Source organism: Xylocopa sonorina, chromosome 2, assembly GCF_050948175.1.
Source record: "Xylocopa sonorina isolate GNS202 chromosome 2, iyXylSono1_principal, whole genome shotgun sequence".
Classification (NCBI taxonomy): domain Eukaryota; kingdom Metazoa; phylum Arthropoda; class Insecta; order Hymenoptera; family Apidae; genus Xylocopa; species Xylocopa sonorina.
The window spans coordinates 7778855-7921679 of record NC_135194.1 but is presented as its reverse complement, the minus strand read 5'-3'; the positions used below and the strand labels follow the sequence as shown (position 1 = coordinate 7921679).

Here is a 142825-nt window from a genome sequence, read left to right as displayed (position 1 = left end):
TACAAAAGGAGCCCCGAGCAAGCAAAGCAGCAAACAACGGGCCGGTTTTCTAATAGATCCGCGACGTTTCGCAGACGCAGACGCTCTTATTCTCATCGATGCCATTCCTCGAGTCACGCTAAAGAAAATGTCGAGCGTACGCGACTCGATTTTATATTACAAGGCAAATTACCATTGTTTACCCAGACGATCCACATTTTTTATGCAAATTCCCTCGTTATTAATGGTAGCGGAGGAGGCGACGCGGTTCGCGGATGCAAGTGCAACACGTCAGCCGCGATGCAGTTTCTTTTACCCGCAGCCACGTGCCAGACCGCCAGTTACGAAACCGTAGTCTGCGACAACTATATTACAGAGGCCCTCTGTTACTTGTATTTCTACCACCCTTACGTAATTCTCCTGTGCAAGACACGATCTTTTGCACACCGAGCGCCATCGTCTCCGATAGAAATCATCTCGCTTTCGCCATTTTGTAACCCTCCTCATCCATCGATAGAATGGTAACACGCCTAATTTACAGACAGGAATTTATCTAGCGCTTGTATCGTGTAGAGTCTTATTTTCTCGTAATATATCGTGCTCGATAGAAGGAAAATTCGATCGAAACGTATATCGCTGAAGGAAGATAAAAATCGAACGGTAACAATATTATCGAAGACTTATCGTCGCTAAAACATCGTCACGATCGAGAGCGATTCGCGCGAGACTTAATTCGCCTCGTTCGGGGCGAGCAAAACGCAAAAAGAAAGTACGCGCGAATAGCAGGCGCGTTCCTTTAAATGGGGGGGCCAAATTTGGCCCGCGACACTTTCTTCCATTCGGCATCTGCAGTTATAATTCTTCGCCGAATCACCTGGATATTACGCGCGGGCACCAGAATTTATGCGGTTGTACGAGGGACTCGCGAAACTTGTTCATTCTTTGTCCGCACTTGTCACGTTGCGTTAAGACCATCCTCGATTCCCGGGCCGGCCGTTTCGCAAATTAACATTTCGCGGCCGTTTTATCAAGATTAACGACGGGTAAACGGCGCAGATTACCATGTCCCGCTTTTCGTCGAACCGCCCGCTATACGCCGTTCATCGAGTCCCTTTCACCTTGAATCTTTTTCAATTTCTCATTCGTCGCTTCCGGCTTTCCGTTCGTAAGCAATTCCACCGCTAACTTCGCGAGAGCGTCGTTGTTTAACAGCGGGCAATTAATAATATCGTTGCTGATACCGGGTGTTTCCAATTACCGTGCACGCCTACTGCGTTTTCGCCACGGCAATTTTACCGAACATTTATAAACGGGGTGAATTACTACGCTTCCCTCGCGGTTACGAAGTGAACCTAATAAAGTTACATTTTTATCCGAGAACGGATCGTTCATAAATGTACACCCCAGTTCATATTTCGTACGAAATTATTTTGGTCCCAGAGGGATGCCACTTTCACGCGCCGGTAAATTGTCAACCGTTACTGTCAGGACTTCGTCGTCGTCAAAACTGAAAATGGTGTTGACGAGGCATCGAATTAACTGTCGAGACTGTAAATTCCACGGAATTGAACCGCGTCGATTTCCAAGTGACGTGCGTAAGGCAAAAAACCCGGGACACTGGAAACCTATGGAAATTTTAGATGAGAGAAGCACACGAACATATAAATACGATATAAATACGAAACTCTTTATAAAATTCAAAAATACATATCTTAACCTTTCCACTGTTAAAATAGGGAAAAAGAAGCAGAAGAACGATACAAAAAAGAAGTCGACGAACGTAAAGACCGCAATGAATGGCAGACCATAAACGACGGACAGTAGCGATTGCCAAGCAACCCTTCAATCATTGTACACGAGGCGAATGCATTAGGCGAACCGATATTCGCTGTTGACTCGTGCAATCTCGATCGTTCCTTTAGCCACGGTAGCTACAAGCCGTGGGATCGCAAAAAGCGTAATAGATTTTGATAACAAGTTAGCTTCGAGTCGTTCGCAGAGATTTACACGGTCCTAAAGCGAGCGATTGTTGAGAATCGAGCCTGGCTCTTGGTAATCACCAATGACCGACCGCGTGAGACAGCAATTAGGTATAGAATAACCATAGGTAAGTATACGCTCGCTGGATACCCGTTCGTTTTACCCCCGCGTCCTCTCGTTTCAACGGTTTCTTTGGCCGCACGGTAGCGCGGGTACCTTTCGCGAAAAAGAAGCCCTCTGACGGTGGCCCGCCGTTTAATTAGTTCCTTTAACGACGCGAAAATACAGAGGGCAACGGTTCCGGCCGCTCTTCGAACCGCTTAAATCAAAAGAACTTATCAGGCCGCGCCGCATTTACCGGCAGGCATTTAGTTTAAATTAGTTGCGCCTCGCTCGCGCCTCGGGGATAAATCGACGAAATCATACGCCTTGGCACATTCAATTACGGGGCCAGTCCACCACTTCCACCCTGTTTTCCCGCCACCTCGCCCCGCGTCCCGTTCGCCACGTCCTCTGCTCCATTTCTCGCGACGCGCGTCGATTTTAACTACTCGTATATCTTCCCGGACTGTTCTTTCAACGTCTCTCGTTTCATCTCACAGATTTTTCTCTTCTCGTACGGATACGATGATGGACACTCTTTTTTGTTAATTTTAACACGTTCTTTTTAAATGAGCATCATTGAAAATAGATAAGATTCTTTTCTAGTTCGTGCGTTTGCGTGAAATCACAATAAGAGCGTTGAGAAATACTCTGTACGGTACTCTTTGGTTTTTCATTTAATAAAAGTTTCACGATGTAACTCGAACCGGATGAAAACCAAAGAGAGCCATAAAAATGTAAATGATTAAGACGTGCGCACGAGGTCCTTTTCGAGCTGTGAAAACGGAACAAGCGGCGACGCAGAGAGGAACGAAAATTAATCGACGCGAGGAACAAGGCCGTTCGTATTAAAAACTCGACGTATAACTAACAGGAATGAAAAAGAAAAGGAAGAAAAAACACCTGTACGTGAATTTCGTAACGGTGAAGCTTAAGTGTGCTTAAAGTTTTGGTGGTCTTTTCAGGCCGCCTCGTATTTCCAAGCCATCCGATCTTCTGCGGTCCTGCACAGAGATTTAAAAGAGGGGTCGGCTCTGACCGCTCGTTCAGGAAGCATCCCGGAGAACAGCTGATCTTTTCGTAAGTGCTGGCCTCTCGAGATTCCTTTTTTTTTTATTAAGGACCTTCGCTCCTCGCCAGTGGGCGGGTCGTGATCCGTTCGAGAACCTGTCGACCACGTGGCACGTGCTTCTTTATTTCGTCTCTAGGTATTGGTATAACTTATAGACCCAACGGAGTCGACGGTCCTCCGTAACTTCGAGCCGTGTAAAATATATCCGCCGCAGTGTGATCGTTCGAAAGGGATAAAATTTAGAAACGATCTTCGAAAAATCAGAAACGCATCTCTCCATTTTGCTGTCGGTGTGAAGAATTCTTATCTGCAACGATAATGACTCGCACCCTACTCTTAACAGGTGGATTCGAACGAAGCGACTATCGATCGAGAGCCATTGACGTTCTCGCGGCGCCTGCTCTCGAGATAATTAAAGACAGAGAAAATGGTAGTAAAGGGTTTCGATGCAATTCACAGAATGAAATTACACCCTTGTTATCCGTTTACAATTGAACGCTCGGGGGTATATAATCGGCAGCGTGTAAAAATAGAAGACGGTTCAGTGTTAAACGAAGGGTGGAAGAAAACGGCTCGTGCTTCTTCCATCGGCCGTTGGATCGGCTCAAGGGATCCTCCGGGCTATGAATGAAGTCGTAAAAGTCCCTTGCTCGACTTCGTGAATGAAGTCGCGCAAAATTACATAGACGAGACTCTACCACGTTTCACGAATGTACGAATCGACCTACGATGGCTTTACAATTTACATTACAGCTTCAACAGTGAATACCGTAGCAATTTCATTTTTCTATAGAATTACGTAATAATTGTCTATGAAAAATCTGACAACACGTTGGATCGTTTAAATTCCTCTACGTTTGAAACATCTTGCAGACTCTTCATTTCTCTTCAACCACGTTCATCGAACGTGTTCGAAAAGCGGATAGGTGCAAGGTGTTTAACGACATAACGTTCGCATGGTAAACGGAATTGCTCTCGGTCCTCCCAATAAAATATGTCGTCGGATCATCGAAGAAATGATATCGGCGCGTGACATAACTTTTCTTGAGGTACGCGTTATGAAGCACACGTAGCACGTGGTTTGACACGGGGACGTATGTATCTAGGTCGGACGTATGGATGGCGCAGATCGCAATCTGTTGGCCCTGAAACGGCAAAGGAAAACCTCTCATTAGAGACCGAGGCAACGAGTGGTAGCGTCTCATTAACGAACCCCCGATCGAAACGGCAAGGATATCTGTTCTCGTGCCTGGAAAAGAAGCTGAATGGTCAGGTGCAACCTGAAAGCGCGTCCGTGCAGTTGGCTACACATAATCTTTCTCTCAGCTGCCTCTATCTTTGTCACACCGGCGAACACCTTGTAATTCGTCCTTTCTCGGCTGTCTTCTTCGTTTTTCTTTTTTTTTTTTTTTACGGCTCCGGCTTATCGCGAGTGTATCTCCCAGGGAAATTCCTCGGCTGGCTCCTTGCATTCGGTCTTCCGGCAAAGGAATTATTCGAAACGAGAATTCCTTGGCGCAGCCTGAGCTTAATAGAGTTGTCTAAGATATGCTGGCCACCTATGTATGGGGCTAACAGCAAGTGTGGCGGGAATTAAAAAGAACGAAAACTCGTCGATTACATCTTGTTTTGTATAAACGTTTTGTGGAATTAACCGTGACTAATGAGGGTTTTAATTGGTAACAAGCATAAATTGCAGTGAAATCTTAAGGTAACCTTGATTAACGAACATGGCATAATTAAGGTACGTAATATATACTTCTTACACGGTGCGGGAAGCATTTTTCCTTGGGAGCGGCAGCTACTCGATCGTAAAATGGTACATGTAACAAAATGCGAGACGGTGCAATTATCGGTAATCAAATTTCCTATCGACGCTGAAAAATTTCGAAATGATCGATCGGACTACTTGCACGTGGCAAAGTAATAAGTACCTTCAAACCGGAGTCATTAAGTATAATTCGATTTTTTTAAAGATAATTATAGTTAAATGTTATTTATAGGATTTTAAAAGACTTATCTCTTATTCAATCAAAGAACTTAATTTAGTTAATCACCACAGAGCAAACGCAAGAAAGAACAAAAGATTATGCATGATAGATTGTGCATATTAATTAAGTTTTAAGTAGTACTTATTTAATTAGATTCTATTTGCGCCAATTTGTCTATTTGTGCAATTTTAGACAAAACAATAGTGGTGGCGGATCGAAAGGTAAAAAATAGAAAATTTAAACATCCTCCACGAACGTTCAACGTAACGTTTACGTTAACAAGAAAAATTCTACGCGCGTAGAGTCGTTCCCGAGAGAATGCCAAATCAGCGACGTTTCGCTGGAGAACGGTAAAAAAAAAATGGGGCACGATCTCGGTGTGTAGACGAAACGCAACGGGGAACTTGGTAGGCAAAGAAAAGCCACACGACTTTCGACAATCATCGGATAATAAGCCGGCCGCATTCAGGAACCATCATGTCCAATTAAGACGTACGAAACGCAGCAATAATGACGCTTCTTTTACGGAAAATACGAGCCAATTCGCACGGATGAAAAACTGGTTCTTATTATATTGTAACAAGTGGCCTGTCCGGCCCCGCGAACGAGAGGTTCACGATTCTTGCACACCGGTGTAAAAAAAGCCGCGAAACAGGGGCCACGTGAAAAGGTCGGACAAGTTTCGGACAAGCCGGAGCAAATTGGAACAAACGGATAAATATTAATTAACAAGAATGAAACAGCCTTCCTTCGTCGAGCAATCACTAATAATTATGCCTGTTTATTAATTATTACGTTAACGTGTCTCTATAAATGAACGCACGATATTAGTCACTCGTGAGATGTAAACTTAAGATAAGATACGCGTTCCGACCGTTGATAAGAATGCGTTCACCTCGCGAGATAACAAAAACATCGACTACTAAGTTATTCTTCTTACATTTTGACGGGCCTTTGCTACCTTATTTGGTAACTGTTCGGCCTGAAATTCGTCTGGATCGAGTTCCTTCTTCCGGCTGGTTTCAATTAAAAAGGAATGGACCACGTCCCCCTGTCCGGCGCGCGTGCAGTCCCAACTGATTAACCGTTCGAAATAATCGAAGCGGGTCTTACGGTCCGCTGGAACAGTTGGCTAAATCAATGCGGATGCCCGACTTTACACGCACAGCTGATGAACTCCGCCGCCTGTTTCCTTCAAGCAATTATAGTGTACACCAAAAGTTCCACGAACCATCATACGGAGGCTGATGATTTATCGAGTGGACACGATGGAGGTCAATGTTTTCGAGCGTATATCAAAAAAGGTAGCCACGCTTCGAACCGCGTAATGTTTAATGCACGAGCACCAGCATTTTCGTTTCGCGTGCAGCTATATTACAGTACTTTGTTAAATCGTCGTGTCTGTTTCTCGCGTCGATTCCAACTGCGTGCAATGCGATGTTTCTTCATTCCAGAACCAGTAATTTCTAACGTTTAACGGACCAGAGATCACTCGATAGCCGGAGATCAAGGAGTTTCTCATGTTTATCAAGGAGTCAGTGATAAAAAGAACGCGATTCGACAGGGAATGGCTTGTACGCTCACAGCCGAATCGGCAAATTCGACCGTTACGCGGAGGGATACGACGTTTCCACTTCTATATATTAAGTGGAAGCACACACAGCCAGGAGACAAAACACCCGTGTATTTTCGGGTTGCTCTGCTTGCCAGATGACACCAGCCAACCATTCCCGATACAACATCGGCACACTGCCCCCGGTGTGTACGCACGCACACGGTCACACGCTGGGCAACATACGGACCCGGGAAAAAGACCCACCTTCTCTGCAAACCTGCTCCTCCTCCTCCTCCTTTCTGGCGTGTGCCCATCGCGTGCCTTCGAAATCGCCCTTCCGCTATCTAAGCGATCCTCTCTCTCTCTTCCAGGATTTTCTGACGATTCTACCTCCGCTTCCACCACCCTCGGATACCAAATAACGATCTGCCTTGTCTCTTCTTTTTTTCATCGATATCTCGGAGCTTCCTGTATTACCTTCTCATACGCGATTTTTATTCACGTACAACTCCTTTCGTTCCAGAAGATTTCTATTTTCTTATCTTTTTGATCGAATCTTTTTTCTTCGCGAGGAAATTTATGGCCGGCTCAAATTTATCTAAATTGTATTCGTACGTGGCGCGAGAGTTAATACAAAAATTGCCCGCGCGAAAGTCCAAGCTGTTGGGCCCGTTGCAAAAATTTACAACGCGTTTAGCCCCTTTCCTTTCTCTTTCATAGCGTATAAATACGACGGGGTGAATAAAACATTATTCAGCTAGAGTTTTATTCCGCCACTTGATATCGAGCCCGACTTAAACGATATTTATGTTAACGTTGATTAAGAACAGGTGTAAATGCTTGGGTCGAGTCTCACGATTTTACGAGCTGACACAAATCATCCTCTCTGTATAACGCCGCGCTTGCTTGACCCTGGCGTTTCAAACGGCGGTAATAAAAAAGGGGGAAAGAGAGCAGAAAATTCGCTATCGCGGTGTAAGTCGACGGCGAGCTCCTCTTTCAGCTCGCCCGGCACTCGCTATAAAACGTCTAATGAATAATTTCCAATGTGGGAAAACGGTTATGTCGACTGTCACCGTGACAACTTTAACTTGCATCAGGCTCACGTGGCTCGCGACAATAAAGACGTGCCTGTTGGAAAGTCCCGTGGACAGAATTCGAGATGTAACTTACGCTTATTAATAGCTGCTAATCTACCGTGCGATGCTATCTGTCTGTACGGAGTAATTTAGTAATCAAAAAATTGCGCTTCATTTTCGACAAAATACGAGCACACCTTAGAAATCACTCATCACACGGTTACACTTCTTATCTTCTCTCGAAAACGATAACCTAACGATATTTCAGTAATTAATACCAACACTGCTCTATAACGACAGCCCTAAGGATGGATTTGGGGAATCCTTTGAAAGCATGGCGAACGTACAGAAAGGTGCGCCCTTCGGTCGTCCGAACGGTCGGTTAAAATTTCGTGAGCCGAGCGTGGGGCGACGGAGGCGCAACAGTGTTTTACGGTTGGTTCCCTTTGTGAATCGTGGTGCTTCATTTAATCACCCTGCAGGGGATGAACGGGTACCGCACACGTTCACCAAGCCCCCTCCTCCGTGCCATCGACGAACTAGGTGTCCGTGCCGTGACACCGGTTCGAACCAGCTGCTGTCGTCGAGCTAAAGTGCTTTCCACTCGAGAGGCCACGATTTTGACTTCGAGACCCCAATCAACCTAAGGACTGGCTTATGGCGACGCGATTCCACGAGCCCAACGTTTCACCTTACAAATACCGTTTACAGTCAGAGATATCGTAACCAGGATTTAAACATTTTTACTTATCACGTACCAGGGACGATGTCTCGTTTTACGATGCGTCTCTCATGTGGTCATCTCACGCGTAATGGTTGCGCAGAGTGTCGTAAAGCACGGAGGCGGTCGCTCGAAGCGCCGCGACGGGCGAATAAATCATCGCGTCACTAGAAAAACTCGTTTGTTAGTCTCGTTTTGCTCCTTGCTGCGCAAACATGTGCGCGCGTGGGTGTATAGCCCGCGTGATTGTACGATCGTCGGTACAGCTGTCCGATGTCTGCTGTCCGTCCGCAGCGGTAGTGAAGGGACGCGTGCCCCGTATCTTCCGCCGTGGCGAACGTAAGTGACGTCAACGCTCGACGCCTGGTTCCTTGTGTGCGTTCTGTACGTGCACAAACTCGAGGTATCGAGACATGCGCGCGGGCACCTGAATAATGCATGCCACGTCTCTCGAGGCTGCGAAAGGCCAAGATTTTCGGATGCTTCCGCGCGCGCGCTAGTGCTCGAAGCTTCGAAAATGTTCAAGCGACGAGAGGGTGAACTGGTTCTCCTTTTCGTTCGAACGGTACAGCTTCGATTCTCGATAAGAAATAATTGAAAATTAATGAATCTAGCTTTCTGGATCTATCTGCGCAACTGCGTGTTTATAACGCGTTTGAATTTGGAAACAGTCGAAGAGATGTAGTTCGAGAGAAGAGAATTGTTTATAGTGTTTTTCTAATTTTTCATCCCTCCTTTCTTCATTCGCGAAGATAATACTGTTTTGTACGTTAATTAATTACCAGTTCGTTCGATTCATATACTCTATGAACGATTACTTGATCTATTACACTTTAGGGTGTTTTAACTTTAATATTTGTTAATATCTCCTTGGATAATTTTGAACGATTAGAGAACGTTTTCAATGAATAAAACATTATTGTACAGACAGCAATAGCGGTTGTACAATGTTCTGTGACACTATAAAAGAAATAGACGGTTCTCGCAGTCCAATTAAGATAGACTTTATCTACTTGCACGGTTCTACTCGTCAAACGGCGCGACAGAATTATTGCTGACCTGTGCTCCTTGCGTCGACTCCAGCACTTTTCCCAACACGTACCCTTCGTTCGTACCAGAAACTCCTGGATCGTTTATCTTATATTCAATTTAATCTTAATTGAAATTATCGGTCAATGGAGTATCAATGCAACGTGCGATTTCTATAATTCAATGCTATGGCCAATGATACGTTCTCCAAACGGCATCGCTAAACTAAAAAAAGGAGCTCGTTCGAACGAACACCATAAACGCTTATACGCGTCGACGCGTCCGTCGCGATCTTCATTAATGCCGTTAACGAAATTGCGAGCCATTACTTTTTCAAGCTAACAAAAAGCTCGCCACCGGAGGTGTCGACGGGAGCAGAAAACCGGATCTCGTATTTACATCCTCCGCGTCGCATGCGGGACCGAACGAGCGACGTTTATGATCGGTGGAAATAAACGAAGGATCGATTGGGAATCGTTCGAAGGATAAACATCGTGGCGCGAAACGATATGGGCGCGGTGATCGAGAATTGATTTCGATCGGAGGGAAACGCGCTCACCGTCGCGCGGAACGAGGAGGGATAATTAAAGGAAGGAAAAACCGTAGGGTGGTCGGGAACGCGGGGGAGAGGGAGAAGGGCCTAGCCATTAACGAGGATAAGAAACGAAAGGTAGCTGCGATTCCGAGGTGGGGATGAAGCGGAAAGTGGAAGAAAGAGGGAGAGAAAGGCGCGTGCTTTCTGTGAGAAATGCGGCGCGTGCCGGCGCGTGCCCCATAGTCACGTGCTGTCTGTCATTGGCGTAACCCCTGCCATTTTCTTTAACCGCTGCAAGGACGTTCACGTAATCGAGCATACCTGCGCCCTGCTTTCCATTCATTTTCAAAGATAAAAACGGGTTTCTCTAATTCTGCATCTTGTTCCTGCTGTGCGTCTCGTTTTGATTAGACTGATCTCGCACGTGGTCTTTGCCTTTCTCTTTCCCGTTCTTCATCAGTTCTTGATGTCCAAAATTCCTGTCCTCGTTCTCCTTACGAGGCGCACAAGTTTAATCGTACATCGCCACCCTTTAAATGTTCTAGCCGATTAAACACGAATTGCTGCCTCGTTTACAAGATTCCGGCAGCTGGTACCCACAAATATCTTTCTGATCTATCGTGCCCTAATTACTAGACGTTGTCAAGGCCTGTGTATATCTTCTCATCGTAGTCATAAATTTGCACCTTCTTTTTATATATTTCCTTACTATACTATAATTCTATTCATTCCTATTCATTTATTCCTTGTATCCTCTCTCCAAATACAATGCCCGTGTTCACACCTTCTAAAAGTCCCCTTAATTTCTCTCTTCCATTTCTTCCTCTCCTTTCTTATTCTTTTAATCTACGATTCATCGTCGATGATTTGGTTTTACACTGTTGTACAAATTCTATAAATTAATTACAGATTTATCGTTATTAATTCTCCCCGTTGCGAGCCTTCCTTCGAGTTACTTATGTAGACCCTCCAAAGTCCTCGAACGATCCTGATGGCGTCTTCTGCATCGAGCGGAGAGGCTTCGTAACGGTAATAACGGATCGTCGGAGTGAACGATTTAGGAGTCGATAGAGGACGGCGGAACGCGAGCCACCCGACATATGGCGCTCGAATCAAAATCCGGTAATCGCGAAGAACGGAAAGGCAGGTGATACGCCAATGGAGGATCCGCTTAGCGGGCAGGGGAAAGAGAAGCGTCGGGTGCCCTAGCCTGGACTCGTTCGCGTCGGGTGCACGTTCCGCTCGACGCATCCTCGGCTGCATCTTTCGTGCACGCGCCCTCCACCACGCCTGACTGTTGCGCATTCTTGATAGATTCTTGTCGGTTAATTCGTTGGAACGGGCCACGCCCGGCTACGTGGAACATGTGCACCGTGCGCGTATTAAATTCTTCGAGACTGTTCTTTATTGTTTCAGATTTTTAATTAAAATAGGATGCACTCTTGAAAATAAGGATAGTAGTAGTTGTCTTGGTGACCTTTCAGGACTTTAGAGTTTTATGCTACCGCGATGGAAAGGGACTTTTCAACTCCAATTCTATCTGCACCAATCGAACGAGACAAGTGAAACGAACACGGTTTATCATCGCTTGTAAATACTGTTCTTTATTGTTTCAGATTTTTAATTAAAATAGGATGTGTGTGTCACCCTTAAAAATAAGGATGGTAGTAGAGTTGCCTTGGTGACCTTTCAGGACTCTAAAGTTCCATGCTACCATGATGGAAAGGGACTTTTCAACTCCAATTCTATCTGCACCAATCGAACGAGACAAGTGAAACGAACACGGTTTATCATCGCTTGTAAATACCGTGGACGTTTCGTCGTACTCGAACGCGGTCACATATTTCGGCAAACGTCTGTGCCGAAGCTGGTGCAACTTCTTTCGAGAAATTCGTCCGCGAAACTTGACGCGTGATCGGGGCGCGCGCGGCAAAAAAATTGCCGTGCATGCGTGGCCAGTCGGAATTACGAAATTACGCGTGACAAGCGGAGGAACGTGTGGCCGGGAGCTGCGAGTCCCGAATGATTTCCGAATAGCCGCGGGGTAACGGGAAGCGGAGTGCGACACGCAAACCATAATGTCAGCCCCGATCTGTCCATCCGCCAATAATTACTCTCGCTCATTAATTGCCTTCCGAACACCTACTTTTTCTACCAATCAGCAGCTGGGACAGAGGCGTCATTGGATCCAGAACGATTCCATTCGACACGAAGATCAAACAGATGATCTTTACGTTATCGTTCGGTCGAAAGGTACACGAAACGCTTATATAAGTCTCGCGTACACGTCGAAACGTGGAACACGTTTCATTTTCCACCGAGTTGAATCATTGAAAATGACCTGTGCCTTGAAAAATATCGTTAATCTTCTCCACGATTATTTTCCCACGGAACTTAATTATTTTTAGAATTCACAGAGAATAGTAACTAAGGTTTTAGAAGAGACATATCGAAGGGATAAGAATGAGATGAAAGGAGAGAGTAAAATTGGTTCGTTCGAGGCAACGTGATCGATAAAAATCGGCACCAATTTCCTGCGGTGGACATTCATTTCCACGAAATGAAGCTTTAGATGCACGAAGAAAGTAATTGCATTTCGCAATCGACCAAGGGCAGGATAATTATTAATTAAGTTTATCAATTAAAGTAAAAGGGAAAATGAGAGGGAAGCGGTCCCCCAATCGCGGTGGAAACGTCGCGGGCGCAAGCTGTTCCATGATAATTGCTGGTACTCGTTAATTATTCCTTTTACTGGTGTACCTCAACCCTCAAGCTGCACTTGTTATTCGGTATTCTCCCTTGCACCTGCATTTTAAGCACCGTTTCGTAACGATCCACGGGATCCCGACGAAAGATTAAAAGGCTGTCGTCCGAGACAAATCTCGATGGTGTACCGTTCCAAATAACGATTAATACTTAATTCATTGCCTGCGAAACGAAATAACCTGTACGTATCGTTCCACGGCACTTTTCTCTCCCCGCTGCCTCGCATCCCCGATAACCGGGTATCGGTTTATCAGTATCACGCTAATTATTTAGATAATGCGTAAACAAGTTCACATCGAACCGCTTCGACGTTTTATCTTCCCTTTATAATTGCATCCCATTAAGACTGAAATATACCGTCATTTTTAGTGCGTGAAAACCTTTTACTAAAAACACTAATTACTAAAAATATCGCTTCCTTTAATGCACGTCTGGCTTTTACTATCCCGTTTATTCTATTTGTACAATTATCAGGCAACAAAAATTTTACACACCAATCCATCATATATGTATATATATATATTTAAACATATTGTTCCCCCAGTTTACGTATATTCTCCGAATGACAGGTAAAAACGCTCGTTTCACACGTATATCATTACCAACGTCGTCCAGTTCTACGTCTCAAGGGTAAACCCATAAAATTCTGAATTGGTAACCACTTTAACTTAACGCGGATATCAGTATTGACGAGCATCTCGTAATTGCCTGAAGCCTTCGAATAATTCTCAAGTGTACGCGTATCCGTTTACCTAGTACGCTACTACGGTTCTCTAACGCTTCTCTAACGCTAGTCGCACGATTGCGTCCGTTTCCATTCATCAGGATCGCGGTCGGCCCATTGTACGCGAAACGTTCGACGATCCAGACTTTTTGATCGTTTATCCGGATACGGTGATCTCGGGCCAAGCAGGCCGGTCGCAGGCGCACACCTTGGAGACATCGCAGGTGCAGTTACCTGCTGGTCGAGTTCTTTCCTCGTCCCTCCTACCGCAGCCAATTATGCAAGTTTCACTTATCCGAAGTTGCCAGGTAGCTCGTTATCGCGGAACGTGAGATCACGAGTGGGTTAAGGACATCGGGACCTGCTTTCAATACATTTCCCCGCCACGAAAGTACCCCATTCCCGATAATGCCGCCCCGGTTCCATCGCGTTTCCCTCGCCGCATTGTCCCAGCGCTGTCCGCCAAATTTCTTTTCTCTCCTCCTAGCTGTCTCTACTACAGAGAAATCGGTGCTTCGCGAACGGAATCGCGTCGCGCTTGGTATCACCGGATTCCAGGGTGCGTCCAACGATTCGACGATAAACGGAATCGTGAAATATCTACGAGATCGAAAAGATTTATAGCACTCGATCTCCGCTGCATTGTCCCAACGCTGTCCACCAAATTTCTTTTCTCTCCTTGTAGCTGTCTCTGCTACAGAGAAATCGGTGCTTCGCGAATGGAATCGCGTCACGAATTGGTATCAGCGAATTCCAGAGTGCGTTCAATGATTCTACGTTAACGAAATCGTGAAATATCTACGAGTTCGAAGCGGCTAATTTGATCGAAAAGATTTACAGTACTCGATCTTCGTGCCTCCATAAGTTCAATAAATCAAAGTATGTATCTCCAAATCGCAACATTTCCATCCCCCAATAGCGGTACCAAACCTTAAATGTTCTTTACTTCTACGATTGCATTATAGTTCGAGTAATGGTGCAGTGGTACACGAAGAGCAACGAAGCATTGGAAAATTCCGTATTTAACCGTAATTTATCGCGTTACATTATAAGTGTTAAAGCGTTCGGTCTTGACCTACGTCGACGCGTAGTTAATCGTTCGACTGAACCGTGTCCGTTCGCCAGATAAGTATCTAGTCGGTTGCCGCGCAATACGACGGTGGAACGCCTGAAGGTCACAGATTGGTAGCCACCTAATCTGAATTCGTCTAGAACCGCGCGCGATAATCGAAGGTGGACCTGGTTCTAGGAAAACGGCCCAATAGAAGGTGATCCGGTCGGCGCAGACGCGACGGCGGCACTCCTTCCTCGTTCGACCCTTGCCGAATCAAATCTACTTGCGGCGCTAGCGTGCGCGCGCAACTCTCTCGCTCCGCCGATCCGGCTGCCTATTGGTCTGACCGAATCATTCCTCTCTCTACTATTAGATATAGCATCAGCTAACCCATATGGACGATTTTCTTCTATCTCGTTACACTCTGGCTCGCCATTTTCCATTTACGCGTCGTGGTTTTCAATCTGATCGCTCGCGGTTCGCGCTCTGAAATTCTTACAGGGAAGATTCATCGAACCTGCGAACCAAACGTGTTCATGCTCGAGCTGCTTCTATAAGGATTCGTCAAAAATGTATCTTTAGCATTTCAAGCGTTTGATATTTTGTATGGTTCAAGTTATTGTCACCGTATGAGAGACACTACGAGTAGCAAGGAAAGAAGTAATTATGCGTGGTGATATAGTTTGATTGACGAGGAAGAATTCGAGTTCAAGAACCTCCCTCCATTAGAGTTTCTACTCCGTTTTTTTCTTCAAGTTTTCGAAGGTCTGCTGGTAATCGCCTTTTCGTTGTGTATTTTAAACAACGGATATTTATACATAGTAGCATCGTTGTATGAAAAGCAAGATAACTTTCCGTTGCATAAGTTACCGTTCTGTTTTCAGTTTGGTTTATCGTATTGGGGAAGGTAGAGGTATTTATTAAAACAGTGAACCACGCGAGGCCGTACTGATTAACTTCGACCTGTTCTCTTCGCTTCAATACCAAGGCGTGCAATTATATAAAGCTTGAAACGTTATCGCCACTGAAGAATAGAAGCTCAGACAGACACGAAGCTCTTGCACCGTTCCCTGAACCAATTCCTGGATCTCCAAGTGAAATTCCAAGCGTGCATCTCTACTTTTACAATCGATACGCGAGAAAAAAAAAAAAAAAAGAACGCAACGCTGTGCTCGCGTACGGTGTCGAGGGATTGGAGAAACCTCTGGGAACGGGTTGACACGTGCTACCAGAAACGGGGCTCCCGAAGCGGGCGTGCTTGGCGGAAATAGGAAGGAAGATTCTCCTGCGTGACTATCGTTGTGGGCTCTATAGAGGGGAAGAAGCAACGCGCGCCCCACCGCGCTAACTTCCCGTGGGCTAAGTTAGTCGCGTGTGTGCGCAGTAGGCGTGGTCTCCAGGTAGCGCAGCCGCGCAGGTGAGAAGAGAGAAACCCGTACAGGTAAGCAGCGAAACCACGAGCAGACTGCGACGCGCGCTCCACGCGAGACCGTGCGTGCACCCTCCTCGGCCAGACCGTGGTCAGTCAGGGTCCTGCTGTTAGTGTGGACGCTCCGAGAGCATCTTCCCGAGGAAGGACTGCCACCAGTCAGCTGTCAAGCTACCTGCGGCACACCTCGATATACTCGCCACCATCGTTCGCTTTCGTCGATTCGATCGCAGTTCAACGTTGGTCGATCTCGATCGTCCTTTCTGACTTAACAATCGTCATAGTTTTTGAGAAAAGGGAGCTTGGAATTATCTGAACGCGGATGATAGTTGATGTTCAGTGGTTAGATTGGGAAGAAAGAGTGTTACGAATCGGTAGTTACACGGCAGAAGTGTTCCGCGTCTGGATCGAACCGAACCGCCTTGGACGCGCGAACCGGAAACCGCGTACCGTGACCTTGGCGAACCACGTGGAAGATCGCTGGAGAACAGTTCAGTGAATGAAAAGACACGACGTGCATCGAGATTCGCATCGAATTGTGCGGGGCATTTACATATGTGCGGATACTCGAGGTTCTAGTGACGATACCGGGGGTCACCCACTCGCGATTCGCCTCCATGAACAGTCGGGAGAGTTAAGACGTAGAGGTAATCGATCCAGGATCTGGACGCAATGTGTGGTGAGTTTCTTCTAGTTCTTTGTTAACGCCTCTTTCACGTGACCTCGTATTTAGAACGATGATTTGGGGGACGCTAAGTTTTTGATTACTTGCGCGAAGCAGGGGATGATTATTGAATAGCGTGTGATTTAGAAAAATTCGTTTCGTCTATGATTGAATCTCTCGCGAGTTTATCGAGTTTGCGTTACTTCCTCTAAATGTAATCAACTACGAATGTAGTTATCGAAATCTTGTTCGATCCGAAGCGATAACATCTTTTTCGATTATGCGTCAGATTAAGCGTGATTACATATTCCGTTAAGTCGAAGGCGGATGGTAGTGACGGATTAATTGGATTAGCTGCTCCTGCTGTTCCTGCTCGATGTTGATTTTCAACAGTAGGAGGGTATCATCGACGAGTGGACTATCGATTTTATTTCAGATAAGATGCCATCGTTCGTGTTTAAACTTAAAATCGTTGGAATTGCTCGTCGTATCGATAATCATTGATTGAAGTTTGCACGTTTAGACAGGCATCATAACGATATTGCGACATAATTCTTCTGTTTAACGACGTGGCTCATTCATATTGCAAATCGTAATACACGGCAAATTAGTCATACAGGGAACTTGATTCTTTGACAGCAGAAATATTTATTTTCGAGCGAGCATGTGAAAATGACTCACCTTTCAAATTTTTCGAAGGTAGATACTGACGGTGTCACGTCCTTGCATGTCTATCGCATCAAAAAAGATATGTTAAAAGTACGCATATATTCGCAAGAAAAAAAAAAAAAAAATAGAGGCTTATTAACGCGCATCGATTGACAGCGCAAATATTTTTAAGCAGCCGCATAGAACGTTACGCGTTGAATAATTTTCATTTTTGTTAACTTTACAGTTGCTCGAAATCTAATCCACGATTAGAAATAAAAGTGTTGAACACTATATTATAGTACAATATCTAATTTATATAAATTATATTCACCTCGCGAGAAAGTGACGATCGACGTCGATAATACATAGAAAACGATCACTATCATTGAAAACTATTATATATGCGATAGTTTGGTATGCAATACACGCTTAACAAATTATTAAAACGTTTAGAAGGTTTAGAAATAACATCGTAAAGGAAGGGATTAACGCATCGTCGAATTTAATGGATACCATTCGTGAATTAGAAAATTCAATGCAAACATGCTAGAAAACTTGGTACCTGGGTTCATCGAAAAGGGCCCTCGTCAACCGTAGATTCTTGTTTGAATAAATTCGGATTTCCCTGCTTCCAAGAATAAAATCCAATGTTTGCACAATCTGTTTGGTCGTAGATGCGTATCAGATTTTAATGGACAGCTGTTCTTATCGATGATTAAGAATCTCTTAGTAAGATGGACCCAGAAGTGTTCATTAAAAGGAAAAGACGAAAACGTTCGTGCTCGTTCCTACGGACACTTGTTTATACATATTTTAATCGACCCACGATTTGGTGGCCCGTTGGATCCATTCTGACGTACGATCACGCTTCAGATTTCTACCATCGCTCGTCTCTCAACCGTTTCCTCCTCGATCACTAATTAAACAAAGTGTCGACACGATTGCTATAAACTTCCAAGAAAGTAACGACGTCGCTCGCTAACAAATCAAGAGAACCATCGCACGAAGCAATTTTTTGAGGCAAATCTTGTTACGACGATGTGTCATATTCGCATATTCATCGAGCCATTTAAATTTTACACGTTTCGTAACAAATATAGGCTCCTTCTTCCATCAGTAAATCATAATACGTATTCGTCGAGCCACATCCACCTTGGTTTTTCTTTTTTTTATCTCTCCTTCTCGAGCGTATGGGTGTATGCAAAAATGTGCAAGTAATGTTAAAATTGGCTCGATAAGTAAGAGTCGGTGATTGACATTAAACTCGGACATGATGGCTCGCTATCTATGCTAAGTTCAGACGACTCGCGAGCATATCTCGAACGGTCATATTTGCAAATCGCATTACAGATTTATTTAAACAACGGGGCACGATTATTAACCGCGTTTACGAGCGAAATGTCTACTTATATACATTATCTGTTACCTGAAAGCCTTCGACTTAATCGATCGTACGCTTGCATCGTCGAGCGTCTTTTTCAAACTTTCCGAGGAAAACCACTCTGCGAGTAACGTAACCAAGTGTTTTAATTACCGTGGATGTAGAAAATCTTCGTCTCGAAAAGTTATATTTTCACGATTTTTCGCGTAGTCGAATCCTGCGACTCTACGATTTTTAATAATAATAATTCATATGTATGCATGTGTTACGTATACAGTGACAATTTAGTATATGTAGAAATTATTACTTTAACACGTTGCTTTGATTTACATCTATCAGTAAATCGAAGTCAATTTTGATTGTCTAATTCGTATGGTAATTAATCGATTAAATCGCGTAAGGAATTGTATACACTTCTTTCTTAAACCAACACTAACATTTCTTGACATACCAACAACACTGATAAGAAATTCTTGGGATTCATTAAAGGTGAATGTATGGAACTGCAAATAACAGCTGTGAGCTAAGAATGTTACAAAGGTAACGCTTCGAGTAATTTAAAAAAAGAGTTTACAAAATCAAATTAATTAGTGACGAATTTAAAGCGTTTCTATCGAAATGATTAAAACGATTCACAGTTGTGTAAAAAGAGGAATTAAAACGAAGGAAAGATCAACAGAAATGCGATGAGAACCGTTCGAAAGAGATTGTAACAGTGATATTTCCTTTGTGCCGCTTCATACCTTTTAGCTTTGGAAACTATGATGGTTAAATAAGATTTCATTGATCTGTAGTCTATTAGAGTTCGTCGCGAATAAAGTTCGCCGGGCAATCACGCCAGTTTCAGCTTACCATCAGATTAGAGTTCTGCCTCCAGGATGGACACACGCACGCATGTTTCAACGATGTATAATTCATAATTCCTGTTCGAGGGACCGAGCATGTTTGTGATTTTCCCTATAAATCTGATAGCCATGACTACCCACGAGTCGCGAGAACAATGCATTAACTCGGCCCGCTTTTAAACGCGACAAAAATTCGTTCCTCCTTTAAAACAGAAATTGCGCGACTTCTTTCAAAACGTTTTACACTAATCTCTCCAAAGATAGAACTAATTATTAGACACACACATACACACACATAATAATTAATAGCAAGAGATAATATTTACTATTTGTGCATTAAACGTTAAAATTTAAATGAAATTTTTATCCCACTGACTCGCAAAACAGCAAAAGTTATTGAAATAAATTGCAAACTGTGTGTACCAAAGTTTAAAACTCATAGGTCCACGTCCAACAGCAAAATTACTTTTAACCAGTGGTACAAAAAAAAAAATACTTCGATGATAAAGTCGCAAGCAAAGCAGTAATGAATTCATGGTTCAACGAGGCGGACAGTGAAACAAAAAAATTACCAATGGTTTCAACTATAGACGATACGACGTCCAGTGATATATTAACACCGACGTTACAGTTTGCAGTTCATAAATTACAATATGCACTTACCAAGCAAAGGTCGAGTTCCCGACCACCGTTCTCCAACAACCGCGACTTATTAGTACAGTTGCGAGTTTTGGTTGACGCCTCGTGAACCAAAATTCCCTCTTCCTCCTGTACACCTCGCCAAGCGTCATTCAGCCAAACGAGAAACATAGAATGTACGATCGAGAACGCATGCGAAAACTGTTCTAAACCAGTGTCTTAGCAGAAATAGTATTATTGCACGTGTTCTGTCCGTTAGAAACGGTACCGCGTACTTGGTACATGAAACCGGAACTTCACTGCAGCGCCATCGGAGTTCCAGCGGGCGCTCTCTCACCCCCTGTCACACTTTCACCGCCTAGCAGTCCAAGTGTCACGTTGCCGCCTTCACCTTGGAGTCCTGGCGCGGCAGGAAGTAGCCTGAGCACCGCGACATCCTCGAATCCCTCTTCGATCTCCTCGACGAGCCTCGGGCAGCCCGCGACGGACCGTTTCAGCGCTTTCACCCTCGTCTCGACCTGCAATCCCGACGTCAGGCTACAGAGTCTACCGCTGACCACGACCACCGCGGCACGAGGTAACGCGACCATTAGTATCATCGCTTTCACGTCGTAATGGCAGGGTTCAACCACGCGGGGACCGTTCACAATTAGTTGACAGTTACGGACCATTTCCTTCGTTTTCAACGATCGCACCTGTAAAACCGTTGCGTACCATTTTAGGGTTGCGGAGAAACGCCGCGCGTGAAAAGATCCGGGAGAGGATACAGGAAAGTGAAAACCGTAAGGAAATGGTACGATTTGTTGGTGCACGCGCGATGGCCAGACGAAAGGTGGCGTTCGATATATAGCAGGATATTTAATATAGTATATCCGATTAATTGGGACGATTGTATCTATCGATCTTTTTTTTTATCTCGCATTATCTTCGCTCATTATACACCAAAAATACCGATTCGTATTCGCCCTAGATCCGAGAATAACCACGCCAGAATTAAAAGCATAAAAGTCGTGTCGAGTCCGAATATAGAAACAAACATTTCCCTGTTCGAGCATTCTGACACAATCTCCTATTTCCGATCGAAATTGTGTACCGTTCACTATAACTGTCGCACCAGACAACACTTTCCAGTGATGGTACGATCGTTAATCGGTAACCAATATTGTCCAGCTAAAAATGGCCAGCCGGTGTTTGCGCGGATGATAGAAACTAATTTCGTGGCTGGCATAACTGTGCCAGAGTCGAGTTAATGGGTTTCGTAAATCGAAATTTCCTTGTTTTCCAGAGATGCATTGTAGCCTGATGTATGGGGGTTACGGGTCGACCGGAGCTGCGTGGTGGACACGCCACGTGAGTCTGTTGCTGCCCAATTCTCTGCTAACACCCTCGAGGATCCCTAGTCAGCCAACCACACCGGTTGCAAATTGCTCGCCCATCTATCCAAAGCCCCTGAACATGTCCAGAGCCGACTCGCCGCGGAGATGCACCCCGGAGAAAGCAAAGTTTGGTGAGAATTACAATCAAGTGTAATTAGATAGTCAAGAAAAAGAATCGTAAATATTTTCCACGGTGTATCGATGGAAAACGATCCAGCAAGCAAGTATTAATCGTAACACGTATAGACTTGACAAAGTTAGTAACAGTAGTCCTTTTTCCAATTAACGAAGTAACCGAAAGTTTTGGTTTCGTTATTTTGAGCACATTGAACCGAAATCCAATGACCACGAAATTTTTCGATACAAGTATCAGTGGAAGAGCGTTTAAATACGTGGAGGCCTTGAAAAAGGGGCCAACTCGTCGACAATTTCGTTGTAAGTGGGTAATATCGATCCTGTTCCACGGGCGCTTCGCAAACGCTCGGTTGTCATTATTGACGCTTACGCTTATACCTATCGTTGTCGACAGTGAACGAAGAATTTGTTATTAAATCAATTACGAATCTTTTCCCATGCACGTCTCGAATTGCGATAATTGACAACGATTGTGCGACAAATTGTCAACGCGATCTTTTCTCATCTTTTAATTCGTTCCCTATCTGTTCGAAACAAATTCTATCAAATTGTGTGTCGAACTCGAATAACGAAATCGGTTTCCGTAATTCAATTTACAGAGGAAGAGGCACCGCTGAACTTGAGTACCAAACCCAACGACGTTTCGTCTATGGTGAGCCGAAAAAGTGAAATTTGGTCGCCAGGAACGGTGTGCGAACGAGAAGCAAAGGAAACCAAGGTACCATTGTCCAGGAGTCCATCCTCGACGCCTGTAATCACTCGACAAGTTCATCATTCACCACTGACGCCGCCCTCGTCGTCAGAAAGGACTTTTCAAGTGAGTTTCTCGTATATTACAGTCTCTTGCGCACTTTAAATCTGCAAAACTGAAAACTTAGGCGACAACGGATGAGAATGTGTTCAACAATCATGCGAAACTGTTAACAGTCATGATTTCACAATAAATATTCAACATCGATGCTCACCATAAGTTTGTTGCAAACAATACCAAGGAAAAATGAACTCTATATTGAGGACAAGAGAAAAACTGGCTTGCAGGGCTGCCTGAAATTGCTAAGCGAAGTACACTGCAGATATCGTTCTCTGAAATCTTTCTCACGACCTCCATAATGTTGTCTTCGATTATATACTTACTGAGCGCGAAACGATCGTCGAAAAATAAATATCGAGTATTCTCGTTTTTCCCTTCACACGCAAATTCATGTGCATATTTGTACGTATTTTTGAAAAATTCAATGCATCCATAGACTTGTTACTTCTTCAGGATCACCATTCGTACGCTAAGCTCGTCTAATACACAGATCGAACAGATCGTGTGTCCGAATAATACAATATCCATAAACGACCATCGCCGTCGAATCCACGTTCTCGATTATTTAATGAAAAAAATCCACGATCGATCCACGAGGTCTCATCCCTTGGACAAGGCGATTTCTATACGCGGCAGAAGTGAAATCTATGAAAGTCACGCGATGGGAGTCGTGCAACGGCGCGAGTATCCCCAAAGTGTACCGAAGAAGCGGGTCAAGCGTTTGACGAACGTCGGAACTCGACAAAAGGCGGCGGTGCAATTACGACTGATTGAATGGAGGCAGAGGCCCGGTTGGCCGCAGTTTTACGCGCGACACGTAACAGCCACCGGACATATTAGGATATCTGGGGCACACGCGTCTCGTACCATCCCGATTTCCGACCGAAAAAGGACCCTCTCTCCGTTCCGCGCTCCTCTATCTTACTCGCCTCGCAGAACCGGGGCATTGGTAACAATTTTCCCGGGACCGCGTCGTTTTCTTCGCATCGCCAGGTCGGAAATTCGACGGGGTTTCGCAACACGGAAACCGCACGCTCTTGACGCTTCGATTAACTCCCTTTCACGTCTCCTCGAGACATGAATTAAGGTGCTCGCGTGTACGTGGATGTACCTACATGATGGACATGTTAAGTTGCCACCGTTTGCACGTTCTTTCCGCACGTCCCGCGCGGATGCGGGTCAAGTTGTTGCCGGAATCAGAGGTGGGGGAAGGGTCTCGAGGAAAGGCGAGAATTTTTCGATTTGTTACCTGCGAATTTTGAATACTATTTAATTTAGGCAAAATCTAGTTAGAATCCAGTTAGAATCTGGCTACGTCAGGACCAATATTCATGCAAAACGATTATTAATATGCAAATTAAAATTGGGGAGTAATGTCTTGTACGTTTGAGAGACAACTGGATACAAGGAATTTTCTTGCCCGACTAATTATGCATTACAAGCTGTTGTTCTTCAATTTAAAAAATAGTGTCAAGGTTCCGATTGAATCGTTACAGCTGAACGTACAAAGTTCATCAAAGCAGCAAAGCAGTACCTAGATTCGTACGGAACTTTCTAATGCATGTACAGAACGAACCAGTGTGTATATTTATAGCTGGTATTATATAGCCTCTAACTCTAAAAATATTACGTCTGAACGAACTGACTGATTCGATAAAGAGGTGGAGAATACCAGTCACCCACAAAGCACTGCATTCCAATTATAGAATTGCTTAACAACTCTAGTGTACGCCTTAAGAAAGTCCTTCTAAGAAAGTTCCTATTAATTTCCAGTGTGCGCGTCAAAGTAGCCGTGAGAACTGCATAACCTGCGCTCGAAAGAGACAAGGATAGTTGTCGTGCATAATATTTATACAAATATCACGAGAAACCACTGGAATATTTATTTCGCGTCCCGTTCAATCGACACGTTTTGTCACGTGCTTCAGGATAATTTAAATCTACTATTCCATTCACACGCGAAACAAGTTATAATTATTATCAACGAACAATTAAAATCGTAGCAAAACGCACGAGTAACCCGTTGTCAGCTGCGACGCGACATCAACAAATAAAAAAGAAAAAGCAAATACAACAAAGATTGGCAACTATACTTAATATGATTGATAGACAAAATCGTTTGCAAGTAGCAACAGAGGAACAATCCCCTGAAGTAAATTTCAAATAAATTTAAACAGCAGGGAATAATTGTTGGCTAGAAAAATTGAGGAATAATTGACAGTGCAAAGGGTCGACTATCTCGTGTAACGCGAAAATGTGCCAAAGGAATAACACCCTGTACTCGAGCATCGCGGCGAATTAATATTGCCGCGATATCGTTCCTTATTATTGATCGAGGAGGGATGTGAATCATGCGTGGTCGCGACTCGTCTACCGGTACCGGTACACGCTCGTAACTAATAATATTCCGCGGCAACGGGTTCGTACGCGATTCCACGCATGTGTCTATACGTGCATCGTGAAAAGAGACACGCCTAGCTCGACGGCATTGTGCGGACTGGCGCCCATGTGACAATAAGCCCGGGAAGAAAAACCGTGGCTCCGTGAACACAGGTGCGACTGCCGGCGTCGTTCATCTACTCTCTCTCTGGAACATCTTTCCCGCCCATCGATTTCGATAGGCGAACCATTAATTTACTCGCGTCCTGAATTCAACGTTAATTAATTGCCTCCCTTTCAATTTTCTTTTTTTTTTGCGCTACTTCGGGTACAATCGCTCGAGGAATAATTGGAATGTTACGGCATGGGGGTAAATTAGCGATCGTGGACCACGTTTAAGATGAATAACGTAATGTCGTAACGTACAATGTAACGAAGAGTTAAGTTGATATTAGATACGTTTGATGATTTGTTACCTGAATGCATTTCAATTCTATTGCAAAAGATAGATTTATTTACTAGTTTACTAGCAGTCGTATGCAAAGTCTAAACGTATAAAGAAACGGTAAAATTTTAATTGAGAATACCTTGTATTTTGGGTAATAAAAGTCGTGGCGAAGTTTGATATTATTCTAGAACATAGAACGTACGAACAACGTTACAGATGATCGTTTTATTTTGTTGTAGTGTAAGCAGTGCGGGAAAGCCTTCAAACGTTCAAGCACTCTCAGTACTCACCTCCTCATACACTCTGACACCAGACCATATCCCTGTCAATATTGCGGCAAGAGGTTTCATCAAAAATCAGACATGAAGAAGCATACCTACATCCACACTGGTGAGTCTAAACACTCTTTATTAAACTATCCAATAATTTCGTCGAAGATTCCGTTACTTAATTCCCTCGCCATTGAAAGCTCAAGTATTTCGACTTCAATTGATATTAAATAAGACAGAAGTTTTAAATGAAACGACCACAAAATATAATTAAATTTTTCGTTGTTTCTGTGACATTATCAACAGTTTCGTACGAAATTAAAATATTAAACTCTTCGTTGTTTCTGATCAATAAAACAGAAGTATTGTTAATTACGCGAAACGCGCACAATAGAAATTCTGAGAAAACTTCCTCCAGGGAAACTTCCTCTCGAACTGATACGTCCAAAAGCGCAACTCGAACTTCTCAACTGAAAAAAAAACTTCAACACTCGTTTTTCAATTATTCAGGCGAGCCGTGTCGTTTCTAATATGCTTATCCGCTACATTATTCAGTAAGCCAACGGTTACGTACGCCGCAAGCTCCGAATGCACGTTGTAAAATGTCGAAGGCACCGGCAACTAGAGTTCCCTAACTTTCTTGCCTGTTTGATACTTTATGAAATTCACGTCTGCGCGATATACCTCGAGGTTTTAACAATTCTTTCTCTCCCTTGTCAGTTTAGTCGTACAACTGCAATTGTTCTCGTTTGAAACATATATTTCTTCAAATTAAACCATAATTTCCACTTCAAATCCATTACCTTGACGTTCTGCTTTTTTTAGTTGCAAATCTCCCGAGTATAAATACCTGTTCCTTCTTCATTGACAATCGAAAAATTCCGCATCGAACTGGAACTTCTTCACTTTTCACAATGTCCGCTCCAGAATAGGGTTCACATCGCGACAATATTCTTCGCATATTGTAAAACAGTCTTCCATTTGGTCCAACGTCCTCGACTTCGTTTAATACACAACCGTATTTTCCACTTGAGAACGTTCCACTTGGGGACATTTGGTTCCTCCGCGGAACTCGTCGCACGGACACACGCAACGCGTCCGCTGCTGTCGTCAACAAAACGAAATTACGCTTATCGCGACGGGTACGTAGCATGCACGTTCGCCGGGTGTAAACGAGAAACACCGAAAAAGCCGATGTGCCGTGGTGCTCCTCGTCCCTGCCCATAGGACCGCGCCTTTTTGATCGACGTGACGCGTGCATGTTAATGCGCGGCCTGTGTGCACGCGTAACAGAACCGACGCATCCTCGAACGACGCACACGCTCCTATGGCCAACGTTACCCTGTTTACGCGGCTCACCTAAGCGCGAGCCTCTATCACGGACTCTTGTTATGAGTGTCATATACGCCCGTGAATCACGCACGGACACCGCGTAGTTTACCGCCGCAAATGCATTACGATAAAAGCTTTATTCGAGTGGTAGGGAGCCAGAATTGCTGGGGAACTTGCGATGGAAATTATGAATTTTTTTCTAATGACAATAACCGCGATAGTAATATCGGTAAACGATTATTCGCTCGTGGCCGTGAATTAACCAGTTAACTGTGGAATTTAATTTCAAAAGATCAGCACAGGGTGCGGAATTAAAAACAAGCCACGACGTGTACGCACGTCGAACGCAGGGCAAATGGTACTATTATACATTTTACGAATGTATTTAGTTAGGTTACGTATGTAATTAGTTTTGATACGCGAGCCCCCCTCCATATGAAATACACGGCGGTCGTATTGGTAATATAAAGGAACCATACCACCAAATAATATTCTTATTACGGTTTATTGAGATTTCGAGTTTTTATAGTGAATGGTAATTTTTTATTCTACACGACGAGTATACACGTCAAACGCGCCGCAGTAGAAATTTGGTCCAACGAGTATACACGTCGAACGCAGGGGAAATAGTACTATCATAGATTTTACGAAAAACGAGGAAGGATTACGTTTTTATTCGTCACAAAGACTAACAATTCGTTTCTCATTACGTTATTCTTGCTAAAAGCTTGAAAATTAAATAAAAATTAAATATAAAACTATAAAGTAGTTTAGAAAATTTAGAAATAGCGGTCGTATTGGTTTTATAAAAGGAACATACCAGCAAATAATATTCTTATTACATTTTATTAAGATTTTGAGTTTTTATAGTAAATGGTAATTTTTTATTTTACACGACGAGTATACACATCGAACGCACTTAACTGGTTAAGTGGATGTATGAATACGATGGGAAGTGATTACGGGAATCACGTTTAAGATAGGAAATATAGAAACAATTTAGAGGAATGGATAAAGTAAAGAGAAAATACATGAAGGTGGATGATATTAATTAGATGATTTTCGTCGGTAATTCCATAAGCCGGAAGGATAGAGATTAGCATAATAAAATCAGATTAACTTCTCGATTGATTCGTTTATGCCACGTATACGTTCTGGTGGAATACCACGTAGGTATCGACAGATCATCCATGTATACTTCCAGATGGGAATCGTACGGTTAGGTGTACTGTATGTCCAGTATACTGCGACTCGTCATGCGAGACGTGGATATATTTTTTCCTTCGTTCATGCATAAGTCCACGCTACGTTTTTTTAACCCCTGACTAGAGGAGGAGAATGAAATAAATTTCTTTCGAATGCGATACCCTTATTACATTTTATTTGTCGAAGGAAAAATTTTATTTGCAACATTAACTGGTAGTGTTAAACATTGCGTAGAAGAGTTTACATTCTTTTAAGTAAAAGATTGAATAGCTTTCAATATTTTCGCCTCTACTCGCCATCATTTTTTATTACCAAACTCTCTGCGATGGTGAATAAAAAAGTGAACGCTGTACGCAACGTTTGAAACAGTATCGATGCTATATGCTAATGATACAAAGCAAACAGCGAGTCGTTAAAGAATGCAGGAGTAAAAAGGTAGACAGCTTAATGCAAGAAAAAATCTTAATCTCACGAATGGATCGTATTAGGGTCGATTTAATCGCGTCCAGTCTGGTAAACGCGACCGGAAGGAGATATACGAATGATGGGAAACGCGCTGTTTGTCACGGTCCGTGGGAGTTTCCGGATAGGCGCGTGGCCGGCACGAGGATCGCGTCCCTTTTTAATTAGCAACGGCATCGTAAAGGCTGAACGTGTGCTTTGAAACACCTCCTTCCATCATTCCTCGTAAACGTTTTCCCCTGTTTCACGGAACCGCTGTTAATACAAATTTAATCGTATCTTCTCGTACATTTCCCCGATTGATTCGTCATTAGGAAAACAGGGAACGTTCTAACGTTACGAAGGCAACTGGAACATCTTTAATTAACGCCGTCACTTGCTTGTGTATGAAACTTTCTGCCTTTAAATTTTCTTCCAAAATATTTTATAGTTAAACTATGTTGTTTACTTAAACTATGGCAATTACAATAAATGTAGAATTTGAGGATATCGATAGAACAGTAGCCACGTAATTCTTAGTTGTCCCCAAATATGCATGTCCCCATTTTTTAATTATAGTTAATACCATTTTTCTTAATTATTCGTCAAAAGTGAAACCACTTGATGAATACGAAGCTGTTAATTTTATTTAATTTAGAATAACCCTTCGAAGGGTATACATAAACGAAGCTGAGGTTCGTACAATTTTTTCCTCGCGTTGATATACATTTTGAACGACACAAAACGTCAACATGAAACAAGCTGTCTTAAATGTGCACTGTTCGTTAAAAGTGGCATCGCAATCGTTTTAAAAAGCAGTCTTGGGGTCGCCGTTTTAATCATCGACTACTTAAAGTTGACTCGCGCGAATACAAAGCCTAAGGTCGAGTGATTCGAGTGACTCAGGAACTCGGGTAACTCGATCAATCTGGACGAGATCTTCACCGATGGCACCCTAAAATTACGTACGTCCCACGTTCAGATAACTTTCAATACGACGTTTCTGCTTTCTACTTTTTAAATACCTTTTTATTAACTAATGTGCAGCTATTTCACTTTTCCTTTGAGCTAATTGCATTTGACTTGTATATGTTCCTTTATTATCTAATCGTACCAAGGCATTTGGCTTTGCCAGTCATTCCGAAATACTATTACCCTATTTAGCTTTACTAGGGTACACGTATTTCTATCCGTACAGTAAAAATAACACGATTTGATTTACATATTTTCATTCTCTCGTACGTTCTAATTCTTAAATCAAACAGTAACATCGTCTAAGCGTTTTTGAAGGCTTTTGGTAACTTCTAAACAATCATCGTTGGAAGCAAGAATTATCCTATCAACCCCCAAATGTCGCTGTTAACTGAACAGATCGCTGTTGCTGTGATTCCATTTTAGAATTTGACCTGCCATTTTCTAATCATCACGTACGATTGAAGCGCGACGTACGAAATAATGGATCTTATCGAATTCCTGTTTTATATCTAAAAGCACGGTATCTTCTAATTAAGATGAGTCAATTCCCTGTAAAACGATTTGAAGCTAAACCCTCGTCTTGCGACTTCGTCGAGCTGGCGGTTGAAAAACAGAATTCCGTCCGAAATTGTGGAAATCCAGAAACGAAACTCGCTCGCCGTTCAAACCTAGACATATAATTAACGGTTAGATAAAGTATGTGACAAGTTATTGCGCAATGTAACCCTGGAGTGTGTGTACACCGTACACTTGCAGCGTTTCCTTTTCTACCCGCGCACATACACACCGCAGACCTTAGAACCTACCTCTACTTTTCACGCCGTTTCGATAAAAGCAACCTTGGCGGATAATTGCGCTTAATTGCTCGAGACGAGCATCGAATTCTAATAAGCCGGCGGAAAGTGCGACGATGTAAATTGCCTCGTGATACGAAACTATGCTCCGCTACGGATATACACCTTTGTCTTCCGATTTTCATCGTCGATTGCCTCCGAATAACTTAATATCGCATTTCTTGCTCGTATACGTCCACCCCGGTTAAAGGAACGACCTCTGAGTTTAATTCTGCCCCGAAAGATATCCCGTATAACGCGACATTATTTTAAACGGAAGTGGCAATTATAAAAATGGCTGATAATTATGTTTTATCTGGAAGTGTGTACTTAATGATAGTTATTTATTTCAGTAAAACGAAAATGAAATCTAAAGAGAATCGAGGTAGATAAATGTTTGCATTTCTGAGTTATATTTATTATCATTTTTTTTCCTTAATTAACGGTTCGGAAAGTGCAATATCACTTAATGAAACGATACGAGAGTTCAAGCGAGTGGTGGTATTTAATCGTACGCATAGAATAGCGGAGTACAGCTTTACGTTTCTGTAATATTTATGTCAATCTAAACTTCAAACGCTGTTCCACGCGATCGCTTCCTGTTAGATCGCCGAAAGGAACGATATAATCTTGCGAAATTCACCATTATATTATATAAGATTAGGGTAAACGATATTTGACGACTAAGGTGGAATACAAATGAGGCGTGATTTTTTTCCAATGAGAGAAGAAATTTTACTCGAGACCGCGACAACACTATAATAATCCGATCGGATAATAAGTAGGCGTTCAAGTTGAATAGTGGTTGTACGCGGCGTGCGCATTATTTGCCGAAGTTTTCTATAGCGAAACCTCGCCGCATAAATAATTCCTGTGGGAGATGCAGCACGCCCTCATCGTCACTACACGTGACGTATTCGTTCATCCTCTTAACTTCGCCACACGACAGTCAGAATTTTATTTCAGATTTCTCTGGTTTCCCACTCGACATCGATATCCACGCGAGCGAGGTTTCCATAAAAGAGAGGTAAGAAAATCGTTTTCGATGCGAAAATAACATTCCTCTGGTCGCTCGGGATAGACAACGGACGAAACGTTTCCTTAGAACCGACGCAATTGAAAATAAGCAAAAGCAACGCATGGAAGAGGAAGCAAAAGACCAAGAGAGGCTATTAGCGAAGTTTTACCCACGAGGATCTTTCTTTGGTCACGCATATCGCAGAAAATTGCACGTAACAGCGTGTACTTTCACAGAAATTGTCCTCTTGTGTAGCGATAGCCGATGAAATACTACCTGCGTCGAGACGGACGTACAAAGAAATTCTGCGATCTTAGTCGCATTAAAAAGTTTCGATTGGAAATTCCTGCACTCTTCCTGCGCCGTCTACGACGTCGACGCAACCAACCAATATCCACTGTAGTCAAACAATTCGTTATCGTTTGAACAAAAAAACAAATATTCAACGTGCAAAAATATATTACGATTAAAACTAAAATTCGACGATAATTCTGTAACACAAGATTTACCAAAAGGAATACTGAACCCACTTATTCTCAATGGCGTTGATAGACACCAAAATGGTGAAATCGCATGATGAATCGTGTACGCAGTACCGACGAGGCTCGAAAAGAAAGACACGAGCATTGGCCGTGGATCAGACTGTTCGCGTTGTACGTAACCAGTCCGCTGTTCCTCGGCGACGTTGGTCCCCGTAATTCACGCGACGCCATTACATGAAGTTCATTAAGCGGCCGTTGCATAATTAAACGGGGCGAGCTGCTACCAAAACACACGCACGTATCGATACACAGAAGCGGGGGAAGCCGCGTATCCAGTGCTATCATTAAAATCGGCCACGAAGTAAACGTTTCAGACGGTAAATATTTAAGTCGACCGGTAAGGGCTCGGTAATGAGAGTCGAGATGGATCGATATACGGACACGTAGATACGCGTAGAAAAGAGCGGTGTACGCGCCCGCCGTTCATCGCTCGCCGATACACTTGATAAATATTACCCATTGGCTGAAATTGCTTTCCCATTTCGTTCCTCGTTTAATACGCGTTTACGCAAATGTTGCTGCGCCGTAAGTAATTCCCTCTCGACCGCCTCTCTTCCTTCCTATTATATTATACCAAGGCTCGTGGCGGCCGCGAGTCGACGATCGTCCCCTCGAATATTCCAACGAAAATAGAACCCGCGTAAATAAGAGCGGCCAGTTGCAGCAATTGCTGGCGCGAGCTTTCGAGCTTTCTAATTGGTAATATGAAAAAATAGAACCCGCGTAAATAAGAGCAGCCAGTTGCTGCAATTGCTGGCGCGAGCTTTCGAGCTTTCTAATTGGTAATATGGGAAAATGTCGCTTCTCGATCGGATGCGCTGTTACGAATGCTTACGATTAAAGTTCCTTGGTTTAATATGAATGATACGAATTAATAGTAGAATATGATTAACGAGTAAAGGCTGAATATTGGTTCGAATAGCGCGGAGACATTTTGGTGAACAGAGGAATTAGTGGTTATCGTATTGTCGCCCGTATATAACTTCACGAATCGGCGCCACTGTTTCAGTTTATCTCTTGCACGAACACAAACGAGAATCGTGAAAAAAGACTGTTGTACAGGGAACGCGAAACGTTCAAGTACAAGTGCAATTAACGTCGCGACAGAACACTTGACGCGACTTGAAATTTGGGAAAAAATCGGTTTCGTTAGAACGCGAGAGTATCAAGCTTTACACGCTGGTATCGGAGAATACGATCGCAAAATGTGTTCAAGCAATTATAAATTATAAATGGCAAAAGTTATTTCTTCAAACGTAGACGTTAGAAATACTTTTCTATCCTCGTTAGATTACCTACAACAGCGTGACACATTAACGTTTAATATTCCTCTCATGTTTCTTCAAACAAATAATTTGTTTATGTGCGCAATGTGTCGACTTCGTGAATGAATTCGTAAATACCCACGTCGGATTTTTCTAAACGAGGAAAATTATTTAATTATCTAATAACTAGCATGTAATTATACATATTAATATCCCGATACCGTTTAAAATAAATTGCTCTTTTAATGTTTGTCATTTTCCTCATTCCTTATTTACCAATCATTCTAAACGTTTCTTCATAACAGAACGAATAACACAATTATCTTTCAGAATTATATAACCTCGTTGCTTAAAACAGTTAGTGTCCGCATAATCTTTTACCATACCACTTGTCAATTTAGCTACCAGTTAATTTATCAAGAATCGTTAGCAGTCGACATAATATTGTCCCCCTGATCTACTAATCGACGATTATCCTTAAAAAAAAAAATCATACACCGCCGTATACTTTCAGCCCCATCCCCCCATTTAATTTACGTGAAAATCATTTCAATAATAACATAGCACCGCTCGGCCGCAGGATACTCGTAGACAACCATCTTTCATTAGTTATAAAAGGGTTAGGTAGATCGAAAGCCGAACGGCAGAGCGAACAATTACGATAATGGTATTTTTCCTCGCGTCGTCCTAAGCGATGACACAAACGAACGAGCGTTCGCGATAACAAGGCGTCATCATCGTCGTGTTCTACCATTGTTCGTATTTATGGCGAACCCGATAACTCCAGTGTCGATTGGAAAGCAATATGTGTGCGTAGCACGAGAAACGAAGGGACACGGGAAGAAAAGCGCGACGATCGTTGCTGAAAGAAACAAGCTTCCACTCGTCTCTTCCTTTCCTCCTCGTCGCCATATCCTCCCGTTGGAAAAAGCTTCCTTTTCCCCCGCGTTTTACTCTTCCTACTCGTCGTTCGCTCTTATTTGCGACTCGTCCGTTCTCGTACGCTGCTATTTACTTTTCAAACACCGCAATTTAATCGCGTTTTGCCTTCGTTGGGGGCGAGAAGGGAGAGAAAAAAAGTTTCGCAAGAACCAACGAACGCTTTAGAAAATCGAACGGGCAGCAACAAGCAAACCTTGTCTCGCGACGTGGAACCCCTTTTTTTCATCACTCGCGTTCTCGCGCTCTCAGATAAATGCCGCGCGATCACGATGACGTTGCCCGGGACGAAAATTAATTTCTTCTCGATAGAATCTTAACGACGACCAGACCCCCACGGTACGTAACTTACGTATGAGCTTGTTTTATCGCCGTTTTACAATCGTTCCACTATTTGTTAGGAATTTTCGAAGCGGGTAAAGAGAGACAGACCGGCTGTTTACACGATTTATCGAACGATCATCGCCAGGCCGCCGCTCGAGGACTTTCCGGACGAGTTTTCCCTTTTATCGGCCCACCCGATCCGTATAAAAGATCGTTCTTGAACTGGCCCGATAATGGTTCCGAGCAAATATTTAAGTTACCTGGAATTTCTTCCACGGTTCACGGTGGAACGTTGCGAATATCGAACTTAATAATCGTCCCGTGTTTGCTCGAAACCCCATCCCGGACACCCCCGATATATCTTCACCGAGCCTATTTAAAGTGGGTATTTAAAAAGCAGTTAACGCGGTATTAGCAACATTTCGAGACTATTGTACCAACGTATAAAACGATATTACTTGGAAATCGTACGTTTCCGTAGAACAATTTCGCGTTTCGTTTCAATTCGGACGATCAGCTTGTTAGGGGATGTTCGATTTTCTTGCTCGATTATACTACAGGTGCGAAACACGGCGATACAATTAACAGCAAGAGAATTTGTCTCGTTCAACGTGCCTCGCGCGTTCAGATAAAATCGGCGATCTTCACTTCCGTTTTTCTCTTTTATTCTTTTTCGCGCTCGCATCTGATCGCGCTCTTACGTTCCGCCATAAAGAAAAAAAGCACGGTAGGGGGAAACGTTGGTCGTCGTTGACGTAAACAGATTGTTCGAACTGTCACGATGTCGTTGAGAAAATACACGGCATAATTTATAGGTTGATTCAGATGCGCTCGGTTCACCTTGACTCATTATTCCGAATCGCATTCTGCGGCTTCCCTCATTGGTTAATTCGAGTTTGCATACGCCGCGCGTATCGGGCCATCGATCATCTCGTTGTCAATCGAACTAATTAAACGCGATGTGTGGTGCTGCAGGAGTAACCGTTTCAACGATTAAATATCGAAACGCACACAGGCGATTGTGTTGCTCCCAGAAATGCAACAGTTGGCACAATTCCAACTTGCATTAGTTGCACAATATTTATATTTCAGAGTCGCTTGCGTTACGGAAAAGAGTTATCTCCTTAGCGATAAAAATCGAGGAAATTTTACTTCTTCACCATTCTTATTCTTCTTCTTTTTTAAACCTCCCTCATCTTTGTTCCAGGCGAGAAACCGCACAAGTGTGTAGTATGCGGCAAGGCTTTCTCCCAGAGCAGCAATCTGATCACACACATGCGCAAGCACACCGGTTACAAACCGTTCCAGTGTGGCCTCTGCGACAAGGCGTTCCAGAGGAAAGTGGATCTACGACGACATCGGGAGGGACAGCATCCTGCTGCCCCAGCTCTCGATTATCGCTCCCTCCAGCTGTCCTCGCAACCTGCCAACGTTAGACACTCGCCTACCCTACAACCTGCCTCCGTTTATCATATGATACCTGTCGCTAGCAACAGTTGAGATCCCTTTCTCGATCTTCTGCTCCGTACTCGCGCGAAGATACTCGCCCAGGGCCACCCCCGAACTGTTCGCGAGCCACCCTGTACCTGTCCTTTACTTCTTCTTGCTCTTTAACCCCGCGTACTGCCCAGCCAGAGTGAGAAACGGTGAAGGGGATCGTTCCGAGACGATTAGAACCCAGTTCGAGAGCTGTTTCCAGTCCCAGTAACAATGGAACGCAATGGAAATGTGAACCCAAAATGGCGGACGATATTGGTGATCGAACGACTCGTGCGTTTAGGGTACTGGCAAGTTCCATCCTGATACAGTTCGCGAAGCTCTAACGGGAATTCCTTTATAGTTTTTGTATAGAAAATTAGGCGAATTAAAAATAGAGGTAACGAATTTGGTATTCGATGGATGGACGAGAAAGTGGAATGATTTGGACAGAGGTAAGGAACACGTTTGACGAGCGAGTATGCGATCGTCGCTACTTTTGTCAAATTGATCGTTCTTTTTGCAATTTTCATTAGTTTTTTTAACGAAGAAGCGAAAATGCTTTTCGTGAAATTATCTATGATACGTTGTTTTAGCGTTACGATCTTTCGTTTGAAGAACGAAGCGAGATGTTAAGAAAGATTAAAGATGAACATATCGTCACAGTTCATAAGAGCAGCACCATTTTTTAACTTTTTCTGATTTACCGTTTTACTTGTAATGTATTATATTTTACGGGTCAGTACACTAAACGTTCATAAGAAGAATTCCATCTCTACAGAATCGACTATCCAAGCTTCCATCGCTTTCATTCGATGCTTGTCATAAACGCAAGATGATCGCTTTCATTAATGGAACTTATCATCAAATTTTATACTGCAAAAATCATCCCCTTCGCAATATACAATTAATCTTTATACTTTTTAACATCCTCTACGTGTCACCTGAAAGAATCAGACAACAAACGCCACGAAATCAAATTTTTCTCATTAGGAAGAAAGAATAATTTAAGGATAGAAACTGTCTTTCTTAGAGGATTAAGAAAAATGTAAAATATTTAAATTCAATATAGGTTCACCAAATCGTATTCACCAAAAGGGTTGTTTCAACGATTAGATTTGCATTTTTTTTTATATTAAAAAAGATTCCAGACGCGTCTTGGATGCAACCGAACTGAGTATCCGGCTCTGGTACTTATACGTAGGATGTTCGACAATGAAAAAGCGCCTTAGAAGAAATATGTTTTCGCATGTTTCTCAAATTGAACTAGCGGTCCTCATCGAGCGAGCGAGATCGGCCACTCTTCTTAGACAGGGAATCTTCCACCGTCCATTACAGCTGCACTTTCGGTATGTACGTACATGTACACACACACAAACTCATGTCATACGCATATGTACGTGCATATTGTGTGTAAATATGCGTAACTCGGAGTAATAGAGAATTATTCGTAATGTTGTGTTAGAAAAATGATAAAAATTAATCGAATTCAACGAATTGCGTGAGAAATCGAAGAGTTTATATTAAAGAGCGTTGATTATACGTAGAATCGAAGTGCGTTAATTCTTAAACGTAGATTTATGTATTTGAAAATGAAGTAAATAGGTATATGTGTTTTGAAAGAATAGTGCTTACAGAAATTTTCGATATTTGAGTTGAAAAAATTCGGAAATACAATATAAAGGAAATATCGATAATTTCATGAAATTCGTGAATTCTAAAGGCATTGTCCTTGTGCTTTTATAATGGCGATCGATCAATTACGGATAAAGAAAGAAAATATTTCCAAAAGAATACACACGCACCTCAATGAATCCCTTGTATGTTTCGCTTCACGCGTGTGTGTGCATGTGTGTACTCATGTATTCACGAAATCAGTATGCATTATACATATTAATACGCGAGTTAAAAATTAAAATGTTACAAACGCCGCGAAATCAAATTTTGTTCATTAGGGAGGAAGAACAATTTTAGGATAGAAACTCTCTAACGTAACTAATTGCAGGTACAGAGGTTTGAAATACATAGGAGAATGTATTTGCCAGGGAAAATTCGGAAATTTCGAAACCAATTAATTTTCTCTTAATTTTCTTTCGTAATTGAATAGAGCAAAAATTGCTCATTGCTCAACAAATATCCTACTTGAAATATTAAAAATGAAAAAGTTCCATCGAAGTATATTTTGAGTCTCGAGTCAATATCGAATAAATTTTATACCGCGACAATTGCTGTATTGTCAGATATTTTTTTACTGTTTCCACCTCCTGCAATCAGAGTCACGAGTAGACGAGAGGGATGTGCCTTGTTTTGATTACGAGCGTCGATTTAAATCTACCTTACAACTTATTCGATGATATTATTTTCGGCCTGTTTGTAAATTAGGAAGTTTAAATGGCAAATACGAAAATAATATCGAGGTAGATATTGCCTCTAGCATTAATTTTGTAAAAAACAATTTCATTTTCCTTCGAGCGATCGTACAATAACATAACGATATTGTTTGCAATTTCATCATCGAGTACGAATATTCGAAATTTATTTACGCACGTACAATTATGAGAATTGTTCGGATAGGTGTTATATAAAATTAGAATAATCTCGGTTTTATCTTCGAGTAGTAATATAAGTAATATTTTTAGTAAATAGTAAAATTTGCGTAAAGGATGAAATTATGTTTCCGTTTCTTTTATTTCTATTACAGATCTGAATTGCTGATCTTCTTTGGAATTGACATAACTTTAGAAATAATTTATCGTGTGCCACAGATTTTTCAAATTCACTTTCAGAGGTTTTTATGAAATGAATGTAAGTTTTCTAAAACCAAAGAAATGCTCATTCTTCTTGTGCAATTGATTCTAATTAATTTAAACTTTCCACTGTGACTCGGATAACAAACTGAAATTAAAGAATTCAATTAAATATCCAGTTACTTTATTAAAGAATTAAACGAGTAGCTAGATCGAACTCGATCGTGCTCTTGGTTCGCGATTAAAGTTTCCATTCGAGTAACTAGCAATTCATCTGCACAACATGGAACAAATGAAGGAGTACAGCTTCTTCGTTAATCATTTCCTTAACTCGACACACCTCATTCATTCGCGCGAAAATTCTAATCGAGATACGATCAATTCAATTCGCTGTTCCTCGATATGTTTCATCTTTCAAATCGAACGATAAAAGAAAAAGAAAAAGTAAAAAAAAAAAATGAGGAGAAAATTCAGTTACGATTGTATATAATTTACGTTCCCGCCGAATTAGTAGAGAAATGAGGCAGAAAGCGAAAATGGGCTAGGAAATTTCAGTAGAAATTCGACGTCTGGCAAAGAATCATAGCGGCTAGAGGACCAAAGATAATAGCGTAAGTCGGACCTAGTCGAACGGTATTTTTTCGGGTGGAGATGAAATTAAACGGAGAACTCGTGTTACGCGTAATCAGATGAATCGCGACGCTCGAAAATTCACCAAAGACTTTGGTCGTTTTCTTTTTTTTTTTTTTTTTTTTTTTCTTTACATACGTACGAATTGTAATTATACCACTAGGATTAGCCATAATCGTGTAAGGATACGAACTTTGAGATCAAGATATATCGCCTGTAAACGAGTGACCTTAATATTTCGTTCAAACTTCTCTATTCGCACTCGTCCGAGTGATTGTTAAACTATGGGATCACGTCTTAACGTTACTTTCGTAATATAGAATCGATATATCGGTCGTCGAAGCGACTCATTCGGTTGATTTAATTAGTCTTAACCATCGAGCTATTGTAAATACATCCGTCTCGCAACTTTAAGGCTTCTAACATCTTTCGTCGATAGAAAATTGTTTATAAACTACTTGTAACGTGTGATTAGGTAGAATTTAATTGGGATCGACCAGAAATTGTAGCTGGTGATTTGCGAACTGAAAAACGATGAAAGTTACATATTATGAGATAAGAGGAAGTGACCGACGCACCGATAACGTAGATTTAAATTGTATGCAAGCGTGAGAGCTGTGTGATCGTCGAGTGTTAAAGAGACATTTGTGTTAATAGGTAAAACCAAAAAATATATTTATAATTGGTATAAAGACGGTATCGATTGAATAAATTGTTTTTCTTACAAGTCACAGCGTGTGCGTATATCTTTCCCTCTTTATTCCCGATTTATAAGATATTTTAACTGATTAAGTTAAAATGATAGGGTACTCACTGTTCCTGTTTTCAGCTCTCCTCGTTGTGGTCCTTCTTCTGGTACAACTACGTTTAAAAAAAAAGAAATGAAGAAGCCGTTTAATGATTGTTATAAGCAAACAAAATCAGATTCGCGAGGCATACGTAAACGTTTACGATATTTCTGTAAGTTTGGTGGATTTCATTGATACTCGGAAACTCGATCCACTTACTCCTAAATGAACGAACGAATATTTCCACGACAGCTGCGTTGAAAGAATGCTGGAAAGCGTGCAGGTTCTATCCACGTATTCATATGGTGGTACACAATGATTTGAAGAGGTAGGAGCCACGCGGAGGAGCACAGGGTGAAATCGTTCGCATTCTTTGGGTGAGATCGGGCAGGTAAACAGCAGGGGACGATTCTTCTTCTTCGAATATTAACAAGAATTATCCACGCCACGTGCATTCACTAGACTCTTTCGAAGGTTTCACATCGGATTCCCTCGTAACCGGTACACGAGTGAATTTTGCACGCGTCACACCTGATATTTAATATAATTGAAATGTAAAACATCGCGGAAATTTGTGTATTTATACTTTAATAACTCTCATTTGAGAAAATGGAGATGAACAGCATTGCTTTAATTCGACGCGAGTAATTAGAACCAGCAGCTTACCAGAAATCCTTAAAAGGGGGTATCATTAATAATTCCTCTGCTGTTCACGTGAATCAAGTATCGTGCAAGGGTGCAGGTTTCATGGCGTCTCGCTTATCTTTGGTATTAACCGGTTAACGTGGTTTGCCGCGACACGCTGCCTCTGCTATGTAAATAACGAGTTGGTAAACAATAACGATTTTCCTGGCAACTCACCACACGCCATGCGGCTGTCTCGATCGTTCTACTATCGCGGCACTCCCCGACAGTTTCACCTCTGTTTGAAACTCTTTCGACACGTGAAGCGTTCAAAAAAAGGGTTGACAAATTTATCAGTTTTCATTTTTCTCGCAATTTTTCGCGGAAAAAAACCACAAGATATAAATACCTGATCCATACGTATCTAAAGAAGTGGATGTAACAGAACTTAACTCCTTGCTGCAGACAATTTTGGAGAAACTAAAAATTCAAGTCGAGCAGAATTTACTGTTGATAATATCGAACAACTTTAAGTTAAATACTAGCCACAAGCTTTGGTATTGCGAAATGAATGAGAAATTTTAAATAAAATATTAAACTATACGACTATGAGTAACTTTGACTTTTCGAGATGGGAAAAGTGAATGGGTGAAAAGGCGGGACAATGTTGAACCCACTTAACCCTGTAGAATTAATTGAAAACCCTTGGAACCAATTATTTCGAAGATTTCGAAGTGATATATGTCTATCCCATCTTAGAAGCCTCTGAGCGAGGCAGGTGAGAAGAAGGTACGCGAGGAGAGAGGAACAAAGCTGGTTCGATGGTGTAATAACACGTAAACGATCATTACTTAGCTTTAGGGACGAATTACCAACGGTGGGCGCCTTCTTCGGAGGATAAGCGATGAAAGCACGATAGAAAACAAGATAAATCGTTCGAGATAATATTCTTCCTTCATCTTAGCCGACATTCGCCATTTGATTCTTGTTAAGCTGATTTATCAATCTAAATTTCCAATTACCTACGCCTTTTAATAAAATTCTCATCGATTTACCAAATAATAAAAGTATTTCCAATAAAAAGAAGACTAATTATTAATTCGTTAGATTCACCGTCCAAGAAGAAGGATGAACTTCTTAACGCAGAAATATTAGAAAGTGAAACCGTCTTCCCCCGCAAGTATCTCTTTTCAATTCGCTCAGGAACGGCGAGCATTCATTGTTTCCACAGATTGCTTCCGTTGCGAGAAATTTGCATGGAATTAAATATTCATGCGTTCACAGTTTCCATACGACTGGCTAACAAGAGTTACGATTTAGCACGATCCTGTTCGCGCGAATGTACGCATCACCGAACCAACGAGGAAGTTATAGAAACAGTGCCGTAACATTTCATTTCCTTCGAGCGAAACTGCTACTCCGACTCGATATTTCTGCTCGTCGCAGAGGACGACGTTCGATCTAAATTATCTCGGAAAAGTTTCGCGCAACGCGTTCAAGCTTCTCAGTTCTACGTTTCAAAGTAAATAAATTCTAATGTTGTACGCGATGCGTTGGAGCTTCTCAGTGCTGGATGTCGGAGGAAGCTGGACTATCGGTAATAATCGAGCGTTGAATTCTCCGCGATCGTAGTAGGCATTAAAATAGCGCGAGAAATGTCAGTAGGGATATTATACTCGGAAAGAGGCGCAACAACGAGTTTCTGGAAGCAATTTTTGCAGCCGCCTCGATAACGAACATTTCGATACGTGCCGATGCCGCTCCGGATTCCGCGTCTCTGACTTTATTACCTCTAATTACAGATACGGCAAATGTACTAAATCCTCGTTGTAACGCAGTCGTTTGGAAACACAGCTTTTCCCTCGCGTCATTAATACTGACTTCTGCACCGACCGCACCGGTTCAACGTGCGTTTATGCCCGTACCTTTATACGGCTTGATTAGGCTGTTGTTCCGTTCGACGTGAGAACATCGACAATTATTTCCATACCTTCCTCCTTCCCTCCTCTTTCATTCTATATTAAATATAATAGAAATAAATCGATGTTCCCGCTATCTGACTCTTCCACAATGTTCCGTCTAGTGATTCCGATATTACAAATTATTCTAACGAATAAATGTAATCGATGCTGGTAAAAATTACAGGAGACGATGATAGAAATAAGACGAAAGTGAAGATGCAATTTTTTCCTATCCTTGCAACGTATTTCGGATGTAGAAGAATCTATGCAAGAATTATATATCCACAATGACCTGTAACATTCACGAGTAACCATAATTTACAATTCTGTCTGGATAAAATATTTTTTCATTAACTTATAAAAAAATGATGCTATCATAGTTTTAAATTGTAATCGTTTTACCATTGAATTTCTCACCAGCTCGGTTCTCCATGTCCATGAACATGTCCACAGACTGCACGAAGTTCAAGAAAGTAAGCCATCGCTATTTGGACCAACTCGTTGATTCTCGCGTGACATTGGATTCCAGGATATCCTAAAAATCGCAACAAACGTGTTATCACATCTTTTATTGTACGTAACGATTAACGAATTAATTCTAAGCATCGTTCTCCATTCAAACAACGAATTAACCATGAATTTGTATAGACATGCGTTCAGTTTAATACGAACATACGTATTTATTTTATGATGAACTACAGTCAGAGGTGGACGCGAGAAAATCTGTTGAAAATACAAGGGGAACGGCAAAATTTCAGATTACGTATTTCTGTTCGTGTCGACCTCCGATGACACAGCTTATTACTATTCGAGCGATGTTAGGAAATGTCACGAAGTACAGAGGGAACGATTATCCGCAAGGAGCGGCACGGTGAAAGAAGTCGGCTTATTTTTTATTTACCATACCCACGGGGACAATTCTCTGTCGATATTTATCGAGCACGTTTCTTGCGGCGTAGAAAAGGCGCGATTAAAATTGTTCTTACCAAGTGAATTCCCTCGCGGCGATGGAGATAAATGTTTTCGCGAACGTATCCACGGGAACGGTCGCGTCCGTTTAAAACTTTTATTTTAATCGTTCGTCGCCGGATAATTCCGGTATCGAGAACGGTGTTATCGCGTGCCCTTATTGTTGATAGCTTCATACGAGGCGCCTTGGTGTAATTAACGCCAGCGAAAATTATTTGGCCCGAATGAAGCTACCTCGTATCGCGAGTACTCTACTTGAGCTTGTAAAGCGATAGTAAAATTGTACGAGTCTATAATAGAATCTTCTATAATTGAATGTTCTAAGTAACCATGTGTATTGTCGTTTAAACGTAAAGAGTCGCCCATTCGCCTCTCAAATTTTATTTAAATAAATTATAGTCGATAACGGGTTTCTTTGAATTGTTTATGTCTCTGGCACACAGTTCCATGAAAAATACATTCTTAATTTGTTACAGATAAAAAGCAAAAAGTAATGATAAACGTTGAAATTATTGGAGGATTAAAAAATTTAGTTAAATGGATTACGGTCGATAACGGGTTTCTTCGAATTATTTATGTCTCTGGTACACAGTTCCGTGAAAAATACCTCCTGGGGGATTTTCTACCTAGGAAAATGCTATATTCACAGCAATAATGGAGGTGGCTAAGAGTTTTATACTCCTAGGAATAGAGTTAATCGTTTGTACGTACGAACGCGACACGCTTTCGTGCCACATTTTATAAACCCCTGCGGACGGATTAACCTCGGGGGAAGTAATTATGATAAAAAAGGTGTCCCTCTGTATTCATATAAACTCTGACAGACATCGAGTAGGCGCATCAAATTTATCTCCTCCCTTTCCTAAACATTAAACGAGGTGCACTTGTCATTAGAAAATTATTTCTCATTTTATTCTAATTTTTTTTCTTAAACTCCACCTTCTATTCCGCACAAGAATATTTATTAATATTTTAATATTATTATTATTATATTATTATTATATTTTAATATTATTATTATATTTCTTTTGTACCAACTTTTGTTATTATTTATATCAGAAGAAATAAGATAATTCATCACTTAAATCTAGCGACTAGAAAACGATTTTAACTAAATTTTTTAATCCTTCATTAATTTCAACTTTTATGATTCGATTCTGTTTCTGTTTTTTTTCGTAATAAATTAAGTAACGTCATTACTTTTTAAAATTCCCTGTTCGTCACGAATAATTATCTCACTTTTCTCGAAATCTACTTTGGGCGAGGCAGAGGAAATCTTGTATTCAGATCAACATTTGAAATTCGATGGTCCCAGTGCTGGTAAACAAACCATTAACGAGGCATTTGGTATTGCTAACCCAACGATCCTCCCGTGAATCGACCGAATTTCAATTTCCAAAGGACCTTAATTAGCATAAAAGAGAATTTCCGAACTCCCTCTGCTCTACATCGATTTCAAGGTGTATCCCTTCGAGACGCAGCCTCGACACCCTCGGATGGAACGCATTGTAACAGAAATCTACACAGTGTACGGCGTGTCAGAGGAGAAATCGAAAGACCGACACGACCGTTCTGTTTGTTTTCTCAATGAAACACGACTCGACATCGTATCTCAATAATTAACTTTCCGTGGAAATAAAATAGGCTCGTATCAAATAATACGTTTTTCTGTAAAATACCGTCGATATTTCAATATCGATTTTTGTAGAGTAGAAGTGTTTTCAGTTTAAATGATCTATTTTAAAAATTAATGACAGAAGTAATTTTGTTATAAAATACATACATTAAAAGCAACAGATGATATATCGATATCAGTTGTAAACGGAAGGAGACTTAACTGGATTTAAAAATCCGGAAGAAAGTTCATTTCACAGCACGATCGACAGAAATAATCGTTCGCGATGCCAAGAAAGGGTACAACACAGTTGCACGGCTACGATCCCATGCTAACAAGCGAGTATAAATCAAATATAAGGTAGGATAATTGCGCGGCCCCACTCTGCGTAACAAAGTGAAAAAGTAGCTCGCGAGAAAATTCATGGAAGACATTAGACGCTGTAATTGAAAATCAATGCGCCGGTTTGTTGTACGCTCCCGTTTCCGCGCGTCTTTTTCTAAGAAACCAACGATCTTTGTAATTGCCGGAGAGTCTGTTCTCGTGAAAGTCGTAGTTTTCCGACTGTCGACCATACTGGAACCGCGCTAGGACTTATTCAGCCGCCATAACCGAGGTTTATGCGCCTCGGTTACCTTCCTCGGGGATCTCGTATTTCTGATACTTAAACGCTGATTGCGCTTCGTAACAAAAATGATGCGTTCCACTATAGGTACTATTCCCTCGTCCTTTTTCTCTTGTACCTACTACCACCGTCCAAGAACAGCTGAGGAATGGATTCGTCGTTGTTAACTTACGAATGCTAGTTGCAAACTGCAATTGCTACATTTCTTCGATTCTTGTTTTCAAATGAAACTTCTAGACTTTTTCTAGGCTCAGATCTTATTTCTTCAAAAAATTATGAAAAATTGTTATATGTCTTCGTATTGTATCTCCTCGAGCGTCAGAATTGTAGACGTTGAAACTGCAATTACTACACTTCTTTGGTCCTTGTATTTCTCAAATGGAACAAGCTCATTTTTTCGTGTTTTGTTCTCGACTTCTTCTTAAATTTCACATCCTATTTGGCACAAGATGCTCAGATTTATGTATCTTGAAAAAACTGTAAAAAATTGTTGCATCTCTTCGTATTGTCTCTCCTCTGACGTCAAAGTCGTGGACGTTACTACGAGCACTTTTCTTCGACGTTCTATACAATTCATAGATTTCCGTTTTATCCAATTCTTTGAAAATCAACCCCCTTTCAAAGACAAGAAGAAAAAGATCGTCCATTGTCTGCACGCGACTAGGGATTCACTTTCACGTTCGATACTACCAAGTATTTGCTCATCGAACGTCTCTAAATGCACATAAATTGTCGGAACATTCGAGTACAATGGTCTCATCAGAGTGTCGTTGCCTTTCATCCAGTTAAATATATTCTGACAAGCATGGACGCGCCGTGTGGCTGCTGTTTAGAGTTCCGATCCTAAATAGTCTCGTTTACGTGAAATTGTAAAACCACAGAATGCCTGATTACTGTTCGAAACGTGATAAATCACCGTCTATTACAGGCGTTTTGTGTCGTCGCGCGTTTTACATATTTTTCCGTGCCCCCTTTGCTTTACTTCACGTCCTCCTCTCAATTTCTCTTCTCCTTCCTCGTAATTAAACATAGACATTAACATGCGAAGCTATTCAATTCGAAACAATTGTCGTCGCTCCTTTTCGATAATAGAATAAAAAATGTATCACCAGTTCCATATAATTAATGACATTTCAGGATCTCCAGGACTGGATCTTGATAAATTTATTCCGTAACAGTGGCCATAATAAGCGGGAAAGAGTCGGTAGAAGAATATGCAACAGAGATAACAGATGAAGTAGGTCATCATTGATTGCAAAAAAAAAGGAGCATAACTCGTCGTTAGTCGTCGTTTTCACGACACGTTCGCATGAAAGTTAGAAAGATAACTTGGTATGGTACGTAACTCTTCCATGACCATGGTGAACATCGTAAGCGCGTCTCACAAATAAAAACAGTTCATCGAGATTAGGATGCGACAACGTTGCATAAAAGCTACACGGTAATTCGAATTGTTCGAAAGCGACACTATGTAAAATATCGATTTCGTATGAAAATTTGAGTATTCTAATCTTGTTACCACGTATTAAATCGGAAATCGTGTCGAGCTTGCTAATGAAGCTTGCACTATGCGAAATTTGTCCAAGTACACTGAGAGAAATAAACGAAGAGCACATCGCTCGTAGTAATTATTTAAATAAGTTCAGATTCTTTTCTAACTGCAAAAATCAGTATCCGAGGCGGCGTTCATGCTTCATCGCGATTTATACGTCGGTTCTGGTGACACGCAATCCTGATAGCAGCGTGGCGAGCTGAATTCACGTTTCATGCCAGCTTTTTGATTTTTAATCAAATATATCGTAACATCAAGAGTCGCGCCATTATTTACTCCGCTCCGAACACTACTTTCGCGTGACGTTTTCCAGTTCTAATATAAACAAAGAAAAATCCATACCAGGGTGGCCAGGCTTTCGAATCAAAGCAAGAATGCATCGATTCGCAACGCTGTTTTCAATCGTTTCACATTTCATTAAATAAGTATTCGAAATCGTTCGTTCAAACTGAACAAATGATTTCGATAATTCAAGAAACTATTCCTTAACGTTTTAACATTAATTAAAAATCCTATACGCAAAGTTACAACCGTATTACGATAGAATCAACCGCAGTAAACTAGCGATTCTTTGAATTGAGACTCGACTTCCTTTTCGGTGGATAAGTCAGATTTCAAACGCTATCGAAGATATAGAAGAACCGCGAAGGATCAATGAAAAAGGAATATCTTCAATCGATCAACGTTACTTTAAAATAATCGACAAAAAAAAGAAAAAGACAGGAAGGAGAAAGGAATAGAATTTCTGGTTATTGTTCTTTACAAACTAATTGTTATAAACTATCTTTATACATCCATTTTCAATGCATCTCGTGTAAATAAGTTTTGCAAGCTGAAACTTATTAGCTAAGTAATGTTAAATAATAGAAATAATAATAATAATATATGAAGAATATAAAAAGATCTGTTCTACGTTAGCTTCTGTGGTTAAATCAAATTTGATTTCGAAACTCTTCACTTTGATGGATAGAGGGCAGAAGAAAACCTATGATTATTTTTTACGCGATCGATAATTCAGAATATGGAAGTCGAAGTTCTTTAAGATATTGTTGATACTTATGATAACAAGAAAATGTAGCTTCTGCCCTCTATAGACACCTTGCATTTTAGCAATAGCTCACCAGAAGACAGTGCAATCGACGATACTCGTATGAACTCTATATTCGTATCACTAGAGTCTCTATTATGTTTATTGTCTATGATATAATCCAATATTATAACCTACAAAGTCCTATGATCGCAGTAACAATTTATTTTTAAGTACCTTAGAATATATTTTATACACGAAATATGAATTTATTACCGAAAACGCACGAAGAATTTAGCCAAGTTGAATATTGGAACACATTTTTCAAAAAACGGAAAAAGAATTTTGAATGGTACACCCTTTGTATATAATATATTTTAAAATATCTATTTACTTTAAATATACGTACTATCTGCTTCTCACTTAGGTATGGAGAGTATCCAGAATTATGCGGCATACTATTAAAGTATATAACAATTAAAGATAATATTTTAATTGTTGGTTGTGGCAATTCTACCATTAGCATGTGTTTGTACGACGCTGGTTATAGGTATCAAATTTTGTACCAGTTTCAGTCTATGCTTAAAACTTTTAGAGGCGAAATTTATTTATATAATTATTCATGATTGCAGAAATATTACTAACATCGATATATCACACATCGTCATCAAACAGATGCGCGATATCAACGCATCTGGAAGACCAGATCTTGTTTATGAACAAATGGATGCTACGCAAATGACGTATTCGAATAATGCATTTAGTGTAATTTTGGACAAAGGTACTTTAGACGCTCTTATGCCGGATACTAAGGAAGGAACATTATCTACCATAAATAAGTATTTTGAGGTAGTATTGCACACATTGGTTACTTAAATTTTATCAAGAGAAAGTACATAGTAACATATACTTTCTGTTATTGATTACAGGAAATTACAAGAGTCTTACGTAATGGTGGTAGATACATATGTATCTCTTTATTACAAGAACACATCTTAAAACAACTCTTATCTTATTTTCCAAATGCTGGATTTATGTTCCGTATAGTGCGTTGTCATGAGGCTGAAGAAAAGACACGAATCGAAGAAGGAAGTTCAATCCCAGTTTTTGCAGTAATTGCTACAAAATTTACAAACTTATCCCAAACTGTAAGTATGATATCGTTAATAGAATTATAAATGTTATATTAAATCGCTCGTATTTAATTATAATATTAAAATTTATAATTCTGTTAAGAATTAAATTTGATTATATTTTTGTCTGTAATATATATAATTAAACTTTTACTTAAAATTAATGACATTCAATTACAATAGGTTTTAGAGGTAGCATTAACAGACGGTTCTCCAAAGCGATTATCATCGATAGATGATATGATATCAAGTATATTGTCAGTACAGCAGTCCACATTTATTTGTAATAGCCTTCAAAAACGGAGTGTTGCTGATATTGGAGAAATTTCGTTGGATTTATACAGGCCTGATGATAAACATCCACGTTACACGATTCACATTTTAGATCAACCGAGAATACGTGGCACGAAAAGTTATGCAGCTTTTATAGTACCACAAGGAAAGTAAGTTCGGGTTTGCTCTAAATATATGTTTAATAATACAAAAAGTCTAAATTTAATGAAGTTAACATTTTCTTTCCTATTAGAGAAACAGATTGGATATTTAGCACCAAAGAAGGTAGACAGCAAGTTCTTAAGAGTGCTCAAAGAGATAGACTTGCAATTGTCACGTTATGCAGAGATCATAAGTTTGAGACCTGGGATGCTGTGAAAAGTGAACTAGAAGATTGTATATTAAGTTTAGCTCCAGAAGGACTGTCTAGAAAAAGTTATATCCCATTTCTATCGCTGGGTTCGGATGTTGGAGTCAGAAGAACATGTTATGAAGGAAAAAGCGATCTAAGTGGTCCTTTCGTTGTTGAAGAGATTCAAAGAGATGGCAGTGAATTCAGAAGATTAATATTTTTAAACAACCCATATGTTATTCAAAGTGAAGCTCGTCTTAAGGAAGGTATACAATTTTATTACCTTTGTACTTAATTATTTTATTAATGTCATTAGTTTATAATAATTATTTTTTTAGCTAAATCTCGGAGAGGTAAAATGAAAAAGATTATCGATCCTGGATTCTTAGCTTGCGAACATCATTTCTATATGAGTATTGGTGTTAGTGCCGCGATAAATCCTAAAGAATGCGAAGAAATAATGATCGTCGGTTTAGGTGGGGGTGGTTTATGTACATTTTTGTATAACTGTTTTGCTAAGGTAAGCACGTAGTATTTCAATATAATTCTCAGATGAACCATTACACGTATTACAAATATTTTATAAAATCTACATTTACGTTTTTTATAGTTGAAGATTACCACAGTTGAAATTGATGAAACGATATTGAAAATAGCTACCGACTACTTTGGTCTCATTCTCGATAACAGAATGAAGGTTGAAATTGCAGACGGAATTCAGTTCATCAAAGAAAATACAGTAAATCAGAGGAAATATAAAGCTATACTTTTTGACGTAGATTGTAAAGATACTACAATTGGAATGAGTTGTCCACCTAAACAATTTCTGGAAGTACCTGTTATAAAGTCGGTCGCAGAAAGCTTGATGAACGGCGGCTTTTTCATTTTAAACTTGGTTAGCCGAGATCAAAACATGAAAGAGAAAATCAAAAGTGATCTAAAATCTACATTCAAGTCCATGGCATGTTATTCTCTGCAAGATGCAGTAAATGAAATTTTAATATGCTGCATAGACGCATATGATGATACTGTATGGAAGCACAAATTAGAAGTAGCTGCTACCACATTAAACGAACAAGTATCCGCAAGGAAATTATTAAGTGAAACAAACATGTTTGATTTATCATCCTATATGACAAATTTGTGTATAAAATTTTAAATAGAATGTTGCTATCTAATCATTTGTAAATTATTCATCCGAACACTCTTGTAAATATTACTTTTGTAACTGGGTTGGGTATCTTCTTCATGGTGTTTGGTAACAAGTTATGATGAATGACTAAAAATTTGCAGCCAAGTTGTGAAAAATCTGCTCAAGTTCTGTTAGTAAACTAATTATTATGCATGTCATATCAATGGATCATAACTATCAATACAATTAATTTTTGTTATCTATAAATGTTGAAGAGATTCAGTCTAATGTATTATACATTTTAAATTATAATAGTAATTATTATTAAATTTCATATATCATTAAAGATATTAAATTTTCATGAAATTAATTTTTTAATGTACAATAATGATAGATATTAAACAAAGCTTGTAACATGTCAATTTATTATAAACAAAGTTAATACATCAGTATGTACAACTACTCTGATATATTTAATATATTACTATATGTACATTATGCATAAATAATATACACACATCCATGACTCACATTCATATTATATATATATATATATCATTAATACAAAAGCTTCTTTATGTGAATATATAAATGTAAACAATATTATAATTTGTAAATAACTGAGAAGGATGAAGTATAAAGATGTTAAATCATTTTTAATTAAGCACAGCCTGAACCAAGAAGCAATTTAATTTATCCTGTCACCATGGAAAATACTGTACTATTTATGTAATATTTATTGGAACTAATCATCCCCTTTAGGATTTTAAATTGTAAAGCTTTGGTCTAACTTCTTCATGTAAATTCCTAATTTCACGTATTCCGCATAAAAATAACACCTCTTACAACATTTATATATAAATATATGCACTTACTGCATATTTCAGTTTACTTATTATAGATTTGCTCACATACAATTACAATCTGATATAATATAAAACTTCCACATTATGCTATCCAACATTACCGAAATATTTAATAATATTTCTTATATTTCAAAATTACTAAATGTACAGTAATTATACAAAACCAATCACATTAGATATTTAGTAATCGTTATCTTTTAGTAGATGTTGGGTCCGTTTAGTTCCATTTTGTTAAATTTTTTATATATTATGCTTTTAGGTATTTTCTTTTAGCAATTTTTAGTTAAAAAACTTTGTTTACATTTTCTATTATTGTATGTTTCTTGAATAAAAGTAATATCTGCTATAGATGTAAATTAGACTAACATACACCTATAATCATTACATTTGAATGAAATGAAATATTATATACACGCCTTTTTGATTAAAAAAGTTGAAGTTTCATATATAAAAACACAGGGTGAAAATGTAAAGAAACAGAATTACATTATTAATTAATTGAAATGTATGTGTCAGTAAGAATAAAATAATAGCTAATATTAGTATAATTTATATAATATTTTCCTGTATTAAATGTATAATATAAAAATGATAACTTATAAGTAAAAATAAGTGAAATCCAGTCAGTTATATCATTATATTGATACTGTGTGCAAACTATTTACAAGAGTACAATATTTTCAATTGTAATGATTTAGGTGAGTTTTAAAAATGGCAAACATTAAATATTGAGTTACTTCAATAAGAATGGCAATTAAATTTCATTTGAACAAACATTAAGAAAACATTTGATTTATTTCCCAGTAAATTAACTCTTAACTCTAAAATATTAAAAACTAGTTAGTCTTAATACATCTCAAGAATTAATAAATAATCTCTAAAGGGGAATGAAGAATACCCTGAAAGGATATCCTATAATTGTGCCTTGGTATTAAAGAAGAATATCATTTGCATGGGAAATGATTGGCTTCATTGAAGCATTAGAAAAGATGTTTGCCTTCTTTTATATATAATAAAAAAAGGCTGACAATGAGTAAGAACGATACCAGTCTCAGCACCAACTATGTTTCAACTACCATTATAATCAGTATAACACTTTCAATTAGAATTACTGACAATGAATTTAAGGAGCTTGAACAGGCCGCTAGTAATGTTTGTACTGGTGACGAGTGACATGGCCCCAGAAGTCTGTACCCTTAATTAAGAAAAAAAAAAACTTTTTGCCTTTTTACATGTTGCTAATAATATGTAAGGAATGAATGAGATATTTGAATATGAAGTTGAAGAAACACTTATCAGCACTTTAAAAAATTTCAATAAAGAAAATGTTAATATTAAAAATTGGAAAAACTGTTCTCTATCAGACATCACAATCAAATAAATAGATGCTTAGTCACAAAGCCATTGGAAACAAAATGTGATGTGATAACACATTTGTTGCATTTTATTTTGACACAAGTAAAGAAAATGAGTATTGCAAATGAAAATAAAACATTTGGAAGTGTTCTCTCGTTTAAAGAAATGACTAGTATACTAGAAGGAACTGTTCAGAAAAATAGTATCAGATTTACACTTAAAATGGAGAAACATGAAAAGTGATATGAAAAAAAAAGACAATGAAAGGGCTGTCTGTATCAATAATTCAATTCAAATTTAACGTACCCATAAATATACAAATCAAGAATTATATATCAGTCAATAGTGTAACAGTATATATGAAAATATTTAGCCAATTGTAATAGATTGTAAAAAGAAAGTTAAAATAATGAGAAATATTCTAAAAAAATTCCTCAAAATTGTAACCTGTCACCAATGTTTCATTTATTCTCTAATGAATTTTGTTTTCTAATGTTTCACAAATTTTTTATATTTAACAGAATGTAAATCCCTTTAATATGCAAAAATATTGTACTCAAAAAGATTTTTAAATATAAATGTTTTGAACTGATAAAATGCTCTGGCAGTTAAACGCTTTATTCTTAATATTTATGTTACTTATCTTAAATATTAAATTATCTAAATACTTAATATTATAATCCATGGTGAAAGAATTACAAAACCTTATAACTTATAATCAAGAGACAAGTGAAAATACAATAAAACTCTTCAATTGCATTACTCACAAGTAAATTTAAATTGATAGCTGATTAATTTAAGTATTGTCGTTTTAGCATTAAATCATTTTTTGTAATAACTTTATTTCGTAAAATTGTAAAAACAATTATGAAGCTAATAAGTTTATTGCTTGCATAGGCTATCATCAAAATTGGCAGACCATCTATGCTATATGCATTCTGTTCCTGTTTCAAATAAGTGAAAAACAAGTATTTGGTTTAACATTGGTATTTGTCAAAAAGTATCATCTATGATATGAAAGAATAGTAGTAACCCAAAGAAGCCGTTGCCAAATCCAACGTGGTATTCTGCATGGTCCAAGACTAGCCATTGCACTGGCTATATGACGCACCCAATCCCGGATACCCCGTGGTGCATGACCTCCATTAACATAGAGGACATAAGTAAAACCATCTTTACATTTTCCATGGATTACATAATAATATGGTAAAAAACTATGTAATCGAAAGTGACATCTCTGATAAAACAAAATAGCTGGTGAATTGCTCGACAATACATGCAGGAAGACTGCTTTAACGGAAGAACGTTCTGGAGCAGTAACATGTGCTAATAATTGTTCCAATAATAATGAAGCAATTCCATTTCGTCTATATGCGCGACGAACACCTAAACTAAGAATGTATCCCACTAAACAATCATTTCCTAAACTTGAACACAAAATACCACGATCTTCTGTGTTCAGTTTAGCATAAGGCTTTATTTCTGCGACAATAAGCCCAATTATTACTCCACCATATACAGCTGCAAGTGCATAAAACCGTGAGGAACTTGTTATATCTTCATACCACGAATAAGGATAATCTATGACAAAATAAATTAATACTTTAGAAATACAAGTATTAATATAATTTTTAATGCAAGATAAAAATAACATATACTAGCATGCATAGATCCATTAAAAATCTTTAACAGTATCCAATTACATAACAAAACTAGTTATATATTGACTAATTAATCCTTTATGGCCTTATTCTAGATCAAAGATATACATGTACAACACAATTTTTATTGTTTCCAAAATATTTATAAACCATTTTCACAATTTATATTTAATACATATTATTCTAAACAATAATATACATTAAAATATTTTCCCATATAAAATTTCAATTTATACATATGTATATATAACTTTTCCAAATTACGTAGCACTTTTAAAATATTATTTCCTTTTAATGTTCTAACCCAGAAATGAAATTAAGATATTAGAAAAATTATTTAATATTCCCAAAACATACAAAATACATATTCACAAATATATTTGAATTCAATTTTCACAGGTTTTACACTATTTAATATATGTTCTTCAATTGATATCCTTACCAATTATCGTTTGGCTTATACAATTATAAAATGAACAAACCTTATTACTAAAGAAGGATTTTTATGTCTTTATTTTAAGATAATAGACACAAGTATTTACTTATCATATTTGTAAGAAGTGATAATAACAATGAGAAAATATTAATTGCTTAAATCACTACTAAATGCATAAACCCTTGAAGTTACGGATCTTTCTTTAACACCTTGTATAAATATATATAAAATATTGAAGTTTTACGTTATAAATACGTGCTTTATAAAATGTGCATACAGAATAACATATAACTTTGCTAATAAATTTGGTTTTTATCTATATAAAAAAACATGTAACAAAAATATTTTTTTAAGTCGAAGTTTGCACAAAACAGAGAATAGTTAAAACTTATTAAACATGTTTTCATTTATGTAATTTTATAACATTTATTCAAGATTATTTCGATGGAAACAACCTTCTTCACATTTTAGAACTTAAAAAAATCTGTATTATGTGAATATAATTAAAGATTATAAAGATTAGTTTCCTTTGTTTACATTAAAGTTTTTACATATAAAAATAACGTAATGTTTAGTGTTAAACAGAATTTACATTAAAGAAAAACATAATAGATAATTTTTTATATATGTATATTGTGTAATATACATATACATATTATTTTATTTTGTTTTATGTAATAATCGGTATATATCTAAGAATTTATAAAACCATTGATATACTGCAATTCTTTCCTAAAGAAAAAAGCTAAAGAAATCTTTGAAATATCTATACATATGACATAATATTTTACTGGACTTGAAATACTATGGTTAAATTGACTACGCGCCCAAATAGGTAAATAATGTAGAACCAACGAATCGCTACATTTCAAATAAACTTAAAGATCCTAAATATAAAACCAGAAAGGATTAATTACATGTGAGACCAACTACAAATTGCACTTTGTAAACTATTACTTGTGATATTTAATTTAATATTCATAGAAAACATCGTACCAATGGGAAACCAGTCTTGACAGAGTGCTCGCACTTCCTCCAAATCGTCTGGACACAGAAAACGTAACTGGACATCACCCAAAACACATAAAGGTACAGTTGCCGGTATCGTGGATGTTTTATGCTCGTTAGATAAATTTCTTGCATTATTTTCATCCGTATATTTATGTCTACTTTCTTGAGATACTTTAAATTCACTTTTCTCAATTTCTGGTAAAATAAGATATCGATTAAAAGATACGGCCATCACGCCACAACTTTTCTACCATTTCATCAGTCATTTCTTGAACGATGTCAAGCATGTCACGTTGCATGCAAACGTTTGCTAGTAAACATATTGAGATCCACAGACATTTTGTCCCCCCTCTATTCTTGTCTATCCTTGCCCCTCACTTTCGCTCACTCGTTGCCTCTCCTTTCCTCCTTCCTCTCTCTTCCCTTCTCATCCAACTATGATTTCTAATACACAACATACATTTATATAAGATTGAACACAACCTCAAAGAAAAAAAACACGATTCTTTTCCCTACACTTTACAACTCGATAATACAATGTGTTGTATACACTTTATCTTATAGTAAGATAGTAACAAGCATTTTTTCCAAAAAGTAGAAAAGTTCTTGCGTTTGTTTAATGATTACAAACTGAAACTGAAAGAAAAGCTATCGCGATATATAGCTATAGTATGGATGTACACACATATATATATATGTACAGAGTTTTTAAACTAAACAAGTACTTTACATATCTTTATTAACAAAAATCGCATTACCGATTATTTTATTTTTACGATAAACTTGTGAAATATAACATGTTTAGAAACAATGATAAATTTCTATAAGTATAATTGTAAACATTTTAGTGTATAGTAATGAATTTAATTCTCATTATATATATACCTATATTGGTACAGAATGTGAGTCATATAAGTTTAAAACCTGAAATATCCCTGACACTATTAGTTGTACTGAAAAATATTTTAAAGGGAAGCTCGATCATTTCAAACAAATTGATTATTATCAGAATAGTCACATAAGTATATATAGATAGACTTTTAAATTATGACACAGATATTAAACTTATATCTTATCCTTTTATCATCTTTAACAAGTTTATACACTTATTCCCATATCTTTTACATCATCTTTCATATGCTTATCTTTTTCTTTTTCTTACACGTTTTTACATTCTATTGTATTTTTAAAAATACGACCCTCTACGTTCTTTTAGTTCTGTTTACCACTCCACTTGTGGTTCCCCTCTTTTTCCAGGTTATGTAAGAGAACGAGAGTAGCGGAGGCACGTAAAATCCCTAAAGATTGATGCAAAATTATCTGACCAACTTAACGATTCGTGCAGAGAATCACATTATGTACCTAGAATACTGTGAATAAACACATTTTTTGGGTAACGTCTTCCTATACTCGACAGGCAGTGGCAGGTCGTAGCGTAAGAATGATTGGGAATGCTGCTGAAAATTGTGTGAAAGGAAATAAACATGTAAATAAAAAAATGTTATTCTCAAACTTAATAAGACCCTCCTCTTTTAAGTTTTTAAGCACAATGCACGCAAGGTGAAAAAAAAAGACTACCTTTCACCACTACGCCAGGGCCGACACTGCGGGAGCGACAGTGCCCTCTCTCTGCCTCGCAGCGTCGCGCGCAGCTTCCTATGGGCGCATGCGCATAGCAAACAATCAACACACCGCTTGAACTGCGAAGCGCACAGTTCCATACAAAGACCTTTCTACCTTTCTTCCTCTTAACCAAAATTCGTTACTCTTCTCTACATTTCTATTCTTTCTTCACCCTTTTAGTCGCCTCTTACGACAAGCAGGGATTACTGTGGGTGTATTCTGATCCCCACCACACAGGGATAAACTGTCCACTTTCTTCGTTTATAAAAACTGCTACGTAGTTCACTGGTAAGATTACCAAAACGATTGAAGATCTACATTGAAGTACTTATATTTTTCTTTCTTGTAGGTTGACATTTGTTAACGGAGGAACTATGTTTCTGTACAAATTAAAACCGTCATATCTCAGCAATAACATATTGAATATTGACAGACATTTTGGGAGTCGTTAGCTAACAATAATAGTTACTGAAAGCCATATATATACGGAAAGTACTGAACTAATGAACAAGAGATGACACTAGTAGTTCTTCAGTTGTGGAGGTCCTTGCTACTATGATTTCTTCTAATTAACGTTCACGATGCTTGCTTTTATATAACAATTTTTATTTAACAAATAACAACTATTTAACAAATTAGATAAACTGAAGTAGAAGCTTAGAAATATAAATCTAGATTTTATAAAGGAAAATTATGATGTGTTATCTTTGATGGCGCAGAAATAAGTGAGTAATAAATTTGAAAAACGTAGCGAACGAGAGTCTCTTTTTTATAGATGGCGCGAATTAATTTTGAAACAATTTCCTATCGAAAATATACTTTCCGAGGAACGGAAGTAGATGGCAGTGAATGTGTTTGCTGAGATGCGGAAGTCAATCAGATAACGCCACACAGTAGTTTACTTTGCTGTAGATAATTGTATGCGACCAGTTTGAGCACTTTTTACAGAGATGGCACCAGGGCTTCTAATGTAGGATCGACGTCAACTGTCGCATTCTTTTTTACAGTATCTTTCTCTCTTTTACCTCTATAGCGGGAGATATAAAATAAATTACAATAAAACTACTAAAATATACAATAAATAACGATAAAACTATTGCCACTGCTGACAAAATTCATGAACGAACGACATTGGCAGGCGTGCTGTTCGGTGATTCGCTATGTTGTCTGGGTCAGCACTTCTAGACGTTTTTACTTACAATAGTTTGCATACGTTTTCGCGACTGTATTTACTGCCTAAACTAGGGATCTTTGTCTGCAGAAAATGTAAAATAGAAGACTTCCACGGCTTTTCGATTTTGTTCTCTTCTTTTTCTGCGGGAAGAATACGCGGGAAAAGATCAACACGCTGCGCATGTCGCTATCTAAAGGCATGTCCCTATCGGGAAATCGCTACGTTTCGCTTACACCAATATTTTTCATTCTACCTTGTATAATTTTCCTAATCAGTGGCAAAAACAAGAGTTCTTGCGAATACATCGTCCTTCGTAATCGTGATAAGGTTTGAAACTTGCGACCGCTGACGAGAGTCTACTATATATGTTTATTAATCTATAAGACTAAATAATATCAGCTGGTATAATGTTACCCAGCATAATTTTTATTTGTATGCTTTCTCATTTAGTTAAAATATTAAAGCGAACGAAATAAACCTAAATATATACTTGTTAGTGGTGTAAACAAATGTTTATATTAAAATAAACTACTATATTAAAATTATATTTTATATTTTGTTATCGTTTCAGTAATTTACTGTTACCTGAATTATCCCGCTGCAATTGTACATGTATATATATGTATGCAAACTTTTATATAATAACATTTATATATACATGCATAGGTATAAAAGACATGACTCAGTGCACAGAATATTGTATATAATATTGGACGTACATATGAGTGCATAATGTTCCTAGTGTTTTCTAAAAAACTATCTGTTAGATTGGGTTATGACTACTTTTAAATTGAATGAGATTCGGAGGATACACTCGACATAAATTAGAACAATAAAATGGTTTTAACGAAACCTCATTCAATAAGTCGATCCTCTAGTTGTTTACGAAAATATCGAATTCTGTTTGTATTTGGGATTACTATATTATGTGTACAGATTTACTTGGCTCATACGTTTTTTGGTTTGGAAATTAGAAATCGAAAAGTTAGTCGACTGTCCTCAGCTGAAGTAAGTATCATTCAAGGTTCTATCGCAGTGTTTAGTGCTTACTACAAGTATTATATACATACGATTATTTTGTCTTTTTTTTTATGTAGGAATCATCTGAACCTGAGGAAGATGAAGGTTTACCTAAAGGTTTACGTCAATTAAAGCTTCCACCTGACAAAAATAGTAATTCGAATAAGATTTTACAATCTCATCGAAATCGTACTACTAGAATACAATTAGATCGTAGGTCATTAAATTTTACAACACCTTGTGAATTTACTGGCAGAGAAGCAGTGAGTGCTGTAACACGTGCACAAAGTCAAGTATGCAAACAACGCATTGTCAATGTGACGTGCCTTAACCAACAGGGATTATTATACCCAGAAAGGATACAGTCTCTGTGCCCTCATTCTCCAGGATTTGTAGATAAACCAGTCAGTTTAGGATGTTTTAAAGACGATAAAACATTAAGGATACTTTCTGGTTATTATCATGTTTTTAAAGGGAACAATTCTCCAAAGCACTGTGCTTTTTTGTGTCTTCAGTCGGGATATTTATATGCGGGTACTGAATATTCGTAAGTGTATTTCATATATCTACATTGCTAAACTTAGTTTGAATTATTTTTTATCTTAAAAATTTAGAATTAATGAGATATCTCAACATATTTTATAAATGTTTGATTTTAGCATTGAATGTTTTTGTGGAATGGAAAAACCTTCTCAACTGAAACGATTACCAGATTCTAGTTGTAATATGAAATGTTCTGGTAATCCAAAATATTCTTGTGGCGGATATCTAACAATTAATGTATTTTGGACTGGAATCCAAAGTAAGGGAATAAAACATTTATAATGTTTGTATCTGTTAGTGATTTTGTCAATGTAAATTTGTAGAAAAAATTAATTTTTATTAATAATAGGATTTAAGGCACAAGAAGCTCGAAATGCAAGTACAGACAGCGAAATTGAAAAGCCTGCCCGAATAGCATATTTATTAACAGTAAATGGCAGAGCTAGTCGGCAAGTGAAACGACTTATCAGTATCCTCTATCATCCCTCACATTTCTTTTACATTCATGTTGATGCAGTAAGTATATAGTATATTAACTATTTTCTCCACTTTTAATAAAGTAAAGTAACATTACATTGTAATTTATGTACTTTGCACTCTTAGCGTCAAGATTATCTATATCGAGAAATGTTACAAGTGGAAAAATCATGCAAAACGAATAATATTATAGTAGCAAAAGGAGAAAATTTGAGGCAAGCAAGTATTTGGGGAGGTGCAAGTCTTTTAACGACTCTTTTGAAGTCCGCTCAGCAAATGCTTGCTCATCATCATTATTGGGATTTTCTTGTTAATCTGTCGGAATCTGATTTTCCTATAAAGAGTAACACACAAGTAACTCAGTTTCTTAGTTTAAATAAAGGTATGAATTTTGTAAAATCTCATGGAAGAGAAGTTCAACGTTTTATTACTAAACAAGGTTTGGATAAGACTTTTGTAGAATGTGAAACTCGTATGTGGAGAATAGGCGATCGCAAATTACCAGATGGTAAATTAGCTTTTACTATTCATCATTATATGCTACCGATCACAATTTAATCTTTAATTTATTACAATACATTTCCTTATAGGTATTCAAATAGATGGTGGAAGTGATTGGGTAGCATTAAGCAGAGAATTTATAGAATATGTTGCTAATCCAAATCCAGATGCATTAGTGACTGATCTTTTAAAAGTGTTTAAGTACACTTTATTACCTGCCGAATCTTTCTTCCACACAGTCTTACGTAACTCAAAATTCTGCAATACATATATAGATAACAATTTACATATTACTAATTGGAAGAGAAAATTAGGTTGCAAGTGTCAGTATAAAGCTGTAGTGGATTGGTGTGGTTGCAGCCCAAATGACTTTAAGCTTGAAGATTTTAGTAGAATTCGAAATACGATAGACCGTAATTTGTTTTTTGCTCGAAAGTTTGAATCTACTATTGACCAAAGAATTATAGATAGAGTAGAAGAGTGGTTATATCCTGAAAGGATAAATGAAACCGTTAATGCAAAAGGCTATGATACGTACTGGCAAAGTTTATACCATGCAGCAGACTTAAGCCCTTTGACTGATGATGCACAATTGACTATTTCAAATTCCTTAGCTAGATTAATTTTTCGCAAATTAAGCATTAATTACAAATATATCCGTCTATTGGAAACAACTGCCTATTTTAGACAAAATCAATTTGTTGGAATACTAATTTTTGCCGAAGCTACAATACAATCGCAAGCGATTCAACAAACATATATAGAACGAATAGAGTCTTTGATCTATTTGAGACGTAATTTTTCTACTAGTAAAGAATGGTTGGGAAAGATACAAAGTTTGTCTGTTAACACTGATTATGATCAAAAAGAAAAAACATTTAGAAATTTAATAGGAAGCATTGGACCATATTCGTCTCCAGTTTTATTATACGAATTTGATATTGGAATTGCAACACCCCAAAATATATCAATACTATGGGTAGATCCATATGGTCGATTAGCAGATGTTAATTACATACAGCTTGAAGAAATGACATTAGTAAATATAATATTGTTTTAATTAATTCTATTATGTTAAATACCTTTTTCAATAATTATAACTTTGCTCTTTTTTCAGACAGGGTATGTTAAACCGCAATTCACTGAACACCTAGTTGTGGGTACTTGGCATCTATTCTTAGTTGCTAATTCTTTGCTAGTAGCAAAAACAAATTTTTTAGTGACACCTTTAGCATATTGGAAAAATAAAAGAATTGACCCAAAACGAGCTAAGGAAGTAAATCATGTATCTGGTGATAGTTATCATATTACAGAAGAAATGAACAAAAAGTGGTCACATTTACTAAGTTCCATAAATTTTTACGAACGAACTACATTCAACACAGACAATGAAATTAAAGTTAATTCTGACTTGGATCAGTGGATAGATAAGCTAGTACAGGAACACTATGAAATTGACAAAATCTGTAATGTTAATAACAATAAATTAAAGTTAGAAAAGTGTATTAACACTTACTGGAGCTCATTAAGCCCAGATTCAAAGGCTGATATAAATAACCTATGTTAACATTATTAATTAGTTTACTAAATATGTGCCATTCTCAATATTTTTAAAGTTTAACTTATTGAATATGTGTAAAGGTCAATAGTCTTTTTAGATATTTTTATATCAGATACATGCTATATACATTCATATGGTCCATTTTAAAAGTATTTTACATCCTGTGAAAAGCTAAGAAATTTTTAAGCTAACATAAGGTAATTTTTAATGTCATCTTTTGCACATCAATATTTAATTAAATTTGATTGTTTCTACATAACAAAAGCCTTCTTTTCCTATTATATGTCTGTATAAAAAAAAGATTATGCGTGTGTTGTATGTGTGTATGTGTGTATATATATGAGTTTGTGTGTATACATATATATATGTATAGAAAATTGTGCAAAAATTATCTCTTATTTTTTGGAAATTTGTATAAAGTGCAGGTAATATAATTATACTGCAACGACGTTTTACAAGAGTGAAACTTTTTTTCCTATACATATGTGTGCACGGAAATAAGATATTTCTGAAATTTTTGTTCAGACAAATAATTGCTCTTCATTTGCCATGGTACAATTTGTATTTTACAAGCTAATTAATTATGTTTTATACGCTACAAATCGATACTATAATTTCCTCGTATATTTTCAGAATTTATATTACATTCCTGTAAAATATTGTTACATACATGTGCCTTCAATTTTGTTAGTTTAATAACCTAGTTCTACGTGTTATAAATCAAAACTATAATTTCACTACGCATTTACAGAATTTATATTACATTCCTGTAAAATATTATTACATGTGCCTTCAATTTTGTTAGTTAACAGTAAGTTGAAATTCCGATCTCAATCATGCGTGTATATTGTAAAGTGATATTAAATATAATTTTCTTCTATATTCTTAAGTCAAAAATAAACTAGCGTTATTAGTTTATACATTAGTATTGCTAGTTTATTTATTATCGTGAATTTTTATTTGGGAAATTCACGTATACATCATTGTTCATGTAATGCCGCACGTTCATTATAGGATTACCTCTGTATACATACATTGTCATTAATTTGTTAACATTTTGTAATATACACACTGATGATATACTTAAAAAAATGTCTATGTTATTCCTACCCGTAAGTAATGAAAATAATCAAAGAATTATTTCATCATTTTATCTAACAAGTTCGCTAATCCCGAGAATGAGGAATGCTCATGTCAAATAGCGTGCTCTTCAAATAGCCCGCTGAAGAATAATTATTGAACGTGTAGGTCTCTTCCTGCGCAGAATAGTGTCGTAGTAGTAAAGAAGATAAAGTAGTGGTGAGTGAAACTTCTATCGAAGTGTTTACATCATTGCTTCGTTTATAGGCATGGTTCCACGGTTTTTGTTAGATCAAGAAGTAGGGAAGTGTAAGAAGTTTTCTAAAATTAATTCACGCGTTGAACATTTTTATATACACAAATGAAACATCAAACAAAAATAATAAGATAATAAAAATAACGATTGATTTTTAAATATTATTATAAATATAATTCCTTCCATTTTCTACTTATGGGTTATATCTAATTGCTTTAATCAGTTACTTCTAATTGTTTACGGATTAAAAGGAAGATTTTAAAAAATTAAAAAATTTTTATACGACAAAAATTTTCGATATTCAAAAAGGAAATGTATTAACAAGTATCTAAATAATAAAGAAGTGCCTGAAAATTAAAAGATTGTATAAAATATTGCTTTTGTATCAATTAATAATGGAGGAGAGCAATATAAATATTAATATACACATTTAAGAAGAACAATAATATATATGAAACATAAAATAGATTACATTCTTATGAAATAACTGTTTACTTTGTAAAGCTTATTTCTTAAATGTATTACAGTAATATGACATTTAAGTAGGAAGGATATAACAAAATTAGAAGTGATGCAATAAAATAAAACCATGATAATGCATAGGTTAATGCATCAGAGATTTCTTTTCCAAGGTAAAAAAGCTACATCGTTTACGTATACTTGTATGCGATATCAAATACAATGGGGAAAAAAGGTAGAAAAAAATAGAGTATCTAATATCAAACAGTATTGGTTTGATAAATATATAGATTATATTAAAAATTATGAAAATGTATTGGCAAAGAATTTCCCACGTACAATGCACGTGTATCGTATATTTAGTATTGGTACTAAAGATTTTATCCAGGATGTGAAGAGATATCTCTGGATATTGAAAAAGCAAAATATTGATGGCATTGATAATTTAACAATCGATGAACTACGTTTGTCTTATACAATGCCTAAAGATTTAATACGAATATGCCCTGTTTTATTAATATCTGCCATTCCTTTTACAAATTATATCATCTTCCCTTTGGCATATTATTTTCCAAGGCAACTTCTTACATCTCACTATTGGACGTTACAACAAAAACTTGATTTTATGCTATTGGATCATAAGAGAAGACTAAAACATAATAGACCATTATTCAGATGTATGCAGGCAGAACTTCGTAACATTAAAAATCATATGTTGCATATAAAATGGAGTGGTATTATTGCATGCCTTGGCAGCGGTACACATCCCAACATGAATGATATTCTTGCTTGTTCTGAATTATTTGCTGGCCAACCGTTTTCTCTGAATAGCCTCAAAAGGAAACATATAGTATGTTCTATTTGTTACAATTTGATGAATCTTATATCTATAATAAATGAACTCCAAAAGAAGGCATGTGATAATTTTAAATTATATTTTAGAAAGAATTACTTGGTATACATGACATATCTTCCTGGAGACCTTTTAAGAAAAAAAAATTAATAGAAAGAGGTATGCTAATAAAGCAAATGGATCAAACCATATTAAGAGAAGGTGGAACTGCAACAATGTCAAACGATGCAATACGCTGGGTGCGCATGAAATAGTAACATATTTACACTTATTTAAAGGTTTCATACACATATGCAAATGTGTAATACATTTATTGCATATATTATTAAATTATCAACTATTCTAGGCACTTTCGTTTAGGGGTGTAAATCCTGCAAATATGTCCTTAGAAAGTATGAAAAATTGGCTAGAACAATGGTTTATAATATCAAACACAGTTGATGAAAACACAATTTCATTATTATTACATAGCCCTATATTGTTGGCATACAACCATCCCACAAACTGGATTCTTGTATACAGTTAGAGCAATACAGTCAAAAAGATACTTTTCTTGTTTTTTATTGCAAAAAAATGTATAAGAATTATAACAATACAAAGTTTAAATATCTGTTTGTGTTTGAAATGCGTGTACAAGTTGTATACAACGTATAATTTAATTTTCCTGTCACAGAATGTATATAAATAAATTATGCTTTTATATGTTCACTATACTATGTATATATGTACATATCTACACACATATAATTTTATACATATAAGACAAAAAACATTTCAGATATCTCTATCATTATTATGTAAATATTTCTTCAAATATTTTCTCTTCCACACAACAATGTTTCTTTTTTGGTTCTTTAAATAAGATTCCATTATATTTTAGACGAGTAAGTAAAACAAGATTACTATGTACACAAAATAATTATGATTTATATATAGAAAAAATACTTTCATTTTATCAAATATATATTTTCCATTTTCATGATTGTATAGAGATATTATAAAATATAATTTTCATTTGTTATGTTTGTCTAAACTTAACATAATAGAAATGTTATGTATTGAATAGTCAAAAATGTACATTTTGCCACTAATTAATATATAAATTGTTTTACCGAATCACAAAAATATATGTTACAACTGAAATAAATAACTACTAAGGTTTGACTGTAAAAAATGTTGAAAATATTTTGTAGATAATGAAGTTCATTAGTATTAATCAATAGGTATATAAGCAGGCAGAACTCCAATTGGAGGTCGTTTTATTATTTTTGTATTAGAAACTAATTTGTCACTACATCCTGATATTTCCGAATTTGTATCATCAGATATTTCAACCGGTATATTGGAACTAGCTACAGATTCTATTCTTTTCATAAGTTTAACTTTTTTCATGATACTTTCTCGTTTTTTTTCAAGAGATTTGTTTAAAGTGTCTGCTTGCTCGTAATACCTAAGTTTATTCTCAGCATTAGGAGAGAAAGTATCTTTTGTAGTAGGTGGTTTTGGTTGATTACTGGGTACATTATATTTTCTTTTTAAGTGATTTTGTTTGTTAGAAGATTGTAATTTATGTGGATAAGGACAATGCTTACCTTTACTGCACTTTTTTGTTTTGTCGAATTCAGGACACAAATTTTCATGACGCTGTTTACACTGTAAAAGAAGAGACTCCCAGATCTTTTGAAATATTGTTTTTTAACACACACAAGAGAATATTAAAAATATATATATATATATTCACGTGTAATACTTATTGAAAAATTAAAATAATAAATACTATAATACATTGTCACTATATTTTTCTGAACTAAATATTGAACTAAAAAATATAAATGTTTTTTCTACCTTAATAAATTTTAAAATTAATTGTAAACGAAAATTACTATTACCAAAAAATAGAAATATTTATCACTCAATAATTATGTACATAATATAAATGAATGAATTACTATTAAATATAGTATCACCAAATATTCTAAATTAAAAATAAAAAAATAATGTATTAAGTATTTTTTATATAACACTGTACATACTAATAAACTCCCTTAAATTATGCATTAGAGTTTGCATTTAAATAATAAAATAATCAATTAAATCCATAAATTATCTGTTAAAATTTATCTTTGGAAATTACTGATATGTATAAAATATTAACTATATATTATATGCCCAATCTTTTAAAAAATGTTTCATATTTGTATTTAAATAATTTAATAAAATTTTTGTTAAGTATTTTCTAATAACGTCATGATTAAAAACATTGCACTTACCTCACTACCTTTGCCACAATATCCTCGCAAAAAATCTATACAAATTGGAGTATTGGAAGAAACTTTGATGTGACGATAGGGACAAGCATCTCGTGTACAGCAACCTTCCAAGAAGTATTTGCAAGTTGGCATTTTTTCTGGACCTACATCATGAGATAGTGGACATTTATCTAATAAACAATTTCCTTGAAGAAATCTAAAAAAAAATTATTCCATTAGATGAATGATATAGAATCAAATTTTTTTTGAGAAAATTGAATTTAAAGATTTGTGCTGTACATATGTACTTGAGTATCTCCATATTTTAAATTCAATTTCTATAAAAACTCTTCTTAGTTACATCATCCACTCTGATACCCCCTTTCAAATAATTGTTTATTGACATAAATAAGAACATAATCTTACTTTTTACACAGACTAATTTGTTTCTTATCGTGACGTTTCACACAAATTCCTTTCTCATGATTTGAACAATATCCAAATTTTTGAAATATTAAACATGGTTGATTATTTTTCTGCATCTTGTTGCGTAATATCTGTATACTTTTTTGTTTGACTTTATTGCTGTAAATGACAAAAAATAGTACAATAATATTTTACTTTGTAGGGAATAACAGGAATATCAAATATGTGAACACATTTATAAAATATATAAGAGAGATACAGAAAGAAAGATTATGCGGAAGTTGAGTGATAAAATATGCAGATGATGAAATACAAACGATAATTACATACCTTATATTATTTCTATAATTTACTTTTTGTAAGATGCTGGATGACACCTTACTTTCATTCGCTGTACTTAATATTTTTGTACTGAAGTTTCCTGACATTTCCTTCACAGATTTTACTCTGCATAATTTTTTTCCATTAGTTGTTATAATAAATTTGTCAGCTTTAAAATTTGTGGTTCGTTTTTCTGAAATTGGAAGATATGAAAATATATAAATGGAATTTATATAATACATGCATTTTATATTATGACTTACTTTTAATTCCATAACTTTTACGTACTAAATGATTCTTGGAAGATTTATAAACAATTCCCCCAATTGTGATTAATTCCATTTTATTATTTCTGTAAAATATTTGTAAGTATGGTTAATTTTTAGAAAATTGGATTATAAACTGATTGGAATTAATAAATAAATAGAATTCTTCGGATACATACACAGTCTTTTTTTGAGCAAGGGCAGCGGATTCTCCAGTATTTATTTTTGGTGCTGTTCGATCTATTCTGTATTTGTTTATTTTAGGTTTTATAATTGGCAATTTTACAAAGTTATTATCTTTACTAATTGACTGTTGTAAAGCATTTATTCTCGTTTTTACAGTTCTCTGAGATGCAGGCTTAACATTTTTTACTATCGAATTTAATGATTTTTTAGTCTTACAAAGTTCTGCTTGAGATGTGCTTAATGACTTTCTCGATCCACGCCTTACACGTACAAGTTTTCTTTGTGATAATATTACAATATTAGAATTATTTAGTTTCTTTTGATTGGGAATAACTTTTGGAGAATTTGCATTTTTAACAAACTTTAATCTCGAACAAACAGAATGTGTAATATTTTGTTTAACTACTTCTTTCTGTTCTATAGGTTTAGATTGTACAGAGGAAGATAACTTTTTCATTAATTTTGGATTAACATGTACCGATTTCTGTACAGAATGTTGGTTCGTACCTATTGCACTTGTTATACTTATAGAATTACTTTGCACATTTTCATTAGATTTGATAACATTTTTCATCATCTTTGGATTAACATGCACCAAAGGCTTTGTATGCAATTTTGGATTAATATAGATTGCAGAATTTTGATGTTTAAAGTTTGGATTAATGTACACATTAGTGCTTGTTAATTTATCACATGAAGTGGTATTAAGTGTTCTAGACAATTGTTGAGATCTATTAAGTAAGTTTATAGATTCTTGTGATTTTGTATAATTTAAGTTTTGGTTAACGATAGGTTTCTCGATACAACAAAACTTGTTTGACGAGCTTTTCTTGTAATCCTCTATTAAACCTAAAATAAATAATATTTATTTTGAGAAAGAACATATTACAAATACACATTACATGTGAAATAATTGAATAAAATATATTATTAAAATTACATGTTACAGAAATTACATATCATGCTATTAATAATCATAATTGGTGTAGCTACTTGAATACTTGATTATTTTTGTTTTAGATAAACTTATGTGTATGTTTACTATTGCAAAACTAGCCTAGACGCATTACTTTTTTCTATTATTTTTACGCCTTAATATTTATACACGTAATAGTTGTTTAAATAATACATGAAACGATAACGTAATTCTATTTTTTTGTTAGACTTACATATGCGTAGATAAAACTGTTGTTCGTCACAACGTTCAACGTTAAGGTAATTTGACTAAAATATAAACTTACGTGTTAAATAGTGTATTTCTCCGATTAAAGTTTCATCCATATTTAACACTATAAAATTATTTTTCCGGTTATACGTATATCTATTATTTAATAAAATGGAGAAAGATAGAATTAAGGCTATAACTACACAGTGGAACACGTTTATTTCACAAATCACTGTATACTTATGTATGAATCATATGACGTACATATGTTGACCAAAGAGTATAGTTACACTAAGAAGGGCGACACTTCGAGCAATATCTTTATAATTCTTGCTTGACCTTGGTCTTTCAATTGTCTGTTTGATTAGGCGGGATATTTAAATCGGTTAAATGTATTTCTCATTAATTAAATCGATAATTAATATTATTTATTCAGATACTGAATAAACGAACAGAAATAAATAGAATAATATGCCGACTATGAGTTGCACAAGCGATGTACCAAAGAAGTCATTCTTACATCAAATGTTTTATAATTTTTTTTTCGTAAAAAATGGTAAGCATAATATGTTGTACTTCACACGTTGCTATTTTATTTCTCATTGTGTTTTAAAATATTGAATATTAAGATTCGATGTATAAAATACTTAAAGTTGGAATGATTTCTGCGCATACTTCTTACGCATTTTCTGCTCTGTAAATCCCTGGCTGACATTTGTGTTAGTGTCAAACCAGACGTCAGAATCATTGAAACAGTCTGTATAAAGTACTCGAATTAAGTCTGCACACATATTTGTATATTTTCTATAGAAACATAAACTAAGTGTATGCATATATCTATAATTTTGTTTAGTTATTAATATTATATTGTATCTAAATAATATATAGCACTATTAAGGAGAAAATGGGAATTATTTGTTGGCGTTAAAGCAATGAAGATAATTTATATACTTGTATTCTAAATTGCGTATATATATATATGCATGCAATAATGCAATTATGTTTGCACGTTATTATTATGGGACTTCAAACTAAAAATGTGATTCACATTAAGATTTACTATCAATTATGGAATTATTTCATGATACGAAGTAAATTTTAGTTATTAATTGATAAAGTTTAACGAAGTGAAGGATAAATTCGCGCTCTGCATACCGTTTTGCTTAACTAATACGCAAACGCAGTAGATATTGATCTATGTCTGTGAATATACTGGGTCGCATATAAAAGCTCTGTAACTCACCACTATAACTTATAGACATACACTTCAGATTAAGAGAAATACCATTTTTTCTGCAGATGAAAAACGAAAGATCATTACGCATATACAGATATTATTATATCTCTCCTTTTTATTTAGTAAGTATTTGGTTTCATATTTTTGTGGAAATCAATATAAATACTTGTCTGTACTATTTAAACTACTTTTAGTTCACTCTTTATGTTTTAATAAAATATATTTATTGTGTAATAAAAGCTTTTACAGGATGGTCTACGAATTGTTTTTCACGATATTTGATCTACTTATAGTAATTTAGATGCTTTCAAATAAAAGAAAAATATTGATATTAAATAAAGAATTTACAGATGTACAAAATCTTTTGGAAAATATCAATTTTTCACAACAGCACCATATATGCTCCGCATCATATTTTTTTAAAATATTATTTTTGATACGTGGTAATATGTTTCATCTTAGTTACTCGTAATAATGAATAAAATTATCGTCGATATTAAGAAGAATTAATAAAACCTAATATTTGTATAATATTACATAAAAATATTGTAATAACAGTAAAAATAATTGTGTAAAAAATTTAGAAATACACATGGTACATATGTGTATCAGATATTGTTTATATTTAAATATTTATAACACACTGAATAAAATATTTTAATGGAATAGATTTAGTTGAATGCTTTTGTATTATACACAACAAATGATAAGTACCATAAAAATATCCAAATGATACAAATTTATACGAGATATGGAAGGTAATATGAAAATCTTCCTGACAATGTAAATTAGATCGAATCAAATCTATACTGGCAATAATTAATATTAAATTAATAAACAACCGTATTTTAAGTTCAATTCAAATGTACGATGTACAATTAATCTGCTATGTTTGATAATGAAATAAAGCTATGGAATCTTAATCGATCATTCTTAATATCCAATGACTCCTCGTTAAAGTCGTTGATTATTAATGATAGAATTCCAATGATCCTATTCAGATTGGAATTAATTTAAATATAGAGAAGGAGAAAAGAGTGAAGTAAAGAATCGCGCAGCATCAGAACCGCGCAGGCTTCGTTCCTCCAGCATCATTGGGAACAATCTCCATACCAGTACCGAAAATTTCGCACGGTGCAAGGTAGAAGTTAAGGGATTGTAACGTGCCGCAGGATCGTTACTCGGGTATAGCTGTCTTTCGTTCTTCGTTTTCCCACATTATTTCCGTTGTGCTTCTTTTTATCACATATGTCAGTGCGTACGTATCCATGTACCACGCTGCTCCAGAGGCTACAACATTTGTCGCAGTTCCGGACGGGATAAGCCTTAGTACGATCTTCTGTTGTTTGCTTTTTTAATTCAACAGAAGTATCGGAATATTGATCCACTCCACCGATGGCAGATCACGATAACATTTACGACGACGAGGTAATTAAACGATTCCTTTATGTTTCTCGTGAAATTCTCGTTCTCCCTTTTCCCTCGAGTAAACGTGAAAAATAATAATCTGTTTGATGTTGTTCACATAAATGTCTCGATTTAGTAAAATATTAAATTTACAATATCTGTATTTAATACCGTAAGAATCGTCTAAATTTAAATAATGGCTTACATATTGGCCGAATTTTTTTAGAAATATAAAATAATTATAATATAATATAATAAATTTATATTGCACGATAAATAATGCAGTAAATGTGCAATTTGGAAAGTTTTACCAATTTACAGTAAAACTTACGGTAATGTTCATTAGCCTTTTTCATCGCTTTAATCGTTTAGATCAGCTTTGTTTCATAAATATACAATTATTATATTATACTTATAAATGGTATCCACTGCATAAAGGATATTCCACAAATTTGTAATTAAAACTTCTACGCATAAAGGAGTAATAAAGTGAATAAAATCTTTCTTCTGAAAATTCGTCGACATTTAAGACAATTAAGAAGCATGTATATGTCTTTAATTAAATTAAGTTTTGTTAATATATTCACGTTTATGTAGCTTATTAGAAGCTATTTCTCTACAAATTTATTTGGAACTTATTTGAAGTTATTTAATGTAAAATTGTTGCTTAGCTATAATTATGGAATAGAACTATCTTTTCCTTATTCTCTTAATATAAATTCTAATGCAATTGCGAAATATTATATATGTGGGAAATAATATAGTATTAAGTATAATTGTGAGTTAATACTTGATATTTTCTTAATATAAGTTATCTAACGTAATAAATTCAATGAAATGAATAATTTTGTATGAAATTAAAATTTTAAAAACAGTTACTCTTAGGTTGCTAGATCAATAATTACGTTATCTATAAATATACGTAAAATGTTAACATTGACCTATTAACATACTTTAATCTAATATTAACTATATTAATTTCTACAAGTTATATTAAGAACCTATTATGTAATTAGTGTTTATACATAGTAATTTATCGTTGTAATCTATAGATTTCTTATAACATTCAAAACATTTTCTGATACCACATAATTTTTTTTTGGAAAAATTAATGAAAGTTTTTATAGATCGGATATATAATTTGCAAATAGTTCGCCACGTTATACGAGATAGCTCTAATTGTTAATTCTATTTTTAATTTATTTTATTTTATTTTATTTTATTTTATTTTTGCGTGATTTTGTTAGTACAAGTTTAAACTTAATAAATTCCCTGGAATCTTAAACTTAATGGATTTATTGGAAACAATAATTTGTGAAGTTACCAAAAAAAGAATGCCAAGAGAAAGCAAAGAAAACTATAAACATAATTTCCAATTCATAATATATATAAATGTTCATGAATGAATTAAATTATCTTCTTCATTACTTATAACAAAAATTACTAAGGATTGCAATATGAAATTCTATTGTTTTCTAGATGTTGAACGAATATACTTTCGTCTTTCATCTTTAAATTCTTAAACTGATGATATTTGTACTTATCATTTAGAGAAAACGTATACTATTAACGTTACAACTATTTCGATTAAAAACAGATGTTTTAGACAAGCTATACGATTAGTTTGATTATTGTTTATTGTAATTATTGCAAAACCGAGGCAAGATCTGTTAATGAGTTTACCTTTAATGTTGAGTTTATTTAAGTATTTTGTTCCTTTCATAATATTTAATACTCTTATTTATAATATGTACCATTTTTTCTATAAATATATTAATTAAAAGTTAAGATTATCTAAGTATTTATACAACATAATTATCTGGCGTTGGCGTTAGTGAGTACCTTTGTGATAGGAGCTAGTATCAGCAAATCCGAATCAGAGGAACTGGCGTGGTATTTTGATAGCCCTACTTGTGATCGTTGCTGTCCTAGCATTGATTGTGACATCAGTTGTCTTACTAACACCACCAGATGAAGGTCCCAGAGTAAGAGGTGCTAGATTAAAACTTTCGGAGGTAAATAATACAATTTAAAAAAATTGATAATAATTTAAAATTGCCTTAATACAAAATGTATGCCTTACAGGTACTTTCTGGGGAATTAACACCTCTGCTTTTTAACGGATCATGGGTAAGCGGACAGCACATTTGTTACCGAGATGTGTGGGGCGGAATTTCTCTATTACACGTTTCCTCAAAAAACATCACTTCCCACAGTTTAATGCCCAACGAAACTTTCGTAAGTTCAAGTTGATTATTTCCATATTTTAATTTATTTCATTTTGGATTTATTGGAATGATATAATGTAAAGCAAAGTATATATTTATACTTGACAGGTATGTATACGATTTTGTGATCTGTTTGTACAGATACAACTAGTTATGTTTATTAGCAAATATTTGTATATTTATACTTAGGCTTTTTAGCAAAACAGAACATTAAGAGGTATTTTGCATACAGAGGATACTGAATCCTGCGAAGTTCTCATTGTCACCGGATCGTAATTATTTGCTCCTTGCGCGCAATGTGAAGAAACTCTTCCGATATTCTTATTTAGCACAATATACAATTTATGACGTAAACACACGGTTAGTAAAAATAATTTGCTTCTTTCTTGTTAATTAATTTTAAATAAACATATCAATATAAAAATTTGCATTTAATTCTTTTTAATAAAAAATTTAACTGTCCTATAATTAACAGAAAACAAAGTAATCCTCATATAAATGCCTATACATAAATTTACAGATTACTAATTGTTGTTTGAATTGTGAATTGTGTGAGAACCACTTAAACAAATTTTATTATAGCCAAAATTAATTTTATTATATCTATTATTATAATAAATATATGTTCAGCTATTTAATAAATAATACTAACTAAACATTTTATTATTGCAGAGAATTTATACCACTGACTCCATATCCTGAAAAAGAAGTTCATCCCTATCTTTTGTTGGCACAATGGACTCCACGTGGTCATGGATTAGTTATGGTCCAAGATTATGATATTTATTATACAATAAGCCCTAGGAGTAATACAGGCTATCGAGTTACTGATACAGCAGTTCCTGGTATTCTATCTAATGGATTACCAGATTGGCTTTATGAAGGTAATATAGTTGAAATAATTTGTTTTTAATAAATATATAATACACTTGCAATTAAAGTGGATAGTATGGATATTAAGAAATATATACTCTTTGTGTACTTATAGAGGAGATTCTGCATCGTGCAGAAGCAATTTGGATGTCATCTGATGGCCATATGATGTTATATGCCTCTTTCAATGATTCACTTGTCGAAGAAATGCATATATCTTGGTTTGGAGAAGGAAATAAAGCTTTATATCCTGATATACGATCACTACGTTATCCTAAGGTAAAGCTTCATAAGTAAAGTTAAGAACTAATCACTTGTTATATTAAATTTGAGAAATTGGAATTGATCAGTTTGAAATATAGATATATCTTATGTAGATTACAATATAGTTATCCTTAAATTCAATTTACTTTATTTTAATATCTGATAATTTCTCATGAAATAAAACTAGATATTACTCTTGATTTATAGCCAGGAACAGCAAACCCTGTGGTACGACTCTATGTAGCAGATTTAGCAGATCCAAAGAATATTCATACGAAGGTAGTGAAACCGCCATCTATCATCGAGCATGTGTGAGTTTACTTATAAAGTTTGGACTATGGGGTGCTCGAACAAATTTTCTCTTATTAATTTTTCCTCATTAGGTGTAATATTATTCATCTTAACAAAAAAAAGACTGAACAAAATTGAAAATGTCTTGAATAGAGATTGCACTTTGTTATTTTTTACAAGAAACATTTAGATGTTTCTATGGTGACACTCCCAAGGTACTTCAAAAAAGGAAGCATATTCTTTCGGCAAGATACTTTAAGATATACACGAGGAGAGTAGTTTTTCTTTGGTTTAAAATGAGCTGGTCTTTAAGAATACTTTTTAATTTGTAATAAACTTTAGTAATAATTTATAAATTCAGTTTTTGATTTTATAAAATAACAATTTTATTAATATAAAAATATAATCTTTATATATATTTTTTTAAGATACAAAATGTTATAAATTTAATGTTAGAAAGTAAAAACATTTATTTTCTTTAAGAGATACAAAAAAAAACAATATTTCGTTTGATTTTTTCTAAGAGTAGTTGTAACTGTTTTTTTTTTTTTATTTTCTAATATACCAAATAGGTTTCTTTAATGTAATTTTTTTAAATAATTACACAGATATATTTCCATCAATTAAAGAAAGTGAACAGTATCCTCAATGTTAAATATAAGTTCAATATTTAATTGAACATAATTTTTTGTAAAATAGTTTTTTGAATTTTTTAATAAAAAATACAAGCATTCTTATGTTAACTCTTACACACTTGAGGTATTTTTTACAGTATGGATCTTAGAAATCATCTCATTTTAATCTCAAACATATGGTATATGTAGACAATACTTTCTTTTATGTCCTAGCACATAAACGAGTATTTAATGGAGCTTAGCAATTTTTATTCACATTTTTTTAGTGTGCATTATAGATATCTTTTCCCTTTAATTTGCTTTCATTCTTTTGCTGTTTTTAAAGGTAAAAAAAAACCATAGCTTCCTTTTTATAACTAAAGAAATATGTACTCTGATTTTTCGTAAGGAATTTGGTGGATAACATTAAAACTTATAGATACAGAAGCCTTCTTCTAGATAGATATAACTTAGCTGATCATCATATCAATGTATACATATACTGTTAGGAGAAATGCTCTTTCTAGTTCTTTTCTTAAACTTTTCCTTTCCAGTTCTTTTTAATCATCTTTAGAGTATTCCTTTCGATTTATAATAAGCACATTGCACATACGATAAAACTGGCTACATAAGTTCATTGTTTTACATTGCGTGTTGCGTAAAAGCGTATTGGAGGCGTATTTGGTGGATTGCTTCGTGGATCAGTTGCCTTACGATAATCAGAGTATAACAGGGAAAACAAATGAATTTGGATCATCAAAGTGACAATCCAGACGCATCTTATTATTATTAAAATATTTTAGTTTTACTAGCTTGCATAGATATAACGAATTATTAGTAGTAATATGTTAATACGTTTGCTGCCGACGTCGAAGCACCGTCAACTCCTGTATATCAGAAGTTGATAGTGTGTCGATCAATCACTGGTCTATAGCTTATACTTGTGCCTACATGGCTCAAATTTACGATCTGTGAGTCAGCAATAAACGTATATACTCCTTTAGTGCGGAACTCTGAAACAGGATTTTTTCATTGCATAAATTTTATCCGCTCTATAGAGTCAATTGCGATATGTACGTGGTATACAAGTATGTAATCCAAGCATTAAGAAGATAAAGTTTCAGTCGAATTTTGGTAAAAGCCGAGCTTTTTCTCAATTTTTAATATTATTTATCATTGTTTTAAAATTGCCACTTTAGCTTTTATTTGATTACATATATATCAATGACTGGTGTACTGTACAGTTCAAATGAATGCATCTGGCATAAGTTAGTTTAGAGTATTCGCACTGAGAGAGTTAAAATTGCATTCCTATAGAATTAATTGCTATGAAACATCATGCAAATTGCTTTAATGAAATACTCTGTAAATTTAAATAATTATTAAATGTAACAAAATCTTATCTATAAACATTATCAATGTTTAAATCCATTAACAGAGAACATTACTTTACAACGGCTTCTTGGATATCTTTAACGGAAGTCTGCATAACATGGTTGACCCGTGCACAAGATCTTTCTGTTGTTACCATTTGCAAAAGCCCATTATGGCACTGCCAGGTATAGTCTAATAATTAAATTAGATTCAGATTTTTTAAAATAATTTTATCATTTTTCAATTTGTTTCATTATATCTCATGTAGGAAATTCAAAAGATAGAAGCTGAAGATCGTGGTTGGGTAGATATTCCTTCAGAACCACCTATCTTTTCAGCAAATGGCAGTAGCTACATTGCTATAAGTCCAGTTAAGGATGGTCCTGCTGGGTATTATAAACATATTGTGAGAGTGAATGTTGCTCGAAAAACAGTTGTTCCACTTACTCATGGAAAATTTGAAGTTGCACAAATAGTGGCATGGGATCAACCGAATAATACCATGTGAGTAAAAAGCTCCATTATTTTTTTAAACGTTAATTAATCGTTATTTTCGAAATAGTTGAATTACTTAAAAATGTTTTCAATCTAATCTAAATTGTGTGTATAGATACTTTATAGGTATTCCACCTATGCGGCCAGGTCAGAGGCATCTTTATTATGTGAGTTCATTATTACCACATGTGGGTTCGTCCCTACATCCTGCTGTTTGTATTACTTGCACAGAAACATTAGAAGCAAACCGAAATAAACATCGAACTGCTTCTTCTGTTCATCATAGTACTTGGTCTGATAGTAATTATATACATGACCATTATGAGACGCAAGCAGAAAACGCACAAAATACAGAGCAAAGTCATCCAAAGGAAAATGTTACAAAAAGACAGAAATCGAAAGTGTATGTTCCCCCAAGTAAGTATAATCGTGTGTATTGTTCTTAAACAAATTTATATAATTACGATATTATTTACATAATATACCATTTATTTTCAGAATTTACTGATCAACCCTGTCAGTATCATAATGTTATTTTTCCATCAGTTGGCACTGATTATTTCGTCTTAGAATGTTATGGACCTGGTATACCCACTGTTACTTTATATGCAACTGAATTCCCCATGCCACATCTTATTTATGTTTTACAGAATAATACATTATTACGTGTAAGTTGTTACACTTAATACTACTTGATATTTAAGGATATAAAGTATAAAATATATATAAAATTGAAAATCTTTAATTTAGGAACGAATTGCCAAACTTGCACTTCCACAAGTTAAAACATTTCCTGTTGAAATAAGTGGCGGATATAATGCACAAGTAAAACTGCATTTACCACCTGGATTAAGGGAAGATGAAATCACTCGATACCCCTTAATTGTACAAGTGTAAGTATATCTTTATCTATAGCAATTACTATAATATGTTTATAGCGATTAGTGGTTCACTTACTCTTTTCAATTATATCTTTTACTTTCAGGTATGGTGCACCAGGCTCGCAATTAGTAACAGATATGTTCAAGATCGATTGGAACACCTACTTGGCTAGTAGAAAAAACATGATTGTTGCACAAATTGATGGCAGAGGTAGTGGAGGCCAAGGCTATAAATTCCTCCATGAAGTATATTATAGACTTGGATCTGTAGAAGTTGCTGACCAACTAGAAGTAACCGAGTAAGTAACTAATACATAATTTTCTATTGAAGTATTTGTATGTAGCTCTAATTACAAAGGTTTGAAGATATATTTAGTTCAAACAGATGTAAATGAAGTATGAATTTTATAGATATTTGCGAGATTCATTACATTTTGTGGATAAACAACGTGTTGCTGTTTGGGGTTGGAGTTACGGAGGTTTTGTAGCTGCTCTTGCGCTGGCGCATCCTAAGCAAAATGTCTTTCAGTGTGGCATAAGTGTAGCACCTGTTGTTTCATGGAAACTTTATGGTACTGTAATTTCATTTTCTTTTGATATTTATTAAATTAAATTAATTAATTACAAACTCTATTTTTATACTGAAATAGATTCAGCATATGCTGAAAGATATATGGGATTACCAGATGCAGTGTCAAATTACAAAGGATATGCTGAGTCGGATGTATATTCTAAAGTGGAACATTTACGAAACAAGATGTTTTATTTAGTGCATGGCACTGCAGATGATAATGTACAATTCCAACAATCTATGGCACTTGCGCATCATCTTGTGAAAAAGGGCATACTTTTCCGACAACAGGTACTATACATAATGTACATACATAACACACAAAATGACAAATGTCCATCAAGTTTCCAATGTCTGTTGTCATTTGTTCAATGTGCGCACTCGAGGAAACCTTAGTTGTGAATGCTTAACAATGTCTCCAATTGCTAACAAATATTTACTATACTCTTACATAGATAGATAAGTGACTTTAAATACAAATTTAACATAATTTGCACACCTTTCTGTTTCTTTATTTTTAGGTATATCCAGATGTGAGCCATACATTAGCAGGGGTAAAAAATCACCTCTACTTATCAATGGCCCAATTTTTGGATGATTGTTTCCAGAAACAAGTATCTACTGATACAAAAGCTGGTCTTATCAGTGGCGGATCTAGTCTTTAATTGTAAATAATGTGATTTAAAAAAAGGATTTAATATTTGTCAAACAATTCCATACACAAAAATTACACCTAAACATCTCCAAATTGTGTTCCGTTTATTAATTACCTTCAGGAGAAAAATATTTTCACATTATTCTGTACATTGACTAAATGTTCTGCGAGAGAGACTATAAATAGACAAAATTATGTTCTTTTATATTCTGAATTAAAATTCAAATCCAAATGAATGAATGTAAATTCTGACATTATTATACTAAATTTAAATCTAGCTACTTTCTCTAAATACGTTTAATATTTTTTTGTAAACCTGGACAAGGAGTACTTCATGTTTTCTACACATATACTACAGAAATGACTATTTAAACTGAAAACAATTTAAATTTTATTGCAGATGATCAATGTTATTTTTTAATTATCCATTAAAAGGGATTCTATCGATTGAATATTATGTTTATTAACTCTTACTTAAATATTTATTATAAAATTTAATTTTGTGCATATATATAATATTATTTACCATACTGAAAGAATCTAATTAATTCAAATGTATCTCTTCATTGAGTTCAATGATAAAAAGTTGACATGACCAATACAAATTTATAAACTTGCGAGTACTCAATGCCAAGGTGAACTGTTTTTCTTTTGTTTAAATTCTTGTACTTTTTAATAACACACACATACAAGAAACATAACTCAACTCATCTAAGGTTATTCCTCGGTGTATATTTCTTAAATTTTTTGTATTATTTGAAACAGATATCCTGCTCAAAGTTCATGTGATTTTTCTGACATAATATAATTTGTAAACAGTGTTAATTAAATACGAGAAACAAATAAGAAATTATACAAAAATAATATTCAATTATATACATATAATTGATCTAAATATAGTATGATATAAAATGGAAATGTGTGAGAACAATTGAAATGTTAATACGTAACAGGATCGAAATACAATTGGCGAATATCGCTTGCAAACCATGCACGCATTTCTTCAAACAATAATATAAATAAAAGAGATATTTAGAGGAATAATTTTACCTTCTATCGCATATAATAGCGAAATATAGATTTCTTGATAAATTTTGTAAGATATCGATGGAACATCATCCGTTGGTCAGTAATCAGAAATGGATTTGACGATCTTCTTATTCGAACATCTACCAAGATGTAATAACATGTGATTCTTAAGATTGGTAGGTTTACTGAAACCACGGCTACAAATATGGCACCTAAATGGCCATAACCCATTGTGCACGTACATATGACTTTTAAGATCTCCGGGTGTTGGAAAAGACTTAGAACATTGTGAACACTTGTGTGGTTTCTCCTGCAAACATAAACATAAGAGCACTTTTCACTACACGAGTCACTACACAGACCGCGCTACAAACAGATTGAACCAAATCAGTATTTTCAAAACAATGCAATTTCAATCTGTAAGGGCATCATTTTTACAATGTATTGAACATAATTTTGCTTTTATTGTTTACGGTTATAAATATTCTGTTATCCTGTATAATATCCGTAACAGGAAGTCACCAAAATCACCGTAGCTAATTTTAATATTATCAAAATTTCATTATCACTGCGTTAACATATAATTTGGTATTTTATTAAAAAAAATATACTTCGAAGTTTAAATAGTTGTAGCATATGAAAAGATTGAAATTGCATAATTTGTTTCTACATTAAACATACGCTTTCAGTAAAATATATCGCAATTCATAAGTATAAGTGTGATATAAATCTCATAAGATTCTTTATTATTAATGTAATTTTTTAATTACTCTAGAGTACTACTTTCTCTTAATATTCTTATTTAAGTTTTTCTATCAATGCAACGATGCACACTACAATTCATCCAAGAACACAATGGAGAAAATTTAATTGTAAATCGTATTTTTTTTTTACAATACTAGAAGTATCAGTAAAAGTTAGAAAATTTATCCTATAGTACAAACTACTAATTACATAAAAATGTAATTCTAAACCTATTTTTATTTCCATAACTTAAAAAAAATATAAACATTTATGAAATGTTACACTGAAAAGTATTATTGTAATATCTAGATAAAAATATGAATACAGCAATAATTGCAAATTTGTTAAAAGGATTGCTGTGCGTTACTGTATAATTGCAATTGAAAACTGTTAAATTTTAAAGAATAAAGAGAAGCAATAATAATTGTTTTGAAACTGATTAAAATATTTGTTATTAATCTGATTCTTAGCTGTCTTTGTTAAATCAACGTAAGCCAAATGGATGGAAACCTTTGCCAACTTTTCAACCATTCGAATCTTTTATTTTCACTTATATACTCCTATTATTCTATTTTCATTCAATTCAATTTATATTTCCTAAAAATAACATTTGATATAAAAAATGTTTCTACATTTTTTATTTATTTTTATATTTTGATTTATTTATTATTATAACCTTCCTAGAAATATCTCCTACTTTTTGCACTAATATTCAAATTACGCAAATAAACATGTAATCATCAAATTTTTAAATTTTGTTCTTTTGAAAAAGGAAACTTAATGAAATGTTATTCTACATTTGCGTCTTAGTGTCTTATGTAGATTCACCCACCCCATTTCCCATTATACCACTAGCTCGAAGACACGCAGCACGTTAATGCTGGACGAGAAGCTTTTATAGTCAAAAGTCACGCTTATTTGTTGTTCATCTTCTTTCTTTGCGATTTCATTATTGTTGTACTATTTTTGTACGTGTATTCGCCGGAACGACCGGTATATAATAAGTACTAGCAGCAAGATTACCGCTGTTAACAGCACTTTTATTATTGTAATTCGTACTGGCACTTTCATTATCATAATATACATATGTATGTGACTCGCAAGTGATACCTGTGATCATAAGACGTCTTCACGCTATGACGGTTTAAATCATGATAAAAAGTTTGATATAAACGTATATAAATGAAGTTTGTATTCTTTGGCTAGATACTCGACCTTAGTAATAATGTAACGTGACAACTGAAAGCATGGTTTCTTCGTCGTCAATATAATTATAGCACAAAAAAATAAATACCATATGAATATTAAAACTGTTCATTATACGTTTATATACATATATGCATACAGCTACTAACAACTTATAAAATTACCTATTAAAAAAAAAACTATTGATGTTCTGATAAACGGAAGAAGAAGCAGGAAACTAAAAAAAATATGGTAACATCTGTTATCGCTGTTTAATCGGCTTCGCGATCGAGAATAAAGGAACGCATGTTCGTGAAAGCATGATGAAAAGTTGGCAGAGATAAGTGGGATAAGCAGAGGAGCGCGTACGCAAAGAAGGAAAGGATGGGAGAGGACGCGAATGGAAAACAGTAGGAACGAAAGAGAAAGATGGCAGGGAAGATAGTACGCAGGCAAAGGTAGCCAAGATAGAGGCGGAAAGCGATGTTAACGTAAGTTCGAAAGAGAACCAGAAGAGTCTGCCTCTGGATATATTCTCCGTCTCCCTAATTGGATTGCATTCCAAGCAGTAGCGAGTAATGGACCAATTACAGTAGCTGATGGCAAGAGCAAGGTATATGGCTCCCGAGATGTTATTACTTCGCTGGATTAGAGAAACTCATACGAGGGTTTTCGCTCCGATAAATAAAAACTCTGGCCAATCTTTTACAACTCGCGCCTCGCGTTACCGCTCCGCGTACCAGTTTCCTGCATTTTCCGATCACGCTACCAGCTTTACACCGCCTCGGGGTAGCTGCAAATAAAATAAAGATGAACTATCTAAAGAGGCTCACTTCGCATCGGCTCTTATGGGGCTCGGTTTCCTCCGCTTCTTTCCACCCACACAGAAATTCGAAATATTTCCTTTAATAATACAACAATTTTTAAACGTTCAGCTTCGTTGAAGTTACAGGATCAACATCAATTATAGTCCACAGATCTTTTATGTTGTCTGTTTAATTATACTAAACGAAAGAAGTAATTGTAAAAAGCCCATTTCGATGGTGAATATAATAAATCCTTCTCAAACATAGTTCATTTGTTCTTTGCTGTATCGAAATCATGTTATAAGAGGATTGTCGAAATTTTTGCAATGTATTATTGTACTGAAAGCTGTATGTAATCAACCAAAGACTACTGTATACGTACAAACAGAGTGTTTGCCATAAAAAAATATTGATATTTTTCACCAAAAACAATTAATTCGAAACTTACCTTGATGTGAGTCATACGGTGATAATAGAGATTAGAGGAGGCCGTAAATTTCTTACCGCAAACAAGACACTGATGAGGTTTTTCACCGCTGTGAATTCGCTTGTGCGTATTCAGAGAGCTTGATGTCGAGAAACCCTTGTTGCACACCATACAAACATGCGGTTTCTCTCCTTCAGTTTAACAAAACAAAAATAAAGAGATCAGAATTATTGGACTAACGATTTAATCTGAATGATTAAATTGTACTAAAAGCTGAAATTTTACTCCTCTCAATTCTTAAATGTACTTTTTTTCCTCGATTCGTTGAATTTGCATGCAATGAGTATTTTGATGGGAGTTGCATAAAACAAAAAGTAGGAGACAATTTTAATTGAACGGTTAATTGGGTTACTTCTCGATCATAAATTTCCTTTAGGCAGGTAATTAATATTTTTACCTGTATGCGTTCTCATGTGACGTTTCAGAAGGGACGGTCGATCAAAGGACTTCCCGCAGACTTCGCACGGTAAAAGAACCCTTTCGCCTCTCTTAATTGTAGTTAAAATGCTGCAATCTAAATGATCGCCTGTCAAGGATAATGTCGATGACGAGGACTCTTCAGATGTTGACTCGTACTCGTCTACATCGTAATACGAATGCGAGATCGCTGATGATGAATGATGAGAGAGCAACGCCATGGATAAATCCAATGGAGATTCTGAAGCACAAAATACAGTTCTTACGTATTGCATCTGAGATCTTATTATGTGTTTATAGAAGAGTTGAGAGAATATGCGCAAGAAAAAATATAGTATGCACTTTTTTGTTGCGATTACGAACGATCAAAAGCTTCAGTAGATATAACAAAGTTTTAGAATAAACCTTTTTAATGTCGCTAGACGTGTCAATGTGAAATGGTATCGCCCGATTCGTTTGTACCGATTCTAATTGCTAGGAATCTTCATGCAGCCTTTCAAAGTAAAGCGTTTACCCATCCTGGGTAGGCAATCTTAATGGGCATTTACGCGAGTGCGAACCATTCAACCGTGGGTGCAGAGGAGTCGGTACGTGCGTGTATTTGTCGCTGAACGTTCCAGCAGTAAATCATACGAGAACGAATCGTATAAGACCGTGCAGGTGACCATACGAGCACGTGGCAATTTCACGGGCTCGCGATGGATAAAAATTGATGATCTCGCAGGCAAACGGCGTTACTAAAAATTAATGCAGTCGTACACTGCTGATCCGCTAAGTATTCACGAAATTGTTCGTTTCCATTTACCGGGAGTCCACGAGGTTGTTGCGTATCTACTGTACGTTACTTGTATGATCGAAGCTAGGTGCAAACGAGCATGTTCCGAGCATGTTTCATACCACATAAACCATTACCCACTCTACTGTTAGCAAAAGTGAAACCTTCATTAGTCGGGTAAATATGTTCTTGTATTCATTATTATTCATTCAATGAAAACATGTATAGAAGAAGATCAATATTTTAAAATTCCTTAAAACATTTTTTTCTAATTAAACAATGAAACGCGTGACACCTGGAAGGCTTTAAAGTTATTTTAACAACCGCGACCGTGGAATGATTGACAACATTTGTTAATTTCCATTAAAAACCAAGTTTCCAATCGTATCAAAATTGTATCTCGTCCAATGCAACGCCTATTTTCTCGTTTTCCATCAAGGCCAGATCTCTGTCAGTAAATATCCCTGACCGCGACTACGCCCGCCCTTCTCTCGCCCTTACCGGCCCTCAGTTTATCCGGCGGCTCTCCTCTTCGGGCTGCGAGCCCTCCTGTTCGGAATTGAAGGTTCGCTGGCATTGTACTGTCCTTTATATCCCCCGTAAGCGCGGGGGCCTATGCATTTGAATCATCGGCGGGCGAACGCGCACCTTGTGATCCAGCCGACAGAAATACCGGCGCGTATTTGCATTTCAGATTTGTTAGCCGACTTTCACTCCTTTTTCCTTTTTTTTTCCCTCTTTTCTCGATTGGTTCGCGATTGCGCCGATTAACACGATTGCACCCGGTCAAGATTTCAATCGTCCAACAGAACCATGCCGCTCTAGCTTTGTTCAGGCATCGAGAACGTTCCCCGAATGAACGATAGAACTGTTACGAGTTAAGACCGCGAAAGGCTCGCGAGGAAGTAATATTTTCTGGAGAAATATGGTTATTAATCTGTTAGCTGGCACGCAAATCTGACGCAAGACTAGGGAGCCGCTAAATGGATTCGGGGATGAAGCTGATACGGCGTCTAGGAAGCGTAGGAAATATTAGCGGATTTTGAAGCTTGACACCCTACAACACTTTGATTACGTTACTCTTATGTGAGTAAATAAGCATATCGATTGTCGTATTAATTATTCAGTGTAATCCTTAATAGCTTACCGTCTAAGATGGAGTCGATCGTGCATCTGTACAGAGCGGACCTCGAGCACATGTCGTGTGGTAAAAAGACGAAGTCTTGTTCTGCGGTAGGAAGAAACCAAGCCACTAATTCTGTATCCGGTTGAACATCTTTTATTACTTCGAAGATTGGATCTCCTGGATTACACGAGCGAGCATAAAAACGAAACGAGTGTTATCAATTTGCATCGATGAAAATGGAATACCCGACGAGTTGCAGTTTAATCAGTTTTACCAAAAGGTTATTTAATTCTTGAGGGGAGAACAGTTATTAATTGTGATTCTTTATTCCTCACGAAAACTTTGAAGAAATAAAAAAAAAATCTTAAATTTCAATGTACTATTATCCGTGGTATATTTTAGAAATTGGTTCGTTATTCTCAAACTTCTTATTAATTAGAAAATACCTTTTTATTTTGTATCAAAGGGAAAGTATAATAGACATATAATATAAAAAGTAGATACACCACTATGATTTACCGTAACATGTTGATTCTCATGGTTTATTATTATTTTTTAATAGATTCGTTATATAACTTACCTTTCACTTTGGTACCAATTAAGTTTACTTGTCCGTCATAAGACTGAACTATACGTAGAAATCTTATCCAATTGCACTGACGTTTGTTAAGACTATAATTTGAAAAGGAAACTTCATCGTAGCAACCATATTCGCGTCTAATCTGAAACAGATCACAGTTGTTAAAAACTATAGATCTGTTCCAACTACTATAATACATTAATTATAGTAGTAATAAAACTGTAGTATACAACTATACGCGTAATAATTCATAAATTCGCACATATATTCTCGACAACATCCATTGTTTTTTTAAGAAAATATAGTTATATTTCTGTTTTACAACTACAAGATTGAATAGTTGAATAGTTCTTACAATATTCGTGTTACGATAGTTTATTCTTCAGTGCTCATCGGATATTTGTTATACGTAAACTGCAAGACTTCTTTACTCTTAAATCGAACCGATGGAAAATTGCAATTTAATTATATTTAATAACGATAAACTAATAATCATATAATATATTTCGTTTAGAACGTGCTAATAATTGATTCATTTTGAAGTTATTCAACTTACGTTGGTAAACGTACTGTCTTATTAATTCTTTATTAGCTACTGTAATCATAAAGTTAATGATATTAAAAGAATGAAAAGGAGCATGAAAATATGATAATTAAATTGTGTAAAAACTTTGAATTTAAATTGGGTGTGTAAATTATGCAAAACATGAGAAACATGAAAAAAAGGGAAAACATGTAATGGAAAAATGAAACTCTTTCTAAACTATTCAAGCATACAAGCTAAACTATTTAAGTGTACAAGCTGGAGTAAAATTCTAACTGTTAAGCAACTGATAACATTGAAAAAGTGCCTTAAAGTTGTAGAAGAATATAATTTGCATGCAGATTATGAGAATTAGCATTTATAAATGAAGTGAATCACAAGAATGTGATTGATAGAAACTGAAGGAATTTTCCAACAAAAGCCATTACTTACATCATTGTCATCGAGAAGGGAATAAAGGTCGATTTTGTCGAATCGAATCGATCCCTGAAAGGGGTAGATCAACGTCCCTGCCGGAATAAGTACGTTCGACCATACAGATATCCTGACGTCCGTAATTAAGATGCCTGAATCATTCTTGAAGAGGCCCTTGTAGTTTGATCGATCGTTAGCAAGTGCCAAGGAAAATTCTTTGGGTATCAGAACGCAGGTTTCCATAACAGAGGTCCCGCAGAGGATTGCTTTGGGAAAATCACAGCTACCGTTGTATCCACTGTAAACACTTTTCTTAACGGTCCACTCAACGACAAGTTTCTCGATTCCTTTTTTTTATCGAACGTTTATTGCTCCGTAAACAAAAAGGCAGAATGTCGATTTATCTTCTATAACAGTTTTTGTCAGGAACTTTGTCTTCGACGAGAGGAACGATACTCAAGATAATCGGAAAGTAGTAAAAGCGCCTTTCTGGGCTGGATTAAAAAAGAGCAAGGTAATTAGTACGACGTTTAAATATCTCTTTGTTAGGAATCACTAGAATGGCAAAAACGCACTTGAATTCTTTCAATACACGTACATGTAAAGACACTGTGGGGCGCACTCAAAACTGTTCGTTTTCCCAGCTGAATATCGTTTTCGTATTTACTCCTAACTTAATCTAGGATGAGGACACGATCTATCAGTATACCCTCCGAGGGGAAGCGAGCGAGCGGGCAAATTCGAAAATTGAAGCAAATCGAGCAAGTGTGCGGCGTGCGAGATCTCAAAGTGAAATTTCAGTTGCAAGCGTGAGGGTCGTTCGTCCTCCAAGGTGCAAGGGCCTCGGCTGACTGGATAGGATTAACCGACTGATCTTGACCTTGCGACGGGTTACCAGCATTTGCTACCGAATGGGTAGCCCTTCCCCTCCTTTACCTCTTTTCCCACTCACAGTACATGGCCCGCTGCAGACTTTTTCAGTGGCGTAGTCTGCACCTGACACTCTGATCTTGATCATAATCCCTTCTCCTAATCGATTCTAATCATTTGAAATACCTGTTTTCCCATTTTCTCATCATCTGTATCCTTTTCCCTTCAACGTGAAGCTGGTAACGGGTGATGTTTTGCACGAAGAAGAAGCAAGAGGAAGACTCATCAGGGATTGAGCAGCAAACACCATACGCCAATGAATCTCTCTGCCCCACTATGTTCATCCTGTGGCGAGTGCACTTGGTGTATAGAACGAGTATCGGCTGCTTCACCAGTACAAGGAAGCTGGCTCGTCGTTCTCGTCGTCGTCATACTCGTCTTCTTCACCCTTCTACCGTCGCTACAGCGCCGTAAAGAGAGAACCCACGTGGGCGATTGGGCACCTGTCGCACCCTGTGCCCTTCCCTTCTTCTTCCCGCTCCTTGACCATTCGTGTCCGTCCTCGTCTAGTCGCTACCATCTTTCCGCTTCCACGCCCTACCACATCCTTTTATCTGCCGCTCTCTGCTCCTCGCCATTTCTCCCACCTAACAGCCTCCTGGACGCTCTTATTTCTTTCTTTCGTCGCGTTTCCTCGGGCCTGCATCGGCGATCTTCTGCCAACCAGCCGAGGCTACCTCCCTGATTCTGATGCTTCAACCAACTCTTTTGGTCCCGTCCTCTCTCTCTCTTCATGTTCGTTCCTTCTTACTCCTTCCCCAGGCTCGTCTGCCACTTTGCTTTGTCGCCGCTTTGCCCTCCTTCGTTCGCACTCTCCTCTTTCGGCGTTCGTTCTGCGCCGTCACTTGAAAACCACTCCTTTATTCATTCGTTACGACCGAACGCTGGAACACCGGGAAATAAAATTACGAAATCAGTTGGGAACCGACTTGCACGTTTTTCCACCGCGACCGCTCAATTTTCCCCCCGATAACAGCTTTCACCGCGGAGAAACGATCGATCTGATTTTCTCGCGTGTTGCACGTTTTGAGCCGATTGATCGTTTATAACGTATCGATTTTTTGAAGAAATACTATTAATAATATTATGATAATGTTCAATTTGAATACGTGGTTTTCATAACAGGTTATTCGTCTATATGAAATATAAATATGTAAGTAAGTTGTATATACATTGTTGCATGTATGTTTGTAAAATACAAACTTAAACGTTTAACAGTAAATAATGACTGTAAACTAAATCATCACATTTTGAATTATATTAAATATACAGTTTTAAGAGAGATCGTTTACCTTGATCTTCAATAGACACGTAATCGTCGGTGGTCACTTGATCCTCGGTAGTCGCTTGATCTTCAGTAACAGCTTGGCCTTCAATAATCCCTTGATCTTCAGTTATTTCTTCTGTCGTTTCTTCACTCAATGATTCGTATTGGCTTCTAGCCAGCTCTCTTAAATCTAGTATGTTTCTTTTTGTACTTTCTCGAAACCTAATTAAAAACATGAATCGTGCGTTACATTATTGCCTATAATGAAAAATTTGATAGTTCAATAGAATTGTTTAATATCTATTTAAAGAGTCAGATTAGTTACTTCGATGGCACCAGTTTAAAAAATAAAATTAATCTTCGTATCCTTTCTACGTGTTCACTTTTTCTACATTTTCATGTTAAGGAGAGAGAATGAGAAAGAGAGGGATGAAATACATTGTAAAAACGTACCTTATGTAATAATAGGATCCACCAATTATACTTGCGACTAAAATTAAGAAAAGCACTAGTGCAAAAACGCCGACATACTCTTCATTCGGTAACCAACCGAAAAAAAAACGCGTTGCCTGATCTTCCATCAAATATGTCCGCCAATTTGGAGGTCCTAAAACTTAAAGATAATAAATAAAATAAACGAAAGCAAGGTACAAAGAATTAAGATGTTAAAACATTTGTATTTAAATAAAGGTTATAGATATTAATTATATTATGATATTTACTATTTGAATAGTTTATTTCTTAATTTGTAATTTGCAGAACAAAATATATTATGCAATGAGAAATATTTATATTACCTATATTATATTTACGTATTTTGTAACATTAAGTTGTATTGAATATCATAATATCAAATTTGAAACTGGAAAACTTAATCGGGGTATTGTTAAGTACTACATTCACTGAAATTTTAGTTTTACAAGTGGAGAGCTGCATACTTCTTATTCCCTCCACTAAAAAGGTAGTTCGCTATTTTACCATGAGAAGAAAAATTTCAGGCAAATATTTTCTACCATCATTTCAAAAACAAGAAATTTGAAATCGTTATTAGAAGAAACATTAAATGCGAGCAAACATCGTGCGCTATTCACTTAGGGAAAATCTAAAGATAATAACATCCCTAGGAGATTTCTAATATAATGTTACCGACACTGTTACCGGTTTTTCCGGTTCTCACAAGTTCCTCTTAAAACTTGTTCGGTATAGATTATGCCTACGTTAAAAGAAGTACATGACTTTATATACAGCAATTTTAACTGAAATATATTAGTTTATTTGAATAACGCATTTATTATGTTATTTCCACCCTTTTTTTCTAAAATGTTATTCAATTATGATATGATTTATAAATAATACTAACGAGATATATACGGAAGATATCGTTATAAAAATCAATTACCTCGAATACGAATCATATTTGTTATCCATTCAAAGCTTAAATCATTTTGCTTAACAACACATTGCCATACTCCAGCGTGCGTTCTGTTAACTTTTAAAATGTGCTCAGTATTAGCAACAACTGGAAGAGTGACGCCATAATCTTTCCACGTTTTATTGTGTAGTAGCCAGGATATCTGAAGTTCTGAATAAATATGTCCTAAGATTGTACAGTGACATTGTATGGTCACGTGTAGAGTTTCTCTTATCTGGATACTTTCGCCCACTGGGATTACCGCCAAACTAACTACTTTGATAATTGAGTACGTTCCGTCGACTCGGCGCAATGTCATCGCGTAAACGCCAGAATCATTTAAGATGCTTTTTATTATCACTAAATAAATGAAATGTATACTTATAAAATATGGGTAAACAAATATGACAAATACATGCGTAGACAGTACTACGGCAATAACAATGAAATTAATTAATTATAAACAATTGGTTTTTTACCAATATTATAATCTTTTAATTCTATTCTACCAGATTCTTCTTCCACAAAGACCCCATTTAACGACCATTGTAATTCAGAACGAGGAGATTCCGTGACAATTAACTTAACTACGTCAGAATCTGATTCGATTTTAATAGAGTGCCGTTCTTTTACAGTTAGAGCTGTGTAATTTGATCGAATTCTTCGATTTATCAAATTTATTGTGTCTGATTATAAGATAGAATACGAGTAATTGTACATATCATACAAGTATACAATTTATAATAGTTGACAGGAAATTAATAATGTCTTATATTACCTTCCGTTATGTCACCACAAAGTATTTCATTGCAACGCCCTGTCATCGTATTCGGACCTACGCACGGTAGTCCTTTAACATTTGGTTTAGGAGAATTGCAACGTCGTTTTCGAATTCCTGTACCACCATTGCAGCTTGCGCTGCATGCCCATGGTCCCCATTCTGACCAGCCACCGTCAATTGGTGGCCCATCTATGTCTTTTGAGCAAAGATATTTTTACCAATTTCAATTTATCTATTATTTTTAGGTAGATATTCTACACATATTAAATTAATAACGTAAGACCTATTTCTATGAGTTCGTATTGCTTAGTTTAGTAGATATTGAGAAGTAACGATAGATAATTATTAAATAGACATATAAGAGTAAAGAATAGTTGATTTTACCTACTGGTATGCAATTTGCAGACCAAGTAACCCAACTATGAGAATTAACACCAACGGAAAAATAGTAGAATATTAGAGGGCTTACATGCTGATAATGAAACACATTTGTTGCATTAGAAAAGATATCCATAATATTTCCGGACCATCTGCGAATATTTAAAATCGATATTCATATTCTTCAAAAAATAAAGCAACGTATAACTTAAAAAATTACCTTATTGTAATGTTAGTCCATGAATTTGTTGTAAATAAAGGTACTCGTCCCCTTTGTCTATGGAAGACAGTAACGGTAGGATACATAGTCTTTGTGAACGAAATCGAATGGTCTATATCGTTAAATTTAAGTACAAAAAATCTGTTTCAAAAATATTTTACTATAAGTTAAACATTAGATAACTTAAACATTTAAGATTATTGCATAACATACGAATAGAAACCGGGAGGGCCAGACAGATCCAGGTAGAGACAGAGAAAGATAGGCAGTGGTAGGGAGAATTAGGAAGACCGAAGGAGAGTCAGGGAGAATGAGTGAGAGTTAGGAAAAGCGAGGAAGAGATAGGAAGAGCCAAGGAGAGTTAGGGAAACCCAGGAAGAGATAGGGTGTAAGTCTTTAAGATTGTGTAAAATGTATAAAATGAGAAATCTTAATAATTACCCAGGGGTTGCCGGCATCAAGTACAGAGGTACAGAGAATTCACCTTTTCCTCGAATGAGTAAAGTTACTTGTTCTGGATACAGTACTTCCTTTTCAATTCCAGTTGATACTGTTAAAATTCTAGTATATCGATCAGTTCTTGTATTCTCTATGTGACAATCTAATAACATTAAATATTAGTTACATTAAATTAGTTATTAATAAACAATGAACTTACTTGAATCACGATCGAATGCAAAGCCAACCGCCTTTCCCATTTCAGTGCCATAATAGTAATACATGGGTAAAAAAGCGTGAAGTGGGTCAGGATGACTCCATTCAAATAATGGTGTCGGGTCATCTTCATAATAGAGTAAAAATTGACCACGTGGTATTCGAATTATAAAACTAGTCCATTTTCCGACATAAAGTAAATGTGGTAATGCTTTTCTTTTAACCAACGCAATTGCTACAATTGAAATAATTTGCAACTATTTAAATGTTCTTCTTTACACACCATACCGTGGATATTTATTTAATTGGACGTTGCCAATAATCAACATATATTAGCCGCTTACGTGTAGTTTCCGATTCGTAATAAAGTAGTACTTTTTCGTTATCTACTGTTCCAATTTTGAAAATATAACGTGACTTTAATCCATCATCGGCTAAAAAACCGAACGTAACAGAATCCGGATTATCGGGTTCCCAAGCTTTCAGAGAAAAGTGTAAACCTTCAGAACGATACTCGGGTAAAACGTATAAACGTCTACCTAGTCCATCTTCTTTAACAAGAAATATGTATTCCTCTACGAGTTATAATTAATTACAATAAGTTCATCAATATTATTAGACTCTATAATGTTATGCTATATTAAAATTTTGATACATAAAAAGAGTATCAATGCGCAATAAAATATATTATCAAATATTCATATGTATGCTACCTTTTTATGAGAGACTGTTAAACCAATACACAGTAGAATGACGTTAACCGAATTTAGAAAATCAATCATAAAATAGTATCGCATATATTTACCTGGTTTTTCACAATCTCTGACATTGCAAAGATCTTGAGGTACTAACACGTCTGTAGTGTAGCACCAAGTACCAGCAATATTTCGTAACGGATTTCTACAGTAATTGCTAGCATTCTGGGCACTTCCCTCTGGATAGAGACTGTCATTAAAATATACTCGACTGACTGTGGAACCAAGTTTGGGAACTGCTGCGAGCGGAACTTCTGATGTCTTAGGCGTGGTTGTCTCCATTGCAAAAATATGTTGTTGGCCATAATATGGCCCTATCCTGAGATGCTTCGGAAGAGTTGATCTCCGAGTATATATTGAATCTATAGGCATCGATGTCATTGACTTTACTTCGGGTCTGATTGGCCATCTGTCACAGACACGTCCTGAGCGTGTTTTGGACATCGTTCCTACGTAATCATTCGCAGTTCCAGCCATTTTACATTCTAAGAAGTATAAAAAGAAGTTAATTGTATTAATTCCATATTTAAATACCATTAAGTTAATCACTTATATTGTAATTTGGGAATAATCTATTAATATAGTTAATTTTCTTTATAATTTATTACATTTCTAACAGTAATGATATTTATAGGCTTTAATCACCTGATGATCTACAATTCCGAATTGAGCAATACTGTTTCGAAGTAGTTATACTTTCCCAAGGAGTATATGTATAACAAAAAGGACCATTAGTATTGCGAGTGGGATTTCTGCACTTATTAAGTGCCTTTAAAGCAGATCCGTCAATGAATTTTTCGTCAACTTTGTCTTCGACTGGAATCTTGTTAAAAGACATATAAAACAACAAATTTGATATTTAATATTGATATTCACTACAACATAGGTCTACGAAAATTCATTACTATTTAATCGCACTTTATATAATTCGTATTTTTACACATAGACAAACGATAAATTTCATTTCAGTTTGCTAAATTTCTTACTTGCTTCGATATCCATGGAATGCATGGAGTTTCATTAATGCTTGTCCACTGTGTGCCTCTGTATTGAAAATCTCTTATATCAGAGATACAATTTGGTGGCCAAGGATCTTCTACAACATCCGATTCTATTGAAGCATAATTAAAAATATTTTTGTACTTTAAAAATAAGATTTTCATTTAACTATTAAATTTAAATCTCAGTTTAATGTCGCATTTGTTGTAAAACTTTGGATGTTCTCAGTAAACCAATATTTTAAATAACATTACCTACTTCGTATTGTAATATTTTTGTGTTGCGTTCACATTTGACAAAAGACACATGCAATTTTATGATTAACATAATAAAATATTACCATCTGGAGCACAGAATAAAGTCCATTGCGCTATAGTATTTTCACTTCCAATGCTAAACCATCTCAAGCTAGCAAAAATGTTTTCATTCATGTACAGTAACTCGATAGCACCTCTGGCTTTTTGTGAAAATAAACGGAAGTGTCCTCCGAAAATACTGCAATTTTAGTGTTACTTTACTCTATTGAAGTAATATTTTACTTTCAAAGCATACAAATTAGCCAACCTGATACTAAATTCCCTCCATGACCAAAAATCGAGCAAGTCTCTGGTTGAAATTTCTTTCAAGTAATGTCTAGCAGAATCTTCCCTTTCTTGATATGTAAGTGTTGCAGTATCTTTACTTATCCTCACCTATTATTATTAATTCGTGTAAAGTATATTTACTCCAACGATAAGTACTATACATAGAAGGAAATTAAAGGTTGATTAATTTATACAACGAAGAGCGAGTAAGCTTGTTTATTTACCGTTACAGAAGGATATTCTAGCGTAGGTGTTTGATATAAACGTATTTGGATATTGCGACTTGCACGAACGAAAACTCTAACATCAATTGTATCGTTATGTTTTTGCATAGACCAAACTTTCGAAAAATCAATTCCAAAAGTCGTATACATCTCGCAGTCTGAAAGAAAGAAACATGGAAAGAGAATTATGAATTTTGTATCAAAGAAATGGATTTTTCCTGTAAAACAAATAAAACTGTAATTTACAAATATTACAGATTTATGATAAAACTAGTGGTGATAATAATGTCAAACGCACATGTTTGACAGAACATGTTACTCCATAAAATATTTGTTCCCCGAAGTCCGTAATAGAGGAACGTTTCTGGATACAAACTTGTAATCCCACGTTTCTTTTTATACTCTTGCATAATTAAAGGTTTCGCTGTGCCATGAATACCAGCAGAAATAAAACCGCCACCCCATGTTATCCATATTCCTGTCCATTTAGTTCCAACTAAAATTTCAGGGGTATTCTCGAAATTTTCTTCTTCCTAATATAAATATAAGATACTAATGTAACACATCATGATACTCGACTATAATAAAGTAAAAGCCCAAACAAAGCAAAAGTGCTACTAACATCGTATGATGGAAATGTTTGACGACTACCGAAATTAGCAAATAATAATTCAACACCTGCAGTCCATTCTTCAACTATAATTTCAGCGGATCCAGGAACTGGTAAAAGAGTAAGCAACACATAAGCTTCGCCCTGTAAACAATATTCTATATTTAATATCGGATGAAAAATTATATTATTACAAATAAATAACAAAAATGAAAGTATATCAAAGTAATTTTGTTATCAAATCCTTTTCGTCATTACGTATATAAAATACATGAGTTTTTATTTTTATTTAAGTTTCCGTCATTTTAGCTCCTTTATTTTATTTTTTAAATACTGCTGAATTTTAGAAATACATATACCTCTTTCTCTTCATTAGGATCCCATAATTTAAACCAGAATGTGATGTTACCATTAGGTGCGTGTAACTTTGTGAGTATAGAATAATCAGACGTATTTTTTGTAAATGTTACACAATCTAAATGACAGAAAATTGAACAAAACTTTTCGTAAAATTATAAATAGCATTACATATATTCTAGCTAAAAAAAAATAAGTATTTTAAAGAAATGTTGTTAAATGTAGTCTTCTTGTTAGCAGCAAAGCGCTCTTTGTAACTTGTTTATATAACATTTTGTTCATTATTTAAATCAAGCTGATGCACACAAATAATGTAGATATCAAATGATTTAAAACCTCTATCGTCACAAAATGGAATATCACAGTACTGTTTCTGAACATATTCAAAGTTTTCTTCGTCGACGTAACACCATGGCCCGCCGATATCGCCCGACGGATTTCTGCAAAAATTTTCAGCCTTTCTACGTGACTTATCAGGAAAATCTTTTTCATTGAATTTAACACTCTATAAAATAAACAATTAAATATCTTCTCAGACCAATATTTCTTCAAATAAATAGAAACAAGGATACAGTTCATTCAAAGAGTAAAATTTATAATGATAAACTCAAACTACTTCACTCACTTTTGAATCTTCAAGCTGATATCGCTTATGCCATGATTTGCATTTAGCTCCAGCTATAGTAATTTCTTTACTACCTCCGTATTCAGCTCCTGGCCCTGACAATCTACACTCTGTTTATTTAAGAATGATTCCAGCATATACAACAAATTATTTCAAGATTTGGTTTCTCGAACAAATTGAATTTTATATCGAATTAGTGATTATAACAATATTACAAATATGATGTTTAATGTTTGAGAGATGTTACCTCGAAAATTACAAAGAGGTACATCACACTCCTCATCTATAAGCGAGGGTTCTAAAGTGTAACACCATAAACCTCTACTATCTCTCGTTGGATTTCTGCAGTAATTTTTCGCGGCCTTCATTGATTTCTCGGGAAAGTCTTTGTCAGTTATATCCTTGCTAATCTGACATTAAATATGAAAACTGATACTATACTATACTTTCCATGAGAACATTTTACATTTCAACAGTTTTTAATGTAAAAATCAATATATGAATAATAAATCGTGATTCAACTTTAACACTGCTAAATCTATACCTTGATAAAAATGAATATTTTACTTACTAAAACAATATAAATATATTGCTATTTAGAATTACAAAATACAAATAATAAAAACATTTCTGTAACGTTTCTTAAAATCGATTAATAATTTATTATTAATAATAATAGTATAATTTGGAGCACCTCGTGTATTGGCTCTTCTGTGTACCAAGATTGACATCTAATGTTGCTAACAGTTTTTGCTATTGCTCCTCTATATTCCATTCCCATTTGCGTTAATTTACATTTCATCAAGTCAGTTTGAGACACAGAATTAGCTACATATAAATAATAAACTTGATATACCAAAGAAAACTGCCACGTATATTTTATTTCTTAAAAACAAATTAATATATTTACTATGAACCATGCAAATTATGGACACTCACGCTTACCTTTCTGACTTTTAATTAATAATATCATATAAAATATCATTATAAGGTTATACATCAGGCAAAATAATATAACAGTATACTTTATTACAAATATTTTTCGGTAAACTAATTTTCTTAAATATATTATGCTATTGTTTTCATTGTTTGTTAATTAAAAATTTTGTATATATTTTATATTCTACCCTTTTAAATCGATTCGGTTAATATTTCTTATTACGATAATTATGAAAGCATTTAAATAGTTGAAGATTGTAAATAAAGTAGTATGTAATGAATATATATTATGTGTTAGTTGAATCGCTTTATAGGAAGTGTTTCTTCTTTGATAAAAATGTTTGCCTTCTCATATATTTTTAAATAACATAATATGAAAAAGAAAGTTTATCTATTTAAACTACTGTAGATTTAAATAAAATATTAAATAAAATTCAGTAAAATATCATGGAATATTAATCGGAGAAAGAGTAACTTTTCCAAGCCTTATTAAAATTCCAAAAAATTTAATAATGCCTTCGACTGTTGTAAAATAGGATGGTTACAATCATGTCTTAACATATATATTATTTAAATCTAGTATTTATCGCCTTTAAAAGTTCATTTATCGATACACTAAGTTATTTAAAAAAAAAAATTGTCGCTTATTATTTGCATCAAATGTTTACATTCATAATATTACACCATTAATATTTTTCATAACTTTCACTTAATATTTTGTACCATATCATCCTGATTTTATTTTTGTGTTTTGTAAACTTCAAGAGAACAAGTTTTAATGTTCCCATTCTCAAATACTTTTTCGTTGATGCATCATCTTTTCAGATTCGTAAAAGTTTGATTTCTTCAGAAACAGATTAATCAGATAGGAACAAAAGTGCTTAAACTAATTATAAATAGGATATATGTGCATTACATTTCGCACTTTTTTTAAATAGAAAAATTACATTTCAGCTGACTGGATTGCAGCGAATTTATAATTCTTAAGTTAAATATACATATTTATTAGACTTACAGAAAAAATTTAGTTATATTTTGCAAACACGCAAAATGTAAACTTTTAATTGGCGTTATGCATTTCTAACAAATGTAACGTATAACAAACAAGCTTAAATTTGATATATGTATATATATATTTTGTTTATAAATCATAAAAATTACACTAGAAATCATGTGTAAATGCGACATGAATTTATTTACTATATCTAGTTTAAAAAAACACACACACAGAAAATCAATTTCGAAACGTTCCTTATAATAAAATATTGTTTATATGTAGACCATGTATCTATCTACACATATGTGCAGTATACTTTATAAATTTCGGAAAAATTCAGAACAGTTCGCAATAAATTACACACGTTTCCCGTTTCATATTTTTGATTGTTTATTTTTAAACACGATCCTATAGTAAATGTTAATGTATCAGAAAAAATGCAATTCCCTTGCAGACGCAATAGCTTCATTTTACCAGGTAAAAGCTTGGACAACACATAATGTTTAATTTTGATAGAAAAAAATTTGCTAAAAGTTAGTCACCAAAGAATAGCAAGAATACATTTATTTGCACCGTAGGAACACCTTACTATTTCCTGGATATAATGTAGCTTATTAAATTATCTTGTATGCAAAATTTGTTGTACTTTTATCTTTTATCTGGTGCGCGACTAGCGATCCGTACATAATATACCTCAATCACTCAAATCTGTTCAAACAGATGTTTTTCAATGCCTGCTTTAAGCTTCATTGTTCAAAATGGCTGCAAACTTAATACAGAATCTACTATGTTCAATTATGTTAGCTCACTGTTAATAAAAATGTAATTATGTAGATAGAATCTGCTCAATATCTGATACTAATTTGCTTACAAGTCATGTTGACAGATCCTACTTCCAGGACAGGACACAAATAGCTGTGAATTTTTTTCCCAATTCTGCATGAATCTGCAACCAAATTGCTATTAAACTGTAGTCATTTTGTTTACTGGTTATATATATATATATATATGTTTATATTATGTCTTATGTATATACTGAATATAATTTTATACATGTGTATATGTATATTAGATTCATTACAGCATCTCTCATTCTATCTTAAGATAAGAAACTATAACAAAACCTTTGTACTAATCCAATATCTTACATAAGAATAAATAAGTTTGCATATGGTCTTTTGAAAATGGAATGCAACAGTTGATATCTATTCACTGCTTTACTTGCATATTATAAGCTATTAAACTTGTGAAATATTCAATTAAAAACATGTTTCTTTGTAGCTTACTGCTGCTATATGTGAAGGATAAGAGGAAAAAATAGAAAATGTCCATTGGTAGCGATTTCACTATATGTAATATATTTTGTTTATGGCAACTGGGACTACAGAACTGCTGAATCACAAAGAGTTACAAAATATGAAATATCCACTTAAGATAATATTAAGGATTTGGTGTATTGTCAAGGAATGTCCACTCTACACTAAAAAAAAAAAAGAAAAAAGGAAAGAATAGTCCTACTATTTCTATTTGCACTACTTCAAATTAATATACGTTCACATAGTGTGAAGTCTGTAAATCTTTAATATCATTGTGTATTACAATGGATGAACATTCCTTGCTTTTTATAAAAATAGAAACCAATATGTTATTTCGTTCCAGTATTCCGCAGTGTCCAACTTAAATAAAAATTAGAGCAACCATTTTTTTTGTTTATTTTTTTTTCAATATTAGCTTAGAGTATAAATGTAATGTTATAAACAATATAGATCATTGCATTGAATTTTTTCTTTAGTGAGAAACTGAAGTATTAAAAACTGATTTTGTTAACAAAACTGTTTGTAACATTTTTTGTTCTTTCCCTATACCCTTCATTTAACATATGCATGTATGTATTTTATGTAATAAGACTTGAGCATGATGTACTTATATACATACATACATACATACATATTCAAAATCTAACTTAACATTTGTCTATTAACACAGTATTGCGGTAAAAATGCATCATACAAGCATATATTATTAATAAAATTGTTTACCACGATCAACATTATTGCCACATATCATAATGCTATATGTATATTGTAATATGAAGAAATTACTTTCTGTGTAAAAACTTCTTCCACAAATCACTTCTTATGCGTAGAAACCTCAACAATTTTAGTGCTGAATTGCTGTTTTTAACATGTTCAGCATAATGATAGCCAAAATATTTTTTCATTAAGAAATTTGTCCTTTTGTCAAATAATTAAACTATATTCATAAGGAACTTCTACACAATATGATTGAGAGATTATTTTGCATTCAAAGATAAATCTCCAGATCAATTAATACTGTGATTGATTAGGTATTAGTGTGTAAACTATTATGTTAAACTAACTTGTTTGGTAATGTATCACTTTATTAAAAAGATAAATATAAGTCAATCAATAGAAGTCTGCATGTTACTTAAAAATAGAGGCTAATAAAATTATTACTTTATGATCTTATTTAAAACTTTTGAATGGTACTGGTGAACATAATATTAAAATAGGCGTTTAAACGCAAATCACTTTTAATCTCTTATTTAATGCGTAAAAATAAACAAGGAACAAAACCTATTACTGTGTTAAATCAGTCTTAGTTCAGTCTTATATTGTGCGAATGTAAACTAATATTTTACTTCGGTTAACTAACATTAAAATAAATCATATGCAGCAACACTTGCACCTTTTTTTAAAGACTGATACATCGAATTCTTATATACTGTATAAAATATAGTTTGCATACTGCAAAAGCAATTAAATGAAGTTTTGTCTAAATTTTTATAACCATCACATGATATCAATGAAGACAATAATTATGATAATAACAATGTTACTAGTCATTTTGTTAATGTAAAAAGAAAATAATAAAAAAAATGAAAATGTATTTAGTAGTAATATTAATACCTATCATAAACATAATAAAAAATAGCAATAATTTTTACTACTCTTTCATACACATAAAATAATTTTTACACACACTAGTACCAAAATGAAAAATGCAAATTAAAAGAATATCTTGAATATATGATATGTTAAAAATATTACTACAACGTTGAGTTTGCATTTAATCGATAAAGTGTTGTATTATTAACATAATCTCTACTCCTCCCAAGTAACACCTTTCTTTTCTCTTTCTGTATTATGTTTGTTGGATCTTCTCATGCCTTGTTACTCATGCCTTTTCACTTGAATATTGCTATAACCTATTCCTGCCATCGACATTCCTTCTCAAGTACATTATACTCCCATACAAACAAACTCGTAATCACAATAATCATACACACATAAGTATGTTCTAACATCAAATTGCATTTTGGTCTCGTCGCATATTTAGCAAGAGACAATATAATTAATTTATAGAAGTAGTTAAACATTTTTGTAACTTTCGCTGGTCACGATAGTATTGTATACTGTTACCTTTTAATTAGACGTTGTTCATTTACACAACAATTAAAATATTTTTTCGACACATATATAAAAGGAAAAAATTGTAGTTTCATATTGAGTATAAAAGACACGTATATAAAAGAAGTAGCTGCTTCAATGTTGGAGTTAAGACACTTTTAAAGTAAGGTAATACAAGTTAAAAATGGAATTTACAAAATTAACGCGGTTAGTGTTTCGTCTTTTCCAGAAATATATTTTGTACAATATAAAAGACAGTCATATTTTTATTAAAATATAGTAAATATTTTTGTCTATATTCAGCTTTATATTACTTGTATTGCATTACTCTCAAAGTACCGATATATTAGTGAATATTTCAATCGAATAATGCATACGTAGACATAAATAACTTCACTTGTTTCGTAATATCCTCAATATTGTTTTGCTTTCTTATTTGCAAGCATTATTTGATAAGAATAATTAAAAAATCAGCCACATTTGTGATAATAAAAACAATATAAACCGTATTTTAGGAATTCTCAAGAAATTACTTTTACTCTAACCTCCTTCTACATAATTTACCGTTATCTTACAAGATAGTCAATACTGGAACCAATCACCTTGAATTTTTGTTTCTTCTTTATCACGCTATCACTATTAACATCTTTCGTTTTTCTTTCTTACCATCTTTTACGAATTTATAGACAACGGATAACTACGTATGAATAATGCGAAAATAACGTATCTCTTCTGATGGAAACATTTACAACGATATGACTTCAGAACGAAAAGTTCATTTCTTTTTCCTTCTTTGTACTTGGTTGCTTGGCACTCAAAGTGAGAAACTCCGAAGCTTCGAAAGGAACCTATACGGATTTCCATATTATATACAGTCAGTAGGAAAATATTGCCTCTAACGCTTGTTATACGTGGGCCTTAAGCGTCACACGCTTACTTCTAAAATCGAGAAAAACAGTAACGTCGTACTCGCAATCACTGTCGTATATTTCTTTTTTTTTTTGTTTAACGTGTATAAAATCTTACTCTCGTCGGCACTCCCTCCCTTTCGTTCATAGATTCAATCAGTTCTATCACTTAAATAAGAAGAACTCGGTTGTTACCAAAGTCTACAACAGCAATTCTACCGTCAGGACATAAAGCTATTCCTGACGGTCTGTCCATTTCGTCTTCCCCTTTACCATAGCTACCGAACCGCCACTTCAACATACCAGCTGCATCGAATATCTGTATTCGATGATTGCGGGAATCAGCTATAATAATGTTACCTTTATCGTCGATCACTAGACCTTGCGGTCTCAGGAACTGTTTCGGACCACCTGCACACTCGCATTCAAAAATGCGAGCATGCATGAAATCGGCATCGATGATCACTACCCTGTGATTATTAAAATCTGTCGTTACGACGTTGCCCTCCGGGTTGAATGCCACGCCACGTGGCGAATCGAAATGCTTCCACATGTTTGGGGCCGACTCATAACCGTATTTGCGGAGAAAAACACCTTCAGGACTGAACAATTGGACACGATGGTTTCTGGTATCCGATACGACGATTTGGCATTCAGAATTCACGGCTACATCCCATGGATAGTTAAACTGTCCACATCGACAGCCTTTCTCACCAAAACTTAGGAGGAATAGGCCTTCCATTGTCAGCACCTGGAAAATTACAATGAAAAAATGATAAAAATTTCCGTGTTAATAGTATTTTCATAAAATAGCAATTTGAATATAGTAATTATGTATTAGTTATAACTAAATATGCTTTGATAATATAAGCATTGATTCTTGAAAAATTGTGTAAATTTTATGCACAAAATATCGTATATATTGATTTTCATCACCTGTATCCGGTGATTATCTTTATCAGCCACAACTATGCGGCGACGAGCATCAACTGCTACACCAGCTGGGCGATCGAATTGTCCTGGTGCAGTACCATGTGTACCAAATCTTCTTAGAAAGGAACCATCTTGCCGATATATTTGTATACGATTATTAGATCTATCGGCGACAACTATATGACCCTCTCTATCACACGCAACTCCCCAAGGCCGACAAAGGTTATCTTGAGTATTACCATCATTTCCAATGATTTTCACCGGTTTTACCGACAAGTCAGAGTTATGATTTATCCTAACAGTAACCGGAAAACTGTTCGAAGGAACTGGCCTTCCTCTAGGTACGGATACCAGCGAAATCGCAGCTGTTTGTCTAAAAAATATCTGAGGCGAATTTCCACGACCCCTCACACTTCGCCGATCGCCTATTGGACCTGGATTATTCACTACAACTGCTCCAAGATTCGCTATAGCGTTTAGCAGATTGCCCTCCAAACCGTTGAACGAAATCCAGTTTTCTTCTTGAGAAGGAAGGAATTGGCGGCTCTGGCGAATTTGAAAAACCTATAATAAGTGAAATAATGCGGTAATATACAATATTTAGCACAAAATAATTTTTATTGTCTTCTATTCAATTTACCAATTTAGAAGATCTAATAGTGTTTCATTTTCTATTTCTTAATTTCTCAAATCTCATTTTTATAATATATAAAATTATATATTAAATATTTATTATTAAATATTTAATAATTATATATTAAATATTTATATATTAAATTATATATTAATAATTATATTTATATATTATAAAAATGAGATTTGAGAAATTAAGAAATAGAAAATGAAACACAATTAGATCTTCTAAATTGGTTAATTGAATAGAAGCCAATAAAAATTATTTTTAAGCCAATAAAAATTGTATAAAAATCAAAATGAAATCATAAACAACTTGTAGATTCAAACAATCCTGAGGACTACAGTAGATGATATATTTTGTGAAACTCATGTTTATAAAAAGACACGCTAGACTCTAACTATTAGTCAATATATATACATATTTAATTTCATTTATAAATACCTCTGCCGATGCCATGTCCTTAGTAAGTAACAAATTCAATGGATTGCCAGCCAGAGTTTTGGATTCCATTGCTTCGCTAAGCTTATCAGCAGCCCGAGATAATCGAGATATTCCATTTCTAAGGCCCTCGTCTCTCGCTTTTAGCGCAGCAAATTTAAGAAGCCTAGCTTTCTCAATTCTACCTAATAGCTCTTTTTCTCTTGTCTCTAAAGCGGAAACTATTCTTCTTATGCACAACATTACATCTGCAGTTGCTTGTCTTGCCTTTTGCTCTAAAATTTCTGCCGCTATCTATAAAAAAAAAACCGTTATCAAGTTACGGATTAATATAAAAATTAAAGATATAAAAGTAGTTACAATTCAATACGAAAATTTATCATTAATTTATAATTAAATTATATTAAATATATTAATTTGTAATAAATTCTCTCTCTCTCTCTCTCTCTCTCTCTCTTTCTTACGTATTCCATAATATATTTAAAAGAAAGAAGAAATCACTTACGTGTACGGCATCTAATTCTTCCCTGAGGGCTGAAATTCCAAGTTTAGCTTCTTTTAGTACCTGATTGGCTTGAATTCCAGCACCTTCGATAGCTTCCACTAAATTCACTGTAATGTGTCCATGATGATGGTGAAATCCACATTCACCACAGAGTGGCTTACTACAGGTTTGACAGTAAAACTTTTGGGCATCGCGATGTACATCGCAGAAAATAGGTAATCTTGAAGAAGTCAAATTTGGTGCATTGATAATTGGCGGGCTCGGTATTTCTGGTATACTATGTACTAGATTATGTTCATCCTCATGACCTAAGTCTGATTGATTCTGTATAAGAAGAGGAACAATTTATTTTACTTAATATCACAGAAAATATAGTTGTTATTAAAATTTATTAATTTTTAGTTTTTAATTATATTTGAGAATATTTCGATAGATCTCCTGTGACCACGTTTGATTAATTCGGACATTAATAAAACTAACTGCTCAAAAAATTAACTAAATCTGCCTTAGCTTGAAGAAATTCGATTTTTTCGAAAACGAAGTTCCGTAGAAAAAAACTTATAATAAACTTATAATCTTATATTAAAACCTATAATCTTTTAAGTTACAAACTTCGTAATTATAGATTACAACGTAATAAATTAAAATATGTTTACCAAGTGTCGATTCGGAGAACACGAATCACAAACTGCGTCAAAGCATGCCTTACACCTATTATTAGTGGAACTTCCAGTGTGTGAGAATTTAATATTGCAGGAAGCCGGTCCATTCAAATGGTCAGTGTTCACGACTTGCAGTAGAGTGCTAATCAATGAGTCAACACTAAGATCATCTGGGGATTGACCATAACACTGGGAATACGTACTACTTCCTGAGGACGCAGTACCTGGTGAACTTGCATTAGAGTAACCGGACTTAATATACTGCCACGGAAATTTGTTGGACGTCTGTAATAAAACACATAAAAACGGTAACGTAAAATAATTTTTTAATATAATTCCCTTACTTCGCAAAATAATCGTTAAATATTATTTGTTATGCCATTTACAAAAATAATTGAGATTTTGTTAAAAGTCAATGTACAAATTTTTAAAAATTCTAAAACATTGATCGATCATAAATCTGAGAGATTAATCTGAGAAATCATTAATTAGATTTGTTAAATGAAGTTTGTCTAATAGAACCCTCGTGAGCAAGAGGAACTTATAATACACATCTTATGCGATTTATGAGGATTATATCCGATAAAATTTTATATATTAAAAAATATACACATGTTTCGTTTAATCTAAAAGCTTCCGTTTCAATGAACAGAATTAAGGAGTTGGATTTATATAATAATAATATAGCCGTAAGTTTGGGTTCTTGGAATTTCTTGCACCCAGATCAGTTCGCTATTTTTACCACTCCGAACTATCTTAAACGCGAGTTTCAACTGTTTCTCGCACCAAGACTAAGCAGAATGCCGTATATGGTATTAACAAGACATTTTGAGTTGATTAACAGAGTATTATTGATATTTTAACATGAAACATTTCGATACAAATCAACTGCATAAGTTGTATACAATTTATCTTATATATACAGAACTAAATTCTATTCTTAAATGATCTAAGGAATTGGAAAGTGCAAAATAAACTGATTACATGTTTAATTTGAAGAAGAAAGTAAAAGGTATTTAATGTATTTTCAACTTTTCTGCTTTTTTACAATTTATTATTGCTATACGTACCTTACAGAGTAAGTCCATATTTGCATCTTGTTCCTTTTCTGGAGTTTCTTGAATGTATTTCCCAAAGATATTTGTTCCGCGACTATAATTTTTACCATGATTCATCGTGGAATAAGCTTGTGATTAAGGGCCTTATAAAGATTTAGTATGGAGATATTGTCTCGTCGTAATACCTTCACCTAGAAAACAAACATTATTTAAATAAAATTTAATTTTGAAAATAACAGCAATTCGATTAGTATATTTTTGTTTATTTTTTCTTTCTTTAAAACTAAACTATCCATTACAGATGGACTTCGGGTCAATAATTTGAAGTACTACTTAAGAAGAGCTATATGTGTACCTTTTAATTAAATATATATAAAAAAAAATCCTTTAGAAGAGAAAATTAAATAGTTTAATCGAAATTATTTTACTGCAATACATGCTATAAACTGACTTCTTCATTTCTCTATTTATTACCAAGCATGGGCAACTTTGACTCGTGCGGCTCGAGTCTTCAGCGAGGACAGCGGTGAGAATAGTGTAGTACCGACATGGGCAACCTTTGCCCGTACGGGCCATTTCTCCCACCACGACTAGGAATCCCTTTGTGGGGCAATCTGTGTAGGCTGAAGCCACGCGTCACATGGAAGTAGCAATACTATATAGAAATAGGGCGAAATGGGGTCCATGCATAGAAACGTATATTGAACACCCCATATGCGAACCGTGTTGTAAATTACGCTAACTAATTTTTCTTGTAAAAAATCAAATGCTGATATCATAATTAACACAACTTAAATAAATAGAAAACAAGTTAATATTAACTAATTCAGTTTAAATTAACAACAATAGAAATTATGAAAATAGATATTACAAATTAAAGAACACACTTTTATTGAAAAATGTTAAAACTTGACAATGTATCATAGTGGTGTAGATACTTGGGCCTATAAGCACCCTAAATTCGTTAAGTATATATACGGACATGGAACGCACACTACTGCAGTATTTTCACCATTGCTTATTTCGACGATGTGGCCCTTACAGGCAAAGGTTGCCTATGCCTTGTGTAGTATTTTGCGCTACAGGTACGTATATTGGGTTTGGCTACTTTAGGGTGCTCATAAAGCCAACTATTCACCGTGAAGACGGAATAAAAACACAGCAATTTAAATACTCGAACATGAGGCTTTTAAAATTGAAAACTGTTAATACAATTTTTAACACATTTTCTAAATATTCATGATTTCAATGTAGTTTCCTATACACGGGTCCCATTGCACCTCATTTTTAGACAATATTGTTACTTTCATGCGACATGTGGCTTCTGCCTGTACAGATTCTCCCACCAAAGTATCCTTGGCTACGGTGGGGAGATTTGATCCGTACGGACCAACGTTGCTCTTGCTTGTGCTCTGTACTATGAAAAGAATATGCACACAATTATTTAAAATAATTAAATTTTAGTAATACAATTTTACTATAAATTGCTTGTTTTTAAGTACAAAAAAATATTAGTAAAAAAAACGATTGATGTGAATGCAATTACAAGGAAAACACCCAGGAAAGTAGAATCTGCTACTGTACCGTAATGGCGGAACAGTAGTATGAATACAATAGACCTTACTGTAGAATGTAGGAACAAATTAACGTTAAGAAGACAGTACATTCTACTACATAATCTAATAGCAGATCATCAAATCAGATTACAAAATACATTAGTTTCGATTTGTTGTTTCAGTTGTAAAAGACTGTATTGTATGAAGAATGTGTAAGATCAGTCGTCTACAAACTAGTTTGCATCGAAGTGGATGTATAGTATCACTCTATTAGTACTTAATATATTAATATTTCAATCTATCTCGAAATATTGTTATGTTACTATTATCAAAAATGTAGATATGTCTTCATTTTACCAACAGTATACAGCTACTTCAATATAAAGCATATTGAACGATTGGTGTCGGAATGATTTGTGCGCACACCCTTTGCGCATTTTCTCCTCAGTCAACTACAGGCCTACGTTTGAAATAGTGCTACACAAAGCACCAGGATTTCTGAAATAGTCTGTACAGTTTTATGACCATTTCGGCCGCGGCCATTGGCACAACTTTGAAAACAATTTACTACGTGTAATTACACTGTCCTCCGGGCCCATGAAGGATGGTGCACAGGCTCTAGAGGTAAAGAGCACACTTACCAGGGGACATGAGAGGTAGCACCATAAAGATAGCCAAAGAAAGTTGGCAGAAAATTCGGGTAGGTAGAGAAAATATACAAAAGCAGGAGTATTTGAAATGGACGGCGGATTACAGCAGGTCACATTGCCACAATTGGCCAAATGCACTGTCCTGAATTCCTATTCACATTATAGGCATGGATAACCTTAGCTTGCACGGGTTTCCATCTCTAGCGAAAACCCTAGCAGGAATGCTGTAGTAGTATACGTTACAGATCAGTGCATCATGTCTAACTTATTGTTTGTCCTCAGTATACACTGTACCAAATTTTACTATGGTTAATTCACAAGTTGTATAAATGCAAAAACTATTAAAGTAATTATAACATATTTTCTAAATATGATTGACATTGATGTACAGACTGTCTCAGTGATTGTGGCGCCTTGTGTGACATTAACATATACGTAGGTCGATGGCTAACTGAGTGGGAAATGCGCAACAGGTATGCGCAGAAGTTATTCTGATATACGTTCAACAATTCATATTAAAGTAGCTGTATAGTATCGATAAATTGGTAATTAACATATCTATATATTAGTTTATATTAAAATACCGCTATATAATTTGCTATTATGAACGTGAAGGTAGATAACTTAACAAATGAGATTGAATGTAAAAACTTGAAATTATATTTCAAGTCATTAACTTGACTTAAAACATTACACATTGTCATAAAATTTGATATAGTTCGAATACGACATACAGTCAGTCACAAAAGTCATGTATACGCGACTCCCAAGGAGAGACTATATTATTTACAAAGGAGACACTTATTTATATTAATCGAACAATATACAGTTAGTGCAAAAATCAAGTTAGTATAAAAATTGAACTGCATAAATGTCTACGCTCTAAAATAATGTAGCGCATAGTAGTACATTGTTCACCGGTCTTTTCAATTTGTTGATCTCTTTAAAGCTATGCAACACTTTGAGGCATGAATTAATGAGTATACTATATATTACAGTATCAGTTATAAATAAATTAATATCATTCATAGGAGAGTTAACGGAAAAACATTTTGAATCATATAGATGGCCCCTTGTTCCAGTTTCAAAGACCGAACACCCCTGCACAGCTGGTTCAAGGTTATCATACAAGTCCTGAACAGGGAAGAACCGCGATACCCTTTTCAGTTCGGGGATCGAGAAATGGGGTCCTGCTTCCACTGGTGGGACCTCGTAGAAATCAATAACAGTGGGAAATTCGACGTAAGTATACACGTATCGTATGCATCTGTGCTTGTAGATGAATGTTTCAATCGACATCTAATCGTAACTTTCCTTCTCCATTAGCATTCTATATATTGATCAAACAGAAGAATTTCAGACAAACTTCTTTTAAATTGTATTATTTTATAGTCTTTTTAAAAAGTACTACCATAAATATGAATGAATTTTGAATTATTTTTTGTAATTCAAAGTGGTATGGTGGCAAGTTTTGTAATTCAAGTTTCTCTTAAGTCGGAAAAATGTAACACAATCTAGTAAAAAATAATGAAAACCCATTATATCCGCAAGAGATTTGACAATATCACGAATTTAGCAATTAAGTTTCAAACTATAAACAATTTCTTTTAACTACTCCCCAAAGAAAAAGTCCAATGATGTCAAATTTGATGTAGAAGAAAGCTATAAATGTGGAGCAGGTCTGTATCCTATCTACCGTGTCTCAAATACTTCGTTTAAAAACGACAAACCGGTCGACTGTAGTAGGGTACAGCACCATTATGCATGAAGTAAAGAGATAAAATATTTGTCAACAGAGTTTTACAAAACTTGTATGCTGCAGTAAACTATCGAATTTATTGTTTTTGAGCGTCTTGCTCTTATTTTAGATTGATTTTAAAAGTGTACTATCGTATTTTGGTGAGCAGTATATAAGTTATATGAATGATATATATTAATAGTTATGTTATATGTTTACATTCTATTCCAAAAATAATTCCTGATCATTATCTCTTTCATACATTTGATTATAAACAAAATTTTGAGTTTGTATATCTTGTATCAAACAGTATCAAGCATCGGTATATTAGTGTATCCTGAACGGTTGTTTATTTAAAAGTATCAGGATACCGTGTAATTATGGGAGAAAAAGTAACAGATAAGATTGGAGCTCTGGGAATATGGGCAATAGGTGATATGCTATAGTGTAGGGCTACGAAGGCTAACTTCGAGGAAGCTTAGAGAGCTTTTCCTACTCTGTCTTCATACCATGATGTAGGTAGTTCCCCACCATACAACGCACTAAGAGACAGAAATACTTTAGACTTAAACTATCTTCGTCTTTTACAATAGTAAAAGCGCATGGTGGGGGACGGGGTAAGTTAATCTTTCCTTAAACTACCTCTAGCTCTTAGTGACGCTGCGCGGTGGTGGACTAAACGGTGTAAGGGGCCCCTTTTGTGAACAGCACTAGTATAGTATATACAGTTTTACTCACCCTATGGAGCAAACTGGGAAAACCAGATTTCTTTTTCTTGTTAAATTGAATAATATATTTAGTCTTTTTAATTGTACTTTTGTTATTTTTCTTTGATTATCTACCTATTTAAGTTTATCTACCTATTTAATACAATATATGTATATAATTCAATATCATATAATTATATAAATGTATACGTTAATGCAATATCTATTTAAATTATGTGTAAAACCTTATGATTTTTTTAGCGTTAAATGTTTATAAAAACTTGTTCACTTCGAATACTAGAAATTGTAGGTTTTCTCTACCAAAGAATTGTGCTGGTTTACAGCTTGTTGGGATGAATACACTATATATTGGCCTGCGAACTTTTCCCTTTTCCGTTTTTCCAGCAGCTGGTCTGTAGCAGTTAGAGGGTGCTATCCTTGAAATCGCCATGGCGACCAAGGTTAGACCTGCTATTCTTTTGAAGGGTCAAAAAGAAAGAGAAAGTGAAGTATCTGTCATCCTTTAGGAGTTCCAGCAACGTACAACATTGAGGAAACTCTAAGAATTGTAAACGTGGATTGTAATAGGCAGCTACGTATCGCGCTACAAAATATTAAGAAATATTTACGAGTTTTAAATCTAAATTTGAATCCGATTTTGAAACATGCCAAAGAAGGAACTAGAAAAAGCGATCGAGTTATCTTCTTTTCTAAATATAGATACTACATATAAGTTCCTACGATAACAAATATAATATTTAAAAATCTTTTAAAAATTTGTATTCACATTTTCCCCTATATTAGTAAATAATATAGCAATAGTTTTAAAACATATTCTTTACATTTACAACATATTGTAAATATACGAAATATAGAATAAGCGCAAATTTATAATGAAATGTGCGCATGTGCATTTGTTGAATACTATGTGGGTACACGTAATTAAGATACAAAATTTTAGCAACAATTAGTACAGTGAAAGTTTGTGAAATTCCTAAATATTTCTAACAAATATAGTCGATATTTGCAACGTATTTAAGTACGAAATTCTAGTTTACTTAAAAATGTGCAAATAAAATGTTGAAAATACTTTTAAATATTTAATTATAAATTTTCTTATGTATGAATTGTATTGTATGCATATGAATTCTTTTGTTCAGATGCTTAAATAATTTTCAATGAAATACCTTCCTATTATTTTATTTCCATGCTATTTCATTTTCATTTGAAGAAATTTTTATGTATAAATGCCATAACAATTCATATAATAAATCGATAACAGTTTATAAAAATCGATGAAAACGAACAAACTTCCCAAATTTCGTTTTCATCGTTGTTGGACAGCGCCAACGTATAGCAGATACTTTCCCTCTCGTTCGAATTTCAATGTCGTTCAAGAAGAACACTTCACGACACAAATAGAGGAATGTAAACGATCACGTTTGACCCGAGCCACAAACGTCTCCTAATTGCTGTTCTATGTCATTCTGATCGGTATAACAATTGTATATAATAATATTTTCAAATTGGCCGAAGAAATTTAGAATCGGTACGACCGTTTTCACTTTCAGTTCAACGCGAGTATACGCTTTTATTTATTTCTAGATACATAAAACTAAAGATACCGTTTATTTAATAAATATTATATATCTATCCAATATCATATATCTTACATAAATAGTATACAAAAAGTAATAACTATATATACAATTTAGATAATGTTCAAATATAAATTAAAATAAATACCTTGGCCACGATGGAACTTTTTGCAAAATCCCCGTTCAATGCGTCATTGATTCAGTCAAATAGCACCAAATGATTCCACCACTCAAATTTAACGGATAGCAATTTAAAAAAAAAAGGAGAAACAAAATACCAGACGAAAGAATCAAAGAGCACGAGTATTTCGACTGAAATGAAATGAATTCTTTTTCCTTTTCAAATTTTTTACTCGTTACATGTAGCTGGCAACGATAATCTGACGCACGTCAACGGAACAAAAAATTATAGTCGGTATTCGCACGTGCTCGTCAGGAACGAAATTGCATTGAACGCTTTGAACCTCCGATCTGTACTGATCTCTTGAATTCGTCTACTCGACTGAATCCCGTTGAAACTCGAATCCCCTAGCACCCTCTGCGCCCCTCCCTCCCTCTACCCTTCTATCGTTCCGCTTTACCTCAGTCCGTTCGGTTTCACAGGGCAAGCGAGCTTTCCTCGACCAATCGAGAGAATGCGTTTCTACCCCCAATTCGAATCAGTGATTCACACCCCCACACTATGCTTTCCACGTTTCGAACTGCCAATACATACACAGAGTACACTATTACTATTTCTTCGATTCTTTCCCATTCCACCCTTTCCATCTACTTTCACCCGTTCCAACAATTACGTCTTTGTAGATAGGAAAATTCGCAGTGAGACGAACACTTTCGGGAATTTTTTAATCGCGCCAAAGATCCTCACGGCGTCAACGTGACTACACGGAAGTAGTAATGCGCAATAATATTTTATTCACGTGGAGTGAGAGTTGGATCCAGTCGAACGTGTCGTTTGCCGGGTGTAGAATAAATGAATGACCAAGTAACCAAAGAAGAAAGAAAGCCTGTTTTCCCAGTGTATGACTCTACACGAGAACGATGTGAATTCTGTTAGTAATTGAAATAAAAACTTTTTTGTCACAAACACAATCACTTCGTATGATCGTTGTTCCTATCAGTTTAGATAATTGCGATAGATACGTATGTACATAAGCAGATTACTTAATATTTTCTGACATGTTTTCACTTACGGAGGTTAAGGCTTACCCCCGTAGCGGTATTCCAGAACGCAGAGGGTTTGATCGTGGTTAGCTTCTCTAGAGCGTATGCGTGTGTATGTAGCTACATAGTCGGCAGAAGACTTCTCATGTCAAAGGCAGTAGAGCGCGTGCGTCGCAAAATCATGAATGGAGCCACCGCTCAATGCGAGAGTCCAGCTACACCGTCACAATCATACAGCCACTCTACTTTTATTTATATCCCTCCAACGACGACCTTCAGCCAAGGTAGGGTTGATCAGACAAATCAGGTTTCATTCTGTAGAGGAACAGGTGTCACTGCTGTCGTCATGGATAATCTTGAAATGACAATTATCATCATTAAATGACGAAAGTTAGTAATCATAATGGTTCATTCACAACAAATTCTTATTAAATCCATGTAAAAATTTTGATATTAGAAATAGTAAAAATTGTCAGTGATTAAGTTTATTTCAACCGATTGAAATTAATTAAGTTAAGGAATATGTCATAAAATAGCATTTAAGTTATTAAATTAAAAGAATGTGATGAACCACTTTTAATGATTTGATAAACCACTGTTCATGTATGTATTAACATTTATCTCTTATATATATATTAATACATCAATGAATTGTTTCCTACGTTACGTAAATTAAAACCTAGCTCAAAAGAAATTGACATGTATTGTAAAAAAAGAGCATATTCCAAAATTGTTGTTTGACGTATTAACGACCTAGTAAGAATAAGAATAACAAAATAATATAAATGGAGAAAGATTTCCACGGAAGGTCATCTAATCCGTCATTTAATCTACGAGTAATAATCGTGATGCAATTTTCTAAGAAGTCACCAAAGAACAAGAAAGATTGTTTGACGTATGAGGAATTAGTGCAGCTTCAGGTTTATGAATGAGTATACCTTGGGCGTAAGGATTACGTGGCGGGGCGCTGTGGCGCTTTAACGATCGGGAACATCCTGTCCCCTCCCTTCCATGAGTTTTATCACACCCTCCCCTCCTTTCTCCTATGATATGAACAAGCTGTACAGGATGCATCATTTATAGGATCTAAGATAGGTCCGTGCTATCAGGTTTCGGCAGATACAAAACATGCAATTTAAAAATTTTCCTACAAATAAAATGTCAAGTCAAAATGATAAAATACAGTCATATTTTCGTAACTTGTAGCATTAAACGAATAAGTACAATAATATATAATATAATGATAATTTGAGTGCAAAAGTAAAAAAATTATAATATGTTAAATATAAAAGTATAAGAAGTGCATAGTAGTTATGGTTTGTTCGATTTCCACCCTCTTTTCACCTATAATTCTTGGATCAATCTTAAGAATCGAGAAAAATGATAATCAACACTTTCTGGCACAATATAAGCTAGAAAGTAGTGCGTAGGAGTATGTGCCAGTATAAATGTAGGTGTAAAGTAGGCGGACGGGGGAAGAAAAGATAAGATCGTTGAATGTTTGCCTCTTTGACACGTATGATTATGATATTGAATAGTTATGAAATTGATGGTCAAAACAGAAGTTAGATACTAACTAAACGTTCCGAACTGGAACGTTTCGTTACCGAATACCACAAGAAAAATGAATTTAACATATTTTTTACGAAGCGCTCAAGTTTTCATCAACAGGCACTATCATAAATCTCTAAGTTATAGTGAAGTTTCTTTAAGATAAACACGAAACTTTTCGTCAGCAGATAACGATAAACTGCAGTGCCTCGAATTTTCTATCAAGATAATTCGAAGATTGTAATCATAGTTAGGTATTTGATCGACGAACACCATGGCGAATGTTTGGAACGTTATGATCTTTCAAGAATAGAAAAGTTGAAAGTTTTTGTGAATGAATTACTTGATGAATTGAAACAGCATGTAGCGGTAGCTAATGTAAGTACACGCGTACATGCCCCTGCCCACGCTTTATGTGGGGGCGTCGCGTCGGGGGCGTCGTAGCAGTTTCGCTCTTGCGATGACCTTGGAAGCACCCACGCCAAAAGAGACCAGTACGCGGGGGTGGTTCGTTCATCGACGTTCCTAGCCACTCTTGTCGACTTTCCTCCCCATTCTCTCTACGTATTTCCTATACGCAATACAGAACGCGCGTGCGCCCTCTGACCTCTAAAACAGAACCCTCCAGGTTAAAATTCACGCTTCCAATTTACATAATTACGTTATTATATTTTGCTTTGCATGCAAACTTTTCCATTTACCGATCTGCTTATTGTTATCGTCTCCGAGTGTTAACATATAAGTTATTGAAATTTGATTTTGTAACGACAGGAAAAGAAATAGATTTGGATCTGCCCTTGGTGTGTTTAACATTCTACAAAACAACAAAGAACATGTTTAACATTTTACAAAAGACATTGTTATTTATATGGAAGAAAAGGCATTACAGGGAGTTTAATTATTAAAGAATTGAATATAGTAATTTTCTAATTCAGATGAAGAATAATGAAGTAAAAAGATAAAACAAATATGTAAAATAGACAAAAATGACAATATCAATAATTTATGCACGCTTGTGAACTTTATTATTAACTTAATTTACATAGCAAAGAATTTACTACAATCTTTCCAATTATATAAAAGAATGTAATTAATCACTATATGTACATATAGTGATGAAAATAGTTAAATAACATTTTTTGGATCGGGTAATTACTCTTCTCCTCTCGTAAAATACGCAGTATATTGATATAGTAAGTGTAAGGATGTTCTATTCAAAAGGAAAGTAACTGTATATACCAGGACTTCCATGAAAATATCAACCAGGTGCAGATGTTTGCTGGAGGCTATTGTGCCAAAATTTTGCTGGGTACATTCGTGGCGTAGGACTAGAGTAGGACTTCAGTCGAAAATTTTTACTTCTACAAATGTATGCAAAGAAACACACGTATTAAACATTAAAAACTGTCAGAAATTGAAGAATTCAAATAGTAAAGTTCTGCGATAAATTCTACCTGAAAATTATAAAATAAATCAAAATCGTAAACAATAAATAATATTGAAAAGTACTGTGTGATAGAATCGTAAAGGTCAATTTGGAATTAAATTATATAATCAAATATCGTTTTACTTATTACCAATTACTGTATTTTCGTTATATATTCGATGTAATTCGTCATTATCTGAAGGAAGCATAAAGGTTTTATAGTTGTAGAAAAAATAAATATTATTTTAACAAATTTTTTCAATTGTTTATTTCATTAGCTTGAATGATTTGAATATTCTCCTCGGTCCTTTTATTCAATTCCAAGAGTTTAGAAGCAAATTCGAACTTTAAAGCCGGTCGCTGTTGCATATGAAACTATGGCGAAGCCGCTTTACCGACCTATTGTAAAACTGTATAGGGTGTTCCAAATAAAGTGTTACATGCTGTTCCTTCCAAACTACAGTAGACGTCGAAGCGAAGTTTTTTATTTAAATCAAACGGTGCATGAGAGTGCTAAAAAATTAAGGTATAAAAAGTTTGTGTAGGAACTCTTTAAAAGAAGTGAAGGTACTCATCCATTTTTTCTTTTTTATGCAACAAACTATTACTTTTTTTTATTGTTATTAAATATTATGGAATTTTTTAAATATTCTGCACAGTTATAAAATAATAGCGGAGAATATATATTTTCTCACGAAAGAACTTTGAAGAGACGTCAAAACAATTAAAAATTGAAAATAATCTTTAAGCATTTACATTTGATATACATAAGAATACTTGATTTTTGTATGGATATGAAAGATGAATTTATAACTGAAAAGAAAACAGGCAAATGTCTATTTCTATATATTAAATGTTACAGTCAAAGTGTATATCAAAACAATTCTAAAGATGGATATGTAGCTCTAGATTAATTCTAGATAACTTGTCACACTAAATGAAAATATTATAATACTTTTGTCTTAGTTCAATATTTTATTATACAAATTGGCTATTTGAATTATGATCTTACAAAAATATAATCCAGTATATCTTTATTGAGTATTGTATACCACTTACAATCTACCATGTAGTCTGAAGTACTTCGTAGTTTTTTATCACAATAGATTGGTGAACAAACTAATGACTATAAATTTTGTATATTAAATTGTGTGAAGTATATCAAGAGCTTTTTCATTTAAATATAACAAAACACGATTCATGATATTCGTGTTCATTATTTTCATCTAAAAATAAATGTAAAAAAAATAGTATTTTACAAAGAAAAAAATCCAAATATATGTATGGAAATGAATAATATTATATATTTACTCTATTTTCCACTATTGTAATTGCAGGAAGAGTAATCTTCCATAATGTACAAAAACCCAACTGTAAACTAGCAACTTTTAACATTTGTACATATAAAACTTCACGAAATTTTTCTATATGGCTTGCTTTGAAAGACACTTCACTTCCTTTATCATCTTGATCTTTCATAATTCTGAAAAATATTATATACATAATATACATAAATACATTTATATATGTTTTTTTTAGTTAAGGTGAATAGTATAATAAATAGCGAATTTAAAAATTACCAATTATATTATACACATATATCGTATACACAACAACAATAAATATATATAACTATTTAATAATTATGAACATACTCTTCCAATATTTTTACTAAATCCAAAACTGGGAATGTTACTGTAATTCCATCATTAGCTTCTAATTCTGGTATTTTATATTCTAAAGAAATTTCATCTGTGCTCTTTGCTTGTTTTCCTTCACCAATTGGACTAATTACAATTGGAACAAGCCATAATAAATCATCTTCACGTGCTGGTAATGTTACAAACATACAATCGAACATGCGACTTAATACATTATGAACAATTTGTGTAATGTTCTTTCCAGCACGACATAATAAAAGAGGTAATCTTACAGAGTTAGAAAATGTCAAAATATTCTTCCTATTATTTCTCCATGATAGAAGTACTCCTTTATAAATACATTTGGCTTGATTTTCTTTTTTATTGCTATTTTCAGCATAAACTACAATCTGCAATTATTTTATTTGTAATACATACAGAAATGAAATATTAAAATATTTCTTATTAATACTATTTCATAGTATACATGAATTAATACTTATGATTATTATTGATAACACCTGTATTGGTGGCGGATCTAATGAGGAAGGTCTTGGTGTTACATGTTCTAAAACACAAAATTCTGTACTATATGTAACATCTTCTTGCTCACAAGTACTGGCAACTTCTTCCCTTAATCGGCTTGCATATTTTTTTAAATGCACTTCATCTTGATGGAAATTAAATAGAACAGATACTCCAAAAACAGTCCAAGTTTTCTGTATAAATTCTATAAAACATTAAGTTTGTATATAGATACAATTTTTTAATGGTATGAGAATTCAAAAGGTTTTAAGACAGTGATGTATAGAAATTATTTTAATAAATATTTAATTATATAAAGTCTTAAAGTAATATCTAGTATCATTTTAATGAATAATGGATCATTGCATGCCATTTCCATCACTATCAATATTTTAATGTGTTCCTGATCGTTTTGTTAATATCGTTATTAGGGCATAAGAATAAGAATATCACTTTTATTTAAACGTATAATTTGAGCATAAATTTTATTTCTTTCAGCACCTATATAAAAATTTAACAAATATACAAACAGTGCCTTGGATTTTGACGTCTCGCGATGTGGACTAACACAAACGCATCTGACCAATGAGGTACGATTTGAATAGCTATTGCTTTGTTTTTGTATTGTGTCGTAAGAGACGCCAGAATCCGAGAAACTGTACCTGTTAATGTGTCAATAGCGTCTTCTTCTGTAAGGTCAGAAATAGTTAAATTAAAAATTTGTCTTCCGCTTATCCCAGCTGCACACATCGTGTGAATTGCGTACGTAATTACGACGACACAGTTAAAGAGTAAAATACTAAAGTAGAATTGTACGGTCTGTTTTTTCAACTACAAGTTGGTGCTTTAGCCGAGACACAACTTTTAGTAAGGTTTAAGGTACTTACACGCAAATCAACAGCGGGAACGTTACCGCCAACGATGGTGATATTGCGCGCATGCGCTTATGATATGATAAACATTACGACTTTGTTCTTCGTAATTAATGTGTCTTTTCGCTGATATTGTTTCGATTTCCCTCATTGTAGGTATCGTTCCAGCTATTAATTTGTGCATATTATATCACTGGCGCCACAGAACAGTCAAGAGAAATTCATCGTTTTAATAGAATATAAGGTTGTAAGTGTAGAAGATAAGTGAGAGCGATTGACTTTCTCAGCCATCTTCTTACATATGACAACACGTGCCAAAAATTCCTATAGTCAGTTCGCATTTTAGATCTTTATAGAGTAGATAGTTCGTGGGTTACTTCTGTAGTAACTGGTCATATTGTGTAAAGCTATTAATAGTTTATTCTCGAAGATATTAGTTCCTTTACTTGACACAATTGTTCCTTTGTTAACAAATCTCATATCTTATTCAAATCAGGTTCTAGTGTAGCAGTTTCAAAACAAAAGAATCAACACCTCTTTTTTATTTTCTTTATTAAGTGTAGGTTTCCTTTTCTGTGTAATTGTAATTGAGAACTATTTGAGAAATTGCTATGTGATAAAACTACTGTTTTTACTATGTTTATTATTGTCAAAATACATTGTCTTTGTTAATTAATTGATGTGTAGTTCTGGCAAGTACAAAATCTTTTTGAATAGTGAAAACCCCTAGATAGAGAGTTTTATTACATTGCTTCTCAGGTGGTAAAAGTGAAGATGATAATTTCATTGCGCAGCTCATATGTTTGAAAACACATGTTGTTTTTGTACATAAATATTAATACATTTTTTAATAATTAATGTTAATAGATATAAGATACTGAAGTAGTGTTCGATTATTATAAATAAAGAATAATTTACTTTTATATGTAACGAGTATAATGCACGTAAAAACATTTGTATATTAGTACTAAAATTAAAATGTATTTATTATTATGATAGATGAGTAATTGGATAATTTAAAAATTAATGATGTTAAAAATAATGTGTGCAATATGAAAATTATATGTATTCAATATATTTGAAGAATGTACGTGTTTATTGCACTAATCATTTAATCGTATCATTTATTATTATTCGTAGAATGTTACGAAGCTAGAAAAAATTTAAAAACTTGTTATAAGTATGGTAAGTTTGGAAACAAAATATTTTTTAAATGATAGATTTTTCTAGTTTAAAAATATTTATAGATTCATGGATAATTACAATTGTATTAAGATAATATGCTATAATATTTTTAGCCAGAATCATTAGATATTGAGAAATCATCAATATCGGAGAAAACCTTGAGTATAAAAACAGTGAATACACAAGACATTCAAAAAAATGAAACTATAACTGAAAAATTAGAGCAAGATATTGCAGAAAAATTACCAGAAGTAAAAAACAATGAGTATTTACAAGATGTAGGAAAAGGGAATGAAGAACTAAAAGACGCAGAAGTAGTATCTTCAACTAATTACAATTTTAGTTATGATTGGAATAGTCCTCCAAGATTGTTATGTGAAGCGACTGAGGAATATTATCCAACGGAAGCATATGAAAATTTCACAAAGGGTTGTCAGTGGTCCCCAGATGGAACGTGTTTGCTGGTGCCATCTGAAGATTTTAGAATTCGAATTTATGAACTTCCTAGAGAATTGTACTCTGAAAAAATTCCTTTAAGCTTGTCGCGTACAAACATGTCAACAGCATTAACTGTAAAAGAAGGAGGACTTATATACGATGTTTGTTGGTATCCTTTTATGAATTCATGGGAACCTGAAACTTGTTGTTTCTTAAGTACAAGTAGGGAAAGTCCTATACATTTATGGGATGCTTTCAATGGTGAATTACGAGCAACATATCGTGCTTATAATCAGTTAGTAATATAAATGTTTATAAGTAATAAATTATATTTCTATAATAGAAAGCATTAAATATAACATAATATATAAAATATTTCATTTGTAGTATTTCTAAATATTAAATTAAATTATATATAACACAAATTGTATATTGTACTTTGTTACTAGAGTTGATGAAGTAGAAGCTGCAATTAGTATTCAATTTATTGATTTTTCCAAGGAAGTATGGGCTGGTTTTAAGAATGCTTTAAGAGTATTTGATATGGAACGCCCTGGTCGCCAAATTAATACTATTCAATTTAAGAATGATTTTCCAAATGTAACAGGATTAGTTTCCTGCATTAGAGAAAATCCAATTATGCCAGGATTAGTTGCTTTTGGTACATATTCTAAATATATTGGTGAGTCTAAATATAATGATGTATAATAAATAGTATTTAATCTGGAAAATAAGTCACTCTTATCAATTGTGTGACATAGTGTTATAGTGTATCTTAAATTATATCTTGTTAGGTTTATATAAAGATGGACCTTTATGCACCTTTAAAACTGGAAGTGGTGTTACCCAAATTGAATTCAGTCCTTGTGGAACAAAATTATTTTCTGCAGTTAGACGTAATAATGAATTTTTATGCTGGGACCTCCGTAATCCAGGTACTGTACTTTATTCTCTTCAAGGACGTAAATCTGATACAAATCAAAGAATTCAATTCAGTATTACGTCCGATGGAATGAAAGTAGTCTCAGGTATGTTGATAAATAATTATTAATCTTGCTATATTATTGTAAAGATGATGTTTTATTATTCTTAACTTCCTTTACCTAGGGAGTACAAATGGAGAAATTTTAATTTGGGAATTACCGCAAACTTTAGATTGTTATGATCTTAATCCAATACATAATATAAAATTATGTCGCGATTGCGTAAATGGAATAAACTTACACAGAAGTTTACCAATTGTTGCCATTAGCACAGGACAAAGACATTGTGATAATGTTGCAGAAAATAGGGACAACAGTGTTCGTTTATGGTTATTTCATTAACTCGATACATACTAAATAATTGTAAATATTAATACAATTACTATTTTATAGAATTTGTAAATAAATTATATAAATACATTGTTTATGATATTTATAGTTTCATACATAATCTGTGTTTTTACAATAAAAAAAAACTTGCTTCGTCGTAGTACATGTATTGTAATGTTAAAATATTATGCAGCACAGATTGATTGAAAAAAAAAGGTCTAAATATGAAATATGTAAAGATAGGGATAAAGGATATAAAAAGTTAAAGCATATTTATATTTAAATAATAAAATAAATCTCTGGTTAGGATTTCTATAGTACTTAAACATTCATAAAATAGGATCTATTGAATCTTATAATGATCAATTTAAAAAAAATTAATTTATAATGCATGCACTCTCTCTTTTCAATTTTCCCGTTGAACAAAACAAATACACGTGGTTTTTTTCAGGAACGTAGTGTGACGTTAGAGTATAAGGTGTAAGAAGGGTGCCTTTGAATTTTTTAATTGCAACCATATTTTAAAATACTTTTTTTAACAATTTTCATATTCATTTAGTATAAATAAAACACATATATATCATACATTTTTTGTCACTGTATTTAAGATATAAATATATATACAATAATACTTATTAAAGTCATCAAAAAGATTTTCGAATTTATTGCAAGCAAGTACGGGGAGTCCCATTTGGTGGAAAATGGACTATTCCTATTATATGTATGAGTGATTCATCACGTGGTGATAGTCATGTCGCCATTATAGTTGTGTTTGTTCCGCAAGGTATCTATTCGTAACAATGTGAACTATTATCTTAGTGTTGTAGCAGCTGTGCGTTCATTAAATTTATACTTAAATAAAACTTTATAAAGCATCATCAATAAGTAAAAAATACAAATTTTCAAAACATTTTATAAGCACGTATATATCACACTTATTTTATGTACGTTTTGTGTCTTTCAATTTAGCATTCAAATAACACGTGGTAGGGGATACATATTTTGGCAGATGTATTATTTTTATTGATATATATTTTTCAAGTCCTATCATACAACGAGTAAAGTGTCACTATTATATGAATACGTGGAAAATCGAGAAATTCTTTATTCTTATTTGCGTAATTAGTAGGATCGTATGATTAGTGTAAATTCATTGAAAACGGTATCTGAAGTATTTGCACTTTGCAAACTCGCCGAGAATCTAAAGCGTTAAACTGTTGTACGCGTGATTGTATTTCCAGTTGTATCTCTTTTCAAAAACAAATTGGTTTCTGTTGGTTGCATTGTGGATCGAGTGCGAAAATAAGAAGAGGGGAGAGAAAAGAAGCGAGGAAGGAGAGAAAAAGTAAACAGAAAAATGTGGAATGAACTCGAGTACTAAATGGTGCGCGCTAATGTCTTGTGTATTAATGGATACCAATGTTTAATAATTGTTATTACAATCTTTTCGTTTTGGTTGTTTGTAGGGGGATAGTCTTTGAAGATATTGGGTGTTTTAAGAAACGATTCCCATAGGGAATGCGATGAACAAGATTCTACCGTTCTAATTTTTTGGGAGACACAGAATAGAACGGCTTCTAACATGCAGTCTTTCCCGCGAATGTTAAAAATGCTGCGGGAAAACAGCAGCATTAAGGAAAAACGCGAAGCTTTAACCTATATTCGCAGGTACTATTGCTACCTGATATTTTTATCTGCAAGCTGATATTACATTATTAAAAATTTTCATGTAATAAAGAACAGAATTTTTCTTGTATTAAATTTTAGATGTCAGTATTTACATTTTGCAATATTTGTTACGTATTTATATTAAGAGATATAACGTTTCAGTAATAATAATATAATTATTGAATTATTTACTTTTTCACATGAAAAATATGATGAAAGATTAAGTTTCGTCTGTACAAACAAAGTAGACGTTTTATGTATTGAACACTATAGAAATTAAAACTTTGAATATATTAATATGATTTTTTAGCAACAGCAAAAAATTAGAATCTACAAAAACTATTAAAGAGGAACAATATAAAGAATTGTGCAAACAAGTCGTAGATGTATTCGCAAATGGAAATAATGATGTGCAGAGTGAGGCGTATGAAACACTAAATGTGATTATTTGTGAATTTAAGGACCATACTTTGAATTTATTTGAAGCTATGTCACAGATAAGCCAAAAACATAGGTTTGTTCATTTAAATTCTAACAATTATTATATATAATGTTTGTTTTTACATCCATAAAAAGGAACTTAATTTCATCCACTCATGTTCACATAAATCCATGCCTATAATTCTATTATTTCTTTACTCTCATATAGAAATATTAATCCTCTTCCAATGCTGCATTTGCCTATTTTTCTTAACCAAATCAAAAGCTGCTTTCAAATCAACAAAAAATGAAAATTTTTTCTTTCTTTTTTCATTAAATTCAAAAAGCCTGCTTATGATTCTAACAGAATATTCTTTTGTTCCACTTCTTTCTTTAGTCTTTTATTTAATCCAGATACGTATGCTTTGTATACGATATACAAAACGTTTATATCCCCATACATTTATCATAATATATCGAAGTATATATTAGTATTCTTATTTTAAGATAATTTATTTAGTAATAAATAATAAATAATTAAATCATTAATAATATGATTTAGTTGTGATATATTTACTATTATTTCAGACTAAAAATTCTTAAATTATTAGAAGTAGTTGAAGACAATGCTATATCAACATTTGCTCACGATGTACATGCTGTAAATTTTTTTAATAATTGTATGTGTACAATACAAACAAATACAATGCCATGGACAGCACCAACTGCTTGTGTAGATAATCTTCAAGCACTGACAGATGCTGAAAATAAACCATTATCAGACGACCAAAGATTAGAGGAAGAAACAATTAATTATTGTATAAATTTTTTAAGAAGAATATACAAAGTGGCTGCAATAACATCAGATATTAAAGTTCAAAGGGTACATATACATAATATATTTTAAGTATTAGAAAAATGTGTAAATATTAAGTTGTGTGTTTTATTTACAGTTTAATGCATTATTAATGGATAAAGTAATACTGCTAGCCTATATGGGTCATAAACGACAACGAGGTCCTGCTTTAAAACTTTTACAACAAGCTTTAGCTACAGATGTGTTATCACATGTTCGTACTAAGCTAGCAACTGCATGGTCGCGATATATAACAGCATTACAGTCTACATACTGCAAACGTATGTTACTTTTAGTATCAGCATGTGAAATAGATTGGGCTACACAATGGAATGTTAGTATTCAGTTTCTTGGTGTGGACCTTCATCGTGGTGCTGGTTTAATTAATAATTTACTAAGTGTCGAGGAAAAGGCATTTAAGTCAACAGACACAATTACCCGCAGGTACAGGGGAAATCGTTGTACAAGAGATAATACTATTTAACAGAAATAAATAATGTATATAATATTTTATGTTTCAGACAAGCATTCCTTTCATGGAAGTTGCTGGTGGATAATTTTGCCTTAGACCCTCAAGAACTTGCTACTGCTAGAAGGATAAAATTATTGTGCATTCCACTGAATGCCAAAAATAGTAAAACTGAGTTAATAGCATTGACAAAGTTAGAAGTCTGGTGGCATGTGATTATTAGACTTTATAAAGATATTTCTAAATTTGTCAATCCTGTAATTACACAATTCTTGAATTTTTGTTTTGGACCGCTTGGCGATACACCATTATTGTCATCAAAATTTGATGTAGTAGCTTCACCAGGAAAGAGATTCTTCAAGACGAAAGTTGTTGCTGTAGATGCTTTGTGTCAACTTCTTGTTACAAAACAAGAAAACCACACAGTATTTTCTCCAATTTTGGAAGAAAGACTTCCGCATTCCATATCTGATACTGTCTTCCAAGAATGTTATAAAAGTATAATGCACAGTGTAGGGGAAGCTTTGCTTGTTCTTAGCCAACTTACAGATGCGGAAATGAAAAATAGATATCAACTTGGTAAAATATTATGGACAAGTTTAGTCAACTATGTACAAGAGTCGAAAATGGAGGATAAGGTTAGTTTAAATACTTTTTAAAAAGCACATTTCACCTAGTGTGTATCAGTATTTAGTTGAGAATTTATTAAATTTTTCTAATGTAAGTAATTGTCATATAAATAATATTTTACAGGGTATTATGTACAAAGATATGATACGGGTAATTACAGAATTAGCAAATTTTGCTGGAGATAAACCAATGATCAGAGATTTGATTCTTGACATAATCTTATTTGAAATTGCTGACTTGAGTGAAGACTTTAATTTTCAAGATGATACATTATCAGGATTGGTGTTCAAACTTCTACAAACTTCAATTTTTAACAAAGCTGAAAAGTGAGTTTTTATATAAGTGGGTTCCATAATGCAGCTACATATATGCAAAAAATTATACAGTAGCCAATTATATATATATTAATATTTATGTTAGTCAAATCTTATAATTAATATTCCAAGTGTATTTGAAGTGTAAAAAAAAGTAGATATATTTATATATTTTAATAAAAAGTATATAAGAGATAAATATAAATTATTTTTTTAGGAATCATTATAATGCATTAAAATGTCTTTTTTGGCATTGCATTAAGTCTCAGAAACAAAATTCATATTATTTCCTTGCATTTAACCATATAAAGGAGATGCATGAAAAACTTTGTGCACTATTAAATGCAGAAGATAAAAATGAGTAAGTCATGTATATAAATATACAAGTAATTTAAAATAATAATATTAAAACTTATAAAGTAAATTCTATTTTATTTCTCACTGTTTTTTTTATATATTTCAGATCTGTTATACTTGAATTGTGGCTTATTTTAGCAGATACATTGGGAAAATATATGAGTGATATACAAGAAATTAATGAAGGAACCACTGCAGAACATAATTTAAACACTGTTGAATCTATTGTAACATTTCCATTTATGTATATACGTGTGGAGGATCAAAAGCAGGTTAAATTTATTAATCTTAATAATTCGTAAATATTATATGTAGACCTTATATTAAAAATATGATATACGTATATCGTTTTATTATATTTACAATAGGTTGAAGAATTGGCAGAGGCTTGGAAATATTTATATAAACAATTTGAAATGCGTACAGATCTTATAACAAGTGTAAAATCTAACGAGATCCTATTAAATATCGCAACTGTCATGCAACGTTATTTAGAAAAAAATGAAAGATCTTCTTGTCTTATCATACACTGTTTGGACATTATGCTAAGTACCATCAATTATAAACTTTTGCTAGGTATGTTAACGATTTAGCTACAAGTTATAATAAATAATGTTAATGAATATATGAGAGAAGCAATCAAATTTTGATTTTTTTATTTTCAGCCAATACAGAAGTTCCATCCATTGTACAACTTATTGTGGATCTTGTAATATACTTATTATCCAACAAAAGGAGTGAAGAATGTGAATCTGCTCTTAAAGCCTTGTCAGCAGTAATTGTTACTATTTACGGACAAAATTCGGAAAAAATAGTACCATATCTGCAAGTTTGCAAACCAGCAATTAAACTCATGTTGCAGTCTGAATTAGAAATATTACACAAGGAAGTACGTATAATGTTTTTGTTAATATTTTATTTCAATTGAGTGCATAGATTAAATTAATCATGAGTTATTGTTTTTGTAGATAGCAAGTACATGGGAAATTGTGGTTAGTATTTTTAAAGGACTTGGGAAACAAATGGATCATAATCTCCTTTTATCTTACAAAACGCTAATTATTCAAGCTTTAAATCATCCAAGTCTCGATATACAAATTCAAACAGTATCTCTTTTCAAATTACAAAATATCCTAAGTGGTAAAACTAAATTAATATTAGAAGAGATAGAAGAAGAATCAGGGAAGAATGAGTTTGAAATTACAGAAGAGGAAAATGATCAAATCAGGAAATTAGTAAACTCAGGAAAAGTAATTGACAACTTTTCAAAAGAATCTCCTACTTCAAAACTAGCAGTTGAAGAAAGCAATGAAAGTAATAAGAAAGTATTGTTTGACTCTGACTCACAGGTGAATATATTTATACATACTTTACTCTTTATTACTTTTTGAAAAAAACGGAAGATATGTCTTCTTGAATGTTATTGAATCATTATTAAAGATTTTGAAATCAATCAATCAATTGACTTTCCTTTGTTAAACTGTATTAACTATACCTTATGGTTTTATAATTTTAATGTATTATAAGATTACAAGATATTAACTTTAAAGATCTATAATATACTAAAACATTATTAACAGTTTTGTTCAGTTTATCACATTTCACATTAAATTAATTGATATATTCATATAATGTCTACATAATATTTTTTAGTATAATTTTTGTAACATTTAATATTTTTCTATTGCAGGATTATGTCATAATTAAGACAGATTTAAAATTCGATGTTAATCGCTTAACAGAACATCAAAAAGAATCTCTCAAACGTAAAAGAGAAGACATACCAGCATTATATAATGATCTGTCACAGTCTTCTTCGCAAGATACTCAAAATTTACAAGAGTGGTTTGATAAAAAAAGTAAAATTTTGGAAGAAACAGAGAAAGGACATAATAATAAGGACAATATTTCGATAAAAAATATGTTAGATGATGATGCAAATAAAGAAAATAAAATCGAAGTGAAAGAACTAGAAACGATCAATAAATTGATCGTGGAAAATGATACAAAATCAACCGAAATTGTTGGACAAAATACATCATCCGAGTTTGTGCAAAAAGCAAAAGGTAACGTAGACAATAATGAAAATTCGCTTGTAGAGAATCAAATAGTAACGGTGGACAAAACTTTTAACGGTGATGAAGTACTAATTTCGGCAGATTTTGTATCAAACGATTCAAATTCAAATAGTCAAGAAGAATCTTCAATAACTAAAGACGACCAAAGACTATCCCCATCTGTATTAGATAATGGTAAACGACGAAGTCGTGCTAATACTTCACAAAAATTAGAAGAAATAGCTAGTAGTCAACCAGGACAGTCGAATACCACTAAAGTTTTGCAAAGAACTTTAAGAACAAAAGTAATCCAATCTAAATCTGAAACGATTAATAAGCAAAAAAATTTAGATAACATAGAAAATAAGTCGTTTAAAGATGATAAGAGAGGTACTAAACGTAAATCAACTTTGGATAGTGAGAACGATGGGACTAGTGTGCGTCAACGAAGAAAAACTGCTCTGGTAGACATGTCTAAGGTAGACTCTAATGATAGCGATAGCTGTAAATCTACGGAGAACGATAATGGAATAATAAATTTAGAGGGAATAATCGATGAATCAAATTTGAGCCAACGTACAAGAAATGAAATATCACGTTTACGCATAAACATGGTATTTGACAGTCCTTTATCAACTAGTCGTCGATCCAAAAATCACGAAGATAACAATAAAGAAATTATTGTTAAAAAACAGTCTCCAGATAATAGAAGTTCTAAATTCAAAATTGGAGATGCCAAAGTAGGTGATGCAATGAAAAAAACTCAAAAAATTAATGACAAAGAGTTAAGAAGTAGGGGCAGGACAACGAAAATGAAGAGAACAGAAAAAAATATTGAAAATAAAAGGACGGATGATGTAACAGAGCATTTACAACGAGATAAAAAGAATGAATCAGATGAATCAAAGAAAGAGGAGAGCACCAAGAAAGAAGAAACTATACAGTCAGAAGTTTCCACAAAAGGTACATCAGATGATAAATGCAATTTACCCAATACCAAAAAGATTACTGAGACTAATATCAAGGCAATTTGTGAGGATACATCAGGTAGTGAAATACAAACTACAAATGTTGATCAAAATGATGAACCGAAAGAAAATGAAAAACAAGCAGAGAATCATGTGGAAGATATAATAGTAGATTCACAGGAGTCTAAATTACACAAACTCCAAAAAATGAATAAAATAGAACAAATTATTGGTGTTTGTAAAGTTAAAGATACAAAGAACACTTTAGAAAATAAGACGATGGAATTAGAAAGAGAAATGGAATTGGAGATAAACAAAAAGGAAGAAAATGTATTAATAGAAGATATGAAAAAATGTACCAAGACTAGTGTCGAAACAGTTGATAATGATAAATTAAGTAATGAAACACAAAGTGCAAATCAAGATCCTAAATCTACTGAAGGGAAAGTTCAAACACAGGATGATATGGAAGATATAATAGAAAGTTCACAAGAATTACTTGAATTAGAAAAGAGATGTAGTGAAAAACAGTGTTATATCAAAATTAATAAAATTGAAAATATTTCTCCTTCAACGAAAAGTGACCAAGCTACTGTCGAGAATGAAGAAGTAGTTAAAATTGTTTCAAGTAACTGTGATAACGATAATGACGAAGATCCAAAGGATAATGTTAACGAATCTGAAGAAATAAATGAAGGTACTATCACTGGAGCAAAGATTGTGCATCCCGCTATTGAAAACAATTCGTGTGGTAACGAAAAAGATGTACTTGAAGTGCAAAAAGTAAATGATGTATCTAAATCATTACTTGAGTTTTCATCACCTAAAGGTAACATCAAGCGTCAGATGAAATTTAAACCATATTCAGGACAAGGACGCGCAGCTCACATGTTAGGCTTAGTAACGAAGCAAGCAAGAATGGAATCTGAGGGTCTGGTTATAAGTTTGGATGACGAACCAGCAGCTAAAAAACTAAAATGCAAGGATGTAGAAAATGATGGAACACTTGGGAAGAAAGATCAAGGATCTACGTTAAAAGAGATTGATAAAGTAACAGCAGCATGTAGTAGCAGACAGGAAAAGATTTTTAATAACATGAGATCAGCAGATTATTGTTCATCGCCTTCAATGAAGTTATTTTCTAATTTGAAAAATGACGGCGAAAAAATTTTCTCGAAAACTGATAAATCAATAGATTCCATGAACATACAAACTGATACTCAGGCTGATAAAGTAGGTGAAGAAACAAGTATATTGAAACGTCAACGCCAGTCTATTCCAGAACCTGAACCAGAGTCTGTAACTCCTAATAAGGTAATTTTGCTTAAATATTTAATACTAAATAGTTTGATGATAATATTTTTATAGCTATGCTCTAACATCTGTCAGATATCTTTGTTTTTAATTGTTTTATAAAGTTTAATTTTCTGTATTTATAAATAAGTAACCTTGATTGTTTAATATTTGATTTTGTGTGTAGTTAAACATTTCTTTAATATGATTTAAAATACAATTAATCACGGCATACATTATTAATTTACGATATATTAAATATTGTTACAGAGAAAAAGAGTAAGCTTTGCAGACCCACCAGTGTCGGAGGAAATTGAATATGGAATTATATCTACCTACTCTCTTTTTAGAGCTAATTTTTTTTTACGTAGATTATTAATGCGTAAAAAATCATCATTAAAGTTGAAGCACATTAAACAGAAATTGGTACCAACTGACTCGGATAAGTTAAAAAAAGATGACGATATTGATGTGACAAGCACATCTGAAGTTGACTTACAGTGTGAAAGAGAAAATGAATTATTAACAAAAATAGCTGAAGAATTGGAATATTCAGAGAATATTACAATAGATACCGATGCACAAATGTCCTGTAGTTCTATGGAAAATGAAGAATCAAATGATGTTCACGTGCCCATTAATCCATGTTACAAAATAAAAATGGATAACTTAAATTGTGAAGTCGAAATAACTCAAAATTCAACATTCTCCAAACAAGTAGATTTAACGTCTATAAATAAAGCAGATGAAAATAAAAAAGACAACATTTTAGAAACATCAAAGAGTTCTAATAGTACTAGTTTAGAAAGTACTGATTTTGATGTTTCAGTAACTCAAGAAGACATATTCACTGGAATAGGTACAGAACATAATAATTATGGTAAAATTAGAGAAGATAATATTGATATTGATACAAGTGTTGTACAGGACATATCTATTACAAATAATTCATTAGATTCTCTCAAATTCAATGGTGAGGACGAATCTATAATGGAACATTCATTGGAGAAGCACGTGAACTCTGACAATTTGGAGGATACAGTTGATGTAGCGAATCTTACGGAACTAAATTCCTCAACAAATTCAGAAATATTCTGTGAAAGACTAATAAGAACCAGCACGCAAGCAACAGAAAATATTCAAGAGCAAGACACTTTACCAGTGACAGATTCAGTGTTTGGAAGTTTACCTCTAAGTCAAGATAGTCAAAATACAAACGAATTTAATGCAGAAATTCCACATCCAGAACTATTAGATTCTACTCATCCCATATATCCTGCATTAATATCATGTGATGAACCTATAACAAGTGTTATCGATAATTTGACTAATCCTCTTTGGGTGCAACATTTATCCACACATTTGACGAATAGAAATGTTCAAACTGTTGGTGATCTCGCACGATTATCTGAGCGTGAAGTAAATAGAATACCGGTAAAAGGGAATTCAAAGGTAGAATTTGTAAAAAGTGTTTTAAAATCTTTTGAAAAAACATATGTCACAAAAGAAAATTTATGTGACGTCTCAAGCAACAAAATACCCAGCTCTGTAAATAATAATGTACCTGCATCTACGTTAAAAGCGACACATCAAAACCAAGTATTAAAGACCATTACTAATGAAACACAGAACACATCCACAAATTATAATGTCGTGTCAGGTCAGACAAGTTCTAGCATACCTCTCAGTAACATAATTGTAACAGACACAAATATAACCGAAATATTTAAAAAACCAACAGAATCTAGTTCAAGTAAATTTTTAAATATGTCTGTGATCGACGAGTCTAAAATTAATTCAATAATACCATCTGAATCTGCTTTGCAAAAAACTGAATTACCAGTTTCTGTTTCATCTGCAAAACCAACTGTAACAATCACGTATGTTGACTATAACATTACATAATTTATTCTTGTTCTGATTTATTTAATATTTTTTTTTGTATGTACAGTGTTTTGTGTATGAAGTTACATTATTTAATAAAATTTTGCTCTTTTTCAGTCAAATTAAGAATGTATCGGTATCATCTGCTGTAGTTACTGTCACTACACCAGAAAATGCTACTGGAAATTCTACTTCTTTTGTTTTGAATGCAATTCCAATAACACAAAAAACAAAAACTGTTGGAACATGTACCAGTAGTGATTCTATTTATTCACCAAAAGCAGTAACAAATAAAGTAACAAAATCTGTCGCGGCACAAATGGCTTTAGAAGATTTGTTGGATGAGATTGATGTTAATTTGGTGTTAGAAAGTGCAGCTAGAAGATGCACTCCAGAGAAACTTCTCATGCAGTATAAGGTAAACATTTTACACTTATTCCTGTGTCAACGAAGAATATTCATTGTGTTTGCAATGCTTGACATATTTCTTCCTTGTCTTTCTAAGAGGGTTTTGAGTATTTGATTTGGTACTTAATAGATTCTTTGTTTTGAACAAAATTTTTGTTCACTCAAATAAATTTGTGATGCTATGAAGTTCTATTACAGAGGTAACGTTAGAGCAAAACTTTCATTTGATCTTTTTTAAATTAAATTTATTCTCTAAACAAATGTACGTCAGATTTTCGGTATCTATGCGATGGGACAAAATAATGCATTTTTACAGGATAAGATGAGACACGTATCACAGGCGGAACTGGAAAGTGAAACCATAAAAATGCTTGGTGTTGAAAACAGAAAGAACTGTAACGAAGTGACACTGAAGGCGGCATGTCGGGCCTGCGGAGTGAACAAAGTATTGCTTCGGCTCCCTGACATTTTTAGTGCTGATAAACAATTTTTTGTGAAAGTATTGAACGCCTACAGAAAAAAGATAAAGACCAGTGATTGTTTAAATATTCTTAACTTTAATGAAATCAAGGAGTTCGTTTGCCAGAAATGCACGTCTTCAGAACTTGCTGAAATATTGTCTAATAAATTAAAAGATGAAGAGCAAAGGGGAATAAGAGAACCTATGACAGAGTTGTCTAGTTTAGATGCCATGCTGAAGAGATTGCCAATGGACGTAATCATTAGCCATACAGTGGCGAATGATGAATTAATACCATCGCGTGTGGTTTTAGATATAGCTTTGCAAAACAATAGTGCAAGCGACATAGTACAGGCTTTGGAATCTCAATCTTCTCCTGTCACAAAGAATGTTTTCGACAAACTTTGGTCTTCCCAATTTGCAGTCGAGCATATTAATGAATACAGTGACAAAGAGGATTTGCTAAAGATCTTTAAAGCGATTAGCTTAAAGTTCAGTAAGCAAGATCTTTTGCAAGTGTTCTACGACTGCATGAATGCTAAATTAATGATAAAGCAAGAGAAAGACTAAAACTCACGTTTGTATCTAAACGGATCCCATTCACGATCCTCGTGTATAATATTTATTATTAATATTACTTGTAATCATAGATTGGTTTTCAACAGTATGATCCTCAACACTAATTGTGTTCCTTTTTTTCGTACTAAATTTCGCGGAGAACTCATATTCAATGGTATTACATTATGATGCGTAATTTGATGGTATTTATTAAATAGACGACTGTTTTTCCTCGCTGTGATTTCACATTTTCAAATGTTGGTTGAGATTACATTAAGTATTGGCGAAGTTGAAATTTATTGCATGTGACTGTTTACATATTTGTTACACTCGTAATGTTCGTTATTCAAAGAAGTATCATGATTCATTTAAACATATTTACGTATAATTAGTATCATCAAAATAGTACATATAATTTGTGGTCATTTTTTAGTTCTGTGTTATCCGTATCGACATATCTCCTTTCAAAATTTCCCTTTTAATTGTATAATCTCTAGTTTACTTATATAGACGAAACATTTAACTAAGCACATAAATCTGCACAAGTATGTGTAGTAAATACTTATTTCATTCCCCTGTTCTCTTGGCCTGCAGCGGGCACGTATTTCATTTTCCTGATCGATTTCGAATATGAATCGATCATAAACGTAGTAAAATATCACCTCTATTGTTAAGAGAGTATAAAACTACTTTTGTAATGACTTACGTTAAAATAATAAGGATTGTCAAGCAAAGGACATGTTACTTCTCATTTATGTTACTTGTTTTGATGTCAAATAGCTGTTAGATGTGCTAGCATCTGAAAGGATATTCCCTAATACTCCTCTAACATTGTTAGATATATGTCAATTTCTATTCATTGAAAAATACAACAGGGCAAAGTATGTCAATTGTTGAAGAAACATGGTCTTTCCAAAACAGACACTTTTCTTGTTTCCAAAGAACTCTCAACAAACTATTTGCAATAACTAAGACTATTTGCAATAACAGCAATCTGTTCATACCAAATTCTAGTTTGTAAATGTAATAACGTAGAGCTAAAATTTCGTATGCTTCCAACAAAGTTGATCATTTTTATGGTATCATTATGCATCGCTTCGTTTGTTATAAAAGATGATAATCTTTATATGCACCCTTAATCATTCTATTCACCCTTAGCGTGCTTCTTCTGTAGAGAGGTTGAGTCTATGTATGACTGAACTCTGAAGTCTAATTATTGCCTATATCCTAAATTCTTTGTGGAAAACGACTAAGTGCTTTGACTAATAATGTACTAGCATCTTAACTAAAAAAAAAATAGCTTTCTTTCGTTACGAATCTGTCATATACTAGGCAAGAAAGATCGCATATGTTCTATCCGTTAGATAGAATACGATGAGATACTTTACGCGCCCGCCGATGGTTTCAAGACCTTTTATTTCAAGTAATAGTCGCGTTAGCTTGTAATATTAGTTCGTTTGCAGTTCATTAAAAGAAAAGTATTTTATTACGCGCTACGATATAATAACTTACAAATTTCTTAACCGTGCATGTAATTTTTATTAATTTTTCAGAGCATACAATATAAACATTACACACGTATATCTATATACATTGCATATAACAGTAGATATTGTGAATACAATAGATATATATATATACTTAATACATATATATCAATTACTGCACTGTTAATCTGTTTAAAGGAAATATCACAGTAGAGGATCAGATATAAATTTTCATCACTTGGCGTTCCCTTTTATAAATTAAAATCGTTCTATCGATATTCTATTCTTGTATCTTTTACGAGATCGTTTGCTATGATTAAGGAAAATTGGAGAAGTGGTTTCTTTTTGACTTTGAAAATGTAAAAAATGTTTTAGCACGTAAACTCTGAAGCAATGCGTAGGAGTGGTATTTCGTAGATTACACGTTTCTGTAGTTTCGTTTTATGTGTAAAGGTATTTTGTACGTAGTATTTGGGTCGCAGTTACTTGCGACTCGATATTGAGAATAAAACGAAAGTTAAGACAACCGAGGCTTAGTTTCAATCGTGAACCAAAGGACACGGTGTCTATCTAAGTACGTTTATAGTTTTCGTTCGAGTGTCTGTAACATCCTCAAGTATTGAAGCTGAACTGAATTGAGCGCTTGAAAATTAATTTGTGCAACGCTTTTTTCATATCTTTTATTAAAAAAAATCGCGACAAAATTTTCGCCAATTCCGTTCGCATTCGCTAACTTTCATTATACGCTACGTTATTCATACTTAAGGACGTTACCTGATTCGTGAACAAGAAAATTGTTATCAATCGATTGTCAGTATTATATCATTGCGATTGCCAATTATTTCTCTTTAATTTATTATATACGGGCTGTAAATTCATTTGTTCAACCTCTTCATCTGATGAAGAGGTCGTTCGCTTGCGCTGAATACTGGAAAAACATTATTTAGTAATCGATTTTTAATAACGAAATTTTGATGTCGAATGTATTATGTAGCCTAAGAACACGTTGTATATATGATATATGTTTATCGTAAAATAAGTGTATCTATTATATCGTTGTAACAGTGAAAGAAAATTATCCAGAGAAAATTACTTAAAGAAAAAAAGATGGTAGATTAAGTGTAATAAGTAGGTATGGACAGATTATTTTGTAATCGTAAGATCTTAAGGAGAAGAACAAGCTTTACATATTAGAAGTAAGTATATTTCTACAACGTTCTTTTGAGATACATACAGTTTGTTGATCGTTAGTAAGATCATTTTAAAATTGATGCGAGATGTACGAGTGCCTCGAGGGAAATTTTGTATTTCTGAAAATCGACGTTTCCGGGATATTTCGGAATAAGAAGTTTTGATTAACGAACGGGGGTGAATTAATTCTTATTTATCTCTTCCGTATGGCTCGCGAAGTAGCACCGTAAATAAATATCTAGGGATTTTATTCCAAGAATTTTATTCGAAGAAGCATGTCCTTCTTTCCCATTTTTATCAATTAAACACATTCTCGAAGGAAGCCTTTCGAAACGCTCGACTTTCTTTGATAGAAATGTATGAAGAAGAAGAAATATATAACTTGCGTGAAAGTTACACTTATTTATTGAGAATTTAAAGTATATTCCTGCCGAGTAAAATACGCGTGATGACTGTTCAGACGGAGTAGAATACAGTTGATTAAATAATGACAATGGTTTACTAAATAATTGCCAATACTATGCTCGTGCGAATGTCTCTCTGCTCATTTCAATTGGCTAAACCTTTTCCCAAAGAATCTCGATTTATCTAGTAATTTGGAAATTGGAGAATTTAATTTCCAATAAGAAGGTACGTTTTCATTTATCCTTGTGGACTTGAAATTGAAATTATTTCCAAAAATCGTATCCTTCTATTTAATCCGATCTGTACGAGTTTTATATCTTCACTAAATACATGTGCTCGTTAATCGTATAATAACGTAAGTGTAGAATGGCTCACGATATGCTGTGTGATGTAGCACGACAAAGAAAAAAAAAAGAATCTGACTAAACTAAAAAAAGATTTCTGACTAAAAGAATTGTAATAAAACCATGTCCGAACGTGAACATTAGAATTTTAATATGGCCTACTAACGCCATCTCTCCGGAAACTACTGAAACTAATATCTGACTAGTTTCAGCGCTTTTCCAAGACATGGCAATAGTAGATCTTCAGTAGTTCACTTTCTTGTGGATAATCATGTACGATCAGTTTAAGCACTTTTCACAAAGATGACGCCAGAGGTTCCAGAGTAGGATCAGCGTTATTTGTCTCACTCTATCTTATAGCATCTTTCTCTCTCTTATCTCTAACGTGGGAGAAATAATTTATCTTACTCTTTCCATTCAATGAAAATTAAGGAATTTCTTTATTTAATATTCTAAAATTCTGTAATTAAGATGAATAAGAGAGAGAGAGAGAGAGAGAGAGCAGCAGAG

General features: G+C 34.5%; 14 protein-coding genes across 21 annotated transcripts; 8 read left to right on the top strand and 6 right to left on the bottom strand.

Annotated features, from left to right (window-relative positions):
• The first annotated feature begins 16556 nt into the window (after positions 1–16556).
• On the top strand, positions 16557–36130 carry LOC143432926 (uncharacterized). 2 transcript variants are annotated; one of them, XM_076909922.1, is made up of 6 exons: positions 16557–16695; positions 20456–20773; positions 21482–21703; positions 22307–22524; positions 25585–25735; positions 35697–36130. In XM_076909922.1, the coding sequence occupies exons 1-6, from the start codon at positions 16689–16691 to the stop codon at positions 35987–35989; spliced, it is 1209 nt and encodes a 402-aa protein (XP_076766037.1). In that variant the 5' UTR covers positions 16557–16688; the 3' UTR covers positions 35990–36130. The 2 variants fall into 2 exon arrangements, with proteins under 2 accessions (XP_076766037.1, XP_076766038.1); XM_076909923.1 differs by lacking the exon at positions 20456–20773.
• Positions 36131–48676: 12546 nt separating this feature from the next.
• On the top strand, positions 48677–51480 carry LOC143432992 (eEF1A lysine and N-terminal methyltransferase homolog). Its single transcript, XM_076910029.1, has 8 exons — positions 48677–48855; positions 48931–49053; positions 49136–49352; positions 49433–49651; positions 49820–50079; positions 50163–50527; positions 50600–50781; positions 50872–51480. The coding sequence occupies exons 1-8, from the start codon at positions 48767–48769 to the stop codon at positions 51418–51420; spliced, it is 2004 nt and encodes a 667-aa protein (XP_076766144.1). The 5' UTR covers positions 48677–48766; the 3' UTR covers positions 51421–51480.
• Positions 51481–52844: 1364 nt separating this feature from the next.
• Positions 52845–57399, bottom strand: Naa60 (N-alpha-acetyltransferase 60). Its single transcript, XM_076910041.1, has 2 exons — positions 56709–57399; positions 52845–55196 (listed from the first exon to the last, which is right to left on the bottom strand). Exons 1-2 carry the CDS (start codon positions 56953–56955, stop codon positions 54619–54621), a joined length of 825 nt encoding a protein of 274 aa, XP_076766156.1. The 5' UTR covers positions 56956–57399; the 3' UTR covers positions 52845–54618.
• Positions 57400–60167: 2768 nt separating this feature from the next.
• On the top strand, positions 60168–63754 carry Oxt (Xylosyltransferase oxt). Of its 3 annotated transcripts, XM_076909925.1 has the most exons (8): positions 60168–60528; positions 60618–60693; positions 60928–61087; positions 61200–61342; positions 61433–61599; positions 61687–62068; positions 62151–63100; positions 63179–63754. In XM_076909925.1, the coding sequence occupies exons 1-8, from the start codon at positions 60358–60360 to the stop codon at positions 63626–63628; spliced, it is 2499 nt and encodes an 832-aa protein (XP_076766040.1). In that variant the 5' UTR covers positions 60168–60357; the 3' UTR covers positions 63629–63754. The 3 variants fall into 3 exon arrangements, with proteins under 3 accessions (XP_076766040.1, XP_076766039.1, XP_076766041.1); XM_076909924.1 differs by having other exon boundaries at positions 60618–61087; XM_076909926.1 differs by lacking the exons at positions 60168–60528; positions 60618–60693 and adding an exon at positions 60810–60833.
• Positions 63755–65515: 1761 nt separating this feature from the next.
• On the top strand, positions 65516–66880 carry LOC143432759 (LETM1 domain-containing protein 1). The gene is made up of 3 exons (XM_076909646.1): positions 65516–66267; positions 66360–66509; positions 66617–66880. The coding sequence occupies exons 1-3, from the start codon at positions 65548–65550 to the stop codon at positions 66794–66796; spliced, it is 1050 nt and encodes a 349-aa protein (XP_076765761.1). The 5' UTR covers positions 65516–65547; the 3' UTR covers positions 66797–66880.
• Positions 66816–71172, bottom strand: Zc3h3 (zinc finger CCCH domain-containing protein 3). Its single transcript, XM_076909645.1, has 7 exons — positions 70960–71172; positions 69712–70567; positions 69530–69618; positions 69276–69459; positions 68946–69104; positions 68541–68736; positions 66816–67923 (listed from the first exon to the last, which is right to left on the bottom strand). Exons 1-7 carry the CDS (start codon positions 70997–70999, stop codon positions 67483–67485), a joined length of 1965 nt encoding a protein of 654 aa, XP_076765760.1. The 5' UTR covers positions 71000–71172; the 3' UTR covers positions 66816–67482.
• A 2023-nt stretch (positions 71173–73195) lies between these two features.
• Positions 73196–82131, top strand: Dpp10 (Dipeptidyl peptidase 10). 2 transcript variants are annotated; one of them, XM_076910245.1, is made up of 16 exons: positions 73196–73548; positions 75381–75542; positions 75613–75765; positions 75988–76115; positions 76428–76639; positions 76744–76907; positions 77100–77203; positions 79236–79356; positions 79440–79675; positions 79782–80083; positions 80165–80334; positions 80417–80559; positions 80652–80846; positions 80959–81119; positions 81198–81409; positions 81640–82131. In XM_076910245.1, the coding sequence occupies exons 1-16, from the start codon at positions 73516–73518 to the stop codon at positions 81781–81783; spliced, it is 2640 nt and encodes an 879-aa protein (XP_076766360.1). In that variant the 5' UTR covers positions 73196–73515; the 3' UTR covers positions 81784–82131. The 2 variants fall into 2 exon arrangements, with proteins under 2 accessions (XP_076766360.1, XP_076766361.1); XM_076910246.1 differs by having other exon boundaries at positions 75384–75542; positions 81640–82130.
• LOC143433111 (uncharacterized) lies at positions 80722–91097 on the bottom strand. 2 transcript variants are annotated; one of them, XR_013103094.1, is made up of 7 exons: positions 89899–91097; positions 88923–89064; positions 88364–88519; positions 86422–86682; positions 85986–86155; positions 82824–83112; positions 80722–80854 (listed from the first exon to the last, which is right to left on the bottom strand). XR_013103094.1 is itself a non-coding variant. In XM_076910248.1 (6 exons), exons 1-6 carry the CDS (start codon positions 90121–90123, stop codon positions 82900–82902), a joined length of 1167 nt encoding a protein of 388 aa, XP_076766363.1. In that variant the 5' UTR covers positions 90124–91097; the 3' UTR covers positions 82363–82899. The 2 variants fall into 2 exon arrangements, 1 of the variants encoding a protein (XP_076766363.1); XM_076910248.1 differs by lacking the exon at positions 80722–80854 and having other exon boundaries at positions 82363–83112.
• Positions 91098–91562: 465 nt separating this feature from the next.
• Positions 91563–100675, bottom strand: LOC143433269 (uncharacterized). Its single transcript, XM_076910555.1, has 25 exons — positions 100621–100675; positions 100370–100560; positions 99923–100085; positions 99676–99785; positions 99387–99555; positions 99053–99168; positions 98658–98837; positions 98382–98616; positions 98084–98241; positions 97840–97967; positions 97616–97770; positions 97263–97387; positions 96922–97099; positions 96327–96761; positions 95866–96096; positions 95526–95756; positions 95309–95468; positions 94868–95008; positions 94654–94799; positions 94267–94464; positions 93968–94174; positions 93477–93848; positions 92531–92690; positions 92103–92299; positions 91563–91694 (listed from the first exon to the last, which is right to left on the bottom strand). The coding sequence occupies exons 1-25, from the start codon at positions 100673–100675 to the stop codon at positions 91675–91677; spliced, it is 4461 nt and encodes a 1486-aa protein (XP_076766670.1). The 3' UTR covers positions 91563–91674.
• Positions 100676–102616: 1941 nt separating this feature from the next.
• Wech (tripartite motif containing 71 protein wech) lies at positions 102617–118022 on the bottom strand. The gene is made up of 7 exons (XM_076910247.1): positions 117642–118022; positions 110196–110374; positions 109120–109410; positions 108464–108787; positions 107962–108252; positions 106887–107447; positions 102617–106701 (listed from the first exon to the last, which is right to left on the bottom strand). Exons 2-7 carry the CDS (start codon positions 110298–110300, stop codon positions 106120–106122), a joined length of 2154 nt encoding a protein of 717 aa, XP_076766362.1. The 5' UTR covers positions 110301–110374; positions 117642–118022; the 3' UTR covers positions 102617–106119.
• LOC143433112 (uncharacterized) lies at positions 109265–115620 on the top strand. Of its 2 annotated transcripts, XM_076910251.1 has the most exons (5): positions 112741–112862; positions 113472–113631; positions 114014–114158; positions 114488–114840; positions 115240–115620. In XM_076910251.1, exons 1-3 carry the CDS (start codon positions 112852–112854, stop codon positions 114155–114157), a joined length of 315 nt encoding a protein of 104 aa, XP_076766366.1. In that variant the 5' UTR covers positions 112741–112851; the 3' UTR covers position 114158; positions 114488–114840; positions 115240–115620. The 2 variants fall into 2 exon arrangements, with proteins under 2 accessions (XP_076766364.1, XP_076766366.1); XM_076910249.1 differs by lacking the exons at positions 112741–112862; positions 114488–114840; positions 115240–115620 and adding an exon at positions 109265–109433 and having other exon boundaries at positions 113455–113631; positions 114014–114186.
• Positions 118023–121700: 3678 nt separating the features above from the next.
• LOC143432852 (centromere protein L) lies at positions 121701–123696 on the bottom strand. The gene is made up of 5 exons (XM_076909786.1): positions 123401–123696; positions 122735–122943; positions 122229–122623; positions 121885–122056; positions 121701–121799 (listed from the first exon to the last, which is right to left on the bottom strand). The coding sequence occupies exons 1-5, from the start codon at positions 123486–123488 to the stop codon at positions 121716–121718; spliced, it is 948 nt and encodes a 315-aa protein (XP_076765901.1). The 5' UTR covers positions 123489–123696; the 3' UTR covers positions 121701–121715.
• Positions 123697–124609: 913 nt separating this feature from the next.
• Wdr79 (Telomerase Cajal body protein 1 homolog) lies at positions 124610–126640 on the top strand. The gene is made up of 5 exons (XM_076910254.1): positions 124610–124795; positions 124909–125528; positions 125683–125915; positions 126028–126261; positions 126341–126640. Exons 1-5 carry the CDS (start codon positions 124793–124795, stop codon positions 126556–126558), a joined length of 1308 nt encoding a protein of 435 aa, XP_076766369.1. The 5' UTR covers positions 124610–124792; the 3' UTR covers positions 126559–126640.
• Positions 126641–127743: 1103 nt separating this feature from the next.
• Positions 127744–139134, top strand: LOC143433108 (uncharacterized). 2 transcript variants are annotated; one of them, XM_076910244.1, is made up of 17 exons: positions 127744–127930; positions 128013–128214; positions 128525–128728; positions 129223–129517; positions 129588–129934; positions 130012–130597; positions 130713–130915; positions 131121–131264; positions 131367–131532; positions 131629–131836; positions 131926–132149; positions 132229–132609; positions 132951–135599; positions 135849–137238; positions 137320–137458; positions 137580–137880; positions 138187–139134. In XM_076910244.1, the coding sequence occupies exons 2-17, from the start codon at positions 128129–128131 to the stop codon at positions 138898–138900; spliced, it is 8037 nt and encodes a 2678-aa protein (XP_076766359.1). In that variant the 5' UTR covers positions 127744–127930; positions 128013–128128; the 3' UTR covers positions 138901–139134. The 2 variants fall into 2 exon arrangements, with proteins under 2 accessions (XP_076766359.1, XP_076766358.1); XM_076910243.1 differs by having other exon boundaries at positions 135849–137458.
• The last annotated feature ends 3691 nt before the right edge of the window (positions 139135–142825 follow it).

What these genes read in the sequence shown, in the direction of transcription:
- LOC143433112 (XM_076910249.1), top strand. Translation starts at nt 113,455, where the DNA reads ATGGCCCCTTGTTCCAGTTTCAAAGACCGAACACCCCTGCACAGCTGG. An exon ending in ATAACAGTGGGAAATTCGAC is followed by an intron (nt 113,632 to 114,013) that starts GTAAGTATACAC and finishes TACTCCCCAAAG; the next exon opens with AAAAAGTCCAATGATGTCAA.
- LOC143433269 (XM_076910555.1), bottom strand. Translation starts at nt 100,675, where the DNA reads ATGTATAACCTTATAATGATATTTTATATGATATTATTAATTAAAAGT. An exon ending in TTACGAATCGGAAACTACAC is followed by an intron (nt 95,757 to 95,865) that starts GTAAGCGGCTAA and finishes TTTCAATTGTAG; the next exon opens with CAATTGCGTTGGTTAAAAGA. An exon ending in TTGTGGTGACATAACGGAAG is followed by an intron (nt 94,175 to 94,266) that starts GTAATATAAGAC and finishes TCTTATAATCAG; the next exon opens with ACACAATAAATTTGATAAAT.
- Oxt (XM_076909924.1), top strand. Translation starts at nt 60,358, where the DNA reads ATGGTTTTAACGAAACCTCATTCAATAAGTCGATCCTCTAGTTGTTTA. An exon ending in GTCGACTGTCCTCAGCTGAA is followed by an intron (nt 60,529 to 60,617) that starts GTAAGTATCATT and finishes TTTTTTATGTAG; the next exon opens with GAATCATCTGAACCTGAGGA. An exon ending in TATGCGGGTACTGAATATTC is followed by an intron (nt 61,088 to 61,199) that starts GTAAGTGTATTT and finishes GTTTGATTTTAG; the next exon opens with CATTGAATGTTTTTGTGGAA.
- Wech (XM_076910247.1), bottom strand. Translation starts at nt 110,300, where the DNA reads ATGAATCATGGTAAAAATTATAGTCGCGGAACAAATATCTTTGGGAAA. An exon ending in ATATGGACTTACTCTGTAAG is followed by an intron (nt 109,411 to 110,195) that starts GTACGTATAGCA and finishes GTTTTATTACAG; the next exon opens with ACGTCCAACAAATTTCCGTG. An exon ending in AGGACATGGCATCGGCAGAG is followed by an intron (nt 107,448 to 107,961) that starts GTATTTATAAAT and finishes CACTTATTATAG; the next exon opens with GTTTTTCAAATTCGCCAGAG.
- LOC143432926 (XM_076909922.1), top strand. An exon ending in CGTCAGAAAGGACTTTTCAA is followed by an intron (nt 22,525 to 25,584) that starts GTGAGTTTCTCG and finishes ATTTTGTTGTAG; the next exon opens with TGTAAGCAGTGCGGGAAAGC. An exon ending in GCATACCTACATCCACACTG is followed by an intron (nt 25,736 to 35,696) that starts GTGAGTCTAAAC and finishes TCTTTGTTCCAG; the next exon opens with GCGAGAAACCGCACAAGTGT.
- Wdr79 (XM_076910254.1), top strand. An exon ending in ACATATCGTGCTTATAATCA is followed by an intron (nt 125,529 to 125,682) that starts GTTAGTAATATA and finishes CTTTGTTACTAG; the next exon opens with AGTTGATGAAGTAGAAGCTG. An exon ending in TACATATTCTAAATATATTG is followed by an intron (nt 125,916 to 126,027) that starts GTGAGTCTAAAT and finishes ATATCTTGTTAG; the next exon opens with GTTTATATAAAGATGGACCT.
- Dpp10 (XM_076910245.1), top strand. Translation starts at nt 73,516, where the DNA reads ATGGCAGATCACGATAACATTTACGACGACGAG. An exon ending in CCATCTATCATCGAGCATGT is followed by an intron (nt 77,204 to 79,235) that starts GTGAGTTTACTT and finishes ATCCATTAACAG; the next exon opens with AGAACATTACTTTACAACGG. An exon ending in GCCCATTATGGCACTGCCAG is followed by an intron (nt 79,357 to 79,439) that starts GTATAGTCTAAT and finishes TATCTCATGTAG; the next exon opens with GAAATTCAAAAGATAGAAGC.
- LOC143433111 (XM_076910248.1), bottom strand. Translation starts at nt 90,123, where the DNA reads ATGGAAACCTGCGTTCTGATACCCAAAGAATTTTCCTTGGCACTTGCT. An exon ending in AATTGGTACCAAAGTGAAAG is followed by an intron (nt 88,520 to 88,922) that starts GTAAGTTATATA and finishes CGTGTAATCCAG; the next exon opens with GAGATCCAATCTTCGAAGTA. An exon ending in TCACATGAGAACGCATACAG is followed by an intron (nt 86,156 to 86,421) that starts GTAAAAATATTA and finishes GTTAAACTGAAG; the next exon opens with GAGAGAAACCGCATGTTTGT.
- LOC143433108 (XM_076910243.1), top strand. Translation starts at nt 128,129, where the DNA reads ATGCAGTCTTTCCCGCGAATGTTAAAAATGCTGCGGGAAAACAGCAGC. An exon ending in GTGTGGAGGATCAAAAGCAG is followed by an intron (nt 131,533 to 131,628) that starts GTTAAATTTATT and finishes TATTTACAATAG; the next exon opens with GTTGAAGAATTGGCAGAGGC. An exon ending in CAATTATAAACTTTTGCTAG is followed by an intron (nt 131,837 to 131,925) that starts GTATGTTAACGA and finishes TTTTATTTTCAG; the next exon opens with CCAATACAGAAGTTCCATCC.
- LOC143432992 (XM_076910029.1), top strand. Translation starts at nt 48,767, where the DNA reads ATGAATTTATTACCGAAAACGCACGAAGAATTTAGCCAAGTTGAATAT. An exon ending in TTACAAACTTATCCCAAACT is followed by an intron (nt 49,652 to 49,819) that starts GTAAGTATGATA and finishes CAATTACAATAG; the next exon opens with GTTTTAGAGGTAGCATTAAC. An exon ending in TTTATAGTACCACAAGGAAA is followed by an intron (nt 50,080 to 50,162) that starts GTAAGTTCGGGT and finishes CTTTCCTATTAG; the next exon opens with AGAAACAGATTGGATATTTA.
- Naa60 (XM_076910041.1), bottom strand. Translation starts at nt 56,955, where the DNA reads ATGGCCGTATCTTTTAATCGATATCTTATTTTACCAGAAATTGAGAAA. An exon ending in TCAAGACTGGTTTCCCATTG is followed by an intron (nt 55,197 to 56,708) that starts GTACGATGTTTT and finishes ATTTTGTCATAG; the next exon opens with ATTATCCTTATTCGTGGTAT.
- LOC143432759 (XM_076909646.1), top strand. Translation starts at nt 65,548, where the DNA reads ATGATAATGCATAGGTTAATGCATCAGAGATTTCTTTTCCAAGGTAAA. An exon ending in GCCTCAAAAGGAAACATATA is followed by an intron (nt 66,268 to 66,359) that starts GTATGTTCTATT and finishes ATTATATTTTAG; the next exon opens with AAAGAATTACTTGGTATACA. An exon ending in CAAACGATGCAATACGCTGG is followed by an intron (nt 66,510 to 66,616) that starts GTGCGCATGAAA and finishes CAACTATTCTAG; the next exon opens with GCACTTTCGTTTAGGGGTGT.
- Zc3h3 (XM_076909645.1), bottom strand. Translation starts at nt 70,999, where the DNA reads ATGGATGAAACTTTAATCGGAGAAATACACTATTTAACAC. An exon ending in CAAATTAGTCTGTGTAAAAA is followed by an intron (nt 68,737 to 68,945) that starts GTAAGATTATGT and finishes ATTTTTTTTTAG; the next exon opens with ATTTCTTCAAGGAAATTGTT. An exon ending in ATTGTGGCAAAGGTAGTGAG is followed by an intron (nt 67,924 to 68,540) that starts GTAAGTGCAATG and finishes CTTCTTTTACAG; the next exon opens with TGTAAACAGCGTCATGAAAA.
- LOC143432852 (XM_076909786.1), bottom strand. Translation starts at nt 123,488, where the DNA reads ATGTGTGCAGCTGGGATAAGCGGAAGACAAATTTTTAATTTAACTATT. An exon ending in CGCTATTGACACATTAACAG is followed by an intron (nt 122,944 to 123,400) that starts GTACAGTTTCTC and finishes AATGTTTTATAG; the next exon opens with AATTTATACAGAAAACTTGG. An exon ending in TTACAATAGTGGAAAATAGA is followed by an intron (nt 121,800 to 121,884) that starts GTAAATATATAA and finishes ATTTATTTTTAG; the next exon opens with ATGAAAATAATGAACACGAA.